Raw genomic sequence first — 144,179 nt, forward strand, 5'->3', positions numbered from 1 at the left:
TCTACATCCCCTTTGTAACTTGCATTATATCTCTCGACCGCCTATAGCTAAGTTTCTTCAAAAACGCAGCTAATCGTGGCTTGTCGCTAGTACACTGTAAAATTAAGGTTTTGGCCTATGCTGATGTCGTCTCCGTCTTTTGCTCTGATGAAAAGAATATGATAAAAAGCAGGCTTGCATTGGTTCGGGGCACTTCGTGTCTGTAGGGACACAAACTTGCGACGTCTTCGATGCGATGTTGCGTTGTGACAATGCTGCAATTGGTGCATTGAAAGAGGAGGACCGTAAATTCGTTAAATAGAATTTCTGTGTCTTTTATGGGGCGCTTTCAAAGGGAGCCCATGCGTGGACAGAATTTAATGCTAGTACGGTGAGTCTTTCGTGCCGTTTTTGTCCACTGACCTGTTTCATGATTTTTATTATTCGAAACCGAAAACCACCGCTTCCTGGCAGCTGTGCTTATTAGGTGACTAAATGCTCATCTGTCTTTCATGTCTGTCTTTTTTTTTTTCGTGAGGGGATTCTGTGCTGACACACTCGATTTCCTAAATATTCGCTTTTCCTTAGTATACCTCTATGGCTTCTCCAGAAGGCAGCTGACAGAGGTTCTGATCGGTCATTACTTCCTCTATGTGCAGCCTTACCTAGCCTTTCTTGACGGCCTTATATTAAGGCGAGTTCAGAGGATGTACGTTCAATAGGCCCCAAAAACCTTTCTTAGACTTCAAACGTCGACCTTACATGTTAGGGCATGCCATCGAGCCAAGCTGACGTTTGTGCCATCTGCAAGCAAGGAGGAACTATTGAACAACATAATTATTTTTGACGCTATGTGCGTTTGAGACATAGCTCACTTCAGCAGTCTCTTAAAAAGGACATTGAGGCCATGCCTTATACCTTAAGATTTGTGCCAGTAATGAAGGACACCGGAATTCCGTGTGAACTTTTTCTATTAATAAGACTGCTTAGCGTGTGAAGAAGCTGTATGCTTGATAAACACGCACAATCGCCACTTTCGACGAGGTCACTATTCAGAGAACAGTTCATTTTAGCTCAGAACGTATGTGCTGCGAAAGTTCAACCTCCTGACTGATCGCCCTTTCTTGATGTGTGCGCCTTCAGGAATTTTTATGTGCGGGCAGAGGAAAGGAGTGATAGTGGCATGAGGCCGTATGCCGAGGTCGCGGAATTCGGCCCAGTCAAGTAAGGCAAGACGAGATCAGGGAGGTTCCTGATATTCCATCCGGCAACAATAAAAAGAATCCTCGAACATGGCCGAGTAGCCTAAGGCATCAGTAAACAAAGTTTCTCTGTTGCGCCCGCCGCCACTGGCTCTCGATTCCCACTCTGGGTTAGAGTATTGTAGTAGGTTTCTTTACAGCGTTAGCAGTTTTGTCCCCTTTCTCAAAAATTCAAAGATTTCCGTGGTGTGTGTGTGCGTGTGTGTGTGCGTGTGTGTGTGCGCGCGTGCGTGCGTGCGTGCGTCCATGCATGCGTACGCTTGAGCATGTGTATGCACACGCGTGCCCAATCTGGTGGGCGCACATCCGGGCACTCACTGGCAAAAAACTGACAGACGGTTGCGATTGTCGGTAATGCGAAGTTTAAGCGCAGCTCATCACACGCCACCTGGCATGTGCCGTATTATGCTGCTAGCCACTCTTGGAGTCTTCCCGTGGCGTTTAATTCGCTCTGCTACTTGGACAACAGGCTACGCCGACTACGACGCGGTACGCTGGAACGGGCGCATAATAGCTGCGGTCTGAAATGCCCAATCTAGCTGCATCGATCTACCTGAGGTGGAATACTGTGAATGCTGCACGTGTGCCGTCGCAAAGCGTTCCACAAAAGAACGCGAAAACGCTAGCGAATCCTGACACCACGGTGCAATAACTTGTATTTGAGTCGTCGCGGTGGTAAGCGGCGAGGTTCCAACAAGTTGTAAATTTTAGCTGGGACGCGCCGCTCAGTCGCCCATTCGCTTGCATGTGAACCAACCTTAAGGCCCATTCACACTTGCGAGTCGCAAAGGGCACGCGACCAGCAGTCGCTTGCGACCAAGCAGTAGCTCGACAACACCGTTGTTCACACTTGCAAGCGCGACCAGCGGGTCGCTTTCTCGTTAGATTCTCGTTTGAAGCGAAAACTCTCGGGAATGACGTTGTTCGCGTGCTTTCGAGAGTTTCGTCTGCTTTGGCCGCGCCTCCTGTACTCGCGCTCGGTCGTCTAAACTGCTATTCGCAATGTGCAACAACTACCCGAGCGGAGATTAGGTTGTCGTGACGGTTTTGATGTGCACCGCGGTCGTACAAGCGTCATGATGACAGAGGCGTGCTTCTCTGCAGGGCCGGCCTACCAGCCTGCAGTATGCCGGCCGCCGCGGCGTCTCAAAAATGCGCAAATATTGCTTGTTCGCATTCATACCAAGCCCTTGGGTACAGGAATGTAAAAAATGAACCAATTTTGAACATCGCTGGCCAGTACCGAGTTGCTGGTAGAAGGGATAACAGCGACAAATGCAAATTTCTTCCCAGAGCCGCTTTGGTGTTGCTGCTGCTCCATGCTGCTCGACTGTTGTCTGCTAGCCCCGCTGCTGAAGGCGTCGCGGAAGTCGAGCATGTCCTGATATTATTATGATACCAGGTCCACAATAAAGCGGTGACGAAAGCAGCATCTTAATTACTAGCGCTGGCCAGGATCCGAAGCGCCCTCACTTGCGACATCGATATGAAACCGGCTAGGCTTAGCGACGACTACGGCAGCCCGCTGGGAGCAGAGCAGGTCGTCGTCCGGCGCGCCCGCGAGCGGTGTCGTTGCCGGAAGCTTGGCTCGCTCGCTGATTGGTTCGGAGGTTTGCGACTCGCAGTCGCGAGGCTGAAAAATCGAGCAGCGAGCGACTGGCCCGCGACTGTCGCTTTTCGACCAGGGCGACCGTTTGCGACTGTCGCTTTTCGACCAAAACAGTCGCGCGACCTCTGCGACTCGCAAGTGTGAACGGGCCTTTAAGCCTCTCGCCTCAGACACAAACAACCCGAAGCGAGGGTTCTCGCACAGCTTCCACCCTCACCGTTCGACCACGTTTTTCATGTGGAACTCTCGGTAACAGAAGACGCATTACGTTGGCTGGTATTGACGAGGGTGGCGCTGGTGCACACTCTGATGGTTCGGTTGCACTACACGCCGGTTGCACCCCCGAAAGCCAAAAAGATTAGACAGTCGTCGCCGCAGCGCGGAAGTAGCGGACATCTTAAATATCCTCACTGTGCGCTTTTCTTTAGACTACCTGTACAGCCTCTCCCGAAGGCAGAGGGCTCAGGTACTTACAGGATATTTTTTCCCTGTACTGTTATATCGGCAACCTTTTCTGGAGCTCTTTAACACTACTGCTTTAAAACGTGTTAGGCGAATGTACATTTATTTCTTCTGCTGCAAAAACGTTCTTATCTAAACTTCACACACCGGCGCTGCCTGTCAAGGCATTACTTCATGCTGAGATGTTGGTGTCATAGACAGTAAATTGCCGCCTGCGCAATGCGCCAAAGACCATTGACCTTTGTTTTATTCTTTGCAATGATATGCTACGTTCTTCGGGACATAATTACGGCGAGCGTACACTTCAGAAGTACATTGAAATCACACGGATTAGTACCCGTTTTTTTCCAGTGGAGTAAAACTATGTTGTGCCGTGTGATCTATTTATGTTGCTGTTACTGTTCAGTCTCAAGAGCCGTATGATGGACCGCCGCCGAATCACCGGGGTCACCAGATTCTTTGTTCCGTGAGTAGTGCGCTTTGGTGAGGGGAGTATATGTTGCCCTGGAAGGGCCGCCTTGCTGGCTCCCCTATCTAGATGCATGGGTGTGCCTCTCGGACTTCTGATGTTTAGGGAGGTGGGGATTTGCAGGGGTATGGTGGGCTCGTATTGCACAGCCTGGTGTTTTGTGGCATGGACTTACTCCGATTTCCTTTTTCGGCCCTATTTCCATGCGATAAAGAAAAAAATCGTCGCCGTAGCTCACTTGGTAGAACACCGGACGCAAAATTCGGAGGTCAAGGGTTCGAATCCTATTGGCGGCATGTGTTTTTTTTTTCAGTTTAATCAGTTATCATTAAAAGTAATTACTCTTTAGGCTCCTATTGATGAACACCACAACTCTTTTAAAAAAGTGCGCCCTTTATGCTCCTTGGTTTCGGTTATTATTGGCTTCCCTCATGTGCGGCAGAGAGGCAGATATAAGCCGCCTTTCAGAGAATTCAGGATACAGCAATCTGAGAACAGCGTGACGAAGCTGCCCGCTAGCGATCAGCATTTTTTTATGTAAGCAGAACAATTTCAATGCATCGACATAAAAGAAAATCACTTCATCGCAGTAACTTTTCATTCCAGTAGCACCTTTCTAGGCGTTTTTCACATCTCAGCGAGCGCATGTATTTCCGCATTGCCTTTTTGAGTAATCACTATTTTTGTTTTTCTAAGTATCGTACCGCTGCTACATGCCCGCCTTTCATTGGTTATTTCCGTCGCGTGCAACAAATAATGTTCGGATTCTTTAAAATGTATATGTATATTTCTTTGTTTTGTAATAATAGTATCATGTGTATTCTAACGCGTCAAAGCGACGCGGAGTCTATCAGGAATGCTGTAGTGGAAGACTCCAGATTAGCGTAGACCAGCTGGGGTTCTTCAGTGTGCACTCACATCGCACAGCACGCACGCATTTTTGCATTTCTTCGCTATCAGAATGCGACCTCGCCACCGGTATCAAACCCGCGACCTTGGCATTAGCAGCCGAGCACCACAGCCACTGAGCCATCGTGAGGGGTCTTATTCATTATCTGCTATCTGAGACAAGGAATTCCTCAGAAAGTAAATGTTGCACAACGTGATTGGTTCATTGCGCCTATGCTTCACATATTTATGGCACTCGAAACAAAGAAAAGGAAACCATTCTCACTCAGCGCTTTACGAGTTAAAGCAGTGCTAACAATTCGAGTAAAGCTGTACGTAAGCATGTGAAAGGGGGATACTATAAAATCTAACATTCCATGTCAATCTGGTGTAAAATACTTTAGAATTACGAAAAGAACATTGCGCAAACGCCATTAGCTTTCTTCGTAGACAAGAGACTCCTATCAGTTTTGTTGTTGACCGGGATGCCATTTCGACTGGATGTCATTTTCACGCTCCATAACGCCGACAGCTTTCGCTGGGTAAATCTACGCGCTGGCATATGCCATTTGGTCTGAAAAAAAAAGGAAAAAAGTATGCCGTGCTGCACAAAATGTGCGGCTGAACCGAGTCCCGAACCGGTTCGGAACGGTTCCTTTGAATCGTTCCGGTTCGGGTTCAGTTTCAAGATGGCGAAAAAAATTTGGGTTCGGTTCGGTTCCAGCTCCGGGCGAAAATTCGGGTTCGGTTCCGGTTTCGGGTTCGGTTCCGGTTCGACACCCTGGTTTGTACTGCGACATTTCGTATTGCACAGCATCACCGTAAGATCAGCGCGTGCTTTGTATGAACGCGTCCTGAGCGCAGAAAATGACAATTACGAAAGGTACGAGTGTTTTCTCGTGGTTATAAAATTGCCAGCGTAGGCTGGCTGTTCTGCGTATGCACGGCAGTCGGCTGTGTGCGCGGTTGGACTATTTTAACGCGTTGGTCATTATATATTAATTTTTTTTTTTCTGCACCACGAAGGCAACAAAGGCTTGCACAGTTTAGCAAACAATGGATGTATTTGCCTCAAAGCGTGTAAAAGCTGCCAGTGGGCTAGCAGACTATTCATACATGCAACCGCGCGCACAGGACGTCTCAACACATCGCACTGCATGCGCATAAAAAGCCTCCTACCGTTTACACTATTTTGGTTGTAAAACACGCTACGAAGCAGAACAGTGTCGACATCTAATTGGTCTCGCAATGATGCAATACAATCAGCGGTGTTGCAGTGGAAATAAATTGGGGTAAGAAGCGAATTAACACAGCGACTGCCGTGAAGCAAGCGAGCAGGGGGAGTAATTTGGAACCGGAAGTAGCGGTAGCAGACGACTTTCCCATAAGACTCTGCGCTGAATCTGGAAACGCACCTCACCCATTTATGCGGCACTTTTGAACGTTGAACGTAGTCCATATGCGTAGTCCTCGAATCTTCCGGGCGAAATGGGACCTGTGAAGTATGTACAGCTGAACATTATCAAATGTAAACAGAGGAACAGGTTGTTAACAGAGATGACGAATGCCATCTTGACTATTCGAGCCGGACTCTGGAGGCAGGGTAAATGCTGCTCAAACTACGAACTGCCACCAAATGTAGTTCAAAAGATCGGCACTAAAAAAATCGGCACTAAAAAGATCGGCGTACTCTAGCAGCAGCACTGGAAGCCCACCTGGACCTGGTAGCAGCGGTGCGAGTGGGCAGTCGCTTACAGATGAAGCAGACAACTTTCGGTGATTGTGCCTTTAGTCAGTCAGGACTCGGCAGTGTCTAGTCAGTACTTTCCAATTTTTAAACTTTTTAAAAAGTACTTTTTTGAACTTTAACGTAAAGTACGCAGTCTCTAGTGGATAAAAAGTAGTATAGTGGACGGTCTTGAGTCGGAAAAGAAAAAGTGCTTTCTTTTCTTTTTGCATTATTAGTTATATTTGTTTACAGACTGAATAAAATGTCCAAAGTGAACTTTTTGGCACAAAAATTACATTTGGCGGTTTTTAGCGGGTTTTGGGAGTTCCTGTCGCAGGTTTTTTATTTTTGAGTTGGCGACACTGGCTACGACGCGTGTCATTCAGCTAGTGCCATACTAGTGCACTGTCATTCACTCGGTGAATTTTGTGAGCGCGTCTGATTGCTCAACTGTCGAGAGGGGTTCACCCAACACCCTGACGTGCGAGCTGCTATTCTCGTAAGTTGCTTACCGCATGTGGTCCTGTCCTTTTTTCTATGATGGGTGATTTGCTGGTTTTGGCGGCGTCTGGCATGGCCTTGGAAAGCCACTCCACTGTTGAATGGGGAAGTCCGAACTCCGCGAACTGCAGCATGTATTTCCATAAGTTCTGACGAATACATGTATTGTTCGTCTGCTTTCGTGGGGTCTGTTTCGTGCCTGAGGTTGTGCCTGTTCAAAGCATTTATGGAGCGCCTGATGATCCTGCTTGGGCTTGCCCAGGTGAAAATTCAAAGTGGCCCACTGCAAAGTGGTGTATGGAAGAGGTACAGCCATGAAATTTATGAGCGTGAACACGGCAGCGCATGGCAGATAGCCTCGAGCCCTACTCGTGGCGATACGCAGCGGCCGCTTTCGTAAACAAAGTGGAAAGGGAGGTCTGTCCTTCGGCTTGCCGGAAGCTGGCAACGCGGCGTAACCCTTTCCACCATGTTGCGGAAAGCAGCCGCCGCGTATCGCCAGGGAGTCCAGGACGAGCGCGAGTGACAACGGACGCACTCCAGAGCTCCGCTGATTTCGTGCCTTCACCCTAGACAGTGAGATCCTGGTATAATTTCATCGAGATCACCGGTTTCCTGAAGAGGAAAGGAATCCAGGGACACCAACCAGAAGTACGTACGACGAATTCTGACCATTTTAGGTCATCTTTTCCCTGCGACCAAGCCAGATGCCTCACTAGGCCTACCGCGCAGCGCCGAAGAACACGGAGCTCCGCGTCGCAGTGGCGTTCGCCACCTGCGTCGCAGCAGCGTTCGCCAGCTGGGCCGCGCCGTGGACCGTGCCCGCGCGCCGTAGTTCGTCATGAAGGTCACCGTAGAAGGCATCCCAATTTCTCAAGAATAATTAGCAGCCAGTGATTGGTTGACTAAAGTTAACAAGCTCCGGGAAGCGCGAACAACATCAAGGCCATCCGTGCCCGATTTCCCTGGAGACAAAGCGGGACCGAGCCAAGCGTCCCAAATCACCAATGGGCTGCGTGTGAACAAGATGACAGCTGAACTCACGCCTCGGCAGCGAGGACGCCTACTAGCCAAGAAATCTGTAGCTTCGAACCAGCCTCGCTTACCCAGCAACGCTCTCAAGCTGATTGTGCGCCCACGCGGCGGACTGCTACTCTCCAAGATTACAACCTACCAACTACTGGAAGCGATCTTCACGGCTGCTCACTTTACCAGGGACGCTGTTCGTCACGAAGACCTAATACAAGCTAACCTGATTCAGAATACTTTCGCGTACTGCACCCCAGTCGTCGAAAGAGCTGAACGGGTCATGCAACTCAAAGAGATCACCGTCGACAAGGCGTATGAGATATCCGTCTACTGCGCTCCAGATGATAGTTCGAGCCGCGGTGTGATTCGTGGCGTCGATCTCCGACTGGATCGAAATACAATTCAAACAGAGTTACAAGACAACCGTAACCCACCCATTGTGGATTTTCGGCGGCTCGGGAACACCACCGCTGTACTCATCACGTTCGCTCAGCCCCAAGTGCCTACCTGGGTCTACTTCTGCAATAGTCGCCATAGGTGCAACTTATTCAAGAAGAAATACGAGGTGTGCTATCGCTGTGGTGAGCTCGGTCATCGAGCCGACGTTTGCGCAAGCCCAACTGCTAAATGTAGAGGTTGCGGACTATCCAATCCTACCAAAGACCACACGTGCAAACCAATCTGCCGCCTGTGTGGCAAGGAACATCTCACGGGCGATAGTCGCTGCAGGGAAATCTTCAGGACTCCTTACGAAGTCAAGCGCAGGAAGTGGGAGAAAATCCAAAAAGCTGAGGCAGATAAACTCAAGTCCCAAAAGACCGCCAAGCGGGCCACGCTCCAGCACATCAGCCAATGGGACCGGCAACGCTCAGATAGCCAGCAACGGCAGCCCCGAGACCGCTCGAGTTCTTTTCCGCCACTCAAGTCTCCCGCTCCACGGATGGGGTCTCAGAATACCTCCCGGACCAGGCCCCGGCCACCTGCAGTCGTCCAGCAGACACGGGCCTCTTCTCAACCTCTGCAACAGCCACCTGGGCTACCACCATCACTACCCGATTTATGAGAACGTCATGAACCGGTGAGTACGCAGGGAGGGACTCCCACTACTCCAGACACACACAAAGCAATTATGGAACTGACAGCAGTCATCCAACAACTGATACTCAGAGTAGAGGCTCTCAAAAAGCCAACAGCCACAATCACTCCCCCGTATCCGCAGGGATCACCTGAAACAGTACCTATGGATATCGCTGCCCCCAATCGATCCGCACAAAAACGCAAAGCAACGCCCGACACTGACTCCCCCACGGATGGTTGGCAGGCGCGTTTTGTCAAAATCGAGGAAAGCTGCGCCCTCAGTCAAACTCGCATCACAGCTTTAGAAGCACACATCGAACGCTCACTCCACACAATCGGCTCTCAAGTCACACGACAATTTGAGATTCTGAGCAAAACTATAGAAGCACAGGGCAAACTTCTCGCTGCTGTGGTACCCGTGGCCCCTGCGCCAACACCCGCTCCAACCCCACAGCTTTCCCAGCCTAATCATGGCAAACAGCTCGGGTAACACCACCATCTGGCAGTGGAACTGTCACGGGTTCGCACGTAAGCGTCCGGTCCTCGAGCAGTTCCTCACCGCGACTGATCGCCCCGAACTAATAGCCCTACAGGAATGCGACAAGAACACGCAACTTGCCGGTTACACTACATACCTATCGGAACGAGTAAAGCCTCGATTAGCCACTCTCGTCAAACGTAATCTCACTGTCCTCCAACACAATTTAAATCCAACTTTCCCCGAACACGTCTTCTTAGAAATATTACCTCGGCCCTCGCGCAAGCGTCGCACCAGTCTGTTTGTAATTAATGTCTATAGTCCTCCCCGAGCCCGTAAGGATATTTTCGGTCCTCTTTTCCTCAAAGCCCAGCAGCTAGCGCAGGGACAACCCCTCCTCATCCTCGGTGACTTCAACGCGCATCACCGTGCTTGGGGCTACCACTACGACTCGGCTAAAGGCCTTTGGAATGACTGGCATACGCATCAGCTGACCCTCATCACGGACGTCTCCTACCCCACTAGACAAGGTACGGGCCTACACCGAGATACAACTCCGGATCTTGCCTTTACGACCTCCGCAGTTAAAGCTACTTGGTGCCACACTCACGAAAATTTCGGGAGTGATCACTTTGTGCTCGAGATTGTCATACATGAGCCCACCAGGCAATGTACGCGGAAGGCTCAGGTGATTAACTGGGACTCTTTCCGGATGCACAGGGAACAGCATGACAAACATCCCAGTATTACTAACATCAAGGCGTGGACAACCGAAATTGTCAAACAAGTGGCCGACGCCACAAAAACCGTCGAGTTAGAGGACACAGTTCCCCACTGCGACCGCTACTACGCCCATCTATGGGAGCGCAAGAAGTCGCTCGAAGCTCTACTTGCCACTCGGAAATGGGACCACGATATCCGACGTAGACTGGCGCGCGCACACACTAATATCGAGAACTATGCAATCGAACTCACTCGACAGAGCTGGCACAACATTTGTGACCAGATTAACAAGACTCCAAACACTCGTAACACGTGGAACCTCCTTCGACATTTACTTGACCCAGCTGGAGGCAAACTCCAAACACGCCAACAGCTCGAGCGAATCTTCCACCAGTATCCTGGCACGCCAGACGAGCTCAAACAAGAGCTTATAAATACATACATCCGCCCCGAACCAGCAACCAACCTCCCCTTCTATCAGGGCGCTGACAATCCCGGCCTAGACGCTCCAATCACTCTTGCGGAGGTCCGAGCAGAACTAAATCGCCTCAAGACGGCTTCAGCAGCCGGTCCCGACCGCATTTCAAATAAAATGCTTAGGAACCTGGACGACGCATCCATTCATGCTCTTACCGACTATCTTCAAGAATGTTGGGCCAGCGGTACCATCCCTCAGGAGTGGAAATGCGCGAATCTAGTCCTCATCCCCAAGCCGGGAAAACCACCAACCTTGACCAACCTCCGCCCTATCTCTCTCACGTCCTGCGTTGGGAAGCTGATGGAACACGTTATCCACACCAGACTCTTGAGATACCTCGAGGACAACCATCTACTACCAGACACAATGTTCGGCTTCCGCTCTCATTTAGCGGCCACGGACATTATGCTTCTTCTCCATCATCAGGTGGTCATGAAACGTACACTAGACACGAAAGTCATCGTCGGCCTCGATGTTGCCAAGGCATTCGACAACGTCCTTCATGAAGCGATCCTTCAACAACTTCAGGCTCTCGGTGTCGGACATCGCACGTATGCGTACGTCCGAGATTTCCTCTCCGACCGCACAGTACAACTAAACACCGGCACGGGAGATCCTTCCATCATCTCTCCAGGAAACCGTGGCACGCCCCAGGGCTCCGTGCTTTCGCCGATGCTTTTTAACGTTGCACTAATAGGCCTTCCCAAGCTACTCGCCAACATCCCTCACCTGCACCACAGCATTTATGCTGACGACCTCACACTTTGGATCACGCACGGCAGTGACGGCCAGATAGAGGAGACTCTCCAGACCGCAATCAAACGGATCGGAGATTACCTCATGACAATTGGCCTCACCTGCTCGGCGACAAAGTCAGAGTATATAATCATCCCGTCCCCGGGACGACGCCCTCCAAAGATACATCCTGAGATCAACCTCCAGGTGCAAGGTAACCCGATCCCTCGTACAGATCACATCAGGATCTTGGGCTTACACCTACATGCCAACGGTAGCAACAACACCACGCTCCAACGCATCGACCAGTCGGTGGTACAGATCGGACGCCTCCTTAAGCGAGTTTCCAGTAAGCATCATGGTATGCAAGAGTCCAACCTCCTGCGCCTCGTTCAAGCCTTCATCTGCTCCCGCATCACCTACTCTGCACCCTACCTACGTCTCACTCGTGCCGAAAGCGAACGGCTAGAGGCGTCACTCCGAAAAGCGTACAAGACGGCCTTGGGCCTTCCCATGTCCACAGCTACGCATAAGCTCATGGCTCTCGGAATCTCCAATACCGTGAGCGAACTTATTGAAGCAACCCTCACTGCCCAATACGAGCGGCTCTCACTCACACACGCTGGCCGAGCGGTACTGCAGCAAGTTGGGATCTCCCCGCCGAGAGCGGCCCCAAGTTATGCTGAACTTACCCCGGAATATCGCCAAAATCTCCTCATCCCTCCCATTCCCAAACGGATGCACCCGGAACACCATGCCGAGAGACGAGCCGACCGTGCACGTCAATTCGAGAAACGCTTCAGCGGACGTCCGGACGTCACGTATACGGACGCCTCTTACCATCCCTCGAAGCCAGCGACGGTGGCGGTAGCTCTCGCCCCTCACCGCAGCTGGTACACAGCCTGCAGCATTCGCAATGCAGAAACAGTCACCGCAGCAGAGGAGGTTGCCATTGCGCTAGCGCTAGCTGACCCTAATACCAAAGTCGTCATCAGTGATTCTCAACAGGCTATTCGCAACTATGATGCTGGCCGTATCTCTTGCCAGGCGTTACACATTCTCCTTTCTACTGCACCCTCTTCCAACTCTCGCGTACTTCTTTGGGCCCCAGCCCACGAGTTGCTCAGCGGTAATGCACAGGCGCACACTCTCGCCCGAGATCTCAGCTGCCGAGCAGAGTGTGTGATCGGCCTCCCTGCTTCCTCTGACACTAATATCTCACGCGCTTCTCTACTCACCACTTACACGGACATACTACAGCACTACCGGCTCGAAAGATGTCTCTATCCTTCCGCACACCATGATCTAACAAGACGCGAGGCCGTCCAATGGCGCAAACTACAAACTGGCAGTTTTCCATACCCCCTCTTATACAGCAAGATCTTTCCACAACAGATAGACCCCATGTGCAAACACTGCTCAACTCCAGCCACTCTCATACACATGGTGTGGACTTGTACACATTACAACACAAACAACCAAAACACCCCAGAGACGTGGGAGTCTCTCCTGCGTACTTCCGAGCCGGCAGACCAACGCCGCCTTATCCAGCGCGCGGTGGAGGCCGCGACATCCCAAGGGATCCCCGCCGACCTCCTCTAAGCCAGCGCAACCGGTCCTTAGACTGGTCCCCTGTTTTGGGAGCAATAAAAGAAATCACCACCACCGCGTATCGCCACAAGTAGGGCTGGAGGCTATTTGCCACGCGCTGCCGTGTTCACGCTCATAAATTTCATGACTGTACTACTTGCAAGTGGAACGACTTTTAAGTGGTTCCACTTGTAAATGGTACCTGTTTCATAAAAACCACTTTGAAGTGGTCCCAGCCGCCGCGGTGGCTCAGCGGTTATGGTGCTCGGCTGCTGACCCGAAAGACGCGGGTTCGATCCCGGCCGCGGCGGCTGGAATTTCTTTGGAGGAGAAATTCTAGAGGCCCGTGTACTGTGCGATGTCAGTGCACGTTAAAGAACCACAGGTGGTCGAAATTTCCGGAGCCCTCCACTACGGCGTCTCTCATAGCCTTAGTCGCTTTGGGACGTTAAACCCCATAAACCTAAAACAAACCGAAGTGGTCCCACTTGCAACTGGTTCCACTTGCTACATAAACCTCTTGCAAATGGTTTGATTTATTTTGACTACTGAATGGAAAAATAAGGCTTCAGATCTTTGAAATTTAAGCAGTAAGAATGCTGGCCACATTCAGGATTTATTGGCTTAGGCTTAAATTTCTAAGGCCCTTCGCTTCATGTTGTCGTGTGTCTTGGATTTTCTCCGAAAGCACTGTTGACAGGTTTGCAGTTGTGCTTGCCACGTCGATTTGTTTTATCCTTCCCCGATAGGTGAGTGTTTCTGAAAAGCAGTAATTGCTGAATTAGAACTCCAGCAGCACTGTGGCTGACAGGCCTGAACTCCACTTACCAACCACAAGGCTGAATTTTTCTGGAGTCAGTTCTTTTTTTGGCTGAACACCAAGGCTCTTCCTGTCCTTGGGGGCCACCCTGCCACTATATGTGCGACAGGCAAGCCCACCAGAGCCCCATAATGCCTGAGCTGTGTCTTTAACAACAAGCTTTGGCTTCAAGTTTTTTGACTGGAAGATCTTCCCTTGGGCCTCGCTTATAGTGATTCCCCTCTTCAGGTGAAACTGCAAAAGTAGTGAAACTCTGCCACTGCCCCAAAAACTGTAAAGCAGAATAAAATGTACGCTTACCCTCCCGTTGCCACATTCAGTAAAAACTGGCCTTTCGGGACTGCATGCTGCAAACATGGGAAAGTAATTTCTAATAAAGGTTTTTGGTCTTAGATGTAGCACAGGGTACTAAATAAAACTGGCACAAGTTTCTCTCAAAGTGTGTGAAAACTTAATGAAAAGCTATTTAAAATCTAGAGGAACAAGCAACAAATGTCATGCAGCACTTCAACCTTTATCTCCAACAAAGTATTATATATGCTTACCAAGAGCACGTGGTTGCTGTTGTTGCGACAGCGTGTAGCAGTCTCTGGCCACTAGAGTCTGGGCAACCCTTATCACTTCGTTTGAAGTGCCTGCATATGTCAACATATATATTAAACATCACATGGCAAAACTAAAAGTAAACTACCATATTTTCCTGTGTATAAGACGCGGCTTTTTTTCAAAATTCTTGCTGGTGCGTCCTATACATGGGAGCATTTAATACGGAAATTTTTTGTTCTTTTTTTTTTCAAGTTCAGAAATTACTCATGTTCATCTTCAAGTTTCTTTCACCGATAAAATATCACTACCAATAACGCGGCTGTAACACGGTTACTACTTCAATACCGGGACCGCTGTGCGCAACTTTTCTAGGTGAACTTTATCATGAAACGGCGGGAATGACGACTTCCGGGATCACAAACACATGGCCGTTTCAGAGTTCGTAAGCAAAAGTAATGTGAAATCCCAAAAGATGGCAACAATCGCGCTTTTCGCCATTGTCAAGACAAGCCAAGACAAGCCGGCGTTCTTTTTTAGTCACCCTTTGCAACTTTGCTCCGTTTACGCAGTACGTACGTAGTGCGAAGAGAATGCTTCAGCCGCGTTGCCTCCAGAAATGGGCGAACTTTTTGATAGCACATCCGAAGAGATGAATACTCCGAAGGTATTAAGTAAAAATAAAATGTTATGGACATAAGGAGAGTTCTTTCGTTTTTCTTTCTATTTTGCTAAAATGTGGGCGGCTATGGCGCGAGTGTTGCCTTTTTCAATCACTTAACTTTGCTTAAGAACTTCTCACAGGTACGGTGCATTTCGCGTTGGTTGCGCAAGAGTGTTGAATTAAGCCTCACTAGCCTAACTGGGTAAAATGGGGTGCGTCTTATGTACTAGCTTTGTCAATGACAGCCTGCATATATGGCGGGTGTGTCTTATACAAGGGGCGTCTTATACACTCGAAAATACGGTAAATCTGCACAGTCATTCTTGAAAGAGCTTCGTCTCACGGGGCAGTAGTCCAACATTTTGGGCTACATCCGAGCTTCCTGGCGAATCACACTCATCATGGAATCAGCTATGACATCTGAAATGTAATGTACTGTTAGCTCCAAAGTGGCTCAAGGCGATGTAATTAATGTCTTCTGTGTCTCCGCGGTATGTCGCGCGAAAAACGTATTTTTGCACAACTGCTGATTCCGCTCCACGGAGAATCAATTGGGCAGGGTCGAAATGTCTATTTCAGGACATGTAGCTTAGCAACACTTTACCTGTGCAGCTTTCGAGTCCACGCAGGCACACCTGAAAGCACTATGGCTGTGTAGGTTGCATGCTCCTTGTGCACTATTTCATACACTGTTTGTTCAAATTTTATGGTAACGTGAACACTTTTTAGTCATGTTATGTTAGGACGTTTGTGCAGCAGTGGGGAATAGTGCTTGCAAACCGGATTTTAAAAGATGTCACTCTAGGTGCATTCTGGAGGTTTGGATAAGTTGCTGAGAGCAAGCTGCGTAATACAAAACGGCCTCATCACCCTACCCCAAGAAGGCTTAGGCAGGCAAATTGGGAATTGGCATCAGTGCTTATTTTGTTATTGATTCTTCGGAAATTTTCCACAAGATATTGGTAGCTCACTGCCGGCCAGGAGCTCAGGAGTTTTGCTCAAAAGCTTCTTGATGCTTGGTGAGATTGCCATTTCATTGTTCCTTTTTGCGTGGTAGTGTGCTGTTTCTCAGTTCCCCAGCTTTGAAAGTTTTTGATTGTAAGATTGATTCTGCTCGTTTCAAATCTGCCTGTAACTTTTTCCTTCAAAAGGTGAGGGGCAAATGTTCAACTGCAATGGTTTTTGAACATGCTTACAGCTGAAAATTTCCATCACGGATGCCAAGGCTAATGAAAGGCACTGGAAACATCTGCATCCTCAAGGGTAAGCCTTAGAGGGACGAATATTTATGGAGTCCTTTCAACGCAACAGTTTTTAAAACTAATTCTCATTACTGTCCGGTCACCCTTGGTAGGGAATTTATTGTCATAATGAGCAGTGCTTTTGAGTAGTTAATGTTTCTTTTGTGGACAAGTTAGTGTAGCAAATGTGGGTGTCAATTTTATTTACCATGAAGGAGAAGTAAGGTCTTACCCACAAAACTAATGAGAAGTATAATTTCAGTTCTGCTGCAGTGGGGAATGGTGCTTGTTTTCTTCTTCCATGCGAATCTCTTCGTTACGGTTATTCCACGTTTTCGGCGGACTTAAATAATAATTTTCAGTTTCAAACTGATTATCTGCTGCATCGTGTGATAAATCCATTATTTCACGATGGTGGATTCAGCATACAATAAGCAGAAATTTTTCTTGGGAGCATGCCCATTCTTGCTCATCATGGGGACACTCTTCTAACTCTAAAGAGAGCTTGTATTGTTGTTTTAGGTTTCATTTCCAGTGGTGCCACAGTTCATTGGGAGAATGCTGGTATTTGTGGAAAGTGTTTAATAATTGCTGTCACTGTTTCCTCACAGGCAAAGGAGATCAGTACATCTCTCCCTTACATGAGATCCCCATGTTTGCTGACGAAGGCAGCCGCATTTACAACATGGTAGTGGAAGCGCCCCGCTGGACCAATGCCAAAATGGAGGTCGGTGTCTTCTCATGCGATCTGTACACTTCTGCTGTTTATTGCTCATGTCGTTTTGCTCTTGTGTGCTTGTTTGATACGAATAAGAATGCTCTTGGACTCGGGTGCCTCTTTCTTCTGCCTTAGCATTTTGCACATAGCAGTGGTGTTTTCATGTATAGTGTTAATGATATGCTGCAAACTGTCTTGGTGTGAAAACACGTAATAATGCTACCAAAGTGGCTGCATGAAACACTGCTGTTATTAATTTCAGTCATTGAGAAAACACCTTTGGGAAGTATAGTCTTCATGGGCGAGTGCCCAAGTGCTTTGTCGCATCTAGGATTTTTAGCCACATGCATTTTGCCTGCAAAATCAGGAGGGTGTAGTGCAAAGGTTTGGTCAGCTGCTTCATATAATACTACAGTGGCACGTCACTGTACAAAGTTCAAAATGTGCAGTGGCTGATGTAGGTGAAGCAAGGAATGCATGCAGTGCTGACAGGTGCAGTTTGTGTTGTGTGTGCAGCTTGAGCTTCATTGCAGGAATGAACCATCTAGCCAAGAAGCCTTACTTTACCTGAGCTGTGGTAGAGTGGTCTGCACTATGAAGCTCAGATATTATCTCATCATGTGCAATTGATAGCTGTTGGGCGTGTTTTTCTTTCTTTTAACATTTTTGAAATAGCTAAATTAGTGGTTTAAAAGGAAAGTTCAGGACCACTGTTGCAAGCTACAAAATATTTTTCTGGGTGGAAAACTTTGTGGATTTTGCAGTGCGGTGTTCTAGCATAATGTGTTTTCTGGAATTATGCAAGACATATCCTTGAAGTGAATTTTAGTTGACAGTTGAGTGTGATAAGAACAGAAAACTGTGTTCATTACTGGGTGTAAAGTGACATGTAAGCAGGTTTTTGACACAGGATGCACTGCCCTTGTTTATGTATTTGTGGCAGCATGCACTAAGTCTTGCATGGACAAATTATGTTTTCTGCCAAGAGACATCACCACCATCTGAACCAAAGCATCGCTGTCTAAATACTGTTCTGGCAGAAACCATTTCAAGCGTAGAATGAAGCGAAAATCAGCGTTTGTGAGGCCAGGGTTGAAGACATGCCATCTGAACTGGTGCACAAGAACCCACCTGCTCCCGAGTCTGTAGGGCCATGCACAGCTGTGCAACATTAGCCTTCCACGTCAATTGTACCATGTTGCTGTGTGTGCTTTCTGCAAAGTGCAAGAGTACTGATCAATATTGATGGTGCAGTTAAAATTTCAGGCAAGCACTGGTTCATCACTGCTTCTGTCATCTTTTTAGCATGCAAAGGCCTAATTGCATCACCAACCTTGCAGTGGGTGGGAGGCTATGTCAGAGTGACAGCCTTTCTCTTAGTAGTGTGCTACAGAGGCTGCTTCCATGGAACTTTGCACAAACCCGGTCAGAGCCACATGTGACACTTGATTTTGGCACTCTTGGAACTAACCTTATGTGTGGATTTGTGTATATATGCCATAACAATGTTAACTGGGTTCATACATTTGCCCTGAACAGGTTATGCCGTGAAACTCGTAAGTACATTGAATGGACTCGCGGTCACTCATGTGGAACTACCTTTTTCGTGAACAGTATTAACTTGACAGCATTAAAGGCATCATTCGGCAGCACCCGCTGTCGCACCATTGTGACTGGAAAATACTGATTTGTTGCGAGGGTAGTGGCGTAGAAAAGCTGTTTCGCTTAAAAGATAAAAGGCAGTGGAATCAGACTGCTGTCCTTTGGGCTGGGAGCCGGGCATGCTACCCCTAGAGCACTTGGGAGCGTTCAGTCAGTGGGATAAATAGAGGCCTTGTATGAGCACCTCATACTGCACAGTAGGCCAACTACACTACAGTGATACTTAGTTAATTGGATCACTAATTATTGTTGCTAATTAATATGGGCAATGACGTGCAATAAAGCAGTATGTGATGGCAAGGAGCGTGTCAGTGTCTGCATAAGGGTGTGCCAGGGGACCCCTACATGCCTGTAGGGACCCTTTAACACTGTTGCGTCGTATTCTTTAGCTGAACTTCAGTGTCCCCCATGTTTTTCACTTCCTTTGCGAGCAAGGATGGTTTTTTACATGCTGCAAGTCTGAAAACAGTTTTGCAAATGGGTGCGTCACGTGCAGTGGTGCAGCCGTTAATGGGGGACTTTTGTATTAAGTACTGAAAAATATTGGCGGCTGCACATCATGCAAAGCAAGTGCTGGTATCAACTTGGATCTTATGCAACATCAAAGCCTACTACCTTTTTGACGATGGAAATGCAGAGCCCCACAGAGCACAAATAAAACATGTAGCACCCACAAACCATCCGCTAAGTGCAATGAATTGAGGGATAATGAACAAAATATATTTTACATGTTTCCTTGAGTGTTCTTTATTTACATGCGCCCTGTGGCTGCAGCATTCCGATAAAAAAAAATATCATTTGTTGGGACCTCCAAAAACACACGTCGAACCAAGGCTAATATGATAGGTTCCATTTGGTCTCCAGTTGTTTTCAATAGTAGTGGTAGTAGCAGATCTTTTCTCACTGGGATCAAGAATCCAGTACCATTTGGACATTGGAGACCAATACGAAGGGGTACCCAAAAGAAACCGGACTAAATATTTTGGTCGGCAAAGCTTCTGTGGTACCGCGTTTTGCCACTAGGAGCGTATAGAACGAGCATTCCAGTGTCAGTAAGCCGAGTGCCGTCGTTGAAGGAGGTCAGACTAGTTTAGGCAAAGTTTTAGAGTGACGACTGTTTTGTGTGAATGTCGTTTTTGCAATGGCTGATTTTCGTGAACAGCGTGCGCCGGTGAAATTCTGATTTTGCTCGGAAAAAGGTGAATGGAAACTCTTGAAATATTAAGAAAGATGTACAAGGACAATGCTATGGGGACAACTCAAGTGTTCCTGAATCGAATCCTGAATCAAAGCAACAATCATGCCAATGGAAAACTTCAAATTCACCTTGCCTCAAGAACGCTCGTCAGGTAAAACCAACCCTCAAAACAATGCTGATTTGTTTTTTCGACGTGAGAGGAGTCGTCCACTGGGAATTTGTTCCGCAGGGTCAGACAGTTAGCCAGGCTTTCTTCTTGGATGTTTTGAAAAGATTCGGCAACAGTGTGCGGTGGAAGCGGCCAGATTTGTGGCGGTCGGGCGACTAGTTTATCCATCATGGCAATGCCCCTGCTCACACAGCCCTGTTTCTACGGCAATTTTGGTCCAAAAATGGCATGACCCCTATTCCTCAACCCTCATACTCTCCCGACCTTGCCCCGTGCTACTTTCTTTGTTTCCTAGAATGAAAAAATAGGTGAATGGAAAGCGTTTCGCTGATGTTGCTGAAGTGAAGAAAAAAACGACGGAGGCACTGTCAAGCATCACAAAAGTTTTTTTTAAACAATGTTTTGAAAAATGAAATGAAAGATTCGACAAGCGTATCATGCAAGTGAGGAATACTTTGAAGGAGATTGAAGGTCTGTGCTTAAAATGTGAACAAATAAGCTCAAACAAAAATAAGTCCGGTTTCTTTTGGGTACCCCTCGTATGTCTAAAATTGGCCTGTGTGCTGCTTTAAAATCTGCCGTTTTAAGTTCTAGGTGCAAGTGAAGAACAGATGCACTTTTTGTGCTGACGTGTGTGCATTAGTATTACATTTCCTTATAGGTGGCTGCCTAGGGGATTTTCAGGTGTGAATCGGGCCACCATATACGAGAGCTGGATGTGTTTTCTTGCAGTGGCTAATTGTCATGGGGTTGATGGCCTGTGTCATTTTTATTGGGCAGAGTTGGGGGTTTTGTTCACTTGTGAAATGCACTTCTAGACTTGGTTGTTAGCTTAGGTGAGCTGTTGAAATTGATTGCACCATTGCTGTTAGTCACTTCAGTCAGTCATTATGTAGCTGCATCCTGTCATATTTGTTCTAGTACTCACCTTTTTTTTCCCGAAGTGTAGTTTGTGAAGCACTGCTGCTCATTTTGAGCCAGGGGCCGTTTCCAGCAGTTAACTACAGTGGAAAGAACTGTAGTGTTGTGTGTCACTTGCAACTTAGCTGCATCTTTTGTTGTGTGCTTTGTTCCCGCAGATCGCCACCAAGGAGCCGCCGAACCCAATCAAGCAAGATGTCGAAAAGGGGAAGCTGCGATATGTTCATAACTGCCTCCCCCACCATGCCTACATTTGGAACTATGGCGCCATCCCACAGGTGCTGTCAGTTATCAAGTGGCCCCTAATTACATCGAGCACTTCATGAAAATTTTTCCCCGCCATGGTGTGGCTTAGTGAATAGGGCACTTGGTTTCTGAGCCCGAGGACATGGGTTTGAGTTCGGTCACCGCGACCCCTTTGTGATGGTGGCATCAACAGTGTTTATTCTGGCTCCATCGAAGGGGGGTCTCTAGTGATTCGAGCAGAGGTGGAGAGGGAAACAAAGATAAAGCGGCTGGCAGCCAGTTTTACACATCGTTTTATACTAAGGGGAGAGATCATTTTTAGAGGTTGTTTGTGCAGTTTATAACACAGACCTGAAACAAACAGTCCGTCCGTTTTACCAGTGTGCTCGTCATCATGTAGCCTTGAAGCTCAGTGGCCAGTACTGGACGGACTCATGGTGCGAATGCACAGGTTTCCCTTTTTCTTCCAGGCTTTGTAAAACGTTTTCGACTCTTATTTCTCCTTCTCAGGTTCTAGAAAACATGGTAATGGTTCTTAATAAATGTCGGTGCAATTTTCGAAATAATGGAGAAGAAATGTTTCGACAACCACTGACAAGAAGAAAAAAAAATGGCTGCCTGTTTCGGATTCCTGCAGTCCCTTCATTCTAGCGCGAGAGGTCTCAGATCCCTTGTCTAAACTGGGGGGGGGTCTGAGACCCCCCTGACTTTTGGTGCCTGGGCGTGATGCAAGGCACCCATTTACTATGCGAGGTCCGTGCACGTTAAGGATCCCAGGTGGTTGAATTCACTCCGGAGCCCTCTGCTATGACATCCCTCGTAGCCATTGTCACTTTGCGACGTTAAACCCCATATACCATAACAATAATAACCTGGAGGGGACACTTAAGCTGTGCTTTAAGGGCATAATCCAATGGGATTAACGGGTTAATGCGCATATATGTCGAATTAGTCAATCTGTACATTCAGAGATCCCTGGGAGTCCTCGTACAACTCCCAGCTGAGTGATGTAGTGGTTAAGAAATGGAGATGCGCCACTGCCCCGGCTGGGGGCTGTTTCAAGCACAGCCACTGGTGGGGCTTGTGAAACCCCAGGTTGCTCTTCCCGAGCTATCTCGTGACCTGTCATTAATTTAACTGCCACGGTGGGCAGCTCGCTCACAGTCCAGTGTGGGTAGGTTATGGTGGTGTCACAACGTCACGTGACCTAGGTAGACCGCAGTCATCGGGTGTTCCACTGAATGGAACCCTTAACCTGCTGATGTTAAAATTTTGAGGAGTTGCCATTTCTGTCAAGCGTCTTAGATGAATTGTGAAATGTGGTTGGGCCAGGCTTTATCATTGCATTATTAGTGGTGGGGGTCTGTGAATTTGATGCTGGTTTTTTGTTTTGCTGCATTCATTTCTGTAAAGCCTTTTGGAAGAATTCTGAATTGTGTTTGGGCCAAGTGATACTTTTTTTACTACAAAAATATTACCAGTGTCGCAGTGTGAAAATGCTGGCATATATTTGTAGCCTCAGAGAGTTCAGCTTGCACCTTCTAAAAGCACCAGCCATATCCCCACCACATCCCCTAGCTAGAGGGCTGTCCACCGCCACCTTCGATCCACTGCTGCACCCCATCCCCACCCACCTTCACCCTCCAGAAGTGCCATCCACCACCCCACTATACCCTCCAGAAGCACCACCCACTTGAAGCCAACGCAGCAGAACAGAAAAGCAGTGGTGAAATCAAATTCAGACTCGGTGGAAAAAGCCAGCTGTCCTCCAGAAGCACCACCCACCGGCCTCCTCCCCACCCCACGCCCCCATGTAGGGGGCTGCTAGCCACCCACTGCACCCCCGCCAGAAGTTCCACCCACCTCTGCCCACCTTCACCCTGCAGAAAAATTCTATTGCCCTGTCTAGCCCCAGCTGAGAGAGCAAACCATCAAAGCAATCATCAGGGGTAAACCCAACTTCACTCAGAGGATTGCTGCATTAGATGTCAGACCATGCAATGGGAGAATGATGCTTACTGTTTCTTTTTTCTTTGTCAGCATCCCATTAGCCATCATACACCAGTTATATATTATCACCAGTTATATATGTTACGTAAAGATGTACCACTGGGTGCTCCCGAGAAATTGTCGAGAAGTGGACATTTCTCAACAGGAAGTGCAGGGTCCAGAATTTGGTCCCGAAATCTAGATGCCTGAATAAGGGGACATTTGCACAAGAAGAGCACAATTTATTATTAAAAGTAACGATAATAGGTTTCTTTCATTACGAGATCCCAGGGAAAGGAAGATGCGTATGATCTAGGAAACTTGGTATCCGAATACACTGAAAAGAAGCTGTAGCATTGGAATGAGCCCAGGAACATTTCTCTCTGGGCGCGTAAAAAAAGATCTCGCATTAGTGTCTTTTTTTTTTCTTGCTGCGAGCGGAAACTCTCTTCTCAAAAATTTTCGTTTGATGGCTCCTGGCGTGAAGCCGCTGTAAAGTCACTGAAATAATTTTCCAGTGACTGCAAGCAGCTGTTCGTAGAAAGGAAGCGGCGAGGAGGAAGCGAAACTTGCTGCACACATGTGGGCTCCCGCGCCGTTGTCGCATCGACTGCTTTAATCCAACACAGTTCTCGTCTGTTGGAATCTGGAACCTCGCCTATGCCAGAGGGGTCATGAATAAAGTGAATGAAAGAAACAAAAGCTTCAGAGCCAACCCGCGCCTCAGCACCTCGTGCAGCGCTGCCCGCGCGTTCTGCATCTGGCGGCATTATTTCGTTTTTGTGAAGTGTGTAAGAAGTGCGGGCAATGTAGTCGCTCTTTTTCTTGCTTATTCTTATGCCCACGACGGTTGGCACCTAAATGCCAAGCTATAGACAAGTAGGAAGCAAAACAAAAAGTCTGCTCTTGCCCACGTGGTCACGTTTAAAACGCTTTCATGCGTGTACCACAACCAGCGCCTTCATGTGGGCATTAAGTAGTGCATTAATTATGTTTTTATACATCACTTATGGAACACTAAAGTTTATGGAAAGACTTGCCATTCAGAAAGGATGTTGCTACTATAGTCATGATGGTGTGCATGAATGGGCTCTTTTTTGTAGTGGCTATTGAACCTTCTGGGCAGTAAATATATTTGAAATTCTAAAACATTGTCTCGAATCTCTTTTTTTTGAATGAAAAAAAAGAGCTGGGCCGTCGCGATGGCACAATAATTATGGCGCTCCGGTGCTTCCCCGAAAGACGAGGGTTCGATCCCGGCTGCGGGTGCTGAATTTCGGTGAAGGTAAAATTCTAGAGGCCCATGTACTGTCAGATGTCGGTGCACGTTAAAGAACCCCAGGTGGTCGAAATTTCTGGAGCCCTTCACTATGGTGTCCCTCATAGCAGGAGTCACTTTGGGATGTTAAGCCCTCATAAACCAAACCATAAAAAAAGCTGCTTAGGGTGTGAGAGTACAGCTAAATCTCGACGATGTGATTATGGTTGATCTGAATTTCGCGGTGATACGAATTTTAAACGTGTCCCAGGCGGTGTGCGTTATATCGGGATGATACGAATTATTTCTCAAGCTGTCGTGGATGATGTGAGCTGGCGAACCAGCGGGCGCCTTCCTGCGGGCGCTCGGTGATGAAGATGCCATTCAAAAGGGACTGCTTAGCGACATCGAGGTAAAAAAATGACCCAATGAACATTACAGACTTCATCGGCAGAAAATAAGAGCCAGGAAACAAATATATTCTCACACCTAGCGGTGACGCTCCGATGACATGCAGGCATCAGACTGCGCCACACCACATTTTGGGATTTTGGGATGATACGCTCATTTTGCATACTCCCGGGGAACTTGTATTGAGAGTGCAATGTAGCTGTTTCATAGTTCTCATGCTGCAGCTCACGCAGTGACAGTTAATTTGTAATTGTGACAGTTGAAGATAAGCTTGGCAGCTCTGTGTAATTGCGAGCCTTGTCAGTTTTTGAGTAGCTATCATCTGGGACAGTAAAAGTACTATAACAGCAAAGTATGTCTGGTGTATCTGTTGAATGTAATATTTAACCATCATTTTAGCATCCAACGTTTGTTTAAACGTTCGTTTCCATGTCTTCGATTGTTTCTGCTGATAAAGTTGGTCTTAAATAATATGGTTTTCTTCTGAGGTATAGGTTCCTGCCCACTATATTTTTGACATTAGCTGCCGCTATGGCTCAGTCGTTATGGCGGTCAGCTGCTGACTCAAAGGACGTGGCTTCACTCCCAGCCGCGGCGGTTCCATTTCGATGGAGGCACATTACTAGAGGCGCCCGTGTGCTGTGCGATGTCAGTGCAAGTTAAAGAACCCCAGGCAGGTGGTTGAAATTATCCGTAGCCCTCCTAAACAGTGTCTTTCATATCCCGAGTCGCCTTGGCACGTTAAACCCCATAAAAGCAAAGTGTATTTTTGACGTAAGAAATGGTGTGATATTTTTGTCCGGCACTTGTCATTAAGTGCAGTTAGCTACATAGCAATGTACACACACACTGTAAGATGTTGCAGTTAACTTGGAGAAATTTCCCATTTTTCATTCGCTTTTGTGCAATTTTCTTGTTTCTCAGACTACTGTTCCTAGTAAAAACTACATATTTGCTATCTTTGAACATTTACCCATCACTTGAATTAGTGTTCGCTTTTTGGTGTCCCAGTACCACTAGCATGAAGCAGAAAATGCCAATATCTGAGTCAACTTTTCTGGACCAGCTGCTTCTCTGGGTTTTCGAAAGGTGTACTTTGTTAGACCCTGTGAATGTATTTAGAGAGCATAATAAGAAAAAGAATAATGCTCATTTGATTGTAAATGTGAATGTCTGAATAACTTCACTTAAGATCGGTCAGATTATGGCAGATTACTAGCGTGGTTGATTGGAACTGCACTCACCAGGTGCTCAGTAGAGTAGTTATCACTGCATAAAAATGATTCTTTGCTTGACTCTGTATTGGAAGCCTACGATGGGCTAATGTGCATTGGCTTGGCACTGAACTGTGCACACTGCTATTCTGTGGATGGGAAATGTGGCACAGTAACATTTGAGCTTGTTTATCTGTTCTCCTTGCTTGCGTACATTGTGGGCTTTGTATTTTCATTGTAGACGTCGGAAGACCCCAACCACATTGACAGCAAGACCAACTGCAAGGGAGACAATGATCCCATTAATGTCTGCGAGATTGGTTATCGGGTGAGCTCGTGAATCTTTGTTTTGTCTTTGTACACCGATGATTATCACTATGAGCTAGGTCACATAGCAGCAGCCATGACGTGTGCCGATTTTCAGCTCGCTTGACCTGGGATCTGAGTATTTACACATTCAGTTTAGTCAGTGCGCATGACCACTGGTATTGTGGACCAATATGGTATTGTTTGATGCCAGTGATTCATTATTTTCTGGCTGCAGGGATGCGTCAACATGATAATGTTTTAGCCGCCGCGGTGGCTCAGTGGCTATGGTGCTCGGCTGCTGACCCAAAAGACGGGGGTTCGATCCCGGCCGCGGCGGCTAGAATTTCTTTGGAGGAGAAATTCTAGAGGCCCGTGTGCTGTGCGATGTCAGTGCACGTTAAAGAACCCCAGGTGGTCGAAATTTCCGGAGCCCTTCACTACGGCATCTCTCATAGCCTTAGTCGCTTTGGGACGTTAAACCCCACAAAACCAAACCAAACATGATAATGTTTTAATGCCACAAGTAAAAGTATATTACTGCACAGGCACTTGCCAGAGTGTACTATTACATTTCGGACAGTGGCACTGATATGCAGCGTGGTAATAATAGACACCTTTACCACACCGTGTGCCGTCTTATCGTTGCCATTACCGGAGTACCGGAAGCCCGCTCACTGCCGGTCAGCACGTGCTGATTGGTCCCGATGATGCAGGCACGCGTAGCTACCGGGTACCTGGCACCATCTTTCGCCGTCAAGGTGTTTTGGGCATGCGCATTGGCTGCGCGCGGGCTCCCATTACTCTGGTACCGGTAACGGTAACACTGTACACGATATGCTAAAGGTGTTTATTAACATCCAGAGGTAGGGTCAGTTTAAACAACTTCTATGTACGGTTGTCCACAGAAATTTTCTGATCATGGAAGTCATGAAAAAAAATAAAGCTGAATTTTTTGCCACACTAAAAATGCAGCCATGAACTGAAGGGAGTGCAGGCTGTGTGCCCCTCAATGTTTGGCCACAACTTCAGAAGCAGGAATATTCAGCTTTGCAATGGCTTCCATGTTACATAACTTTTTCGGGCATCTGTTCATGCGTTGGCCTTTGCTTACTTAATTTTGCTTATAATCTTAATTTGCAATGCCACCAAACCTGCAGTCTGATAAAGCTACTTACATGCATGCAGTGGTATGTTTAAGGGCAAACACAAAAGAGAATGTAAAGGCATTTAAGGGGCTCTGAAATACCTTCTGAGCAGTGCGCGTTAAGTTGCTCAATCACTGAATTGCATTTTCAAGAGCACCTGAGCCAGATGACACATTTCTACAAGCAGCAGAGAACCCACAATCGCATGCAAAAATTCGAGGGCCCTTTCTGGCGACTTTTTCATTCTCCCACCCTCCTCCGTCGTTCGCGCCTGCGTATACAAGTTGCGAGATGGCTGCTATTGGTTAGATTCTCTGAGACTTCAGGCAGCTACCATGGCTGCGGCCAGTAAGCCGCATGGCTCCGGCAGGTCAGGAAGCTCCGGCTCGGAGGTGGGCCCGGCGGAAGACCGACCTTCCAGCGTGCAAAAAGTAAGGAGAGGAAAAGGTGCGAAGACGCTGAAATTCAAATTTTGCACTACCGATAACTCAGCTTGTAGAAAGCGCATTAAAAAAAATTCTTGCTGGACAATAATCATGAAGCAATGTGCTTTAGCATCCCAGGCCAACCGCAACTTTATTAGAGCCCCTCTAGGAAGGAGGCAGTAATGAAGAGGAATTGAGAGGTGAAAACTGCAAGGCTGCTTTCCTCTCTCTGCAAAATGTGATGCGGATTGGTGCCATTGCCCAGCCAATGGCAGCACACACTGGCATATGCTCAGACATTGTAGGCCATGCAGAGTACACAGGTCACATGTTTAGAGAGATAGCCGTCCTTCCATTTCATTGTTGCATGCTACAGAACCAAGGTTTTATCTTTGAGCATGTTCTTGCACGGTGTTATTGAAGTTGGCACTGTGATAAGCTTCATTGCTTCTGTGCGAGACTAAGCCTAGGGACTGGGAAGTGTGTTCGTAGTGACTTGTGGAAATGGTTGCAGCCTGTGATTCCTGTGCAGGATATGACTGCTCATTACTGAAACAACAAGAATACCATGAAATTTATTTTGCTTTTGGAGAAAAAGGGATTCATATTGCAAAAAATTGCGTTTTGATGAATAGAGCATCTGACCTGCCAGTAGTCTAGTGTGCCCAACTTCTGAGGTGATTTGTTTAAAAAGGCTACCAGAACCCGCTGTGGATAGCATACAATTTTTGTTCACATGGCTTCTGATGTCCATATTTATTGCGTTTGATTGTATGATAGGTGGCCCAGCGAGGCGAGGTCCTTCAAGTAAAGATCCTCGGTGCAGTCGAAGTCATAGATGAAGGGAAAACTGTGTGGAAGCTCCTTGCTATTAATATTAAAGACCCTCTGGCTGATGAACTGAATGGTGAGCCGGTTTTCATTTTCTCAAGCTTTCCCTCATTTCTCTGCAGTGCAGTAAGTGTTGTGTACTTGTGTCACTGCTATGCACTGCATTAAATGGCACCACATAGGTCATGCCATCCTTTTACTCATGCTTATAATGGGTTATCAAAAAGGTGAAGGGTTTTTTTGGTTCTTCAAGCTTCATGCTGAGAGCTCATCTGTTGTCTGCATCGTCACTGCCTAGCAGTCTAACGTCGATGCGATAAAACAGTAAGCATTGTTGCTTTGCTCAAGAGCACTAAGGGTACTTTGTGAGCCCGTGTATGTAACATATAAGCTACTATGCTACCTCTAAGACTGTATCTGCTATGTCAAGTACTTGTGGCTTGTGGTTGCTAGAGAAAGTAGTGTGCCCATCGTAGGTCACCACACACTAAGTGTCCCAGATAAATGTAACCAAGCTTTCAAAAAAGACATATTGTCCTAGCCGCGTGAATCCAACTGAGAGTTGTTTAGGGTCACATGAACTTGTCCACGAAATTTTTCAAACTTCAGAGGTAATTAGTTAAGCCTAATTAGCAATCTTTTTAATACTGACTTGAGGAGCAAAATGTCAATTAAAAATTTGTAGATCTCTTTGTTCCCTGAAACATGTGCACCAAGGTACCATTAATGTAGAGTAGTTTTTTTTACCTACCTTTAGCCATAACTCACACAATAATAAAACAAAAAGCTTTCACGTGACAACCACTTCACTGTCCCAACACTCGTCTTAGAGAACAAAGTTCATTTTTTTTCTGTAGTGCTCTTCCTGATAAGCCTTTGCGTGCACATAGGGGCAGAAATTTGAGCCAGCAGCTGTTCATGTGGTAGCCTTCTTTTAAGGCCAATAAATAAAGCTATGTAAATCATATCTGGATGGAAATCGCGCTGCTAACAGTTGTTCGGGATGGTCTGCTACTTTTCCATTGACACTTTGTTTCTGAAGTCAGTAAATAAAAAGTTAGCTAATTAGGCTTAACTAATTTGAAGAATAAAGAAATACTGTAGAGTAGGCCATGCTACTCACAACAATCCTCAGTTCGTTTCACTGGGCTCGGAGAGTTTGCCTTTTTTAAAAACTTTGTTCCCTTTAGCTGGGACACCTGGTATGTATTTGTTTATTTTATTTTATTTGAAGATACTGTGACACCCTAATTAGAACTGTTACAGGAGTGGGTTGATGTACAGGAGTTGAATACAATCCGGCATACATATGCAAAGCCAAAAAAAAAGTAGAAGGGACCATACCTTACCATGTATACTAAGTAAAGGCTTGTAAGGGCCGCAACTTTTTTTCTTTACTTTGAGTATGAATTTTGAAGGTGCGGCCCATACACGAATTTAAAGAAAAACACAAGCTTTGTTATTTTTCTCAATTATCTAGTCCAATACAGGGGTTGTGTGGCCCATACACAGGTGTGGCCTTTGCACGAGATTATATGCTACTTCTCTGATTTGCAGATGTTGCAGACATTGAAAAGCACATGCCTGGTCTTGTGAGAGTAAGTATATACCAGTTTCTTATTCACATCTGTATGCCTAAAAGCTAGACCATTAGGACCTGTGGAGCCGCCGCGTTGGCTCAGTGGTTATGGTGCTCGGCTGCTGACCCGAAAGACGCGGGTTCGATCCCGGCCGCGGGGGCTGAATTTCTTTGGAGGAGAAATTCTAGAGGCCCGTGTACTGTGCGATGTCAGTGCACGTAAAAGAACCCCAGGTGGTCGAAATTTCCGGAGCCCTCCACTACGGCGTCTCTAAACCCCAGCGTCTCTCGGCGTCTCTAAACCCCATAAACCAAACCAAACCATTAAGACCTGTGGGTGCAGTGGCTTGTAATATATATTTGGCACTGTTTCCACATAGTTGTCATTAATTGGTGTCATGTGTCACATAATATTATATGACAGAGTAGTATGATTCAGATCACAGCAGCCTTGCAACTGGCTGAGCACTTGAACTGTTAAAGGCTATTTATTTTGATGAAAATCATCGTTACCATAGTGCTTTTCTTTTTTTCCACTCATCGTGGGGCTTATTGTGTCGTGCTCTATACAGTAGGATCCCTTTGTGATAAACTTGCTCAGCCCATCAAGAAACTTTACTGTACCAGTTGTTAGTGATGGCATGGCTTCAAGCATGCTGCGTGGTAATTTTGGTACTGTTACCGAGGTGACTCAGTGGTTATAGTGCTCGGCTGCTTATCCGAAAGACGCGATTTCGGTCCCGGCCGTGGCGTTCACATTTCGACTTAGGCGAAATGATAGAGGCCTGTGTGCTGTGTGTCAAGGAACCCCAGGTAGCGAAATTATCCGGGGCTCTCCACTGCGGCGTCCCTCATAGCCCGAGTCACTTTAAGACGTGAAACCTCATAAACCTAAACCAGTTTTGATACATACCGAATACATAATATTGGTTTAGAGAAGACAGATAAAAACACCTTCAATTTTGCTATAATTGATCCATTTTGTACTAATGATTTATTTTATCACATTTTCGATTTCTACCCAGTCTTGTGGAAGTACCATATTTGCACAAATATTACATAGCCACGAATATAACAAGGAGGGGAGTTTAGGCTATACGAAAACAAAAGCAATGCATGAACGTGGCGTTGTCTTCCGTGGCCGCAGTGTCATTTAAGAGGCAACAGTTAGGAAGTGTATTACACAATCGAGTGCAGCAAAACCTTTCACGCAGTGCTGCAACCGTTTACCCTTTTTTTCCCCTTTGCTCAATGGTTCGTGCTGTGTTTCATGTCTGCATGTTTTTCTGTAATAATATAGTGCTTCTGATATCACTATGAAGACCTGCTGATGTGGTTCTGAAAACTAATTTTGCAGACTGGCAGTGCCTTTTGTATTCCTCAGTAAGGGTGTACAGGTCTTCCTTTGCTTTTGGGTGTGTTGTACATAAATGGCTGCTACCTTTGTATCATGTGCATTTTTCATATGTTGTCATTTAATCGCAGGTAACGAATGAGTGGTTCCGCATCCGTAAGATTCCTGATGGCAAGCCAGAGAACCAGTTTGCATTTAATGGCGAGGCCAAGAACAGGGTACAGTCACTTTTTTTGTTGTTGCTCTGTAATGCCCTGATTGAGTTCCCACATTTCATCATTGGTTGGGTGTCAACTTTCAGGGAATGCTGTGGGCTAGAATCACTTCTGTTTCGTGTTTTTTTTTTAAACTGCACTGTGCTTCTTTACATTTGTCATGCATGCCTTCTGAAATGAGCTGTAGTTGCTGCCTTTGAGAGTCCCAGGCTATCAGATTTGTAATTGGGTTGTGCCTGTGTTACGTGGTCAGATTGCTGTCTCTCATGTTTTCATTATTTGTCTTGAATGTTCGTTTTTGCAACTGTTTGGTACCTGCATCAGATGCACAGGCATTACAGCTGAGGTTACAAACTGAATTGTCAAAAAACGTTTGGGTATTTACTGTGGCTGTTAACCCTAGGAACAAGTAATTCTAGATTTTCAAGTAACCTTTTCAGGTTAGCAGTTCTAGGCTTTAGCAAAATTGGAGCAATTTTAAAGGAGAAAAAAGCGTAACTGTCAAGTACGTCTGGTAACTTGCCATACATTTTTCCACACTACGGATTTAGATCATTTTGGACCCCAGCAAGGTGAATCTCAGAAACTACAATACTCTGAACATGGTAAAAGTGCGCCTGAAGATTTCATGCATTCGAGCAGGTTTTAACCATGTGACGCTTTTTCTACTTGTACTGTTGGGTTACCTAGTCATGTAACAAGGTGGATATTCCTAAGGTATGCTACCTCAGGTTAGCTAGATTATTGCAGGCCAGCTGGAGTTCAGCTAGGTTAGAAAAATGTAGATGAACCTGGCAGTCAAAGAAACGAGCAAACGTAGCGAGGTGCAAAGATGGGAAAAAATGCCATTTTTTATGCCATGAGCACAAGGACTTCGGTGAAATGGCGATGTTTGATGAAATGTTGAGAAACAGTTTCATGGCGAAACTTGTTCTCGGAATGCGTATCCTAGCATGAATGCCACTGGTTGACAGGCTCGTATGCCATTTGCCGACTCTAGGGCCTGTCCGCATTTTTCTGCTGCTCTTCAGCTGCTGGCAAGCATCATTTGAATTGTCTTTCTTTGTGCAATGTGGCTGAGTATAGGTATTCCTAGAAAATCTGAACTATGCTGTGTCAGGAACGCTGTCTAAATTAAGTCTGCAAGTGCCATATGTAAGGCTCTCGTTTTGATTTCATGAACTGCTGTGGCCTGTTTTCAGTGCAGAGGTTATGTCGTTTCCCCCTAAATTTTTTAGGTGACACGTCAGGGAACTCATGGATTGGGTTTGTACTTTCTCCAGACAGGAGCAAGACACCCAGTGGACACATAAAAAAAAACGTAAACCCTGGCTACTTTTTCGTTTTCCCATATCATTGGCCCTCTTTCACCTTTGTTGCCAGATTTAGCGTTAGGATGTCCTAGATTTACTTGACTTGACCCAACACTGAGACGTCAGAAGCCCAACACAGGCCCATTTATGTATGCGTCTGATCCCAGCCCAGGCTCGAAAACTGAAAGCTGGGGCTGAGTCGAGGCCCAGCGAATGACCGCTTTTGGCCAGTCGAGGCAATGCTTTTGGGTAGGCCGTGCAGTCCTCTAATCATCCTGCAGGGTAAATAACATGCTGTGTATAATTTGCTGTAAGTGTCTCTTTGCAGGGTGTCTGTACTTTAGTGTGTGTTGGAGCACTTGTCCTTCCTTTGTCTCTTATCACAGCATTTTGTGGTCAATATACCAACTAGCTCAATTCTTCGTTTAACTTGCTGCCGCCACGGTGACTCAATCGTCATAGCGCTCGGCTGCTGACCCGAATTATGCGGGTTCGATACCGTCCGCAGCGGTCGAATTTCGATGAAAGTTAAATTCTAGGGGCCTGAAGACTGTGCGATGTCAGAGCACGTTAAAGAACCCCAGGTGCTGAAAATTTACGGAGCCCTTCACTAGGGCGTAAAGCAGAACAAGAGTGCTGGTGTGGGCTGGTTGGTGCATCATTTGGATGTGAAGTTTGAGCTTTTTTTTTTTTTTTTTCAAGTTGAAGATGGCAATTTATTCATTGTCAGGTTTTTGAAATGCAACCAGAGCTTGGCATCTGGTTTTGTATGCTTGTACTGATTGTATAGATTTATTAAAGAAAGTAGAAATTCCAATGAAATGAATGTAATTGCTTGCAGTGTCAAAGAATTTGTTAGCTCGTCCAGCTCTGCATCCATATTTGAAGGAGGTTTAGGTTCCTGTCAACAGTATTCTGCAAAGGGGTGTAGGCTTCCAGGTAACTGTGCGAATCTTGTCAACATGTACTGTTTAGGGCCCGTTGTACCTGGTTTATACTTGCTCCTTTTTTTTTTATCGGGAAGTAAGCAGTTAGGCTGTGCATTGTTTAGCTGAAAATGAGGCACAAGTCAAGGGCTTTTGAAACTTTTCCTCTGTACGGATTCCTATTTGGTTGCTTCTAGTAGTGCAAAGAATTAACCAAGAACACTCTTGTTGTGGTATAAAGGGTACTATATTTTCACAAACTCTAAATCGACTAATTGCATGTTGGTGTATGTACAAGATAATTTTTTCTATTTTTAACAATTTTTTTTACTTGCTTACATTAGCATTCACTGTAGTTGTGTCCTTCTGAGGATTGCATGCCCTAGCATATGCTTTGCAAAAATATGCTTTCATTGCAACAGCTGCCATTTGGAATGCTTAGCACCATTTGCGTGCGGCGCTGCTAGCACAGGAAGTGTGTCATACAACAATGCCAGTGATGTGTTGCATCGGTACCTGTGTTCCGCGGGCTCACCTCTGATATGGTCTTTTCGAGCTTCATCATGAACTGAAGCTATACCTTGGATATCTGAGGTGAAAAGAGGTTTGCAGTCATGAACAGTTGACTGAAGAAGCCTTCCTGAAGTGGATTCAAGGTGTGTGCCAGGTTCTGGAGTGTACCTGCAGCTGTTTGCACTGACAAACAGCACTTTTAGGGAGGTGGCTTTTCAGTAGAAATCCAACTTAACCTCGATGTTATAAAACTTGTTCAGTGGAACAAAGGTCCTTGGATATTATAACATATTATGGGTTCATGCCGTAAGCAGATGCATGATTGAGTATTGTGTGTGGTGGATTGTAGTGGAATAATTACAGTGTTCCGATAGCCGTGCAGGTTGTATATTTTACTGAGCACTGCATTATTTTGTGCAGGAGTTTGCAGAAAAGGTAGTAGCCGAGGCGCATGGATTCTGGAAGGCACTAATGCAGCGCAAGGACACTTCACCATTGAACAGGTAAGGAATACCGTTTGCTCCGAGTTTTTGTCACCATTTCTGAAGCTCATGGTTGCAATAACTGAGCCTTTTAAAGGGATGCTAAAGGCTAGCTTCTGATCTAGTTACATTAAGGCGTCTGCTGAGGTATTCTCCCCACATTTCTCTTGCACAAAGGGATGACTTCATTTTGGATAGATCACATGTGAAGTCCCTTAATTCACCCCCAACTGACTGGCCCACTGCAAGTGGCATTAACTATGCAACTTTAGGAAATTTTTCAACCCCTTTTTTCCTGCTGAATCAGAGGTGTCACTGTGCAAAGCCGGAAGGCACTTGGAAACGAACGACATTCTTGTCATAATGGACTCTGCTGCTGCCCCTGATGATTACTCTAGATGTGTAGGCTGAATCACTCTTCAGCTGAGTCCAACAACACATTATTCTTTAGAGCTCAAGTGTGTAAGGTTTCTACATGCAATGACATCCTTCAGGCAAGTGAGCTAGCATGGCTCTGCATTCTTGTTTCACTGTGCATGTATTGCGTGTGTATTTTCACCGATGTGTGAACATTGAAATCGTAGCAATTGGCTGTTTTAACTGCATGGAACAGTGGACTTTTTTCATTTTAAGGTAGGGTTTTACTTGGCATGGCCTAACCTGCTGCCAGACTGGCTGTCAAATGTTGTCTGGCAGCTGCCGGGTTGTGCTGAAAAGAATTTCTCTGAAATTGGACTTTTGCTTCATGTGAGAATTCTACATGCATCAAGCCAAAGTGACTGAAGTTCAGCATTGTATATTATAAGAACTTATACTCCTGTCACTGATACAGTTTGAACGTCCATTGAGGTAATTGTCATCGAATTTAATGTGGATCGATTCAGTGGAAGCTCATGAACAGTCACTGGAATCTTGAGGATCCTTTAGGGCAGCCTTGCACCCACTGATAGAGAACTGAAAATAAACAAAAGAGTTTCAGTTCTAGATTTTCTAAGTATGTTAACTTGTCCACCACCTAATTTTTGTTCAGTAGAGAAAATGACAGCTTTGCAAACTCTGATGGAAACAAGCCAAAGCCGCTGTTGTTGTGCACCGTCTCCGTGTTTTGCTTGTTTTCGCTTCTAGGATCAAATTCTCACTACTCGATGATCATTGAAATGTGGTGTGCGGTAGTGGTGCATCTGGATGGACCTTGAAAATTTCAGTGGCCATTGCCGTTTAATGAAAGTTTAAAAGCAGCTCTCACCACTTTGCGTCTGTCCTGCTGCAACAATCCCCTTCATGTAATGAAGCCATGATCATTAGAACAGTACTCCAAGAAAGTGGTCAAGTGAACACTCGTCAGTGACCACACTTGTATGTCGCAAGGGCCCTTACAGGCTATGACAATGGCATCTCTACCCCATCTTTGAGTTTCGTGTCATTAGCTTATCAACACTGCTTTCATGTTAAACCGGCATATTTCTTACCTCACACTGCTCATCTATCGATATAGCTTGGCCTAACGTTTTTCCTTGGTGTCCTCTTGAATGCAGCTTGGTAGTAAATGGCAGCATTACTCTGAAGCCACTGCTGTCAAGTTGCCAACCAGTCATCAGCTGGGCAGCGTAAAAGAATCAAGCCTCTTGCATAGCTGTTGTCTTGTTGCAGTTGAAATTGGTTCACTGGTTACACTCGCTGTAACAGATTTGTCTTATTTGATTGCTATGTTGTCTCACCAGGTCGACTGTCCAGCCAGGCTCTGAACACCATATTAGTGATGAAGAAGCGCGTTCACTAATGAATCCCACGCCAGTGCCTGGTCCTGATGCCGGCATGGATCCCACAGGTATGTCGCCCTTTCAACTTGCCTGAAGTACACTCTCATTAAAACAAACTATAAGGTACCAGACATGTTTGTTTGAATTATCTGAATGTTTGAATTATCAATAGTGCATCTTAATATAATCCAAGACAGAACATAATTTGCATTATGGATATCTGTGCGCTCAAAGATTATTTTCAAACTATTTCTCCATGCAAATGAAGGTAAAAGCCTCAGGAATAGCATACAATTTCAGTAAAGGGCGCTGATATGTTTACTCAGGCAAATGTATCCAGCTGGTTGTGTGGTTGAAAATAAGTGAGCGTCACTAGTTTTGCAATAGAGTGAGACCGCATTAATTGGGACCTCAACGTGTTGGAAAAATCGTCCGAATTGTCCAGAGGTTGAACCGTCGAATGGCTGCATAAAAATAAATAAATAAACCTTCGCAACACAGCAAATTTATGTGATTAAAAAAAAACAACGGTTTTAAGGCTTGAAGATGCTCAAAACTTTTTCAAACTATTGAGTGTGTTAGCATGTGTGTTTGTATTTTAGTGGAAAAAAGGAAACCTTTGTTGAGTAAGTTGCACATTCTGTTTTTACGGTATCCTTGCAGCGGTGGCACCCATCATCAAGAACTTGTTTTTTGAAGATAAGAATGTTGCTTGTATGTCTCAAGCAAAGGTTGACACATTCAGGTGAGTTCACGTTGGCAAGACAGAAACTGTTAGTTCCCCTGCTTGTGTGTGTTTTTGTCTTGCATCTTTGTTCTTTTGTCTCCTTATGAACTTGGGTGTTATTTGGAGCATGAAATGGGAATGGCACATTACGTGAATTCTTACACATGGCATATTTGAGTTTGGTAGAACCTCTTGTTATGACACAATATTCCAAGACTGCTATTGAAAGGATTACAGGCTGAGTCTGTTTCTGTTTTTCACCATTATTCTGAAGAAAAGGATGAAAAGAAGAGTAGTGGATGACAGTAATACGTAAAATGAGGTTGGCTCTGTTTTTGTTTGACAGCCTTAGAATGCTGTTTAATGCAGTACAGCCCTCTGCTAGGTTCCCAGACGCTGCGTTTTCCTGGCTGCCACGTTTTTGTGAGCCAGTCCCGTCCGAGCTCCCATACAAACCCATGCAATAGAAACTTGCTGTTGCGTCGCAACTGTGCCAACTTTCCCTCATGCAATGTCGCAAATGTCATTCATGATAGAGGTTCACTCCATGCCGGCATTCTCACAGTCAACATTTGGCATGTGTGAAACGTCGGTGGAGCCGAAGCGAACTCTGTAGACTCCATCAGTGCTTGGCAGCCACTGCGTTTGGCAGCTTGAGGCTTGTTGCACCTGCGCCAACACTGAGCACACTTGTGGGCGATGTGGATCTTGTTGCAGCTGTTGGGGCAGTTTCATCACCGCTGATATGTGCACACAAATGTCCGAAGTCATGAAAACGAAACTATGCTGCTGGAAACGCTGCAATTGCAGCACTGTATGGGGTGCAGCTGTGCAGGCTGGCCCCGAGGTGTGTTTGTCATCCGTGTTTTGCCTGTTGCCTGTCCCTGAAAAAGGCAGTTTCTGGGTTCCAGTAGACAAAGATTGTGTAGGATTAAAGTGGCCGCCGTGAAAACAGCGTGGAATCGTGCACATGTACCCAGACTTCGCCTGCTTCATGCGCCCTTCTTCTTCGCTTCTGCCTCCTCTCCACCAACAGCTGCTCAGGTCAACTGAGCCATCGCAGGACATTTAGGCCATTCTGTGCATGCGAATGATTGCAAGAGCTACAAAGCCCTGCATATAAATTAAAAGTTTGCCCTGCATATAAATTAATGGTTAGTTTTGATAATCTCATCACATTCCTCAGAATCCCCTGTCTCCGGTACAAATAAGTTTCTGAAAATAACCAATAGGAACAAGGAAACCATAACCGAAACTGGGTTTTGACACCAAATGATGACGTCACTTATGAAGGATTGGCTGGAAGGAAAGTGGCTTGAGCTGTGTATAAGGCCTGGCAAGAATATTAGTAACTGATGCTCCATGCTCATGCATAAGGTGAAATTGAAGCCTGTATTGAAGCCTGTTGAATGCAGCTGTCATGTTTCCAGTTTTCTTGTTTTCTTGCTTGTTAATTTTTACTGCTTTTTACATGCCATGTGGAGTTTCTCTTGCAGTATCTGCATCTCGTTGGAAGTGAAATGTGCAGAGGTCTGAAGGCGGATGTTTCACTTCAGTCAAAATAATCTCTGGATAAAAACATTTTAGCTGGTGCTTTAGCATTGCAAAGCATGGAATATTGCTTTTTTTAATTTGGACACCACTTCCACTTACCTCAAAGCGCGATTAAGCTGTCCTCTCAACCACATTTCTCGTCTCCTCTAAATCAACTGAGTCTTGATCTTTTTCATCGTCATTGCCAATATATCCAAAGAACAGCGGTGGGCTATTGCTCAAGTGCCACGTTTCTGCAACAGTTTTCTCAACATCAATGCATTTTGCTCCAGTGCCGCATTTCTGCCAGTGCATGCAGCTACATCTGTGTCACTACGGCCATGTAGCTCAAAGTACAAATGAGGTGTCCACTGACCCAGGGAGCCAGTTATGCATGTTTCATTTTTTGTCTCGGGCATCACGTCCACCTGCGGACTTTGCGGGGTAGGAGGCTAGTGGTGCTTTTTGCACACGGATTGAAGTAGAATATGATGACTGTGCAATGCACAGCGTGAAAGTGTGGCAGTTTAACATGAGGCGTGATCAGTTGCGGTGATAGCATACTGACCTCGTGCAGTGGCCAGCGAAGCTGATCTGTTCGTGCCGCTGCAGCTTTGAAACCCAGTCGCAGCAATATTTGTTTTATTTGTGCAGGTATCTGAGAGGCTTCAGACAAGTAACGACTTTTTCAGGATTGCTAATGAAGTAGTGCTTTCACACTAAAAAATCAAACCAAACCCTCTGTTATAGCATCCGTGGTAGAGGCATGGCTTTGTAAGCTGCTTGTAGTGTTGCAGTGTGCCAAGAATGGCAAAGGCAGGCTGCCAGTAGGTAGGGTTCATTTCAAGGAACAGTGGCTGTGGATCAACCAACTTCTTGTCTTTTTGTTGATGCATGCTTATTTTTTGCATAACTTCATAGTGAGTATACAACTAGCAGAACAGGACACTGCACAGTTAATGTGTAAACGTGTGTAAGGGCTGCACCCGTAAACGGGCCGCACCCTGTTTTCCTGAAATATTAAAAAAAAAGATTATGTAAGGGCCGCACCCGAACTTTCCACGACCCACGCGGAAATAGCCTTCTAAATGTATGCGCTGTGGCCTCCGCGACCAGCTCCGGTCGCGAGCATTGATGCGCTTGATCGTGGAGGCCGCGCATGCACGCAGGAGCTTCCAGGTGCCGCCCACTGATGGCGCCTGAGGCCACGCCGCATCATCATCGTCAACCTTTTCCTCTGCCACGAGCTCCCGCTATCAACATCTGCATCACCAGCTGAAACGCGTTGGAAGAGGAGGGTAAGAGTGCTGGGGCGCAAATACGGTGGGCCACTGCCTACGATCATTGACACTGAAGGGGCATGCTGGAGAAAAGGGAAGGTGTGGCAGCGTGTGGTGGCGACAGAGACAGAGCTGTGAAAGATCAGCGCAGAGGCTAAGCCAGCTCTCAGACTGTACACTGCGCACAAGCGAGAGATTGTGCAGGAGCACTTCTGCGACAACTCCCTTGGCAGTGCCCTACTCTTCAAGGCTCGGGCGGCGATGCTGCTTATGAAGAAGTGGCAAGCCCGGATTGCCGGCCAGGACAATGCGGACTTCTTGTGCACGATGTGTGGGCAGGAAGAGGATGCGTTCGAACATGTGGTTCTGATATGGCGATCACTCCACCCCTGCCAACCGAGTGGATGTACCCTTTCATAGGCGCTGGGTTTTGAATCGGGTCAACCGACAGGGGGCAGTGCGACCAACAGCGAAGTGAGCGAACAGGAAGCCATTTCCAAGGCCAGTGCGGTCGAAACAATAAAGTGCCGCCTTGAAACTTGGAATAGGCTGAAGTGTTAAGGGCTAACTCTATGGACGCATCCTAGGCGTACGGGTGGAGCACCTACATGCACGGGCGTATGCTGGAGCCTGTGTGCGCATGCACGAGGCGTGACGCGTGAGCAGGCACGAGCGGGGTGCAGATATCTGTGCGTGTCAGATATCGGCGTCTGCGCACGGGCGCTAGCGCGCATCCGAAGCGGGGTCCGGTTTACAACAATCGGAGGACCAAGGGGCTCTCGGGGACTCTTTTCTTCATGGCTGGAAGCTCTTTCAGGTTCTCCCAATTTTTCTTGGAATTCTTGCAGCTCCCCAGCCATCTTCTGTTCACGGCTTGACATTTTTTCAGTCGGCTCGCGAGGGGTAGCGAGCCAGCATCAGGAGCATGGAGGTACATGCCACTTTTCGACGCCTGTCACAGCGCGTGTTGGGCGTGCTGGCGCTTCGCGTGTGCGCCTCGGAAGTGTCCATCGAGGTGGGGCTTTAGGTGGTGTTGACGACATGGCAGGACAGACTCCGCCATAGTGTCTCAAAGTTGGCGAGGACCATGGAGGAAGGAAAGAACTAAGGAGAGGCCCTGATGTCACTTTTTGTGAAGCCACCTTGCAACCGGAAGTTGGCATGCCTCTCCTCTGTTGTTTCTCTCTCCTTGCTTTCTTTGCTTTTAAGCCAAGCTGCTTTTAAACTTTGATTAAACAGCAATGGCCACTGAAATTTTCAAGGTCCATCCAGATGCACCACTACCGCACACCACATTTCAATGATCATCGAGTAGTGAGCATTTTATCCTGGAGACGAAAACAAGCAAAACACAGAGACGGTGCACAACAACACTGGCCGTGACTTGGCAGTGGAGTGTCATAAGCCAGCTTTTGTATTTGACGCTGCAAGTCGCGCACAGGACGTTTCATTTCTGAAGTGAGCACTTAATCGAATCATCTGCTTACGCCAAGCCAAACGTGCTGCGCAGTGTTCACTTGTGCGCTTTGTTGAAAAGTAACCTCCGTCGAAGGAAGTGGGCTGAGACCGTGCACCCTTGGCGTCGTCACATCTAGTCCGACTTACAAGTGGTGCAATCGTCATGCTCTTGGTGAGATACAAGCATGACATCGAACTGAAGTGCAGCTGTACCGAGTGTGTCATTAAGCGCAGCATTAAGAAGGCTATTAGTAAGAAATCTATGTACAGCCGGCCAAATCTTTAGCTGGCGTGCATGACGGCCGCGTTTTCTGCACTCCTGCAGCTTATGACGGCGCAAACTTGAGAAAATATCAAATTTAAGCACAGGCTCACTAAGCTCGTGCTTAATATTGAGCTTTCCACAATTTTTCTTCATCCCAAAGTGCAGGAGCATAGAAAAAGTGGCCATCGCGCATGCCAGCTAAAGATTTGGCCGGCTGTACTGATAGTGCTCTATGGAACATCACGATGCAGATACGTGCGTCATACCTCGTATAATGTCCTGCTCTGCTAGCGTTAGATATTGATTGAGCAATATGCTTTATAGGGGCAACTCAAGGAGTACATGCACCATTGTAAAAACTGGATAGCAATTGTTTATCGAAAATGTTCATGAAGCCTACTCAAGGATTTTATACTTGTATTTTGCATAAATCTCCAGGCTGACTACATAAGTTTTTTTTTCAAATAAATTCATTTGTCTGTCTTCAAATTATTCAGGTTCTTCATTAAAACCTGAAGATGAATATATTATGTAATTTGCACATGTTGCTATTATATTAGAGGTATATTGCTTTCTTCACATGTTTGCATGGGGGCTTTGCATGGGGGCTTTGCATGTTGTGCTGGAGAATGTTTGAAGAACACCCGTACATTTTTTTCAGCTAGCATATGGCATGGCTGTGATCATCACAAAGTGAACAAGGCAGGAAAGAGCCTTAGGGTTCTTGGGAATGCCAATGTTTTGACAAGAGCATTTGTCCTCGTGTGGGCGAAGACAAGCCCTCTTGTCTAAATGCTGTTCAAGAACCCTGAGGCTACAACCTCCCTTGTTCACTTTGTGTTTTCAAGAAACACATTTGATCTATGTGCTGTTGTGTAAGCTGATATAATTAATGAATAGTCTTTTTTTGTAAAGTTCATGTCCTGAAGCTGTGTTGTGGCTATAAGAGATGCCACACTGAACACCTATCACCAATTGATATCGCCCATCTGGTCTTTAACACTGTCGCTCAGCACATGGACATTTTTGCTTTTTGTCGCCAATGGAGTGTGAATGCTACAGCTGAGATAACACTTGCAACTTATGCTAAGCAGCTGAATGCTGTAGCCTCTGCTCCACCACAGCCAGTGAAGAAGCATTTGGCTTTCTTTAACAGTCTTTTGCAGCATTTCAAGCATATAAGGTGAATATAACCAGGCATGTGCACTTTATTGCTTTGCTCATGTCTGAAAACTTTGACATATTTTATCACAGTGCTAATTCGTTCCCTTTCTGTGTATACATGGGCTTGGTTTCTGTCTCTTGCATTAGTAGCAGGGCATCCTGTGTTTGCAGATGGTAGGAAGTTTTGTTCTTAAAATTATGGAATGTCTGCAGGCCACTCTTATGAACACTTTGCTGCCAGAACAGAATATCTGCAGATGACAGCCAACAATTAACATTGATACTTGCATATTTTACCCCAAAAATTTGTTCTACTTTCAGTGTGGGGTACCAGTGTTTATAGTGACATACATACCTTCCATCTCCTCTTTGGTGGTGACTTAATGCCCCTCACACATTCTGGGGCTACCCCTAAACCCTCAAACCTAGCCGCTTCCTCCACTGTCTGGCCCAGGAACGCCACCTCACCCTTCTAATACTCCTGGCTCCCCTACTCGAGCAGGCACTGCCTCACAACACCCCACGACACCTGACCTCACATTCTCTCGGGGTTCACTTTTCTATCACTGGCAGGTGACAGCTGAAACTCTTCTCAGTGACCACTTTCTCATCCATATTACCACCTCTCTTTCCCACATCCCTTGGTGTCATCTGGTCATTGACACTTGACTGGCATGCCTTTTGCACTAATCTCACCTCCGACTCCTTTCAATCCTACAACGACTGGACTTCGCGCACCTCTGCAGTGCTCACGTCCAGTAGCCGTTGCGTTCGCTCTCGTCACCCAATCCCAGACCCAGATCCTCGCCTTCTCTGTTTATGGCGTCACCGTAACTGTCTTTGACGCTCCTTTCGCTCCCAACCCCACAATCCCCAACTTTCCTCCCGGATCACTGCTCTGCGGGCCGAGATCGTCACCTTCTGCGCCTCCCTCAAGCACTTTCATTGGTGTGCTCTTTGTGATGGCCTTGACTTTGCATTGCACTTGCGATCCGCATTGTCGCTCTTTAAATCCCTCCTTGGCACTAAGCCTTCCCTTGCTCCCACTCTAGCTAAAGCCCTCACTCAGGGGACTCCCTCTGATGTTTTTGATCAGCTCGCCTCTCTGTACCTTTCGCCCCCTCTGGCACCCTCCTACCCGGTGTACTCAGGCGGACCTAACCCCGATCTGGACCACTCCTTCACTCTCCGGGAGCTCGAATCGGCTCTGGCTGCTAATGCTACATGCTCTGCTCCCGGTGAGGATGCCATTACAGACATCACACTTCGTAACCTTCCTGACTGCGCCAAAGAAATCCTCCTTCAAACCTACAATGAGGCCTGGGACAGCAGCTGCCTGTCAAGCTCCTGGACCTCCTCCCTCATTTCTATGATTCCAAAGCTGGGCAAACCTCTCTCTCTAACCTCCGCCCAATCTCCCTGACGTTGTGCATTGGTAAGACCCTTGAGCATATAGCCCTCACTCACCTAATTTTCTCAAGACGAGGGAGTTCTTCCCCTATTCTCTCATTGGCTTCTGGCACCGTGTCTGTGCACAGGGCACGTTTCTGATTCTCCAGCACACCTTTCTGTCACCTACCTCCACTCAAATTCACGCGCTTGTGACCGTCGATGTTTGCAACGCCTTCGACAGCGTTTGCGACAACCACATCCTTTCTCAACTAGCTCCCGCATGTACTCTTATATCCGCTCATTCCTCTCTAAACGTGTGGCTCGCTTTCGAGTAGACACCCATCTGTCCGACCCCCACCACCTCACCCGGGGCACTCCTCACGGTGCTGTTCTCTCTCCTACCCTTTTCAATCTCACTAAGGTCCCTCTCGCCTCCCAGCTGACTGAAATTCCCGACCTGCATCATATATTTTACGCTGATGACATCACTCTCTGGTGTTCGTTGGGCTCTCCTGGCCATGTACAAGACACCCTGCAATGTGGCCTAGATCTCAACTCCTTTCTCACCACTGCTGGCCTCTTTCCTGCTCCTGAGAAATCCGACCTTCTCCTTCTCAACCATTCCTCATACCAGCGCCCACACAACCATTTCGTCTCTCTCTACCTTTTTGGCTCTCCCATTCCTATCGTCACACAGTGCAAAGTTCTTGGCTTCCCTTTGCATGTGGCCAAGAATGTGCAAGCCCTCCAGCATGCTGTCACGACTTGCCACTCGGTAACTCACCTCCTGCGGCATGTGGTCACTCAGTGCTCAGGTCTCCACGAGGCTCATGCATGCATGCCGAGTTGCCCACATGCTGGCTCTCAACAAGGTCTTGTACTTTGTACCCTACGCTTCCTTCACTTGTACTCAACTTAACGCTCTGGAGACTGCCCTTGTGGGCCTCTACAAGGCAACTCTCAACCTCCCTATCACTACCTCTATTGCTAAGCTCTTTGCCACAGGCCTCTTCTATCCTCTCGGTTCTCTTTTCACTCTCTATTGTGACTCGCAACTTGCCCAGCTTTCCCTTACCCATCAGGGTCAGTGGTTATTGACTCAAATGGGTATCTTGCCCATTCCAATCTCCCCGTTTACCTCTCCTATTCCCACTCTGGCTCCCAATCTTCATATCCTCCCCCCCCCCCGACCAACATGTTCCCTGTCCTACACGCCGGCCGTCATCATGTTGCCGCGCAGCACCATTCCCCTCTCTTTGATACCCAGGGTGTAGCCTACATGGATGCCTCCTTCGTGGCTCCTCGAGGTTCCTGCGGCTACGCCCTGTACCATCCCCACCTCCCCACTCTTGAAACCCACACCAGCAAGCCATATCTCCACCCTCTGGACGCATTGTCCCTCGTGGTCCTCACCATTGCGCATGCCCTTCAGTCATTTGCTCTCTTCCCTCTTTCCAATAGTAAACAGTCTATTCAGACTCATAAGCCGCTATACACCATGTTGTAGCCTAGAGCGATGAGGCAGAGTCAGGGTGACGAGCAACGTAAATGCTTTATTGGCACGCCCGTGCAGAGCCGAGAATGCCGCACGCCCATGGAATGCAGTGCTTATATTGTGCTGAGCGACGCGCTATCGATATGACATCACACGCGCTTTGCATGACACCACACTTCTTCCCACACTGCTTATGGCCTGTACTAATCGGGAGGTTTCCTTGCACGAGCACTGCGTTGAGTCTGTGCCCCTTGAGGGGATGCAGGTTCTCGAAGAGGAGACGGTGGTGCAAAATCTTGCCGTGGACTGGCATTCTGCTGACCCAAGGAAGCAGAGTCTTCGAGTGGCTCAGGTGGTGCTGCAGCAGAGCTCGTTCACTTCAGCATGGGAACAGGAGGCCTCATAGCAGTCGCCTCCAGCACAGGGTCTGAAATTGAACTTGGCACCAAACAGGGAGCCTCACTGTGCTCTTGTTGTCACTGTCAAAATAACACGGATGTAAATTGTCTACATGCACAGATCTGTTCCCGGGTCCTACACGCGCAGTGTACGTAACAGCGCTGCACCATTTTTCAATGACCCCAGGCAACCAGCTGGGCTCACCCGGACGAAGGCCTTGGACCAGAACCCTTTTGCCCATTTCGAATGCCCTCTATGGCCCTCTTTTTTGTCGGCTTGGCCCTTAACTTTGGAGAAACATTCTTCTATACATCTCTCCAGGTCTGGCTGTAGCAGAGTTAGGCGAGTGCGGGGTTTCCACGAAAGGAACAGTTCAGCTGGCGTTTGCCCCGTTGTTGTGGTAGGGGTAGGGGTGTTGGGGTACGTGAACAGGAACATGTCACTGCGGTGTTGTAGGTTCTTACTGATGCCTGATGACAGCTTTCGTCCAGAAGCTGTCGCAGAAAATCCCGTTTAGCCGTCTGGACGCACCTCTCGGTGCTTCCATTTGACGCCAGGTGGTACGGAGGTGTTTTGGTATGACGGACTCCGTTCTTGAGCAGAAAGTCTGTGAAGTTCTTCAAAGTGAACTGTGGCCCGTTGTCCGTAACTACCTTGTCCGGAAGACCATATGATGTTAACACACTGCGCAGCTTTTTAAGTCCTCTCTGTCGTCGTTGAATTCATCACGAGCACTTCTACCTATTTCGAGTGTGCATCCACCAACACAAAAAACCACTGGTTGTCTGTGATTGCGAACTCCAGGTGGATTCATTGCTATCTGCGGCTAGGCCAACCCCAAGTTTGTAGTGGGGCCTTCAGCAAAGTGTTCTGCGTCAACTGACAAGTACAGCAACCTTTAACAACACACTCAATGTCTTGGGTTAATTGAGGCCACCAGACATAGCTGTGCACGAGCATTTTCATATGCGTGACTCCAGGGTGACCTTTGTGCAAAAGTGTCAACACTTGTTTGCGCAAGCAGTGGGGAACAATCACGTAATGCATGTGATTTCCCCATGTAGTGCACTGCTGGTCTACGGATAGTTCATGCCGATGAACAACGTGCGGGGACTATTCACTGTCAGCTACATGTGTAGACCAGCCACACATCGTGTACATGAACACTTTAGATAGCACACTATCTGTGCTCGTTCCCTTCCTAATCGCATCCGCAGACAAGGGAAGTTCATTGATAACTGAGAAAAGTACGTAATCTGCGACATCTTGATCATTCGCCAACGCAAGTGCGAAAGCGCGTCAGTGTTTCCAACATCTCTCCCCTTGCGATACACCCATTTGTTATTGTACGCCGCTAGCAACAAAGCCCAGTGTTGCATGCGTGCTGCTGACATTACGGGAACGGGCTTGCCGTGTGGCAGAAGGCTAGCTAATGGCTGGTGATCTGAAATGATGAAACTACATCCAAACAGGCACTTGTGAAACTTCTTCAGCCCAAATACCACGGCGAGAACCTTTTTTTCAATGTGAGCATAACTTTGCTCTGCTTTGCTGAGCACCCTCGACGCATATGCAGTTGGCTTTTCCTCTCTACCAATCTTATGAAACAGAATGGCACCAACACCATACGTAGATGCGTCACACACTATCGCTTTGGTGTGGTCGAAGTATGTCAAAACCTTATCTTTCATTAGCCCTGTTTTACTTTCCTGAAATGCTTGCTCTGCCTCACGTGACCACTTAAAGCCTTTTCCTTGGTTTACAACGTTGTACAGTGGCCTCAGCCTTGCGGTCATATTGGGAACAAACTTTATATAAAAGTTAATTAAACCCAGGTAGGCTCGCAACTGTGCCTCATTCTTTGGTGCCGGCGCCTCCGTTATCGCCTTCACTTTTTCATCTGACCGGCGTATGCCCATTTTCGTCAAGAATGTGCCCCAAGTACGAGACTGACGTTTCAAATAGCTTGCACTTTTCTTTCTCCAAACGTATGCCTCTGTCCTGAAACCGTGACAGCACACTTTCACTTTATCAAAACACTAGTCAAATGTAGCCCCTGCTATCAGCATGTCGTCCAGATAGCATGCTGCACGATCAAGTCCCTTCAACACATCATCTATGACTGCCTGAAAGATTGAAGGTGTGCTCGTAATGCCATAGGGTAAGTGCGTGTGAACAGTCCCAGGTGTGTGTTGACCACGACTAGCGACTGTGCCTGTGGATGCAACTCCACCTGCTGATATGCAGTAGACAAATCAAGCACCGTAAATATTTACACCCTGACATTTTTACAAACAGATCCTCTATAACGGGAAGGGGGTAGTGATCCGTTCTTGGGCATGGATTTAGCGTCACTTTGAAGTCCGCACGCACCCTGATCTGGTTGTTCGGTTTAGGCACGACCACAAATGGCGTCGCCCACTCACTCTGCTTAACAGGTACTAACCCTTCTGCCTTCACGAGATTCTGCAGTTCTGAAGACACTGCTTCCCTAATCGCAAGTGGCACCGATCGCGCTTTACAAAATACTGGTGTACTACCCTCTTTCAGCACCAATTTAATTGCGCTGTTCTTCATCAGGCCCAGCGTACACTCAAAAATCTTGACGTACTTTTCAAGCAATGCCGACACTTTGTCCAAGCAAACCCCATACACACTAGACCAGCCTAACTTAAGTGCTGCCAGCCAGTCACGTCCCAACAGCACAGTGTTGGTATTTACGTTTGTCTTCACGACAATTAACAGAAGCTGCTTGTGCTGACTGTTGTGCTCTACTGAAACGGTTAGCTTCCCCGTTACCGGCAGCGGAGTGCCTCTGTAAGTTTTCAGCTTTAGTCTGCATGGCTGTTTGGGTAGTGGGAGCCAGTATTTCTTGTACAGTGCTTCTGGTACAACTGATACAGATACCCCCGTGTCAATCTGCATGCGAACATTTTTCTGCTCAGTCTTCAGAAAAATTTCGTAAGGTCTGGTGCGCCCTTCACAGGAATAAATATTGTGCAGCACCAGTTCACTCGTATCGCTGTAATCACCTATGGCATTCGCAGAGTCTCTACTTCTATCCCTGCACATCTTAGCTAAGCGCCCAACATGGTTACACAACCGACATCGATACTTCCGAAATTTGTAGGTAGACGCTTCATGCTCTGAGCCGCACCGGAAACAGTCCAGCAATTTTGTCGCCCTTGCCCCACCGGGCACCGTAGAAGTTCCTTCTCTACTACGCGGTGGGCACTTCCCGCCTTCTCGCTTTCGGTGAAGAGCGCTCACGATCGCTTGCCCCATGTTGGGCTGAAAATCTTGGCTTTCCTTCCGGGCCAACTAAATACTCCTCGCGATATCGCAGGCAGTTTAAAACGTTAGCTTGCTCCCCTCCAGCAATTCCGCTTGCGCTTCTTTGTCACAGAGCCCGGCCACAAAACGGTCACGAAGAGCCTCGTCCAGAAATGTTCCGAAGTCACAGGACGCCGCCATCCACTTCAACTCTACCGCGAACGCTGCCACTGTTTCGCCTTCTTGCTGGAAATGCCAGTTAAATTTCACCTGCTCTGCAATCAGAGGGTTTTGGTACATACTGCTCTCACAGGGTTTGCACCACCTGTGCGTATGTCTTGTTTTCCGGCTTCTCCGGTTCCAACAGAGTTTTTAGTCTTGTAGGCTTTCTTCCCTATTGCCATTATGAACGCTGACACCTTCAAGTCGTCGCTCACTTTAGAGGCCTTCAAGAAGTGGTCGAATGTCTTCACGTAGGACTCAAAATCTTCGTCGCTGTCCTCGATGAAATGATCGAACCTTCCACTCATTGCCATCCTGCCAGTCTCCTCGCAGCATGCTCCAGGACTGCTGTTAGTGGTTTCTTGCAACCCAATGGAATTGTAATCCCATCCTCGTCGCCAGTATGTTGTAGCCGAGAGCGACGAGGCAGAGTCAGGGTGACGAGCAACGTAGACACTTTATTGGCACGCCCATACCGAGCCGAGAATGCCGAACGCCTGCGGAACGCCACGTTTATATAGCGCTGAGCGCCGCGCTATCAGTGTGATGTCACACCCACTTTGCATGACACCACACACCACATACAGAACCTTCACCCTAACCCCTTCTCTCCAACAGGAGGTCAAACGAGTGGCCTCCGCTCTACAGCCTTCCATTGTTTTCCTCCGCTGGGTCTCTGGGCATTCAGGGATTGACGGCAATGAGCTGGCCCATCAGCTCGCCTGCGACACACTTTTCCGGGCACCGTTGATCCCCTGGCCCAAGCCCTCAGAGGACAGTGGCAGACTCACCCTTCGCCGCACCATAAGAGGTCTACCTCAAGCTCCACCTCGATGAACGCTTTACCCTCCCTTCCCCCTCATTCATCACTCACGGTGCCGGAGGCTCATCTTCTTCAGCACATCCAAATGAAAGGAAAAGTATGTTGTTATGCTCCAGCTAGCATAAAGCATCACGAAACTTGTTTTCTGTTAGCCCTGCGACTCAGCTGAGCTCACAACAATAATTTGTTGATGTGACTGGTGCAGTACCACGCAGGTAACAGCACAGCCCTATTGGTGGGGGGTGCTTTTAAGAGCGCATTGGAATTGAAACTGCATTCTAGCCTTACACCTAATGCTTTGATATTGGGCAAAAATGTTTTCTCTGCGATGGAGCACCTTGCAAGATGGCAGTGGTGGCGCGTGCACGTGCTAAGCGCTGGCGCAATTAGCGTTAATGTCAAACTAAATGTCATTATTAACACACCAATTTTATCTCTGAGAGCGCGAAAACTTGCTGCAACTCAACTGCACTGTGGAAGTATGCACAGCAATATTTATTAGCACCCAAAGGGCAGTAAATTGCATCTGTAAGTAGACTCGGAGTACCGCCTGGTACTCACCGCGAGCAGCGGCACGTGGGCGTACATAAACCGTGTCAGCCGTAAACAGACGTGCATGAAGAAATTTCCCTTGCTTGTGCATGCGATGCAGATTTTGCTAATTTTGCGTGATACGAATATTTTTTGTGATCCCGGGGTATTTGTGTCATCGAGATTCCACTGTATTACCTTGTTGTCCAGTAGTGTCTCAGTACATTTTTGTGAATTGAATGTATGAAGTTTTGAATAAAAAAAGATAAGTTAGCGTTTGTGGTATGTGCAGCACCATATATGTACTCCAGATAAGTCAAGGAATCCCTTTGCAATCACACAAATACATCATATTTACTTTCAATTCCTGGTGGATGATGCTTAACAATTCAAGATTGTTTTCCTCTGTATTTTAACAAGTCTGGTCAGGCCCAGTGTGCATGGGTAATGGGGGATGTGGTAGCACATGACCTGTACAGTGAAACTGGCTGCAGTTTCATTGTGAAATGTTCTTCTGTGGTGTCTCTTCTGGACGGGGAGGACATTCTGGAACCCACGTTGAAACTTTCCGTGACTTTCAGGTGTGTTTACTGCGCAACAGGGACAAAGTTGTTCATTTGCACATTCCTAATGAATGAGATTTGAAATCATTATGAAAAGCTGTTAATGATAGGAGGTTTGGTAGGTCTGATCTCCTTAAATATAAATAGCTGAAGGTGCTGTGGTTTTTCGTGCGTAATGCATTATGAACTAGCAGTGGCAGTTGCCTGCTTAGTGGGGCCTTCAACTAGGCCTAGCAGTCAGGACAGTGACTTCCAGCCTTCCCCGTTTTGAAGGACACAAGCCATAACAGTGGAGCGTGTGAGAAGTTACGGAGACGGGGCTCACATGGAGAGGCAGGAAGGGTTGACTGCATATATGGGCGTGGTCCATAGTACGGCAGCGACTGCCGTTGTGAAGTTGGTGCACACAGATCAGAAGGGGTGAGGTGGCGTCGTGGCAGCAGCTGCATGGGTTACATCATGCTGCAGTGCGCAGTGGCTGCGGTCACAACTCGAGCGGGTGGGCTTGTGATTTCTCATACGTAAGCAGTCTCAAGTGTCTCTGCCAACTTTTTTGTTCTCCCAAGGGAGGAGGGGGATATCTGGCTTCAAGGGAATATGGAAATGGGAGGAGGGAAGGCTTTTTGGCTTTGAGAGCAATATGATGCAAATGCATGCAACCCTCTTTGCTGCTTATGCTTGTTTACCTTGTGGCAGTGATTATGCATAGCCACTGTTGTGAGGCTGGGGAACACATCTGCATCCAACTGTTGAAATTGTTGTATGACCAAGCAGAGGCTATGGTTGTGTGGGCTTTCTTGGGATGAGAAGGGGGGATAGCTGTTTGCCATTTAGTGCTGGTAAGTCATGGTGGTTAAAAGACAGTCCTGGCCTTCAGCTGCTGCTGCTGTTGCAAAGGGGAGATGCCCAGTGTCCAGGCCGGTGTGGCCACCAGCAATGGGTGTGTGCAAGCATTGGCCTGGCCTTGAAGGAAACAATGTGCCAATGAATCTTGCACCTTGGACCCCAAGGGCCAGACTGGCGAGGTGGGCGTGAGCACTTGGGGAAGCTTGCTTGGAAGTCTGGGGACAACTTGTCATAAATTGGAGGCAGCAAGTATAGAACACTAGTTTTGGCATGTTGCTGGGCTGACGGTTGAGACCTGCTGCTTGGTGCTAGTGTATATCTGAGAGCAAGGGTCTTCATGCCTATTGTTCCCATGGTCTAAGTAAGGCTTTGAGATCGGAGCTGTTCATCAGTCCATTTGTTGGTCTGAGATTCAAGCCTGCCTGCTTGTACACAACCTCCCATGCAGCTGTAGTGCAGTGACCAACTTAATGAGGATGGTCTCTAGCCATCATGACTGCATAACAATGGGGAACATAACACTTCATGTGCTCTCATCACCTTCCCTTGATAGCATTTGTGTTGAATGTAGTTGTATGAGACAGCACCTATACTTTGCTTCATTGCATAATAAGTATGTTTCAAAATATGATATTCATGCACTGTTAAGGGACTTTTTGTTGGCTTCAGTAAATGCAAATTTTTGTTTAAACTTTTTTAGCTTTCGTAGTCATATAGACTTATAAGACACTGAGAGGATGGAGCAGTTCATTTAAGAAAGCTGAATGCTCTCACTGGTGGTGATGAGCACTAGAGCATTGCATGGGCTGCATTCTGAAGCCGAAGGCCTGGCCGGACCGGGCTGAGGTCTCAGAAGGTGGCCTGTGCAGTGCGCTAATGGACTCTGTTGAGTGGATGTACTTGATCCACTTACCTTGAGGACTTGTGGAGATGTGGGGTGATGTTGCTGGAGCAAAGAGATGTTTACTATTTCTTGTACTTTCTTGCCACCTTTGTTTAGAACTGGGTCTCTGAGCCACTATACTCCGTTTTATACATAGCATGCAGCGTTGCAGAGGTTGCAGAAGTAGTGCGTCCGCAAAACCATATTACTCCGCCACGTATTATTTGTTCTTTTCGAAACTCCAGTCACTGTTTGGATGAAGATAAAGAGCGATATAAAACGATATGGTAGCATTGAAAATCACGAAAATGTGGCACGAGGTAAAGAGAAGTCAAGGAGGTGCCACTCGCGGCACGTAAGATTTGTCACAATGAAATTGATTATGTTCGCTTTGGTTTTATGGCAAACTACTTTTTGCGCGTGGACTTAGCCTGCGTAAACAGTCGCGCTAGCTTTGGCAGCGTTGCCTGCCGTGTATGAAACAGAGTATAGTTTCTTCCTTTCCTTGGCGGTTTCTCGAATGTTGTGTTAGATTAGTTGGTGAATCGACGTTAAGGTTATTGACTAGTGCAAAAAGACAGCGAACTGTTCGTGACATTACGCAGACAGGACATCTGGTAGTGCCTAGTCTACCTGCCCGGCATACTGCTCACATTTCCCCATGGGCGCTGTTTTTTGTTTTAGTATGTGTAATCCTGTCATCTGCCATGGCTGGTATATTAGAGTGGTTCATGTTCATGCAAGCAGGCTGACATTTTAGATGGCTAGTGGTTCATGTCACTGTTTGGAAGCATGTAGCATATTGTCCTGAAAATTCTATTCTCAGTAGTGAGTGTAAGGCTTTGCACTATGTAAAGGGCAGAAAATTTTTATGAGATTGTAGGCATGACATTTGCATCAAGTGTCCTGAACTGATATTTTTTTGTTTAATTTAAGGTGTCCGATTTAATCGCTCGCCTGCTCCTATCATCTTATGGCCCTATCTTTGTCGCGAGTTAGGTGCATGTTTGCTCATCTTGCATTGGCTGATACAGAATGTGGGCCATTATAAATGAACTGCGCAAGCTTTGGCCTGTGTAGATTACACTGACATGTACCTTGAGAAGCATCCATTCATTTCTGCCACCACCACCATCATCATTAGCTCAACTGCAGCACACTGCAGAATACAGGCCTTTTCCATCATTCTTCAATTGTACCTAGTTTTGTTCTGTTTCAACTGCAGCCACCCTATCCTCAGACTCCTTATCTCATGCGACCACCTTGCCTACTGCTGCCCCCAGCTGTGGAATGTCTCCCAGTATATACCTGTACATACTGAAATTGAGAAAAATCCAATTTTTTGTTATGTACGGGATTTCGTTATATGCAGGTTTCGTTTGAAGACTTGAAAGGGCGATGTAGAACAGATACCAAAATGAAAAATAAGTGTTGATGAAATAGCCTAGCAAATGTTCACAGTAAATTGTCGCTACTCAAAGTCATATACCTTACGTATAAATGCATGTAAGAAAAAAAAATGTGCGAAAAAAAAAAGGTTTGGTTTGGTTTAAACCAAACCTTTTTTTTTTTAAGTAATACCACACCAATCAGGGAATGAGGGGCACTTATTTTACGTTAATCATCACTCGCGGAGTCTTCAGACTCCGAGCTTGTGGTGTGCTCTGGTGCACGCTCATCCCATAAGTTGTGCAACATGTCCACTGTCAAAGCATAGCCGTTGTTCCGCACTTCCATCACATAGCTTAGCAGTTCTTTTTCCAGTCTGGGAAACTTGCACAGCTTGCCTTGGAAAGCGTGCTTTTTGCGGCTGGTGTTCCTCAATGCATTCTTTTGGTTGCACCATCGTTGGATGCACTTCTTGGCTATGTCGAATTTCCTTCCTGCCGCACGCTTTCCTTGTTCGAGAGCAAAATGCCAGCCATGTAGCTATTTAGGTGCTTGCCCATCGTGCTAAAATAGCAACACTCGGCGGCAGCACACGAAAGCCACAGCAATGGTGAACCAACACTAAAACTCTACCGAAACTTCCGTGCCTTTGACAGCCACAAAAAGCTGGAGCTGGTGATACTGATGCCGATATGATAGCAGGAGCTCGTGGCGGGAGAAAAAGCTAATGATAATGATTAGACGCGGCCTGAGGCGTTATCCGTGGGCAGCACCTGGGAACTCCTGTGTATGTGTGTGGCCTCTGCGATCAAGCGCGCCGTTGCCCACAGCTGGAGCTGATCGCGGAGGCCACGGAGCATGCATTTTGTGGGTCGTAGAAAGTTTGGGTGTGGCCCTTAACCAGATGGTTTTTTTTTTTTCGTTTTAATATTTCCTTCGGTAAAACGGATGCGGCCCTTACATGAGCATGTGGAAAACTCTTCATAGTCACGTTGAAAGCACAACTGCGGCCAGCAGCTGCCGCTATCTCCACCGTGGCTTGCATGGCGTCGCTGTGTGTGGGGCGGGTAGAGTCGGGGAGTTCGAAGCAACCCCTTTTTCCTAAATGGCCCTCCTCTTGGTCTGCCTGGCACCGTGGCTCTAGTAAATGGACTCGAGCCGTTCCCTTGCCCCTTGCGTTGCTGGTGCTCTCCGCTGTCCCCACTCGTGCTGTGTGTCCTACAGTTTTGTGCTGCTTTTGTTTTGCGCTGCTTTTGAACTTGAGCTGTTGTAATTCCACTTTATGTAATGCTACGAAAGTAAAAAGCTGTGGAGACTGCTGTGTTTGCCACAGAGGCGCCACTCGGGCTGGAATAGTGCCTGACAACAGCGTTTGTTGTTCATTGCAAACATAGAATCTCCTCTTATGGCAGTTTGTGTTTTACTGTTATTAAACTTTCTCGTGGTGTGCCCAAATTTAAATTAACTCAGCACTAGCTTATAGATGGTTGATGTAGTAGCAAGTTCATTGCATCAAGGTTAACTGCTGTATCTTCATTACCTGGAGCTCACAAATGGACATGCTTGACTGGGGGTGGCATTGCAATATTGAGAAGCTTCACATAATTGCAGAATTCGCAATGTGGATGCTTGTTACATCCAGGTTTAACTGTATAATCACAATGCTGCTGCATGTAATGGCGGCACATACTGCATGGGTGCCATTTTCCTGAACAGAGAAGGCCTGTGAAATTTTTCTTTGTCTGGGCCATTTCTGGGCTTTGTCTGGGCCATCTTGAGTGGTGTGTCTTGTTGCATCTTGCAGTAAATTTAGAGCTGATCACATGTGCCTTCTCTTTGGAATTGCAGGCTAATGAATAACATGGCCGTGATATACTTGGGGCCGGACGGAAAGCTGCCTCCCAGTCCAGTGAAAAAATTCGAGGAGGCGTTTGCAAAATATCGTAAGCACGTTATGACCCTTCTTGTATTGATAATGTGATTCGAAATGTTTGGAAACATGATCTTGTTTTCAAGAACTGCATTTTGTTTTGTTTTGAAAGTGCTAGCCACTTTCTAAAGGTCTCTTCAATTTGGCTTCACTTACTGCACTGTTCTGTGAAGTTCCATGGCGGTGCCGTGAGTGTGCAGTGTCAGTTAAGGCAGCTCAGGTACAGCTTAGCACTGGCTGCTTTAGAACGAATGGTTGAGGGCAGGCCTGGTCATCTGTTCATTTATTTCATTTATTAAAGCCTTAAGGGCCCGTGGGCATTACATAAGGCATTGCATTACATCTGTTTCCCTTGGCGTCACCTCCAAATTACAGCTTGTTGCATGCCACTGACGACAATGGTCTCCAAAGTGCTGAGCCATGTGAAGAAGTTTCAAGCAGCAAATTGCAGTGAAATGTTACCATGGACCAGTCCAAGGAAATCTTCATTTAATTGAAAGAAAAAAAAAGTGTTTGCGTGTTTGACACAGAGGTGATTTACAAATATGCGTTGAAATGCTGCCTACAGGACTCTACCACTTATGCCATGAACAGCTACCCATTTCCTACTTTCAAGAAAGAATTGTCATATTTCCATTAAGGCTCCAGGTATATCTTCTAAGACTTACGCATGCATGCCGCCATGTTGCTGCATGCACTGCAGCTGCACTTCCATTTCAGAGAGTGCAAGCCAGCAAAGTACCTGTGCTGCACTAGGTGGGGGTTTGCGAGCTGAATATGAAAGTGCAATGGGTGCGCGCTGCACTGGCAAAACGAATGCAAAAGTACTGCACTCCTTGAACTGGTGCACCTAGTGCAAACGAATAGAGGAGACCTGAAGTTTCACTCCTGGCAGCAACCTCACTTTTCACCTGTTTTGCCCCATCTGGCCTATCTATGGCAATGATGCTTGCCCTTGAACCTAAAATTGATACTATTATGCGACAGTGTGTATAGCTCATTCGGTTGAAAAGCCGTCTGCGTTGTAATGGTAGTTGTAGTTGTTGGCACCGCAGGTTGGAAAAAATAGTGTCTTGCCAGCCATTTGCCGCAGAATGTTCTACACATACAATTCAGCGTTTTGTGCAGCATTAACTTACTAGTTAAGTTAGCGCCTAGCTTGCAGCAGGAATTCGAACTGGCAACATTGAATCGGGGGCTGTGGGTGTCCACCGAGAAATGTGACAGTTGCTGCGTCATTTCCTTTTCTCAAATCCAATGTTCTTTTCCTTCATTGCAGCACCTCTTTCTCTCTTTCTTCTTTGAATCTCACTTTCCTTCCTTCCCTTACGGTGTGGTTGGGGTGTCCACCGAGATGTGAGACAACTGCTGCGCCATTTCCTTTCCTCAAAAGTGCGTTCAAAGGTGTTTCCAACGGGCTACGTGTCGCGCCGAACGGGCGATGGAGTTTTGTGGACTCCCTGACAGCGCTGCAATACGCTGTCGCGTTCCACTCCTAAAAGCTAAGCTTAAGCGTCCTCCACTTTTTAGCAGTGACTGTTTGGCAATAGCTTACTCCTTTTTTTTCTTACAATAAAAGTAGATGTTTTCCCTTCAGCATATCCCAACTCTTAAAGGGGGACCCCGGTCTTTGAAAAAAAATTTTTATTAATGAAGTCTCAATTTATGCAATCTTCACGGGACGTGTATTTTTTTGTGCTGATTTGTCTACAGCCGCTAAATAATTTACAATCGAATTTTTCTGTCATGCTGTTTCGGTTTCAACAGCTGAACGATGGCTCTGACGTCAGAGTGTGATTATATGTTGCGTGAGGCATGGAAAAACGTCAATATACTCGCTGCTTTATCATTTTAATTCAGTTCAGTGCTGAAGCTAGCCTTCCTCAAGAGCTAGAATGACCAGGAATGTAGAAGCGGTGATTATGTTTCAGTTTTTTTCATGGTTCACGTGACCTCTAACCACATTTTGATGTCACAGTCATTGTTTGGCTGTTGAAACCGAAACCGAAACAGCATGAGAAAGAAATTTGATTGTAAAGTATTTTGCGGTTGGAGGAGAATACCACGTGGTAATCCATGTATAGTAATGCCTTATGTACCATTACAAACAAGAAAATGTGCACCCAAAAGTTAGGTGTCTATACTTCTTTAAGGTACTCTGGCTTATATACAACTCAGTCCCAGTGACTCTTGGTCGCAGCTTGCTGAAAAGCATGAAAATAGATAACCACTACTAGACATCCCAGATTTGAGGCTGCTGACTATTGAGGAGAGACAGTCGACGTGTCAGTGCAATTGCTGATTAGACAGACTTTGGGCTTTTGTTGGGACTTAACTTTTGTTGGTTATTGCTTAACCTCAAAAGCAGTCTCTGACTTCTACTCATGTAATTTCATCTTGTGAAGTGTACTTTGTACATTGCTTTGGGAACTCCTTGTTCCATGTGCATTATTAGAGACTCTGTTCTGTAACTGCCTAGAAAGGGTTTGCAGCTTTGAGGAACCAGATTACTAGAAGGCTTGCCAAAGGAAGCAGACGGTGGCTTGATGCATTCCAGTTCTCAGCAGGGTGTTCTTAGCTCCGAAGGAATGTGTGGATAATGAGAACATCATGGAGGTAGGTGTTGAGGGCACGTGACTAAAGGGCAGCTCGATGGCAGCTCGGGCACACGCGATGCGTGTGGCTGGTTTGTGAGGCTTTAATGCCACATCGAAGAACTTTATGCATGATGCTGCAGTCTTAATGTAGGCATGCAGGCCACCTTTATGTGCTCAGTTTGAGTGTGCTTTTTGTATGCTTTCAGTCACTCAACGGCAGAAGTGAGAGCCCAAATGAAAAGCAGCTTTGCAATGGTGTATTGGACCTAGTTATGGGGCTGGTCAGTAGTGAAAGGGAGAGAATTGTTGGAGTTGTGAAAAGTGCAAGACAGGTCATGAAAAACATGAAGTAACATTTTGTAATGCGTGTGGTCTACATTTGTATCAGTTGCTTCTTGGCATTTTCACATTCCACCATGCCTTGTAACGTTGTCCATTGTGTGCTGCAGCTGATTTTCACTGACACCTGCAGTGCTTGGCAAGTGGGCATTTGGAACCTGTTTTGGTGGCAGGAGACACTTCTGTGCTGCACAGGGGGAAAATCCGAGTAGCTTTATGATGGTTGTTTCGTATCACTTGAAAAGAGCATAGAAGGATAATCCCCCAAAAAATGTGAATTTTGGAACTTTTTGTTCAATACTTTAAAAGGTTGAACTGCTGAGCTAGTTGGTTTTCAGACATAATAAATGATTTTTAGCGCAACGGGGACACAGCACAAGAAAGACAACACAGGCGCTTACTCCAACTGTTTAATCAAGAGACAGCATACGAAATATATAGCCCTCCCAGCGTATGCGCACGCGTACAGAGGTAGACGTCAGACGGCTTGTGAAATTCTGGAAGCCTTTCACATCAAAAATGTGGGTCTGAGCTGTGTTAGTGACACTTCTGTTTTTCTATATCAAGCTGAGCAAAAATTTTTGTCGCGCCTACTGTGATAAGATCGATGCATGGTGTGTCTGGGTGCCTTGTACGCGTGCGCAGTATGCTGGGAGGGCTATATATTTCGTATGCTGTCTCTTGATTAAACAGTTGGAGTAAGCGCCCGTGTTGTCGTCTTTCTTGTGTTGTGTCCCCGTTGCGCTAAAAATAATTTATTATGTTTGTTCAATAACCTGATTTGTACTCAAATTTTAACTCAAAATTCAGTGCTCAATTTTAACCCTACCCATGGTGCGGAAAAAATATATCTATAGAATCTGAAATTGAAGAGCCCTATTTATGCTTTCTTTTGTATATGTGTTGGTTTTATATGCATCTACTGAGGAGGTCAGCTGTGTGTCTCTGGTATCATCAGCTGTACTGTGAGTGTAACGAATTTTTTTTTTTACTTGCAGCTGAAATGTTGGATGAAATTCACAAAAACAACGTTGTTGAACCATCTGCTCTACAGGTGAGAACTGCGTGCACTGCTCTCGTGTAGCTTGTGTGAAGACAGTAAAGGCACATTTGTTCCCTCTGCATTAGAATCTTGATTAATTGCAACTTTTTCAGCTGAAGTGATAATTAGCGAAGTTTCACATATCGTATACAGTAGAACCCCGGTATTATGTTCCCAGGTGGTGAATTTTTCCAGCTGCTACATTTTCATGAGCTAGTCGTGCCCAAGCTCTCATAGGATACATTGCAGATGCAGCAGCGTTCCAGCATGTTGCGTCGCTAATGTCACTTTGTGACGATCCTTGACCCTGTGCTGGCATTTCGACAGCTTATGTTTCACTAATGCGGAACAGCGATGGCGTACCAGCCAAAGCGGGACTATATACCTCATTGGTGGCTGGCTGCCACCGTGTTCGACAGCTTCCTGCGTGTTGTGCCCATGTTAACACCGAGTACACTTAGAGGCAGGATGCATCTTGTTGCCACTCTTTGTGCTGCTCCATCACTGCGGCGGAGCGAGCGCTAATAAGCAAAGCATGAAAACGAAACTATGCCATGGCAAATGCCACACGGGCAGCATTGGATGAGCCTGCAGATTCAAAATGCCATTTCTAGGTTCCAATAGACAAAGCCTGTGTAATATTAAAGCAGCTACTGTGAAAACAGGGCAGAAGCATGCGCGCAAGCTGCTTTTGCACATTAAGAATCGAAACATCGTTATCGTTTCGTAACCCAACAGTGCAGCCAGGCCCTGTATTGTGAGGAAGAGTATAATTGCCTTTGTACATTAGTTATCCACCTTTGCATGTGTTGTACAACACGCATTCATGTGTGTGGCATGTCTGTATTTAAGACTCCATTTTCTGTTCATGAGTAATAAGTTCCTCTCAGGGTCATGGGCTTATAAAACAAGTAATTGCTATTTGTTATAAACCAGTTTCCTTGTGTAAAAGTCCTCCTTTAATATATCGAAGGACTTCCTGTGCCTGTATATATCCTGTCCAAGTTACGTCACACCTACATAAAAACTTGCTTGCACTATTGGAGAGAATTCTGGCTGTGGTTAGCCATCATGAAGCACTCTCCTTACCTTTGGTTTCTCTCTTTTATGCAGTGCCAGGCCTGGCCAATTTTACTGCAGGGGAGAGACCTCATTGGCATTGTACAGTCAGGCGCAGAAAAGACCCTGGCATTCCTCTTGCCAGCCATGATCCACATTGACAGCCAGCCCGTGTGAGTTGCAAGTACCAAATGCAGTGTGAAGAGAAAATTCAGCTTTGTGCTGCCACCTCTGGGTACAGGTGCCGGGCTTTTAAAGTGTTTAGCAGGGCTCAGAATACTTGTTCGCCTTGGAAAATTGCCAAACGCTTCCAAAAGTCTCTAAGGAGCCCTGCATGCCATTGCTGCAATCCCTTCCTGCCCAACACACTTGTGGACAGAAGCATGCAGACACTTGGCCCTTCGAGAAAGTGCGCCACTTCAATGACAACTGGCAGTGTGGTGAAACAGTCTGCAATCTTGGGATGTTCAGGCCAACTACAGCTGAGTGCTGAGAGCTGAGTGCCCTTTCTTACGAAGCGATATATATGTTTGCTTACAGATTGCGGAAGGGTTTTCATGGTTTCCTGTCAATCCCCCCATCCAGTGGCATCTGAAGGTGTAATGTGTTTGAAAATCCTGGCGTACGCATAACATCCGATTTCACAGAGCGGCGAGGCAGGACTCCCGCCTTGCCACTCTGTAAAAGCTTTCATAATGCGCTAAAAATCCACTAATTAATTTTTAAAACTACAAATACATCCGCTAGTTGTAAAAAATACTTGCTTTGTGCCCTCTGCATGGCTTACAAATGTAAGGAAATGCAACGCTTTAGTGTCACAAGTATGATTCGAGCAGGGTCGGCAAAAACGAAACCAGAATGTGCAGCAGCGTTTGAAGCGGCGCCTACTTGTGCGAGTATCATACACAGACTGTTGAGAAAATAAACGCGGACAGTAGAATGCTTCTCTCAGCTACACGGGTGAATTGTTCGAGTTCGAATTTCGCACAGATATGACATTTGGTCGTCAGAGTTGTTTTATACAACACTGGGTTTCCTTCTTTAGCTTTACCAAAGTGAAAAACAAATCAGGCTCTGCTAGCTTCTTTGAAGTCTCACAGTTTCACTTTGTGCTCTGGCAGCCACTAGGAAAGTGAAACACTCGTTTATGGCTTTACGTTTATGTTTATGGGCTTTGATGTCCCAAATCAAGTTCGGCTATGCGGGACGCCATAGTGGAAGGCTCCAGATCATTTCGACCACCTCAGGTTCTTTAAAGTGCTCTGATATCGCATAGTGCGCGGACCTCCTAGCATTTCGCCTCCATTAAAATGCGACCACCTCGGTCATTCTTTTTTCTCGGGATTAGTTTTGTATAGCCAGGTGATTTTTAATTTTTGAGAAAATAAAAGGCGCAGTAACTGCCTAGCTCACTTCTAAGTGATAACCCCAACCGTGTCTTGAGGGGAGGGAGGAAGGTGTGAATGAAAGGAGAGAAAGAGGGCTCAGGAATAATTTCGACCACCTGGGGATCTTTCTTTAACATGCTCTGAAATTGCACAGCACACAGGCACCTTTTTGCATTTCGCCACCATCAAAACTTGGCCGCCGTGTGGCTGGGTTTGAACCTGAGTACTCAGTTCAGAGCCGAGCATGCTAACCACTGCACCCGGACTTAAATTCTGTTATTCAGATGTGCCCCACGAGGTCATTAGTGAATGTTCATCGTATAAACAAATTAATTTTAATAACTTTTAATAATAGCCTCTCGGGGCTCTAATTAACAAGTGTGTCTATTTCCTAGTCACTGCCAGAGCACCCAGCTCAACTGTAGGAAGCTAGCTCAGCCTGCTTTTTGTTGATGCTTTAGCATTAAAACGGTGCTGCGAACGAAAACCCGTCTGTCAGCTTGAGTATGGCATCATTGAAAGAGGGGAGGAAATGGCGTGTGCTGCAATGCAGCCCTGCGAGTTATCGGTTGGCCTACGTGGCTCTTGCGTGATGTTAGGTGCTCGGCCACAGATGGACACGGGTGACGCACCCCAAGAGTCGCGTTGTGTTCTGTGCGCTGTAAAACTAATGCTAATGCATTACTGTTGCATGAATTTCATTGATCGTACTTCGTTCTTTTTAATTAGGTGAAATTACAATGAAACATGGGATATAGTATTCCAGTAGTGTAGAAGGGGGCAGAGGGGTCAGTAGAGGGAAAGGGAGAGGGGGCCTACATGTGCATTAGCCCAGAGCCCCCATATTTCTTAATCCGGCCCTGGCTGTGCCGGGAAGATAGCCAAGTAGTGCTCGGTTTTTTGTGGTCTCGGGAATTTCCGCGAGTGCCTTCAACGTTGTGGCTAAGACTTTAATGATAGCCTTAGATGCTAATATGGCATTTAACCCAATGCAACACAAAACTTAGGAAAAGGTCTTCCTGTAGTAAGGATCGCCAAAGTTGCCGTCTCATCTCTAAATTGCACTGCTCTTGTGAGTGCTTTTTGACATAATTTTTAATTTGTGAATTTTGGCTATATCGAAGTATTTAATGATTATTTACATGTTTGCTGTAATGAGGTTTGACTAGTTATCAGCGCAGGGTCAGAGTGCTGGCTGTCACTGTTGTGGGGGCCTGATTAAAGGTTAACTGCAATATCTAACCCTAATGGTAAATCAGCCTTAACCCTTTGAGGGTCGAATTATTTTGAAGAAAACTTTCCCAGGTGGTCAAATTACTTTATTGCGGATCTTGAATCTACAAAATGTATATAATCGAGAATAAATAGTAAAAAAAAAAATTAAGAACAGTACTTTGGTGACAGCATCACTCACAACTGGAAAATGTTCAATAGAATAGAATAGCAATGGTGATAAGCAAGCTAAGAGCAGCACCAATAAAGATAGAAATCAACTTTCGCCGCCTCTGCAAAACAGTGCCCACAAAGAGAAAACACGTTTCGCGCGACTCCGTTGCGATCCCGCGGCGGAATCGAAACCGCGTAGGCGCGTTGCCACAGAGGGCGAGAATACCTCGCGAGCAACGGTGACAAGCAAGCTAAGAGCAGCGCCAATAAAGATAGAAATCAACTTCGGCAGCCCCTGCAAGATAGTGCTGGCAAAAAGAAAACTCAAATTTCGCGCGACTCCATTGCGATCACGCGGCGAAACCAAAACTACAAAAGGGGTGTTGCCGCAGTCTGTGCCGCCGCGCTAAAGCTAGACATAAGTTCTGCTTAGGTATCTCTGTAAGAAGGCAGCACAAAATTCAAACACTTCTTGTAAGTCCTAAGAGGTGGCAGCACCCCCCAGTGAGCACGCATTGTTCTTTTGGCGCAAAATTTCAAACGGAAGATCGAAACCGTACCCGTACGGCAAAGACCTTGTGGGACAGAAAACCGCCGCCGTACATATACGGCAAAAACCTTCAAAGGGTTAAGTTTCTGTGATCATTTTGGTGTATTGGAAGGTGATGAAACAGTTCTGAATTTTGCTTTTGACTTTTGTATGGACCTGTGTATTTTTGCAGTTTTATCATTGAGACACATAGAACTTAAAATAATTTGCAGAGTTTAATAGGGAAGAGATTATAATTTTCCTAACAAATCTGCTAGTTTGTTGCATTTCTGCAGTGTAAGGACTACTAAGTGACGAAACATTGGATGTTCATACTGTTGTCCAGCATTTTGGTTGCTTAGGCATTCCATGGATAATCATAATTCAATGGTGCTCCAGCTGCACCATTTGTGCCATTCTGATACACTTACATTTTGCTGTGCAGTCTTCTCCAAAAGTGGCAAATTGATCAATTTTGGGCCTTAGCTGTACCAGAAAGAAGACACAGTGATGGGAAAACAATTATTTTTAGTTTAATGTGATGAAGTAATTAGTTGTAAAAGTGCTGAAGTCTGAACTTGTATAGTGGTTTGTATAACATTGGAATAAAAACAGCATGGTTGCATGGACCAAGAGACAAACTTGAATACTGTCAAGTCATGTTTTCTCTTTTGTACCAAAGAATAAAGTAGCCTTTTTTTTTCAGCACCATTCTTTAAAAATGATCAATGAAGAAAGGACGAAAAAAATTGAAAAGTGAGAGAGACTGGAATTACCTAAATTTTTTTTTCCTACTTCTTTCAGGCTTCATTTAAACTTCCTGATGGGCGAGTTGGTAGTTCATATTGAAGTAAAAGGGTTCATAGCGCAAAGACACGGACAAGAGAGACAAAACGCTTGTGTGTGTGTTTCGTCTCTCTTGTCCGTGTCTTTGTTTGCGCTATAAACCCTTTTACTTTCAGGCTTCCTCAGTTGAAAAAGAAAACGTTAATTTGTAGTTCGCACTTTTTTTCAGTTAAGAGGGAAAAATGGGCTTGGGCAGGGAATGTAATGTGAAGGCAAGATAGGTGTGGTCCTTGAGGGTAACGGAGTGGATTCCAAGAGAAGGCAAGCGTAGCAGGGGGCGGCAGAAAGTTAGGTGGGCGGATGAGATTGAGAAGTTTGCGGGGATACGATGGCCACAGCTGGCAAAGGAGAGGGTTAATTGGAGACACATGGGAGAGGCCTTTGCTCTGCAGTGGCCATATAGTCAGGCTGATGATGATGATGATGATGATGAACATGTCAGTGGAGCAGCATCCGAAATGGTTACTGATGCCACAATTTTAGCTTTCTCCTTTCCTATTTTTCTGCTTGGAGCTGTAGCAGTCACATTGCTGATAATCTTGTATCAACAGTGAGTTTGTAGATGTGCTGTATATAGGTGTTTTCATTTTTATTTGTTCTGTTGGGTAGTTTTGGTTTCTGTTTCCCTAAGGCAGGCACTCGAGGGAAATTGATCTAAATTTGTCATTTAGTTTGTAAAATAAGTCCTTGTGCACATATGTAATATGTTACGCAAATTTTTTTGGAGAAAGCGTTTAAGAAACTTTGCTGCAGGAAACTTGCTGAAATGCATGTCATTGATTTGTCTTCGACATCCGGACAATGCAATAAGGGTAAAATTATCATCCTGCCTGTCATAGAAGTTGAGTTATGAGGTTTTAAGGTGAAAGCCTTTAATGGTTGATCATTCTGTCCATCCATCTGTCACACTATAGCTGTCTCAGTCATCTCGATGACATCATCAGTGGTGTCCATTTGCCCGTCAAAAAGCCTTACTAATGCACATCAGTGGTGTAATACGCCGTAACCAGAAATCACTGAATTCATTGTGGCATAGTATGTCATAACCATTAATTAGTAATTAGTCATTAATTAGTACCAGGAATTAGTAATTTGTCATTATTGGCAATACGTAATCAGTTGGCAAATACCTATTAATCCATAAATAGTCATTAATTAGCGATCAGTAATTAGCCATTAATTGGTGATTGGGTCACCACATGGTTGGTGGCGCTCACGTCACTCCTTACAGCGCATGCACTTGGCGCCTTGGTGGCGCCATTCGTAAACAGCATTCAATGAGCAACAGAAGCAGAAAGGCTTTTGCCTTACGCACTTTAGAGCGTCAAAGTGCCCTCTGAATTCTTTGAAGTTGCCACTTCAGAAATAGTAAGAAAAGTTTGTATTCTTGTTTCTGCAGTGGCAAATATTATGTTATGCATTTAGGCTATAATCGGTGTATTGTGCGATGTCAGTGCACATTAAAGAACCCCAGGTGGTCGCAATTTCCGGAGCCCTTCACTACGGCGTCCCTCATAGCCTGAGTCGCTTTGGGACGTTAAACCCCAATAAACCAATTTAGGCTGTATTGCATTATTTTACAGTTTTTTTGGCCTGTTCACGGTAACGAGGTTTGTCTTTACATACTAGTCTTTGGAACTTGTTTTCCTATTTACAGTGTCGCCTATTTTGGTGTCTTTCTGTGAATGGCTGCTGTATTTGATACCAAGCAGCTTCACTTGGGTATTTATGCAAGCGGTCCCTTAAATATGACCGCATGTCGGGAGCTCTTGTGCATGCCTTGTTCATGTATTGCTAGCTAGTGTACAGAAGGCATTTGTCTTGTGGTACAAGCTTGCGGCACTCGTTCGTGCAGGCCTAGGGAGAAGAGGAAGGGGCCGTCGTGCCTGGTACTCACCTCTACTGACGAGCGCGCTCAGCAGATCGAGCACGAGGCGAAGAAGTACCACTACCGAGGAATACAGTGGTGCGTTGCTGGGGCTAACTTTTTATTTTGTTTTTAACCTTTGGTGTTGGTTTGCTGCCAGTTTTGAATGAAGCCGGACAAATTGTTGAGTGCTTTTGTCTGTTCTAATTCCACTGAGTGACAGGGGTATCCGCGTGATGGCTCAGTGGCTTCCCCATTTGTCTGCTGAGCCCGGAGTCATGGGATCAGCTCGCGGTCATGGTGGCCACATCTCGATAGAGTTGAAATTCAAAAACACCCATGTGCTCTGTGATGTCGGTGCATGTAAAGACCCCTGAGTGGTCAGGATTAGTCTTGGGTCCTCCACTATGGTGCCTCTCATTGTCCATCTGCAGGTTTGGGATATTAATTCATAGTGAAAGCAGTGCGAGAAAATGAGATGAACAAAGAAAGACAAGTTTTAAGAGTTAAGGCATGGGCATTTGAGAACAACACTTTGCACCACTGAAGTTATGGCACTCTCCCTAATCCAAACTCACTTAAGGGGGTGTTCGAAAAAAAATATTAATATAGTCACAGTTATGAAATCTTGAGGGAACATGTATATTTGCATGTTGGTTAATATGTCTAATTTTATGTACAACAAGTACTTATGGAATATGTTATGTAACTTTTTGTTTAGAGTTTGCAAGAAATTTTGCAGCAGGGAGCTTGCTAGGTTGCATGCCAATAGCTTCTCTTAACATCAAGCTATGCAGTAAGTGTAAAATTGTCATCCTGCCTGTCATAGAAATTGAGTTATTGGATTCTGAAGTTACTTGACAAACAGGAATGAAAATTTTTCTTCTCGTTTGTAAAGTGGCAACTTCGAAACCTTGTAACTCAACTTCTATGATAGGCAGGATAATAACTTGACCCTTATTGCATAGCTTGATGCCAAGAGAAGCTAATGACTTTCATTCTAGCAAGTTCCCTGTTGCAAAAGATTTCAAGCTGTCAGCAAAAAGTTTCATAACATATTATATAAGTGCACAAGGACTTATTTTGCATAAAATTAAATTATACACTTGGAACCAGCACAGACATATTCTCTGATGTTCTCCTAAATCTAACTTCATTAATAATTTTTTTTTTCATGACCAACTTCCCCCCTTACTGTCCCGTCTGGTTTTTTGAACTGTAATTTTAGCTGTGCATGATGAGTATATTTTTGTGTGCGTTCTGTGCATGGTAGTTGCAATGAAAAGCAGTCTTGTGACATGGGTGGCATTCTTCTTGCAGTATGTGTATCTGTGGAGGTGACAGTCAGCAGGAGCAGACCCAGACGGTCAACCTTGGCGTGGAGGTTGTCATTGCCACACCGGGCCGTCTCAATGACTTTGTCACGAAAAAGATGATCGACCTGAGCAATGTGACATTTTTGGTTAGTTCCATGGCATTTCAAGCTCATGTTCACGTGTGTGCATTGCATCTGGTCATTGTGTGTAGACCGACTAAGAATTGGCCCCTCCATAAAGTGGCACCTTTGAATTTAAATTTCGTTATGTTTGGTCATGATTTCAGTACCCTTCAGGCTGAATTGGTGAGGTTCTACTATGCAAATGAAATGTAGTGGCATGGCTGTTAGCTGTAGTTTCCTTGATGGGAACCTTAAAAGATTGGTTTCAAGCCAGGGGCAAGCTTTTGTCAGGTTTGCATCGCCTCACATCATCGATACCAGACTGTGACGGGGCCGGGGTCCATGCCGTGAAAGCGCTGCAATGTGCGCACTGTGCTGCACCGCTTTACGCACACCCTGCGAGGTGAGAACAGTGTTTCCTGGGGTAACTACGCTCGTGAATACCGACAGAGGGAACACACTGTAAGAAGCAGATGAAGTGAGTGTCTCCGGCTCCACCACACCACCACATCCCCCAATCTGCCTCGCACCACATAAGCCCCAGCTGACGCTGCTACTGGCTTGTTTTCTATGTGGTTGCGTGCTTTTCTTTGGAGGCCACCCGATGGCCCCAAGGAGCTTGCCATTAACTCGAGCAGCAACAGTGCAGAACAGCCAAGCCAGTCCATTTCTTTGCCTCCATTGAAATCTCTGACCCGAAAGACATGGGTTTGATACAGACTGTGGTGGTCGAATTTCGATGGAGGTGAAATTCTAGAGGCCCATATACTGTGCGATGTCAGTGCACATTAAAGAATCCCAGGTGGTTGAAATTTCCAAGTCCCTTTACTACAGCGTCCCTCATAGCCGGAGTCTCTTTGGGATGTTAAACCCCCATAAACCAAACTAAACCAAACCTCCATTTAAATCCAAAATGGCGCCCACGGCAGCGAAGGGCTGGTTGTTTATAATAGTGATGCCTGCTCGTGTCTATATTTGGTCAAAAATGAACTTTCGGTCAAAAAGAAAATCTCCACAGCATTGCTCGATTTCCACAACGATCTCCACAGCAGGGTCCAAAATATTGTTTGTGAATGTGTACACTTTTCTGTGAGAAGCCCAACAGTTCCTCATTAAAATTTGAAATATTGTGCGCGTCCAAATTAATGGACTTCGAAGAATCTGTCGGCTGCTGTACCTCCACGAGGTGCCTGGTGATTTCTCAGTAAAGCCTGAAATATCATGCAAATGCAAATGATTGCACCCAAAAAATTTGTCAGCTGCTGTAGCACTGCTCATGAGCGACCACTGGAAATATTTACTGCAATACATAAAACGCCCTACATATATACAAAGCTGCACGCGCATAGTGTCCTCTCACTGATGGCTTTCACTTGCCTGTGTGTGATGCTGCTGCCAGGTTCTCGACGATGCAGATCACATGCTGAACATGGGACTTGAGCCTCAGATCAAGAAAAGTTTGGGAAATGTCCGGCCAGACCGGCAAACTGTCATAACCAGTGCCACCTCGTCTGAGGGATTGCGTGGGATTGTACAGCAGTACAGTAAGGACCCCTTCGAGATATTCGTTGGGCCCCTCGACCTGACGGTGAGTTATTGCAGCAGCTGTTATCTGCGATTATATCTGTATACTCATATAAGGGGTTGCGCCGCACAACTTGGCTGCTGGTAATTTAAAAGAACAATTGGTCAACAGAATTGCATTTCACATGTGTGTCATTTTCCTTCATAATACGTGTTGCTGTGCTGTTTACTTGTCTTGTATGCTACGTGTTTGCACCAGGAAGGAGAAAACATTGGGCCTCTTTGATTTACCATACTCAGGCAGCTCGCTGGGTGCCAGAAAGTTAGCTCCTGACAGGAAAACGCATCATGGTCACATGGTCTGGCAGCCACCTTAACCAGGCGGCTGGCAATCATGGTGGCAAGTTATGCATGGATCACAGAGGGCAGATGCTCTCCATTGCTTCACGTTATGCTGTGTCTCTCTGCTATGCGTGCATATGGCAGAAATAGTCTCCACGGCATCAAGAACAACAACGTGAAGTTATTGAGTGCAGCAGCTGCAGCTGATCGCGCTCGCACTCGTATAAATTGGTGACAACAATGCGAGTGTGCGCCTTTGGCGCACTGTGTGCTGTTTAAGTTTTGAGAAATCCTCAAAAGCATGCAATCTAATGCAATCTAATGTCTTTCAGTCAACACCTCATCGGAGGGAAAATTGCGTTGCTCGTCAAACGACACACCATGCTCTCATATTATAGTGTGTTTGTTTACTGCGCAGTATGTATGACTGATATGACTGCAGACGATCGACCCCTGCATGGTGATCGACTCTGCTGTTGTCATTGCGATTTCTACATTCATGAGCTGCTTCCTGTTGGCTCTAAGCAGAGAAGAATGGGGATACATTCCGCTCAACTGCAGTCTGTCGCCCGTCGGCTTTTGCTGCCGGCAAGGAATGCACACATAATCTCGACAAAAGCGCATATATCAGTTGGTTGAATGGTCATCTAGAGCAAGCGGGTGTAGTGTACAAATTTAGCTGCATATCATATCTGTAATGCTACGGCTTTGTCATAGAAGGCTAGCACTCGAATGAAAGACACTACAATCCGGCCTTGTGTTGGCGCCTCACATACTGCATGTGCTTTCGTGGTGATCTTCACTGGGAGATTTTTCTTTTTAAGGAGTCAAACGTGAGCTGACGCATGCGTATTGTACTTGTCAGATATTTTAAAAATTTGTGGCAGAAGTGCCGAGCATCAAGTTGTTCGACAGTCAGTGACGACAGAATCAGCACTCGCCTTGGTTAGCTGCCGTGACAACTGTGTGCCTGCATATATGCCTGCACAGATGCCTCAAACAATGTGCTCATGAGGGCTTTTAATAAAGGACATGTTTCAATCATTCAAGCATTTCTGAAAGCATATCCACCTTTCCACTGTGCAGAACTCAATGAAGACCACGCTCTCGTATCGTGCTCAACTAACACCTCTCCAAACACGTTCTCTACATGCATATATGCTTCATCTGAGTGGGTAGTCAGAGCTGGAATGTGTGGCCGCTCTCATGAAAGGCCTCCAACACCATCGCAATATCAGCTGGGCGCACGAAATTAATGGCTGAAATATTTTGTGAATCAGAACTATGCGATCGTAATATGAAGTGGCCATTTGTGCTTGCAAGGTGGTGAGATGATTGAGCTGCAATCACTCACACACACACACATGCATGCAAAGCAAATAACACTGGAACTACTGCAAAAGGAGTCATTACAGGGGACACAGATGATATGCACCTTGATCTAGTCGAAACATGCGCCTGCATTGCGCTAGGGATCGAACAAAACATCGCATGAAGAACCGCGGTCCTTCTAGTCCATATTAAAATGTTCACGTGCTTCCCGCTACCATACCACTTCTCCGTCGTCTGCTATTTGCCCGAGTGTTGCCAGCATGAAATCACCCTGGTGAGTCTGGCTGCCCAGTGGTAGCTGAAACCGCCGAGCCAGAGAAAAATGAACGTGTTCTAAGCAGCCACTGGAAGTGCACGGAGCAGTATGAGAAAATCATGCGCCTGGCTCCATGCTCTGGCAAGCTGCAGGAAGCCCACAGGCAGCCAGAGGTGGATAATTGAAGAGGCCCATTATTTTCATCATTCCCAACATTCCCACCATTCCCTACTGTGGAAAAGCCTAGGTAGGGTGCATCTATGCTAGCGGTGCTTTTCCGTATGACAAAGTGCCTATTTAGCAGTGTTTCTAGGCCTAGTGTGCTTTATATCAAAGCCACAGAGAAAGGTGCTTTGAACCTAGTAACCATTTATAATAAAAGGTCATATACTGTTGCCAGTTTACTCTCACATTAAAATGGAGTTATGATTGGTTTCTGCAATGCCTTCGACAGCAAAGTGAGCGTAAAAGTGGGCCAAGTGAGAGCCAGCTTATACTAGCAAGCCACTTCGTTAGCCAAACCGTCGCTGCTGTCAAACCCCGAATCTTAGTTGTTGTTATACATGCATGTTTTCGGCTTAATTTTGACACAAAATAACTTTGGGTGATTTGACTTCTGGTAATGAAGTGCTCCACCAGCCTCTTTCATTCTGGACAGTTCACACCAGTTATCGTACAATGTGGAGTGTGTGTAATTTTGTGTTGTATAATAAAGACTTCTTACTAGGGATGTGCAAATATTGAAATTTTTGAGTATGATTTGTATACAAATATGAAGAAAAAATTGCTTCGAATATCGAATTGAATATCTAGTACCTGTTCACTATGAAAAAATAATTCAGAAAATGATATTCAGGCAAATGCTGTGACAGAGTTTTTCAAAATGGTGCATATTCTTTGCAACCGAAATAAACAAAACCAGACTTACTCAGCACCATATAAAAAAACGTGATGCACACAGAAATGTATACTGCTAGATTATATGGCCTAACAGTATCCGACCTGTAATATGGTCATGTAAAATGAAATTCATAAAATGACGCATGACTGCCAACTAAGGATAACATGACAGCTAGTAAAACCTCATTAGGCTTCAGGGGGCCAGAAGAAATGCGAATTATCAGGTTGATTTATAAATTGCCCCACGCCATGTTGCAAAATTTCCCGCAAAATGATGGTTGCTGCATAAATGAGTGATGTGTAATTGGAGCTGTAGGAGGAGAATATCCGCGGAAAAGTGGCGGCTATCAAAAATCATAATTGAAAAATCAAAATTGGAAGTCGAAATTGAAAGAAAAAAAAGAGTAAAACGCTAAGGCAACGTATGAGTATCGAGCGTTAGCAATATTTAATGAATATTGCGTCATTAGCCATCTTCGCTATATCTGGTACAAATTTTTCATTATATCCGGATATCTACTTTTTTGATACCAATGCATACAGTGCAAGAAGAGAAATCGTTTGACACCACTTCGAATGTCCTAGCCCTACGTCAATTAGTTTGGCCGCAATGGACGTTTGAAATTTCTAGAAGTTGCTGTTTGTGGAAACAAAGGTCGTCGGTGCGAATTTCTATGAAGTGCTGCGCTTTGATTCGACTAGTAATCTTATGCTCCGTAACACAGTGAATCTGTTGATACCTGTCCAAACATTCTGTGCCAATTAGGTGGTCCACAGTCTGTATACCAATGGCACCACCCACTGGTCCCACTTGAATGACCTTGTGCTTCATACCAACGCAACTTTGATTAATGCAAGTATTAGAGCTAATGCTCTAAAAATGTCTGCATCAGCTCTGCAAGTCTTCCAGTCCTTTTGTGAGATAAGGGGGTGCATAGTTTTAATGGGACTACTTTTTGCATTATCATATCATGGTAATTCAGTCGTCATTATTAGTGTGCCCACTGTCAGCTCTGGCTGCCAACTTTCTCATTCTGATCTGCACACATTACTCCGCAATGTTTATCTTGTAAAACTGAGTCAAGCAGGAACTCAAACAGCCCTGAACACTTGTGTTGCTAACAGTTTTATTCAGATACTGGCTACGTAATGGTGGATAGTGCTCGTGGCTGTTTCTTATGGGGGCACTGAGGCAAACACTATACAGTTTTTGTTCTTAGTATAAACCGAATGCTTATCACTTTCTGCCTCTCTTAACTAGCATTTATTGCTGAGATAATTGGCTTTAAAAATGCAATTTTTTCCTGTACCGTTCAGCTAAAGCTCGTGCCATCAACACCGAAAATGGCTCTGTGATCTCACTACTTGAAAGTGAACGAAAATGTAGCCGAGCCTCAGCTGTGCAGAAAGTGTTGATGTGATCGGAGTTTGCTTGTGAAAGTGGTCAGCGGGTGGTGATGTCTGTAGTATTTCAATTCATGGCCTTTCTTAGCTTATGAAAGCTCTTTTTTCCGGGGCCAGTAGTCACTTCATCGTTAAATTGCGATGATCTGGTGATGCAGGATGCCTTAAGTTGTCTGCAGTGTCTCATTAAGAAGAATGGTGCACAGAAGTGCAGGTAGGAACAAGGGGGGGACAAGAAACAATAGTAATTTTGGGTGCTCACAGCTTGTGGATGCAGCACGGTTGCCATTCATTGTGTATGGTGGGAAATGGAAGGAAAACTGCATCAAAGTGGCTGAATAGTATTGAATTTTTTCACAACCGTAGTGTGGTACATTACACTGGCATGCTTTTTTTGTGCCCTTGGATGTGTACTGCTTTGCATTGAATGTACTGTTTTATTTTTTTTTTTCTAGGCTGTGCGCACTCTGAAGCAGCAGATCATCGTTTGTGACAAGACGGAAAAATTAGAGATGGTAAAGTGGCGTGCATTTTGCTGGGAATGTAATTTTACTGAATGGAATTTTCTTTCTTTATTTGCTTTTCGCAGTTCACAACACTCCTGAAGGGTGCACAGGCCGAGGGAAAGATTATAGTGTTCGTGAACACTAATGACATGTGAGTGCCATGGCCACTTTCCTTTCTGCCAGTCTTTGGGAAACGTGTCCGTCAGATCACACTGTGAATTTGCTCCTGTTGCTTTTATACCAGGGGTCTAACACTTTTTTTTTGTGCCTGAGTAACTGTTATGGTTGCCAAAAAGTGCTGAGGAGGAAGCTTCCATCCCTTATTGGCTAACATGCTTGTAAAAATATAAAAAGCATACTGATGCATGGTCCCCCAGAAAATCCCTAAACTGAATTAGCAGTGAATTAGCGAAAAACTGACAAATGTCACTGTGCTGCACAGTGCAAGAACACAGCCATAGCTGCACGTGTTGTGAAAAAATCTGAGTAAAAGGAAACGACAATGCTCACATGGCATCCCCCTTCTCCTCTCCTGTTCCTATCCCCTCACACTCCTTCACTTTGTGGACGTCTGTGCTAACTTCATGAAACTTCACGAATCTGTGGGATGGTGGCATTAATAACTATTACTAATTTAATTCAGTAACAATGCTGTTTGGTGAAGCAGTCTAGGCATACAGGAATTTAAGTGCTTGAGGAACCCAAAAAGCTCTCCAAAAAACCCGGGGGTTCTGCGGGACCCAGTTTGAGAACTCCTGGATGCTTGAATGCTCTTTTGAGGGGGCATTTTAGATGTATGTAACACATACAGGGTAGCATTGGTGTGTGGGATATCATTTTAGCAGACATGCTGTCAAATCTGCAGTTTTGTTCCGCTTCCTGAGTGCCATGAAAGAACAGCACATGACAAAACAGCATGCGTCAAAATAGTGCGCAAAAAACAGAGCAGCAACAAAACAGCTACAGCACAGGGAAAATACAGCATGGTGACATAACAGCACAGAGAAAAAACAGCACGTGTCAAAATAATACAGCAAAAAAACAGCATGACGAAAGAAGAGCACAGGAAAAAAACAGCACGATGACAAAACAGCCCATCGGAGTACGGTGAAGTGCTGCTGGAGGGGTGAACTATCGTAGCCATAACTGCAAACTGTAAATTGCAGCACATACGGCAGCGACCTTTGGAGTTAGCTAGTGCTCGTTTCACAGGCTCAGTACAGAACAGGGTAGGGTAATTCATTGGTAATGGAATGAATAACGCTGAAGAAGCTGTTCTTGGAGCACTGGTTCTGCAGGTTGACCATCATGATGCTGAATTCTGGCAAATATGCCTGACGCAGGGCTCTGGGTGTACCAGAAGTTCTTATTCTTCAAAACTCTCGCTGTCGGCAATTGAATCTTCAGCAATTTTGTTTGGAGCAAGCTACAGGGCCTTCATACACTGAAAATATCCAGTATGGGATGCTTACTTTTAGCGATGGCAGGATTGCCTGAGCAGACATTTTCAGGTTGTTTGTTGTTTAACCAGGATGCTGCACAGTGGCTGTCTAAGGCAGACCAGCGGTTACTTTACTTTGTGAAACGGGCTGCACAGCTGACCTGAAAATTCATGCATCAGTGTGCATTTGTTGAGTGTAATTTTACATTAAAGCTCTTTTTTTTTTCCCTTCGAAGAGAATTATTTCCAAACATCAATAAAACCTGTTTTTATTGCTTAGAAGCCAATTTTATTAAAACATCAATTTTCGACAAATTTGACCCTTTAGCTCAGAAACCACAAGAAATATCTAACTTAACAAACACGGTTGGAAGTCTACTAAAACAAGAGTTGTAGAACAAATGCAGGGAATTTCATTTCACAGGATTTTTATTACCTCTTAATTTTGGTCTCATTAAAAATGTACATTTTGTATGGCAATTTCAATGCTTGTGCAAGCACATGTGCATTGCTTCTTAAAGTTGTCTACTTAAGGAATATACGGCCAGCGTCATGAAACCCCGCGGCAGCAGCAGCTGCACTCCCTAAGTCCAGTAAAATGCGCACTGCATTCATCAGTGCAATTTAGCAGCGCTGCCATAGGGGCCCCGTGGTTGTAAAGTGAATAACTCAGTGCTCATATGCACTGATCACGTGGATGAGAAAACAGCGTGCAAGCTAGCTAGATTCCAGCTCCATTCTAATTAACTCGAGTCTAACTCAAGTTAGTTTTTCTTTTTTCTGTTTATTTCGCATGTTAGGATGCTGTAAGCTTCAGTAATTGAGCATATACCTTAGGATATCTGCAACCGCTCTGTGTTCGATCGTTGCAGTAAAAGGAAATTCAGTTCGATATCCAATTTCTATGTCATGAAACTAAAATTAGATGTCTGTTGTAATTGCACACTTTCCTTTCTATTTTATTTTATTTTTTGCAGCTCTTAGGTGCCATTTTGATGCTTCCGAATTTCAGAACTCTTGCGTCAGGACTTTATGAAGCAGCGCAAAATAATGCATGAATCTGAATTTGAACCAGAGGCATGGTAGGCTTTTCGATGCCTTCAATCACTCTGCCATCACAGCAGCCTCTCGCTGCCCCTGTTCTAGCTGGTAGCCTCTCTCGCTATGCTTTGGAAGTCATCATCGCCGCAAATGTTAGCTTTTTAGCCTGCATAAAAAGCAGCCAAGGAAACCGAACATAGCTTGCAAATAAGACGGTAATCTACCCGGGACAGTTGACTGGTGAGCGCATGCCCACGCCATTTTACCTCTGTTTGCGAGATTCTTCTTGCATAATACAGAAAGAAGAGATCACTGAAGCCAAGCAAGCAAGGACTACATAACCACTAGTTCTGCCATATGCACCGTTCTAGCAACGCTGTTCCTCAAGGAATGAGCCTGTCCTGTTTCTTAATGAACCAGCGAAATGAGCACTCACTAACTACAAAGGTCACTGCTGCATGTGTTGTGATTCACCGTTTGAGGTTATGGCTATGATAGTTCACCCTTCCAGCAGTGCTGCACCATACTGCGCTGTGCTGTTTTGTCATCGTGCTGTTTTTTCCTGTGCTCTTCTTTCATCGGGCTGCTTTTTCGCTGTGCTGGTTTGTCCGACATGCTGTTTTGATGCATGCCATTCTTTCCCTGGGCTGTTTCGTCGCCATGCTGTTTTTTCTCTGTATTGTTTTGTCACTGTGCTGTTTGACGCATACTGTTTTGATGTGTGCTGTTCTTTCATGTCCCCTAGCTTCTTGTGCAGTGTGAGCAGCCTGGCCCCATGGTGGTGTTGCTGCAAGCTTCTTAGGGACACTGAGGACCACTGCAACTGATTTTTGTTTTTAGTAGAAATCAATAGTTGGCTTTTTGTGTTGATATTGATGCTTGTTCAGCAATAAGACATGGGTTTTTTGCCATCGATTCAAACTCGTGACGAGGTCACCATTTGGAAGTGAATGGCAGTCTAGCCTAGATTCCGGGATCCATGTAAAAAACTTCATAGTCCCGTCACTGCAGTGAGCCTGTGGAAACACCCCATGGTGGCGATACCTACACTTCATTTCTTGGACTTTCCTAGCTGATAAGGTTGCTGCTGTGTTTCAGTGTTTGTGGTGCTCGGCGGCTGACTCGAAAGATGCGGGTTCGATCCCAGGTGCGGCAGTTGCATTTCGATGGAGGCGAAATGCTAGAGGCCCATGTACTGCGCGTTAAAGAACTCCAGGAGGTTGAAATCAACCAGAGCCCTCCACTACGGCATCCCTCATAGCCTGAGCTGCTTTGGGATGTCAAAACCCATAAACCAAATGTTTACTAGCTGATAAACGCTCCGTTTTCGTTGAAGGTAGCGTCTTTGTCGAAATGCAGATATCTGTTGATAGAGGTCAAGTTCAGCTTACCATCATTCTCTTATAATCAGAGTGCCTAGCTGAGTGTACTCAATTTTGGGCTTGTGTACATGCAGGGTTGATGCCGTGGCAAGTATCTGTATCGGCGCAGGCATCAAGTCTGATTCTGTAAAAAAGGGCAGGTGAGATGCATACTACAGTCTAATTGTGGTTACCTTTATTTTTTTTTCTCGGTATGTTGTCGTGAGGTCCGTTGTGTTTTACCTGTGTGCTCATTTCATAGCTATGTTTACAGCCTTATCATTTGCCACCTAGAGCAAGTTAGCTGGTGTCTGGCAATTTAGACACTAGGCTGTTGTGTTTTAAGATCCACCGTTTTTGGCCATACGGCTGTGCTGTGGGGGATGTTAAGGACTAATTACTCCCTTTCCATTCCTTTTTAATCACTCCTACTTGCCTATCCAGAACTCAAAACAGCATGCATTTCTTTTCTAGGCCACATTTAAATGGAGCATAGTCAATAGGGTTGGTTGCTCTTTGCCCATGACTGCCAAATTTATTAGTCACGATTGCTGTTGCCAAGCTTCCTTGCTTGAAGGCATATAATTAACCCAAATGAACAGCTAGTTAATGTCCTGTGCACGCCTGCTTGTCTCTCTTCCAGTATACCTTGCTGCGACATTATAGTCATCGCTGCAAGAAAGTGCTCTTACACTCATTTTGTGTGTGCATGCGACTTTGCAGAGGACAGCAGGATCGGGAACGAGCAATTCAGGACTTTCAAAATGGGGAGTTGAAGGTCCTGATATCCACAGAGGTGGAAGTACGAAGGCTGGACAAGGAGGCTGTGACGTGAGTGAAGGCTGCTTGGTAGCCTAGCACCATGAGTGCAGCCACCTTATTTTAGAGATTCTATTTGCTGCTAAATGTCGCAACATGAAGTGTTGCTTTGATAGAACTGCTGCACCACAGCCTATTTGAATGCCGATCAGCAACCAATAGGAATTGCTGAAATCACCGTTTGAACTTCTGTGTGCGCATTCAACGGGCCCGTAAAAGCGGGAGAAAGCTTATGCACCAAATGTACCTCATACATATTTTAAGGAGAGAGCCTTTAATGCCTCATACTGTCGTTAGCAGCCGTGTCGGCAGATGTGTCGCGTTTCGGTTACATGCCTTATATGGGCATATGCCAATCATTGCTTAATCAATACTTAATCGATGGCATTCAAATGATATCGGAATGTGATTTAAGGCATTATGTGATAATTACATGATAATTAATGACTAATTGAGTAATAATAGTTAAGCAATTAGCCTAGTTAACCTTTCTAGTCAGACCAGATAAATAAATAAAACCGAGTAGGAAATTGGTCAAGTTGGCGAATCAAACCAGTGTCTCCGGAGTGCGAGACGAGCACGCTAACCACTCCGCCATGCCAGCTCGATGGTTTGGAATGAACAAAGGCATGTCTAGTGAATACGGTGTCTTCGTTCACTCCCATCTTCCTCCCTTCCCGTTACGGCGAGGTTCAGGTCTCCTCCGAGATATGTGAGACAGATACATTTCCTTTCCTCAAAAAAACAATTCACCGACGAGCAAGGCATACAGCCCATTGGGCGATGGTATTCTGTGGACTCCCTGGCATCGTTGCAAGATGCTGCCGCGTTCCACTCTTAGAGGCGAAGTTTAACATCTTAACCACACAACAGTGACACAAGCTGCAACACCGCACTTAAGGCTGTCGCCTCACTGCACTTTAGGTCAGCAAAGTGCCCCCCTGAATTTTTTTGTCTTTTTAGTAGAGCTGTAAACTTCAAAAATTTGACTTTAAATCTGGTGCTATGTTCCACTAAGTTATAGTACTGGTAGGATACTCCTTGCTGCAATTCAGGCCTGAAAGTGAAGAGCTTTGCCTTTCACTGTGTGGCTGATGTAAGCTCTTCATACAGCACTTTGTTGCCCACATTGTTAAGTTTTTGATGTGGCTGATGGCGTGGCGTAACACTTTCTTTATATTGACTGCAGGCACATACTCAATTACGATCCTCCCAGAAATGCTGAGGAATACGTTCATCGAGTGGGCCACATGGGCCAAGCAAAGTAAGAGTCTTCCTTTTTTTTTTTCTCAGATGTGTCGTGTGCTGCCTTTGGTCGCCTCTTAAGGACCATAGAGAAATCCTGTATCTGTAGCAAGCCAAACACACCTATTGGGGATCTGTGTCAACTTGAGCAAGGTCTGCAAGTTGCGGCAGTTTACTTATATATGCTGCAATATTCAGTATGAATAAATTACCTTAAATGAGCTCTGCAAAATAATTTTAACAAAGCTGTGAGACATTTTTTTAACACCGAATTATCAAACTTCCTCTTTCAAGAAAAAGCTTCCAAGATTTCATAGAACAATTCGAAAATGTGGTGCTCTTTAATGCGCAAGGAATTTTGTGGCTTTTTTACAGTGTTTTGTCATCATCATCAGCGGCTGACTATGCCCACTGCAGAGCAGAGGCTTCTCCCATGTCTCTCCAATTAACCCTGTTCTTTGCCAGCTGCAGCCATCGTATCCCCGCAAACTTCTTAATCTCATCCACCCACCTAACTTTCTGGCGCCTCCTGCTACGTTTGCCTTCCCTTGGAATCCACTCTGTTACCGTTAAGGACCAGCGGTTATCTTGCCTTCGCATTACATGCCCTGCCCAAGCCCATTTCTTCCTCTTGATTTTGACTGTGATGTCATTAATCAGCGTTTGTTCCCTGACCCACTCTGCCTGCTTGCGGTCTCTTAACGTTACACTGATCATTTTTCTTTCCATAGCTCGCTGCATTGTCCTTAACTTAAGCTGAACCCTTTTTGTTAGCCTCCACTTTTCTGCCCGTAGGTGAGTACCAGTAAGATAGAGCTGTTATATACTTTTCTCTTGAGGGACATTGGCAAACTGCCATTCATGATCTGAGAGAACCTGCCATATGCGCTCCACCCCATTCTTATTCTTCTAGTTATTTCCCTCTCATCATCCAGATCAGTGGTCACTATCTGCCCTAAGTACACGTTTTCCCTTACCACTTCCAGCACCTCGCTGCCAACTGTGAACTGCTGTTCCTTCGCGAAACTGTTGAACATTACTTTGGTATTCTGCATGTTAATTTTTAACCCCACCGTGCTGCTCTGCCTATCTAACTCATTGATCATGCTTTGCAGCTTGTTTCCTTAGTGACTTAGCAAGGCAATGTGATCAGCAAATCGCAAATTACTTCGGTTCATATCTGCAGCGTATTTGCAAAGAGCAAAATGCCTTCACTGTTTTAACGGCTTACATTCTCCTGTCGTGATTTCTAGAATGTTAGAAGTTGTGCCTCACCATGATGCCAGGGATGTGTCCTCCTGTGACTTTATTCATGGCTCACTTAAAGTGGGTAGTGTTGTGGCTAACCAGGGACTAAATTCTCAAAGCTAAGAGCAGCTTCTGACCACTCAGTGCTGGTCCTGGGCATTTTATTATTACCGTATTTTCCGGTGTATAAGACGCACCCTTGTATAAGACGCACCCGCCATATATGCAGGCTGTCATTAAAAAAGTTGGTATATAAGACGCACCTGTATATAAGACGCACCCCAATTTACCCAGTTAGGCTAGTGAGGGTTAATTAAGCACGCTTGCACGACCATCGCAAAATTCACCGTACCTGTGAGAAATTCTTGAGCAACGCTAAGTGGTCGAAAAAGGCAACACTCCGCCATACCTGCCCACGTTTTTTTTAAAAAAAAGGAAAAAACGAAAGAACTTTCCCATATGTCCATAAGAACATTTTATTTCTAATTAAAACCTTCGAAGTCTTCATCTTCGGATGGGCTACCAAAAAGTTCACCCATTTCTGGAGGCAACGTGGCTGAAACATTCTCTTCGCACTGCATACACGGAGCAAACAAAGTCGCAAAGGATGGCTAAAAAAGAACGCCGGCTTGTCTTGGCTTGTCTTGACAATGGCGAGGAGCGCGATTGTCATAATCTTTTGGCATTTTACATTACTTTTGCTTGGGGCCTCCGAAACGGTCGCGTGTTCATGATCCCGGAAGTCGTCATCCCCGCCTAGTTCACCTAAAAAAAGTTGCGCACGGCGGTCCCCGTATGGAAGTAGTAACCGTGTTACAACCGCGTCATTGGTAGTGATATTTTTTCGGTAAAAAAAGCTTGAGCATGAACCTGAGTCATTTCTTAACTTGCAAAAAAAAAACTAAAAAATCGCATATCAGACGCACCCTTGTATAGGACCCACCAGCAAGATTTTCAAAAAAAGCCGCGTCTTATACACCGGAAAATACGGTAGTTATTGGGACTGGCCAGCTTGGAGTCACTGGTTAGTCACTTGTTTAAAGCATTGGATGGTTTTGTGAGTTTGTCGTTTTGCTTTTTCTGTGTTTCCCACCTGCTTTCACTCGTAGGGTTGCTCTGTGACTATAGTTACATTTTAACAAAGCTGGCCAACGGTTTTGCCGAGTGAAACTGTCATAGGAGGACAAGAAATTTTCATTGAAGACAGGCGCTTAAAGGTGCTGCTACTTCGGCAGACCTTTCTTGTAAAATGGGATACCAGGCCATTAAGGGGAGCAGAGACATTGAAATTCCAGTTGCCAGTTTTGTTCTTGAAGGGATAGAATATAACTTCTAATCGCAGAATATTATCTGTAAGGCTCAAACGTGCCCCAGATTGTTTCTTAAAAGGCAACTGAAGAGGTTCTAGAATTCTATGAGTTTAAAAGGACTGAATGTGTGAAACATGCACGTAAAGCCTGGGAAATCGCTTTGCGCTAGCATTTGCAGTGGTGCCGTAATCGCCGAATAAAGCTGTAGAGGCATTCAGGCTTCTCTGCACTGCGTAGCCCCGGCAGAGGCCCCGATAATGATGTCACATACGGTGGTGCTATGCTATGTATGCATTCATGATTTTGTTCACTCCATCTACATTGGCTTGCGTTTCTATAAAAAGCCTTACTCAGCACGACAGCTTTTAGTTAAAATGCCTGCTTTCGAATGTATTGAGGCGGAAGCCTTTAATGCCTCATCGTTGTAAGCAGGAGTTGTCGACAGAAAATGTCACGCTTTTCAATTGGTCGAAATGCTCGTGACGTCACAGTGCGCGAATTTCAAATGGGGCCAATTGTACTTTGGCTGGTAACCATGCAACCAATCAAAGGGATCGTATAGTGATGCTGCAACTAAGTTGGACTGAGTTTAGTTAATTGCTTAATTAATCAATTAGCCTAATTAAGATAGAGGAGAATGAAGAGGAAAAGAAAAGAAAGACGCGCGCCGCAGCGACAACAGCGTCCGCGGAAAAAGACGCTGCTGAAAAAACAGATAAGTACGAAGCCGCGTTCGCTCCACCACCACGCACTTCCCCACTCAGTTCGACGTTGCTCGTTTCATATACGTTGTGTCGAACATCCTAGACAGTTCCAACAATTGACAGGTGAATGATAGAACACGATGGATAGAAATACAATAATATAAATAGGAAAATAGCCTAATTAACCTTTCTAGTTAGACCGCATAAATCAATAAAACCGAGAACGAAATTGGTCAAGTTGGGGAATCAAACCAGGGTCTCCGGAGTGCGATACGAGCACGCTAGCCACTCCGTAATGCCAACTGAATGGTTTGGAATGAACAAAGGCGCGTCTAGCTAATCCGGCGTCTTCGTTCACTCCCATCTTCCCCCTTTCCCTTACGGCGAGGTGCAGGTGTCCACCCAGATATGCGAGAGAGATACATTTCCTTTCCTCAAAAAATAAATTTACCGTCCAGCAAGGCGTACAGCCGAATTGGCGATGGCGTTCTGTGGACTCCCTGGCAGCGTTGCAAGACGCTGTCGCGTTCCACTCTTACAGGCGAAGCTTAACATGTTAACCACACATCAGTAACACACGCAGACAGCCAATGGACGCGTCATTCGCTGGCAGCACTTGAATCATCATTCACAACTACATTCGTGACAGAATGCTGTACTAAGGCTTTCGCCTTGCACCACTTTAGTCGCCAAAGTGACTCCTAATTTTTTTATGTATACTTATTAGAAGCAGTGTGGTTGGAATAGCTGTCATCAACCCATATATTCCTATTGTCTTACATGTAGGATGCTGTTATTTTGTGCAGCAACTCTAAAAGTCTACTGTGTAAAAGTTTGCGCTTGCTGGCATAGGTTCAAGAGGGTCTAAACTTTTGCTGTGCAAGGGTTGTGTTGTGTGCATTCAGTTTTGTGCATTGCACGCATTCTTAAAGATCCTCCAGCATTCTCTGGATGCCATTTTCCAGATTTGACCCCATCAGCTTTGTTGTGATTCTGCAAGAAAAACAAATAATTATTGTGCATTTTCATAAGAAGCCCACTGCACATGTTGGCAAATGTGATTTCATAGTGTATGTCAAATTTCCCCCAATGAAAGGATGATTCTGAATTCTGAAGTAAAATATTCATTTTATATCAAGAAATATTCTGATCTGTTCAAATTTCTAAAGTGCGGCATATATGGGTTAAAGTACTCTGAGTGCTTAAGTTTTTTTTTTTATAGGTCTTTTGCCTGCCGTTGGTGGCAGCCATCAGCTGACACAGTTACTAAGGTGAAATGCTTGTTTCCTTTGCTATTCTTACAGCTTTCAGGGTGAGTTCATCACGCTGGTTACTCGTGACAGCTGGATACAGGCTGCTGAGTTGATCAGCATCTTGGAAGAGGCTCGGCAAGAAGTCCCTAAAGAACTCTATGATATGGCTGAGTTGCAGAAGCGGCGTGATGAGAAGCACGTGTTTGGCTTTGGCCGTGGCGGTCGAGGTGGCGCATTCCGAAGAGGTGGTGGTCGCGGGGGTAGGGGAGGTGGGTGCAACCGGAGGCGGTGGTGAAGAGTTTGTTTTTGTGGCATGTTCACCATGTGCATAAAAAAAAATTAATTAAATTGTGGTGCCTCATTGCTTTACTTCTGAAACTTGGATGAGATTAGTTCAATTTCCCTCGCTTTATAAACCAGAGCTATTTCTAAAGGCTTACATATTTGCCTTCTCTTTGTTGAGTCATTATAAAGACACTGCTATTTTTTCTTCAGTTTTCTAGCTATTAATGTCTTCAAAACTCGAACAATGCGATGTTCAGTTTCCAGTGTTCACAATCTGCTGGCATGCACACCTGCGCCGGTGCAGTAATTCATTCAGACAGCTCCACATAAACACAGAGTTTTCAATTTCGGTGGGGGAGTGAGGTAATTACCACCCTCTCTTTATCATTCCTTCCTTGAAACTAGCCAAAGCCCTTGAGGATAGAAAACTGGAAAGATCTTGCTTTTTTGGCAAATTGTAGCAGGTCCAACAAAACCAAAAGGTCCGGCCAAGCAGACAACAGAATTTGTGAAATAAATTTTTGCTAACAGTCTGCGTCTATACAAGAAAGCATGAAGTGAAAGAAAAACAGTGTCAGCTGTGTAGAGTGCTTACCAAAACTTTAGAAGTTGAGCAGGCCCGGGGGTTCTCTGAAAACCACTGTTGAATAGACTGCACATGAAAAGAATTGCACAGAGTGAATTCATTGACAACACCAGCTGTGCACACTGCAGTGGCTTACCAAAAAAATTCAAGGAGGCCTGCCTGCCACTTACATCGTCAAACAGCCAATCACACATACAGGGCAGTACCACTGAGTAGATTTCCTCAGTGTTGTAGCTATCAATCGTAATGAAACAAAAGCTTTACAAATAACATGTTATGCAGTAATGCACGCAGGTTTTCACAGTTCCCTCAGCTCCTTTATTTTTTTCTCTGTGTTCATAACCAACTGCAGACCTAAGGCAAAACACAGTACTTCCATAATCATTAGCAACTAGGCTTATACAAGTGCAAACAGCAAATGAAATAGCGCTGAGTAGCCCTGCTCAAATAAACAGAAGTCAGGCAATCATAGCTAAGTGACAAATCATAGAGAAGTGACCACTGTTGGGTCTGGGCATGATAGACAAGGGCCGAGAGCACCACGGGCTAGCACAAAGAAGTAGGGCGGCCCCGGGCAAGCGTAGCTCCGGCATGATGGCTCTTCTGCTGCCCGTCGGCTGCTCGGACTCAGCGCGGCTCTGTTTTTATAGCCGCCGGTGACCGTGGCTGCTGCCAGCTGTTCAAACCCACCAATCAGGTCACGGCACTGGCCACCGTTCAAATTAGACGAATTGTCGAGAGGGCTCGGCCATTGAAGGCTTGCAGACTGGAAAGGGCGGCTGGCGAAGCGTTGTAGGAGTCTCGAGCCGACAGTGAGGAGGAAAGTTTGGTTTGGTTTATTAGGGTTTAACGTCCCGAAGCAACTAAGGCTATGAGGGACGCCGTAGGGAAGGTCTCCGGAAATTTCGACCACCTGGGGTTCATTAACGTGCACTGACATCGCACAGCACACAGGCCTCTAGAATTTCGCCTCCATCGAAATTCAGCCGCCGCGGCCGGGATCGAACCCGCGTTTTTCGGGTCAGCAGCCGAGCGCCGTAACCACTGAGCCACCACGGCGGGGCTGGAGGAGGAAGGGTCTGCACCGGCGAGCCAGGATGATTCATGCTGCAAGACGCGACATGTCCGATGAGAGTCTCGGCTTGCTTTGCGCGACGGCGGGCGCACGGCGCTGGTTTCCAGAGAGGCCAGCAGAATGTGAGCAAGAGCACAACAGCACCACCGCCGCCAGACAACGCGCCATGAAGACGAGCTGCTTTCGCTTTGCTCGGATGCGGAACGCGCTCGTACACCAGGCTCCTCCAAGTTCTCGTCCGGTGTTCAGCCGCAGGTAGCTCCAGGCTCCTTTCCGTGAACAGGTCCCGCTCGTCAGGACAGGATCACTGCTCCGCCGCCTTAATTGTCACCCAGGTGTCTGGACCAGCTTCACTCGGTCCTTTGGTAGAACTTGCTTCTCAGCACCTGTTGATCGTTCTGCCTCTTGCCAAGAACCAACCGACAACAGGCAGCACCCAACACGAGCAAGTGCCCTCTGTCACCGGTCAAAACACCAGACTTCAAGATCTAAACTCTGCTGGCTATATTTCTGACCCCTTTTTGTTCCCTCTTCAACAAGAGACACATGCGGAATACGAGAACTCCAAAGTAATAACTCACAAAGGTGTCAAACGCATGTAATATACGGAAGTGAGAACTTCCACGGGTCTTTAATTTCTCGCGCACCTTTCCTTTTCGCTTGATGCGAGGTCCGCATCTACCCGGCCTTTTGATTGTATGCCTAATGGCGTCATCTCGACTCGCGGCTTTCCATCGCGGTACCTGTGCTTGTTAGAGCGCTTAGGCGGTTTCTTCTCGCAAGTTTCCTTGCCCCTGTCACTACGGGTCCGTACAATCTTTCGCTTTTTGAGCCGTGCACGCGTTTTCTCTGCGTGCGCGTGCCACTTTCTGCGGGACCGCTGTTTCTCCCGTGACTGCAGCGGGAAGCGAGAGCCTATACGTGAGAGTACAGCCGGCCAAATCTTTAGCTAGCGTGCACGACAGCCGCTTTTTCTCCGCTCCTGCGCTTTGTGACGAAGCAAGCTTGGGGAAAGCTCAATATTAAGCAGGGATTTAGTGAGCCTCTGCTTAAATTTGATATCCTAGCAAGTTTGCGCCATCATAAGCTGCAGGAGCACGGAAAACGCAGCCGTCGCGCACGCCAGCTAAAGATTTGGCCTGCTGTACGTGCCTTTGCGCGTCATACTCCCTGTGTACTGGCGGCAAGATTCACCCTTGTCCCGCTCCTTAATTTTCCGCCTACCTGGCAGCGCTCTATTGTATCGCGGTTTCATTCCTTGATACTCTTTCCTGCGTGAATGCTTGTATGCTTTCTTTTTGCAGTTTATCTTACTGCCCAGATCAATCTGCCTCAGCACACTTATGTGTTTCACTTTGCGCGATAGCGACGCCTCGAACATTTCTTTAGCTCTGATTCTGACGCTGCTGTCCATTGTGGGGTTTAAAATCGGGGGAGATAAATCCGTTCTCTTCGTTTAAGCGCGGCTGACACAGTTCAAAACCGCCCGGACCCCACCCCGTGGTCGCGTACGCTACCGAGCGCACGCCGACCACGGCGGGCCTTGCTCTGCGGGAACAAAGGAACGACACACTGGCTGACACAAACAAGGCATTTATTGCTATAACAACAATAACGCCAGCTAGCAACAAAATACACTGAGGAATCGAGGATGTCCGACTCACCAGCACGGTTACGAGCGAACGTTCGCCCACGGTAGGGCAAAGGGATAAACTCCCGAGGCCGAGCGGGACGGGCTCGGCGGGAGCAAGTTCCGACCAAGAGGCGCCCGTCGACGGAGAGCGGAGCTTTGCGCGTGAACGTCCAACACGCTTCCCTGTCCCAGGGAGAAGAGACCCCGTAGCTCCCCGCGAGCGCGCAGCAAAACGCCATCCGTGGCGCTGGTGTCGCTGCGACGCGAGCGCCCTCCCCTGTTACAGTAACCCAACTGAGAAGAGTGCGTTGCGGAGGAGCTAACTACCGTAGGGGGTGCAATGAGGGAAAGTGAACGCAGGGGACGAAGGCGTCCCCACGCCATGTACCGGTGAAGCTGATGCTTCCAATGGTGGCAACCCGTTTTCGCGCGTTTGCCCTTTCTCTCTATTCGGATGCACCGCTCTTTCTTTTGCCTGCCTTTCAATATTCGGTGGCAACTCTCTTTCTTGTGTTTGCCTTTCCTTTCGGCGGCAGCACTAGCTGTTTCTCCTGTTTTGTCTATCACCTCGTGGTGAGAGATCACATTCTTGAACTGGCTGTTACTTTCCTTCCGGTTGCAGCTTTCTTTCTTGTGCTTTCCTTTCATTTTCTCCTGTGGAAGCACATGCTGCTTCTGTCGCCTTGATGCTTGCTCTCTGACGATATCCCTGTGATCGTCAGCCGTTTCACGTGCGCTACCTGGCTCACGTCTGTCTTTAGCGCCTTTATTAGCCTCCTCCAATCTGCGCTCTTCCGCCTCAGAGTCTCTGAGCGCACATTCGTCCTCATCTTTCTCGGATGGAACGAGTCATCTACCGCCCCCATGTCGTCTGGAACGTTCTGCTCTCCACTGTCGTCCAGCGCCTTAGCTTCTTCAGGTGCTGACGAACGAACCAGTGTTTTCTCCTGACATGAGTGCTGGCACGCAGCTCTCGTCATGCTCCTGACGCGTTTCAGCCGATTTCGGATGGCGGTTCTGCTACTGCAGCTGGTTTCTGAAATGTGACACGAGACTCGTTTTGCATCGCTCGCCAGAAACACTAACGCACAACTCAGCATCCGCAAACTCTACATGCGTCCGCTTCCGTTGATCGAAAGTCTCAGCTTTCTGAGTTTCCGTTGAATGCGATGCACAACGCTGTATGTCATCCTTGTTTACTTCGCTTGCGTCGGCACAGGCGTCTTCATTAACGTGAAGACGGACGTCCTCTCTGCCCTGCTCTGCAATTTCTCCTACTTTTGAAGCGCTAGGAGATTCACTTTCCAATAACTCCGCTCCAATCTTAATGGGCGAGACCTGTGTAAGTCCGATGCTGTGGATACCTTATCCGAAGGTAGAGAGGTTTCCTCAGTTGGCGAATGCGGCTCATCTACCACTGTTACAGCAGCAGTCACATCTGCCACGTACAGTCTACTTTCCTCTGTGCCGCACAGGCAGGGCTGGTCCACAGCTGCACACTACCTGTCTGTCACTGTCGTCCGAACCATCCGCATTTTCGAGCCATTCTAAAGTGTCGGCTTTAAACTGGTAAGGAAAATCGTAAAACGATGTGGTACTATTTTGCTCTCGCTGGTACCTTTGGCGAAGGTCCGCCGGTGACAAGTTATAGCTCACCAGTAAAAAGCCTTTTAGCTCATCGTAGTCCGCCAAGCCGCCATCCAACAGGGGCTTGACAACGTCATACGCTTCACTGGAAAGAAGGGCTACTAACTTCTGTGCCCATACCGCTCAACGCGCTTTCTCTCGCAGACGCGCTCGAACCCCGCCAAATACTTCGCCATATCCTCGGCGATCGCGAAGGGCCGCAGCCTGTCTCTCGGCTGCGACTATTATTCTCATTCAAAACGGGTAAGGTTTCATTTCTCTCGAAACTTACCCGATGAGCTTCAAGCTCCAGGTGCATAAGTTTCCTTACGCGAGCACGCCGGTTTGTCTCAGGCTGCTTCTGTTTTTCTGCCTCTTCGCGCTCACGGCGTTCTGTGATCACAGCCCAGGCCTCATTGGCTTCCTCAGCCGTTACATTCTCCTTCCGCATGATGTCGAGAATCGCATGCTTTCGTTTTGGAGGGCCCAAATCAATGCCCAATTAATCTTAGTAAACTGCAACAAAAAAAAATTTAACTTACTCTAACGCCATTGTTTATTAGAGGGCGGCAAAGGAAACAAATTATTATTTAGATTTTTTTCTATTTTATCAATTTTGTCTATTTATCAGACCGTGTAGGCTAGAGCAGGCGTTCACACTTGTTCAAAAATCTGGCGAGCGAAGCGGATCCACTCGCCGCAAAAACTAGCAAGTACAGAGGGCAAAACGCTTGTCTAGAACACGTTATGGGCGTGTTTCGGGCTTAACACCCGGCATCTAGCGATAGTATTTGGTTAAAAGTGGTTTTTATGTAAGCATGTGCATTTAAACTCATACGATTTCATCGTCATTTTGTTCTTTCCTGGTCGCGGCGGCTTTGGGAGCTGCAGAGCACACAGTTCGGTTATTCTGCGTTTTGCCCTCTGTACCTGTTCTCATCTGTCGACGCCAGGCCAGGCGGAACCGCGCCGCGCCGCTGCTGTTTCTCGCTTTTCTACACCGCGTCGCCGCTTGCTGCGTACACAGATCAAGTGAGAAAGGAGCATAAATTTACGCTGTCTACGTACCGTAAGCGCATGCTTACGTACGCTAAACGCAGGCGTATTCCCACTTTTAGTTCAGCACAAGGAGGTATATGTAACCTCCTTGGTTCAGCGTATGCTAGCAGAGACGGCCAGTGAACGCAGTGAAAAAGGCAGCAACAACGAGAATTCAGTCCGAAGCGAGGGGTCCGGCTTCGATTGGCGCCGCCATGTTTGTCGCCGCGCTGAGCCCGATCCGCTACCCTCCTGGCATTCGCCGCTTCCGGTGAGTGGCTGACCCCCAGGCGAACGTATCTAGCACGGCTTGATCGGCGGCGGCCGTTCGCAGGTTTTTCGCGAGAAAATCACTCCATGTGGGTCGGGCCCCTGCAACAACTACGACGAGTGTCGTGTGAACAGCGGCTTCGTCTTCGACTCTAGGGGAGAAAATAGCCAATCCAAATAGACGGGCTTGTGACCTCTTTCCCTTTTCTCCGCTGACTGAGGGAACGTCAGCATTCTCACCAGTGTTCCAAGGTCACGCCGCCCGCGTGCAGGGCAACAACCTTCGGAGCTTGGAATGTGCGGGCTGCTCGCTTCTTTTTGCGTGCGCCTTTTATGCGAAGCATATTAGCCGCACAACCGAGCTCTTCCTTGCTGCGCCGCGCACGGCCGCGTAGCTACCACTTGACCTTCATCGGCGCACCACGTGATATGACGTCACAACAGCTGTAAAAGCTGGGGCCTCGTGCGCTCGCTTGCGGACGCGCAGCCTCCGCCGGCGGCCTAACTCCCGCTCCTACCGCTAGGAGATACTGACGTCACGCAAAAGGCGACGCACTCGTTGAGTCAGTTGAGCAGCGAGATGTCGGCCAGGGAGAGGGCGGCTCGCCAGACCGCAAAACTATGCTTCGCATCCTAGGCTTAACCATAAGCTAAGCCAGGCCATTTTTTTTGCCTGTGTAGCATGTATTTTTTCGCGTTCTCCGCGTGCTCACAGCTCTTGCGTTCTCGGATACAACGAGCGCCTTGCAGTATGCGTTTGAAGCTTTTAGGGCAGCCGGCCATTACGCAGATAATGCAACAGAATAGTTACCAGAGTAGTGAAACGCACGTTCTCGTCAGCTCTCATTTACTGCCGTATACGGAAGGCACTGCGAAATAAATGTCAATAAACTGCCCTACCTGTACTTCTAAGTCATTCATAGAAATGGCTAAAAAAGCGATGTAAATGCTAGAGCATTACTGATTCCACGTCAGATACAATAACAGTTTGTAATATTGATAAGACGTTTCAGCTTTCTTTTTGCTTATGGGGCCGCACGTGTTAGGAGAATCCGAAGAAAGCAAAAAACCAGCTCGGTTCAAAAATAGTTTAGAAAGCCGCACCGAGTGATCAGAAGTTTCAGGCAAACAAAGGGGATTCACGACATTTGAACTTTTTAAGATGGCGCAGAAGAGGGTTTCAAATGAAAGTCGACCACTGCTGATGTAGCAGTTCTCATTGCTCGAGTGTGCGCGAAGTTTCCGAAATATTTTCTTATATGGGTCAACGGAGCAACAATTCAACACTGGCAGCGCTATGCCAGTCCAAGTGATTCGGGCGATTCCGTCTATTATACGCGCTTTCATTTTATTGAATATAGGCAACTACCACCGCTGAATTTATTATTTTTTTTGTTAAAGATCGGTTGATCAGTGCGATACAATGTGTCCTGTAGCTCATTGTTATTTATGCGTACAAGAACAAAGTCTCAGTCATCCGAGGCAGCTTACGATGATGAAGGAAAATCTGTCTGTTTATATGCCATGGTTTCATTTATTTTCGAGCTTGGGTCTTCGGCCACCTGTGGCACTCGGTTTGTTGCTCAATTCGTTGCTTTCATTGCACTACGATTCGAAAAAAAAATTGGAGGCAATAAACCCCATTTCTGCCTATCAATACTACTTGACTGCATTAAAGCTGCGCGAAACAACCAGAAAGCTAAAAGTTACGTACACGTATGTACACTGAGTTCAAGCAAATTTCTGCTCTTGTAAGCGTGCAGCACAATTCCAGCTGCAAGAGAAGTTCGTAATAGACTTAAATTGCGTTGGTCGCCTCGCTCCCTGTTTATCAAGTTAAAATAAGCTGAAATCGATCTGCTTCTGTGTGAAACATTTGCACGCGCCAAAACATGACCAGGAAATGCAGATATCTCGAAAACTGATTACTATGGGCTTCGCTATCTTGCGCCGAGAGAAAGGATCCGTAAACTTGTTGGAAAGGGAACGCCGAATTGACTTTTACGCTGCGTTGAGAAGTTTCCGAGCAGATGTACAAATTCTGGTGATCTCATAGTAAATCAGCAGAACTGCGACTTAGAGACCTGGCTCGTGTCATAGTCAAGGTGCTCTGAACCAAAAAGTACGTATGTACTATATAGAATATTCAGTCCACGTTCAGGATGCAGTTCAGCTGCAAAATTATGCTTTCCCTAGTTTCTTGCATTTTTTGTTTTTCAGCGTTGTTAGTATTGAAGAGACACATTTATCAGCGAGTAGGGCTCGTTTTTGTTGAAATGGAGCAGAAATATGGGAGTGCCATTTATTCGGGATTTGCGTTACCTTACAATATATCTTCAGTTAACATACTGCGTCAACAATCTCGCTCGTTCGTCCGATTTTGATTTATTAACTTGTATATATGTTAACCTGAACCCTTTCTGTTATTCGTCTGGCATCGCTGATATTCCAGTTAAGTCTCGAGCGACTGTAACGAGCAACACACTATCGAGGGCATTCTTGACATGTGCAAGGTGGCTGGTGTCTCACGAGAGAGCGTAGCGCTGATTTCATGAACACCATCAGGAACACGTGCCATGACATAACCAGGGTTTCCTCTAAAAGCAGTGCACGGGATTCGGAACTGCACGGGGAAACTAATCTCATGCTATTAGTAAATGAACAACAGGGCTAACGAATAGAGCTCAAGCTGGCTGTGGAGCAAAATGGTTCCTTTTAAAGCTTTTATTACTGCTTTAATAAAATGTTAATCATAAGCGTAAATTATAGACGAAATAATTTTAATGCCTCTGATGCGTTTGTTACAGTGAAGCGCTAAAATGTTGATTTCGTTCAGAGCTGCGATTGGTCAAAGGAGTAACACAGCCCCTACCATGCCTTTTGTATTTGCTGACTTGCTGCTTTTTTGAAACGATATCCAGTCATGAGTATGAAAGCACATGCATCGAATATTAGTGATTATTTTGATCGTTAGCGACCAAGAGCATGTTTGCAGGCGTGATGATTGTCGTGGCCGATCGCGGCCAATGGACCTTTTTCCAGTAATGTTCTGCTCATCCTCCAAGCTTCCTCGTCCGCCATTATTGCTGATCATGTCAGGCGGAAATGGGGAGAAGATCGCTGTACGTGTTCTTCCAAGAAAGTGCTTCTGGTCCCTCGCAGAAGCGAGGAGGCGCGGTAAGCTTCGCCAGCGCGGATGATAGGATCAGTGCAGTGGGGGAGCGTGTGTCCACAGATGACTCACGCCTACCTGTTCTGGCTAGGCGAAGCCAGCTTAGCTCTTAATCGTTGTCCTCAAAATAACCCCGCCACCCCGCTTTCGGGAGAGGGCCGTCCTCGAAAGGGAGGGGAGGCGGTGAGGGCTGCATACTTTGCTGTACAGCGTCCTCGCGCAGAGGGAACAGAACTGGTTTTAACAGAGTAAAAAAGAGTGTAAGTTTTCTGAAAGAGACTGTGGGTGTTACCGTTAGTCCATGCGTCTTCAGATAGCATAAATCGTGAAGATGCACCCTTTTTACCCCCTTTTCCGGCCATCCTTAAGCAGGTTTGCTCAATCTCTTTAGAGTTTTTAGCACAATCTTTCGGAGCACAAGGAGATGACAGAATAAAACACATAGAACAGCCCTTGAGCTTTATCTGGCCATGTTGTAACGTGCTGTACGATGATTACATCATCTACTGCCATGTGAATGTCCCTGCACTTCACTGTAAACTGCACTTCATGCATGCTTTAGTTTGATTAGATTTGCTTCAAATTACTCCGGCTAGCGACAAGAGGCAGGTTTCGAGGTTGTCCGCAGGCTCTATGTATGGTGTAAGGCTCTAGCATTGAGCAAGTTTGTTGATGCTAAAACTTGTTTAATAATGTCATGCAGGTGTAGACATAGCTGCTATACTCTTTCACTTGAAGAAATGAAATGTCAAGAGTTGTCCCAGTACTCTATGCCCCATGTTTATCTTAGTGTGCCTATTTGATGTCATTTTTTCCTCAATTGAAGTTGTCATAGCATTTTTTCCGTGCATTTAAATTTTCCAACCGGCAATATTTGTTGCACTTCAGGGCTTTTTTCTGCCTGCACTGCGACCATTGACATGATTAGCCAGCTTAAACAGTGATACAGTTTGTGCTGCCTGTGACATGCGTTTTTGTTGGCGTGCTTTATCACTGATTTGTTTGGTTTATGTAATAAACCATCAATATGAAAATGATACTTGCCGTACACTCTGTTGCGAACTGTGCACATGAACTGGTGCTTTGTGGATCATACCTTGTATACTCAGAGACCAAGTACTTTTAATTGTACTCGCACCAGTATTTGCGCTGTGAATTATGCATGCTTAGCCTGTGTCTGGAAGGGTTGCTGCCTTTCTACGCTGCTTTCTTTGCCATCCACTTTCATTGGGTTTCCACTTGCTCATAAGTAAGGCCATGGCTAGCAGGAACTCGAGCACACTTGACTGGCAAAGGTTGGCGCGCGTTGAAAGGCAACAACCTCCAGGAGACGCGGGCTCGAAAATGCGGATTAAACAAAAAGACTGGTGTATAATTCGCGCCAAAAGCATACGTAGGCGTGACGTCCTTCAACGTCCCGCACTCGTAAGTGTGCCCCCCGCATCCAGGGGCGCTAGGGTGCCCATGAGCCGCCATTTGTTGGACCAATGGGCAAGGTAGATGTACTGTGGTAGCGTAGGCTCCATAGAAGCCCATACGTTCAAAACATGGCGGCTCATGGTGCGCAGCCAGCGCCGTCTTCGAAATGCGTGGACAACTAAAAAGTGACGTCATAATTAAAACAAAACGCAACGTTAAAGTCACGTGTTTTAGTGACGTCATATTTGTGACGTCAGCGTCACGTGCTGCTTGGCGGGAAAAATAAACTGCTGAACGCCGCGACGCTTCAGCGCGCGGCGTTTCAGCATTTTAAACTAGAGAGGAGAATTTTCCCCCCTCCAGACAAAAGACTTACTAAAGAACAAGAGGTTACGTGGCGTCGTCTACAGACGAGATCGATACGCACCCCATCACTCCTCGCGCACATTTATCCAGATCTTTACAACCCAAACTGCAAACACTGTGGCCACCGTGCTACCTACGATCACATCCTGTGGGACTGCAAAATAGAGCCACCTCCGGGTGATCTAGTTACAGCTCCTTCTCTCGTGCGGTGGGAGACCGTGCTGGCTAGCTCTGACCCCAGAACGCAAGTTTTGGCGGTGGAGTGGGCTGACAAAGTCGTCGAGGGCTATGTACTCTCGACCACTTAACGCGACCTCTTGCCAAGCTCTTCCCGGCGAATAAAATGTTTTTACAATCTACAATCTACAATCAGCGCGACACCCGACACGAGAACGAAGAAAGAAGACACGACGAGTGCCGACCACCAACGCTATTTTTAGGTAGTCAGTTCTCGTTGTGCCTTTTTCCTTCGTCCTCGCCGCAGGTGTCGCGCTGAATGTCGCAGGTGTAGCGCTGAAGCGATGAAATGTGACGCCGCCAGACAGGTTATCGCTCGCACATCGTGCAACCGCACACCTCTTTTTTGCGTACGGGGGCCCCATGGCCACAGACGACGCCCTTTTGGGGCAAAAGCGACAGAACCGCACCCAACCGAACGAAACTACACAGAAGCGCTGGCAAAAGGGAAAAGCGGAAACTGTACACGAACGATGCACACCAAGAACTAGAGCAACAAGCAACGAGGAAAAAGTAGGGCTAGCAGAATCGAGTTTCAAACAAAACCAAGCAGAATGGTCAAAAGATATGACAAGGGTATGACATCAGAGCACCGTCAACCTTGGCATCGTCCCGCTGCTCTGAGCGAACGCTGTCATAAAAATTTTTACAAAGCAAGCGCTATACTTTCTAACAAAATGCACACAACTAAAACATTTTAAAAAGGAATCACTGCAATTGTTTTCGAATGCTTTTGAAACACAAAATATGTCCTAATTATTTTCCTCTTCTAGTCGTGTTTGTCCACTCATTTCAATTTGGCGCTTTAGTTCCACCACTAATTTGATGTCGCTAGCACTTGGTTCTGGACCGCATTCAGGCTCCGGCTTCGCGACCTATTTCAATTGACCTTGCAATGGGCGTCTATGGAGCCTTCGCTACCATAGTATCTACCTTGTGGACTCCCGAAGCACTCCTTGCTTCATGTCCGAGAGCGTTTGTCTCGTGTAAGACCACGTTTGCCTCATGTTCCTGGTGTCTGCAGTGCTTTCTTTGGACTTTCTGGAGTGCGCGTGAGTGAGCACGTTTGCCTGGCGTCTGCAGCGCTGGACTTGGACTTTTTGTATGCGCGTGAATGAATGTTTACCTTGTGTCTGCCGTGCACGCTTTGGGCTTTTTGTGCACGTGTGTGTAGCAGACAGTGATGAGTACGGGGCACGATGCCGCGCATTTGCTGTGCCACTGTGCGTCACAAACTCCAGAAAACACCCCACCGTGAGATATCACGAGTTCCCCTGCGAAGTATACAGCGTCGGGAAGCGTGGCTGAAAATATCTCTCGCCAAGAACTGCCAGGGAAAGGAGGCAAGAGGGAGCCAAGCAACAGGTCTCTGGTATGTTACTTGCATTTTACTGAGAATGACTACAAAAAGGAAGGTCAAGGAAGGTTCTCCATCTGTGAATGGTTCCTTCCGTTTTTGTACAACCGTGCAATAAAAGTATCAAGCTGCTGGTTGAAGTACTTTCTGGTTTTCTCGGCTGCAGTTGCGCTTATAAATGTTGAACAACTTCATCTATATTGATTTTTATTTTTTCTAACTTGCGTTGTCGCGCGTTGTGTGTGTGTGGGTGTGTGTGTGCAAGAGCCAATTAATATTCGACGTGAGGCGATGCGCAAATCTCCTGTTTGTGACCTGTGTGTGTCCGTGTCGTCCGCCGTCTACATGGTTTCGCGAGAAGTGAATACAAGTAGATTAAAAGCTTCAGGCGAATTAACGCAACATCCTGAGGTAGAGCCGCTCGCCCGGTCGTGCATCGTATAAGCGGCCGTTATGGATAGCGTTCAGGCATACACTACAAGGGGGATTCCCACCTGCTGCGGTAATTGGCGCATAATTGCATGATTGCAACTGCCTAATTGGTGCTTTCAATGACGACATAAAAATGCAGTCTTTAATGAGGACCTAGAAACCGCACTGTTTACGCCGTCAAACAGTCAGCACCGGCCGTGCCGACGCAGCTGTCGCGGCGTTTCCCTGCGAGCAGTTGTCCTGGGTGCCTTGATGGCCAGAGCCCGCTTTCGGGGTGAAGGCACCGCTCTCGGCGGGGGCATGTGGGTCCCACTCTCCCGTTCGGCTGCAATGAACGCAATGCGGCGACGGGCCGTTTCGAAGCGAAAATTGCAGCTGCCGCGTGTAATTCAGGAAATTTGCTACTCTAGCAAGACAGGGCGGTACCAGAGATTGTTTAAACAGTAAATCGGAGTTCGTTACTCTAAAACATACCATCTTTCGCAGCTAATCTGCCAAGAGACTGTCGGCGCCTTGTGAACAGTCTATGCGCTCATGTGTGTTGGTTCTCTTCGGTACCCTTCCTTTTGCGCTGTGTTCCTTCATAATAGCATTATTACAACGTGCGTAGCATATCCCAGTGCGGATACTGTACATTTGTACTTTTCCAATACTATTTCGAGCTGCAGTTGCATATTCGCCAAAGACATCCGATAAACAGCTTCTCGTTTGCCTTGAAATCAAGTGCGAGAAGGCGCGTTTTATGGCTGCTTATTTCAGTAATTATGAGGATGCAAAGTTGAGCATTATTGCGCAATACCGTATACAACTCGTTCGGTCGAAAAGCTGTCGGCGTAGTCGGCACCGCGTGTCGGAAATAATCGGGGGCCGCGTAAAAAAAATCGTCTCATGCCAACCGCTCGTTGCAGAATGTTGCGGATGGTGTAATACCATTCAGCGTTTTATGAAGCTTTCTTGGGCATCTGAACGCCGCGGAGCCATCCATAAACTTTACACTGGAAGAAGAAGCGGATGGTAGCATTTCATTTTTGGACATCGACGTCAAACGCGATGCACATCGATTATGCTTCAGCGTCTTCTGAAAAGCAGCGCACTCAGGAAGATATCTGTATTTTGAATCGGCTCACCCTCTGGCTCACAAACGATCAGTGGTTGCCTCGCTAGTCAACCGTGCACGAAATATCTGCTCCGACTCAGCGAGCCTCAGTAACGAAATGAATGTGGTGAAACGGGACCTTGAGCGAAACGGCCCTAGAAACTTTGTCAGCAAAGTGACAAGGAAGCTCAAGCACACGCACGACGCACAGCCAGCAGCAAAAACGATAAAGCGCGCTGGGATTCCTTATGGGCCTCAAGTCAGCGAAACCCTTTCCCGGATCTTCAAGAAGCACGGGGTGCACATCGCACACGTGCCAGTAAGCATGCTCCGAGCCAAACTTGTAAATGCAAAGGACCACGTGCCAAGTTCCCTGGTGTAGTTTATCGCATACCTTGTAGCGACTTGCCCGCTGTCTACATCGGGGAGACCGGAAACTTTCAGCGTCGCATCAGAGATCACCAGGGCGACGTTAGGCGCAAGCGCGTGTCAAAAAACGGGATTGCGCAACACGTGCTGACCACCGGCCATTAGATAGCCTGGGACGAGGCGACCACCGTGGCAACGGAAAGAGAAACTTGATTGCTAGATTACATCTGGAGTCCTTAGTCGTCCAGACGACACTGAACACAATGAACAAGAATCAAGGCACGCTTCATCATATCTACGGAAAAAGATTGCGAATAATCTTGAAGCCTATACAAGCCCCTCTTTTCCGGGACAGCCTTATAAGAGTCTCGTACGGGACCCGAAACGTCATTTTCGTTTTGTTTTTGACTTGTTTAGGGACCCAATCTTTGCCTTGTAATGTTTCATCCTGACCAGACGGTATCCCGTCGAACTTTGGACTGCATAAACTTACTAGTTTAGAGCCTAGCTCGCTGCAGGGATTCGAACCGGTGACCTATAATCGAGGGCTGAGTAAAAAAAAATTCCATCATGGTAATCTGTGGTTCCAGTGATTGATGACTGGTGTGTGATACGCGATGACGAGCTGGTGAAATCATTCTAATCAAAGAAACGAAAAAAATGGAAAACGGGTTCAAAGGTGTCAAAATGCTCAGAATGAAAAGCCAATGCTTGATGAGCCTACTTAGGAAAATTTAGAGTTTGTAGTTAATTGAAACAATTAAAAAATGAAAAAATGCGTTCAAAGGTGTCAAACTGCTCAGAATAGAAAGCCAACCCAAAATGAAGCTGCCCGGTTGTAATTTTCATTGCTTCAGTAAACACTAGACATGCTAATTCCGAAATATTTCTGCGCAATATTAGGTCTGCATTTAATAAAGCCCGTTAGAAATCGTTGCCTTTTTGAGCTCATAAAACGACCATGCGACGCCGTCGGCTGGCATAACCACTATTCAACGACATCATCTTAAGACGCTTAGAAACTTAGATGTGTCTAAGTTTCAATTATCCCAAAAATAATAGATTTGCATTAAAGTTAGAAAGTAAAAAAAAGTGCGGCAATTATTTGCGCACGCAATTGTACTCATTAAGATACTACACGTGATCATCGATCGGTCATTCTCCTGAGATCGGTTTCGGTTGCGCTTCTCCGTCCTGCGTGGGGTCTTTTCGTTTAAACCCCACAACGGCGGATTCAGTCCGGGAATCGAGTTGAGCAAGGTCAGCTAAACTCGATGACTCACCATTTACATGAGTTAGATACGAGTGAGTCAACTCTCATGGCGCGGCGAGGTGCGCGCAGGGCGCACCTATACTCCGTCTCACAAGATGTTTGCACCGCCACGAAAGGTACAGCTCTCTCGTCCAATCAGGATGGCGCGCACTACATTAGTATGTTCCTACGCGCCTGTGGCTCGATCCATATGAAAGAAGGCGTACTAGTAGTTATGTTTAAGGGAGGCGTAGCGCGAAAAAAGACAGGGACGAGAGAGACACAAGACACAGGACCAGCGCTCTCTCGTCCCTGTCTTTTTTCGCGCTACGGTGCATGGTGCATGGCGAATGCAATCAACCTTAATCCTAATAAAACCGTCTTTATCCTTTTTCACTCTGGCAGAAGAATTGTTTCTCAGCATACAGAAGTAATTTACAATAACCGGCCTATTCACCATGCTAACAACACAAAATTTTTGGGTATTGTGATAGATAATTATCTCAAGTTTGATTTACACGTCCGTTCAGTGATTAAAAAAGCCTCATACGGCCTGCATGCACTTTCCAAATGCCGAAATTTTTTCCCCGTTGATGTACTTGTTAACCTTTATTACGCCTTTGTCCATTCACATATTAATTACTGTATATCTGTTTGGGGATGCACATATTCATCTCACATCGCCCCCTTATATGTTTTTCAAAAAAGAGCTCTTCGAATTGTCGCGCAAAACATTCAGCATACTCATCTAGATGAATTATTTGCCGTTCTTGGTATCCTAAGTGTATACGACCTAGTAACTTACAATACCGCTTCCTTAATTTATCAGATATTTCACAACACACTCAATTTAACTACAGTACGTCTTCATCGCTCACTACGCACCAACACGTCTACTACAAGACATCGGCTCTTGCTTCCTACCATACACACAAATTATGGCCGGCAAACGTTGCAATTTACGGGTTCTCATTTGTGGAACAGTCTTGATTATAACATTCAAATTTCACCTACACTTCATGCCTTTCAAAAACAATTAAAACATTTTCTACTAAGCTCAACCTAGTTTACATTCTTTAGTGCTTTTTTTGTATTTTTTTTCTAATTATAATATGTTTATTTCATGTTTTCACTAGTATTCAGTGCCTACTGCTGTAACATGCTTATTGCTATATAGTTGCCTTATTTGTTATTTGTTGCTGTCGTCTACATCATGTGTAACAGCTTATAGTGGTCGGGACCCTTAAACAAATTTTGTTGGGTCCCTGAAGTTCTGTGTTTGTATTTCTTTTTTTATGCTAAATAAATACTTTCTAAAAAAAAAACATGCTTTACCAACTGGCTCAGAACACCGCTCTGCTCAAACTACTAGTAGTTAGCTTCTTTCTACCTCTAACAGGTGGCGCTTGATGTATTTTTATTCTATCTTTGGTTTGTTTTTGTACAGGCACACGCCCGTTCCAGACGCACTGGCCTCACTTTTTCTTTTCTTTTTTGTCGCCACCTGTTTGTATCAGTTCCTCTGTTGTCACGTCACAGTTATTTTCAATGTTCCTGTCATGTGTATATGAATTTATTTATTCCAGCATGGTCACTACACTCTTAAGCTGGGCCGAATGCAGGCCGGGGCAGCCGAATGTCGATGTTGGCGCAATGCAAAAAAAAAACCCATGCGCTGCGTGAAAGTCAACGCACAAGCGGTCAAAATTAATCCGGAGCCGTATACGGCGTCTGCCATGTCTCATGAGAGACGCTGCGACAGTACTCCGACTTTCGCGCTTACGTTAGCACGTTAATGGGGCTCATCTCGTCGTCCCCATCACAACTTCATTCAGCTCTGCTGGTTGTGTCGTCCTCCAGGCTGACAACAATAGCCGGTCCTTGGTCGACAACATCGTCGATGACATGGTCCAGTTTCCTCATCCCATCTTCCTCACTAATAACATGCTGCACGTAATTCTTCCATTTCTCAGCAGTCACTTGCATGATGCCTTGCCAAACCAGAGGCTCCACGTCTTAGAGCTTAAACGTCTTGTTTTGACTGGCGACGAAGCCCTTGACATCGCTCCAAACAAGCTCTATCGGGTTCAGTTGGCAGCGGTAGGGTGGCAAGCGCACAACGAGACGGCCAGCAGCTTCGGCGAGGCAGTCCACACGGTATCGGTCCCCACCTGTGTTCACGTTGTTGACAAGCTTCATGAGCTCGGCCTTCACCATGTCGCTACTCCACGCGACACGTTTTCCGAGCAGCCAGTGTGTCCTTTTTGAGGCTAGTCATCCGCCGCACTTTATCCTGCTTCACAGAATGATATGGCGCGTTGTCCATCAGTGTAACGCCGCCCGCTTCTTCGGGGACAACATTCGGCTCGCCTTCAACGTCTGCGTTGTCCACTCGCACACCTGGGTGAGTTTTGCCGTCCTCTTGATGAGCGCATTCGTACTTTAACTGCCCCCGTTCTCGACGCGAAGCACTTCAAGAAGTCAACTAGCCCAACAAACACAAAACATCCTCAAAATCTCCCAAAAATGACCCATCGGGATATCTGGAATCTCCCCAGGGGGTGCTCATTTTTCCCGAACACATCTAAAAAACGTCCCCACAACTAGCAATGTCCAAAAAGTTGTGCGTCCCATGGAAAGCCCCAAAAGGTTAATGCTCGATTTCTCGGCTCTGGTTAAATAAAATTATTCCTCCTTTTTCATGCAGCCTGCAGGCATCCAAGCGCACATATGTGCCAAATTTCAGGCGCATACTTACGTTACAGGTGGTGTAATACACCTTTCCACTCGTGTGAATGCGTGCTGGCTCGGCCGTTCTGCACTCATCCGTTTACGTGAAATGTCCTAGCATTTTACACACAAAGGAAATATGAATTCAAAAAGTCACCCGATTTGGCCCATATAAGAGCAATTAGCAAAAGTCATTTCAGTTTACTAGCTGTGCTCTTAGCACGAATTGCATCCTGTCGTCCATACCGGCGACCGCACCGTACACCACCACAATCAAAATGCAGTCATGTTTCAGTCAAAGAAAAGCAATACAGACCGAATTGAAAGTGCGTGCCGAAGAAAACTTACGTTCGACGGCGCAAATCTGAATGAATACAAACAGCAGACGCAAACGTATGCACCATTTAATACACAGTGTACATAGCACTACGGCGCCATGCATGTAATGATGGCCACTTTTTCCTCCAGTTCTGATAACTCTGCAAAATGAAGCAAGTAAAACAGAATACAGGCTGAAAGTTGATGCACCTTAAACGAGCATTCTAAGGGTGTGGGGACGCCTTCGTCCCCTGCGTTCGCTTTCCCTCAACGCTCTAGTTCCCTGTGGTTAGCTCCCCCGCAAAGCACTCCTCGTTTCGGTTACTTTTGACTAACAGGGGAGGGCGCTCGCGTCGCAGCGACACCAGCGCCACGGATGGCGTTTTGCTGCGCGCGCGCGAGGGATAGCTGGCTCTCTTCTCCCTGGGATCGGGAAGCGACCGGACGTTTCGCTCGCAGCTTCGCTCTTCGTCGACGGGCGCCTCTTGGTCGGAACTTGCTCCCGCCGAGCCCGTCCCGCTCGGCCTCGGAGTTTTTCCCCCTGCCCTACCGTGGGCGAACGTTCGCTCGTAACCTTTCTGGTGAGTCGGACTTCCTCGATTCCTCAGTGTATTTTGTTGCTAGCTGGCGTTATTGTTGTTATAGCAATAAATGCCTTGTTTGTGTCAGCCAGTGTGTCGTTCCTTTGTTCCCGCAGAGCAAGGCCCGCCGTGGTCGACGTGCGCTCGGTAGCGTACGCGACCACGGGGTGGGGTCCGCGCGGTTTTGAACTGTGTCAGCCGCGCTTAAACGGGGAGAACGTGTTTATCTCCCCGATTTTAACCCCACATCTGGCGCCCAACGTGGGGCCTGCTCTTGGAACATTGGACGACTGTCTGTTCGGTTCAAGGAATGCTCTTTGTCCGGACTTGACAAGTGGTAGGCCTAGTGTGAATTTTGATCGCTAGGACCTGCGGCATGCTTTCTTGAGTGCGAGGTGTATTGCGCTGCAGCATGTTTGAACTTTTCGACCTGCTCAACATGTTTTTTTGTGAAGTTTTCTTCCTGGAGTTTCTTCAAGAACCACTTGGTCCGCATCGAGGGAGCGCGAGGCCTAGCGCCCGCGGAGTTGCCGAGCCCGAAGCGAGTGAGTACGGAAGCCGCGTGGGTGGTCCGAGTTTTCTGTATATATTTTCTCGCTGTCTCTTTTCGACTCTGGGAGTCGCGGCTCCGGGAGCCGGGTGGCCTGGGGCCACGGGTGCCGTTACGAGCTCGCTGGTATTGCAGCTCGGCACCGGGCGTTCCGACACCGTCCGATACGGTGGGCGCCGATCGCTCAGAAGCTGCTTTGTGCAGTGAGCGGGGAGGACCACCCCACAAAGCTGATGTCTCCTCGCGGCTGCGCGCACGGGTCTTTCTTTTGTTGGGGGTCGTCGACCGTCACTATGGTAGTGAGGCCTAAGGCTATTCATAGCTGCCTGCACCTTGTCAAAAGTGACACGACCACCGGACCGTGGTGTTGAGAGGGGGCGCACTTTGCCTGCCCACCCGTTTTTTTAACCTCGCATGAACCGAGCATTCTCGTTCAACTCGAGAAAAGGGCTTTGTTCACTCGAACTTTGCGTTGCACAGCCGCCCGACACGTTTTGCTAGCGAGTTGAGCATTGAGCCACGAGGCCTTTGTGTACGCCGTTTCCTCTCCCGTGACCTACGTTAAAGGCGTGCGGAGTGTGTTTCGGAAATTTTGCAGATCTAGTGGAGCCACTCCGGCTTGCTGTCGTGTGCACATCGTCTCGCTGCCGCCTGCTGCGACGGAGCGGCTTGTATCCTGTTCGCCGCATCCATCCGGGGCAGCCGTGGCGAGACCAGACAGCAGCCACCCCTGGCTGCTGTTACCCTGGCGACTACTGCAGAATTCTGGCCTGCAGTGGTCAACTGGCCCTCCTCTTCGCGGGCCTGCGGACACGTAGTCCGCGGGCCATGCGAGTCGTCCCAGCGGAGACCTTCACGCCGCCTTCGGAATACCGCGGAAAACTGCGTGCACGCTGTCGGCGTGACCTCCGCTGCACGACCTGCCTCAAGCGCATGAGGTCCAGGAGACTCCTCCATAGCATGTAACTTGCAGGCGCGGGGGTCTATTTAAGGTTGGGGGATGTGGGGACGCCTTCGTCCCCTGCGTTCGCTTTCCCTCAACGCTCTAGTTCCCTGTGGTTAGCTCCCCCGCAAAGCACTCCTCGTTTCGGTTACTTTTGACTAACAGGGGAGGGCGCTCGCGTCGCAGCGACACCAGCGCCACGGATGGCGTTTTGCTGCGCGCGCGCGAGGGATAGCTGGCTCTCTTCTCCCTGGGATCGGGAAGCGACCGGACGTTTCGCTCGCAGCTTCGCACTTCGTCGACGGGCGCCTCTTGGTCGGAACTTGCTCCCGCCGAGCCCGTCCCGCTCGGCCTCGGAGTTTTTCCCCTTGCCCTACCGTGGGCGAACGTTCGCTCGTAACCTTGCTGGTGAGTCGGACTTCCTCGATTCCTCAGTGTATTTTGTTGCTAGCTGGCGTTATTGTTGTTATAGCAATAAATGCCTTGTTTATGTCAGCCAGTGTGTCGTTCCTTTGTTCCCGCAGAGCAAGGCCCGCCGTGGTCGACGTGCGCTCGGTAGCGTACGCGACCACGGGTTGGGGTCCGCGCGGTTTTGAACTGTGTCAGCCGCGCTTAAACGGGGAGAACGTGTTTATCTCCCCGATTTTAACCCCACAAGGGCTACAAAAGCAGATATGCACGCGCAAAAGCAAACGTATGTAAGGAGCAACTTGGGTGACAAAAGAAAAGACGAGATGGGCGTACGCTGCAGACACGCAGTTTCAGGTCACGGATTTTCTTCAAGTTGAAACCCCCCACACGCTTAGACTCGGAGCAAGCTTCAGCGGCGTGTTATCAAAAGAGAAAAAAAATATTAGTTCTACTAGGCGAAAATAAAAAAGCGTGAAAAGGGCCTGCAGTATGCTTAAATAAATAAATAAATTTAATTAATTAAATTTATTTTTTTATTTATTTATTTCGTGTACCCTCAGGGCCAGAGGCATTATAGAGGGGAGTGGTTACAAAAATTTCAGAAAAAAAAGTACAGTGCAGCAAACTGATTAGTAATACAAAAATGATTGCTCCTAGTTATACATTATTAGCTGTTGGGTTCTTGGTGTGCTGGTTAATAGTATATAATACACAAAATACAGCGCAGCAATACAGTGAAAAACAAACAAACAAAACGCTCGTACAAAAAACAACAAGAATATAGAATTAAAAAAAAAGATGATGCTCCTACTTATACAAAGTTTTCTAATGCTGTTTTGAAGCGTTGGTTGTCAGTAATGGTAGCGGTAGATGCAGGAAGGTGATTCCTCTCAGCAGCTGTGCGCGGAAGAAATGACTGAAACATGGCATTGGTTTTGCAAAATGGAATTCCGACTTTGTTATTGTGATCTAGCCTTGATGAAATGTATTGGGGAGGGGAGATCAGTTCGTGGCGAAGTGAAGGATGATAAAATATCTTGTGAAAAAGTGAGAGTCTAAGGGCTTTACGGCGAGATGCTAAAGATGGCAGGCTGAGATTTAATTTCATTGCAGAGATGCTGACAGTTCGGTTATAATTACATACAATAAAACGAGCAGAATTATTCTGGACCATTTCTAATGAGTGAATTAGGTTTTGTTGAAAGGGATCCCACACTGCTGCAGCATACTCTAGCTTTGAGCGGACCAGTGTCTTATATAGAAGTAGTTTTAGGGAAGAAGGTGCCTTAGAGAAATTACGTTTTAGATATCCCAGCATGCGATTAGCATTATTAATTACGTAAGAAATGTGAATGGACCAAGTGAGGTTGCTAGTAATATGGATACCAAGATATTTGTAAGAAGAAACAGGATCTAGAGGGACATTATTAAGGTGATAGGAAGGTAGCTGGCCGGAAGTTCTTGACACACGCAGAAATTTACATTTTTTGATGTTTAATTGACCATGATTGGCACCAAATACAGATAGCGTTAAGGTCTGCTTGAAGAGAAGATATGTCATCGTCGCAAATTATTTCCCTGTAGATGACGCAATCATCTGCGAATAAATGAACGTTAGAGGAAACACAAGAGGGTAGATCATTAATGTAAATTAAAAAAAGTAGAGGACCAAGTACCGACCCTTGAGGTACGCCGGACTGTACTTTACTTGGCTGCGAGGTTGAGTCATTAGCAGAAACAAATTGCGAACGGTTAAAAAGAAAGCATTCGATCCAAGCAAGCAGTTTGGGATCAATGTTAAGTTGATGTAACTTAAACATTAGAAGGTTATGGCATACTTTATCAAATGCTTTCGAGAAATCTAAAAATATACAGTCGGCAAGGGAACAGCGGTCAAGGATGACGTTTAGCTGATGCGTGAATGATACTAGTTTTGTTTCACATGAATAAGTCTTGCGGAAGCCATGTTGCGATGGTGAGAAAAATGAATTAGATTCGAGAAAGCTAGCTAGATTTGAGGCAAGGACATGTTCTAGAATTTTACATGGGATGCAAGTGAGCGAGATAGGCCGGTAGTTAAAAGGACAATGCTTGTCACCTGATTTATGGAGTGGAATAAAATAAACCAACATACCCTGACGATGTTGCCTACGAAAACCTAGGGATGAAATAGAAGGCTGCAGCAGCTGAAACCATGAATTAAACGCAGCCTCCTGTCCTGCGCCATCTCACAGCACAGCGAACGCTCAAACATACGCGTTACACCCCGGTAACGATCCTGGGAGTATTATTTTCTTGTGACTAAGTGTGGGGATAAGACTGCTTGGGGCTAGGCGGGAAGGTTGCAGTGCTCAGGTACGTGCGGTGGCGCGCTGCATCCATGGTGCGGCAGACCGCGCATGCGGCGCAGTCCAGCGTGGGAGTCGAGATCAAGGCACGATTAATCCGATGGGGGAGAGTCAATATAACCACGCGAACACTGCACACACTATACCGCTGCGACAGGATGGCTGGGCGGTGGCGAAGTAGGTAGAGCAGGCTAATCCATGGGCACTCGCAGAAAGAGAGTGGTGGGCAGTGGCGTAGCCAGAAATTTTGTTGGGGGGGGGGGGTCATGTCTGCGCGGCCTCCTCATAGAATTTGTGGAGAGATCAAACGCATTGCCATTGACAACTGCACTGCCATTGACAATACCATTGTGCATTAGATAACGCTACGCACTCTCTAGACAAGTTAAATATGTATTTTTAAATAAAAGAATGCAGTCGTATGTCTTAACCGTAGCAGACAACTGATACCAATGCTTCCATGTTTTTGCGGGTTTAATAAGTAACGAAAATATCACACGAAGTCTAGAACTATATCAGTCCGAAACCAGCAAAGCAGTGCATGCCGCTGAGACGAAAAACGTAAAGGCCATGAAATGAGCAAGTAGAGGAAAAATATTTTAATGAATCTTTGTCGTTCAAGAGCCTTTACATTTTTGTACATATGCAACGGCCAGGAAGAAATCTCAACGTCGCTGTCCTTCGTTCCAGTGTACTGCGCAGCAGCAGCTGTCACTGGTCATGTATTGCGAGTAATTGCACGGACATTTCTGTCGCAACAACGAGCACATGCATAAACGAGGAGTTCTGCAAAATATGCATTAGAAGTGCGAAGATAAAATGAATTATTAGAAATGCGAACATACAACTTGATAATGGACAAAAAAGTGTCAATGGAAACAAAGTCATTTTATGTATACACAAAACCTCGCAACAAGATATTTAAATACACGCATATATTTCCATTAAATGCGTCAAACAAGGCAAATAAACATCTTGCGCAATCACAGATAGTAAACTTTACACACGTAAAGACAGACAATCCAGGCAAGAACAAAACTATGACAGCTGAAGTTGCGATATGTACTTGGGCCATGCTGCGGTCGCGACAGCACCATATGGTTCGAATAATAAAGGAACAATGCAGAAATCATTACGAAAGTACGTATTTTTGAACTGCCTGCACGGCGACAATTAATCTGCATCCATAATTACAGAAGGGCATTCCTTCCTTTCAAAGAAAACGTAAAACCAGTTAGTTAAAAAGGAAAGAGAAGGACAAACGAAAGCCACGAATGATACCTCAACTTGAAATAACCAATATCCGAGTGTATATGTAGGGAAACGCCGCGTGGGCCATGCTTACAATAAGCAAGGTCAGTAAAGATCAGTTATTGATGCCCTCAAAATTTTCGTATTCGCATGGTATTTTTAATCATGACGCTAACTGATGCTTGCGTTACGTGACTCCAGGTGCATGGGCGTTGCCACGAAATCTAACCCAAGTTAGCTATGTTCGCGCCGAAATGTCTTTTCTAGTCTGAAAAAGACATTGTAGGTAACGAAATCTAGAATGACTTCCGGCGCCGGTGGTTGTTTTGGTGAGCGGTGCGTGACAGTTCGAAAAAATTTCGAGGAGGGGGGGGACTGAAGCCCCATAAGCCACCCCCCTGGCTACGCCCCTGGTGGTGGGTCTCCGAAGGTCCTTCCCGCCTCAGACCGTAGTAGACGGCCACGCTGCCACCACCAACGCGCTGCAGTCGTCGGAGGCGCTGAGGTATGCAGGCGACTCCTCGCACATACCCGGGTATGTGCGAGGAGTCGCCTATTGCCACGAACTCCGCTGCCGCGAACGCCGCCTCGAACAGCGGCATCAGTAGGGCAGTGAAGCTGCGCAAAGCACTTGCGATGCGCCGCCGTGGCATCAGTTTCAAAAGGAATGGTATGGGCACGCCGAGGTGCGCGGGAAAACTGCCGTGAATTCGTACCTACGATGTCCACGACAGCCCAGTTGGCGCAGTGACGACAGCAAGAACTGCCACGCGCTGGGGCTTGTGCTCGAACGTCTGGGGCAGCGCGAATAAGCGCGCGCAAAATGGCTTCCGTCCAGCGAGGAAGCCGGGCGAGCGACGGGAGGCCATTACTGCACTTCTGCTAGACAGCGGCGCAGCGAGGAGTGCCGTTAGTCGGAGACGCCTGGAGGGACCACCACACAATGTTGAAGTTGGACGGAAGCTGGGAAAACGCTAGGAGACGGGAAAGCTGGTGACCGCCGCTGCCGGCTGGGCGCGATGGAAACGCAGACCGCCGTCGCCTGCCTGCAGCATGGAGCCGACAGCCCACGTGCGAGAAACGCATGCGCCGAGAGAGATGCGGGGTTTACCGGTTCCTTCGGCTGTTCGAACGAAACTGCTGTTTCATCTCTCAAAACGACGAGTGCAAGAGCAAAACCTTCCCTCCCCGCAGCTTGTGGCCAGATGTCTTTGCGCGGAAAAATCTATTTGAAGGTAGTGATTACCGCCGGTCTGCAAAGATCGACCAAGACAACTTTAGCCCCTGTTCTACAAATGTGCTCTAAGGGTGACGAGTGGTTCTGTTTATTTTTGTTTAGAAAATACCGGACGACCATGTATCATCACACCGCAGCAACTGCCGATAGACGGGAGCAGGCAGGTGCAGCTTCTGGGAGCTTGCAACCTCAGTGCGGGAAATGAGCCGACATGCCCGATTACTGTGGCAGCAATCACTGATCTGCCTCGTAACCAAGTGATGCCGCTCACATCGGGCTAAGCACTTGATGTTCCGTTCAGTTGATGTTCAATTGCTGCGGTATTTTTTTGTGCTTCCGCGAGATGCAGAAATTGTGATGTTTATGCTCCATTTAGTTTCTTCAGAGAGAGAGGCAGCACTTGATTTGGTAAATGTGTTATTGTCACCGAGGGTAAAACGAGCTTGTTCCACCAAGGTCATTTGCTGATCTTCTAACTGGTCAGGAGTCAACCAGGGAATAAGTAGGTTGGTTGTATGGCTTGTGTAAAGGTTAATTGCAACGGGGCAGAAAGTTGAGCCAATTGAGCGTTGGCTGGTACACAGCAACCTGAATTTCCCACATTGACTGTGTAGAGGCAATGTTCAAGTTCGCATATGATGCAGGGCATTGAAGTAATGCGGAGGCGATACAGGCAAGACAGTGCAGTGGTGTGCAATAAGTTATTGCATTTTGCAAAGCAGGTGGAGTGATCGTGTTGGTATCGCTGGGTTTAGTGAGGGCATTGTCTGAAGGGCTTTACATCCTTCTCATAGCTTCTAATATGCACTTTCTTTCAGCTCAGGAGAACACTTGGGTTTTTTAAATCTTGGTCCCTCGTAGCTGAGGCACATTGCATATAGGCCCCTCCAATAGAGAAAGGAGCAACCAGTTTGTACAAAAGACGAAGCATTAAAGTTGAAAAAGGGTATTAAATACCAAAAAAAAGTACCCTGAAAGAAGTTCAAGGTGCGACAGCATAAGGAACTTGTCAGTCCGTTTGACAGTGTCACAGTCATCAAGGACAAGGCTTCATAGTGTTGTCCTATAGCAAACCAAGCTAGGTGTCAGTTATGGGGGCAGTCTTTGAGTGCTGAAACTTTCCTATAATGGAGCTGCCTGTATATTCTTCGAGCTGTAAAGCATTGCATTCCCAGCAATGGTACTGCATGTTTTGTTATTGTAAAACAACCTCTACCATCAAGCTAAAAGCTTATGTTTGGTATTTACACATTTTATACATGCCAAAATGTTTTCAAGTCCTGAAAATGCATTATGTACACTGTACCATGCAGTACTTAGTGAACAGGCACGCTCTGTGTGAAAGTAAACAGGCTCTTTGAAGTCAAATTTTTTGTCTTAATTGCACTTGAAAATGCCATATGATCATTGTACATCAAGGTAAAGTATGCTTGTATATACGCTACTGCTTCTGCAATAAGAACGGTCAAGTGAAATGCTGTGGCTAAAACAATAAACGCTCTTACTGAATGTATGTTGCACTAAAAAAAGCATTGGTGTTGCTTTCTGATTCCAATAACCATCACAAACATTTAGTGCCTTAACTCAGCACTGCACTCTTGGTTTTATGCATGTCCATCGCACGGGTAATGACCACAGGCACTGTACCAAAGCGGAAAGTGATAGCAGGGAAGGGGCAGGTAGGTCAATATAAGCATTGGCAAAAGAGAGTGCACACTGATGCGTTTAACACACAGGGGGAACTGTTTCAACACCTGTTCTGCTTTCAGAGAGAGACTGCAACGAGCTGCTGAGGGACTGGGAAGTATACTGGCAAACACACTGCCAATAAAGTGGCAGCTGGTGGGGCACTTGTTCAAACACAGTTATAAAGGCTTGTATTGGGCAATCCATTCAGACCACGAGGCTGGCTGTGGGCAAGGGCACAACCACATCACACAGTTGCTCACACACATGCAGGTATGTATTGTGCACCGACACGAGGCAATGACAGTGGCTGTGATATGACTCTTCACGTCAGCATGGTGAGTCATTGCCTGATGCTAGAGTTGCCACCGCAACTGTCCCTGCACCATCTCAAGGTATGCCTGCCTCTGGAGACAGGTCGTCCTAAGAGGCCGAAAATACAGAAGTGCATTGGTCTCCCCTGGAGGTAGGCAAGGAGGGATCCTGTCTCTACTAAGCAGCCAGCATGTAGAGGTAGCCCGTTGTTTCTAGGTCAGTGGCAGTGTCGCCTGTGCCCTCGGCTGACATGGGTGCATCCAAAGAGATGTTGTGAAGTGCGGCACGCGCAGTGATGATGCACACTGTCCACTCCCACTGGCGGTGGTGAGTCCGGTGCCTTTGAAAGCACATGAAGTAGCTATTCGGCCCATCGATGCAATGCTCAACTACAAATAGCACGAAAGAATGTGGCATGTTGTACAGGTCTTCAGCTGGTCGGGTCTGTGAGGCCACGCCAGTGGTGCAAGCAGCCATGGCCGGCTCCAATGTGTAGACACTGTCTCCTGCATAACAAAAAATGACACAGTTAAGCATGTTCTTTCTCGGTGATCTCAACAGCCTTACAGGACGCTCTACTATACATTGGAAGACTCATGCCAATAGCCCACGGCCAGGCTCTGCAGAACATGATATTCATGACCATACAGGCAACACATTATGGTGATATATAAGTGAGCACTGCTATAAGGTCAGTATTCTATTATCCTACTGATATAAATGACGCATTATGATTGCCTACACAACACAAACGCTGTCAGGTGCATTTTGACTTGGTTTTTTAGACAGGAAATATCATGTATTTCAACAACGTTATATGAGTGCTGTGTTTCTGCTGTAATTGGGTGAAAATACACTCTACCATACTCTAAAGTGTCTGCATTGGTGTAACTAGCCAGGCTCATTCTTGTAGCTTTAGCAGATCAGGGCAAATGCAGTGCTTGTAGCATGAGCAGATCAGGGCAAATGCCGTGTGCTGGAGCTCAGTATATGTGAGTGAGGTCGCCCGACGGCCGACAGGGCCTTTTTACTGCTTACCCAGAAAAAACTTCACCATCGTCGAGCAGGCCTTCCTCCACCTCGGAGTGGCGCCAGACGACCGCGTCGTGGAAGGATCGGGATCAGCGCGTGTCCACGGCCAGAATACGCATGTTCGCACCACAGATCTGAGAAAAACCACGCACAGCACGAACTTACTCTCGTTGCCGAGGCCCGCACTTGTAGCCGAACTCATGCGATTGAAAACAGAGGCCAAGGTCTACTCACTCATGTGAGTAGTGTAGAACCCCTTGCGACTTGCTCGCAGCACTGGCCCGCGGCTTCTTGATGGCGATGAGTGTGTCATCGACACACCCGACGAAGCCGGGGATACTTCCGCGGCGGAATTTTAAGCGAAGGAAGCCCTGCTTCGCCGCCGCCCTCTCTTCGGGTCTCTCCAGAAAGCGAACACACCCCCTTCTGCGACCCAACATTGAGAATGTTGGGTCTCCGCTACCCACCGCAAACTCACGGTCGGCTGAGCTACGCCGACGTGTTTGCTTCATATCCTACGGCGCCTTGAATCCACCGATGGCGAAGAAGCGCAGCGCGCACAGTACCTGCCGATCCACCGACAGCCCGCTCACCCGCACATACCCAGTTCAACGGCGAGGTCGTCGCACAGCCATTGTACACATTGTGCAGTCTCCTTGAAGCGTCGAAACAACTCGTCTCGCACGTCAAAACCGTTTTCATGCACCCTCCTACACCGTTGCTCGCGCGGAACAGCCGCCATATTCGATCACAAAGATTGAGAGCGGTTTATGAGCTGCCTTTCTCGCTCTCAAGTTTCAGCCCGCATAATTAGGTGCGAAACGTCACCACTTCAGCCATGTTCATCACGTCACCGTTGACGCAAAAAACCGCCGGCTAAGGCCGACCAATGGGAGCGTTGCACATGGCGGCATTGTGAGCGTTTTAGTAACTTTTTAGTATTGAGAGCGGTGCAGAATATGCCCCCAGGTGGACAGTTGTCGGCCCCACCCACGTAAGGGGGCGGTGCTGGTCTCTCTCGCTGTCTTGCGGCTCGGTCGATCCAGCAGTCCTCGAACACTCGTGTCGAATTGCCAGGTCCAGCGCCATCGTTGGAAAGGAATGCCATGCCGTTTCCCAGCCGGTGGACAGGGGGGGAAAGACACGTCATGAAAGGCTGTCGTGTCAACTTCAGCACTGTGTTGAGATCGGTGCCTCCGTGGGAAAGGAACTGTGCTGCGTTTCCCAGCAGGTGAACGAGGAGCCTTGTACGCCCCCGCCTGATGTCCGAAATGCGGGACCTCTGTCAATGATCCACAGCGTGACCTTTCACCGCGTCACTCCGTCCGGCGACCCGTGGGCAGGCTTGGCCACCTGACGCCGCCGCTGTTCCCCGCCCACCTTTGTTGCATGACTCATGTCTTTTTGGAATTCCGCCCCGGCCCGTGTTCACCGAACTCAACAACTTCTCCGCGGCCCGAAAAATCTCGAATGGCCAGCGTTCATGACCGCTGGGCAGGAAGAGATGAGTCTGGAACGGGCTTGAAGGGTTGGTCTCCGGTAATCAACAAAGGAAGGCATCAGTGGACTGTTCCCCGTGGCAGGGCACTGACCCACAAGCAAGCGCCCGGAATTTGCCAAAGACCCACCAGGCTTCCCACAATGACAATCAAAAGTTTACTAAAATGTTACTTGATTTTGGAGTAATCTCGTGCGGGCAAAGGGAGAAATATCCTCTTTGAAATCGCCTAAGACGGACTGCTTGAACCAAGGTTAAAAAAAACACAGCAGGTGGTCCTACTAATTTCTCTTGCCCGCAACAACCGGCGGAAGTCATCAGCATTTCCGTGCAGTTTTCCCTTCTTAACGCACCGAGAAATTGTAGTGTTGGAGAGATAGACTCCGTCTGAGCAAGCGACAATTTTTGGGGTGACAATTGTCATACTCGCGTTAGAGACAATGGTCAGTCTCAAGGCGAACTTCGCGCCATAGAGGTAACCCTGGTAACACTACGACTTCTGTGCCGCCCAAAACCAAACACGCGCACTCTTTTTCTGAAGCGCTGTACGCTTCCCCTCTACAGGTCAGCTTGCGGCTGACGTACAGAATCGGGTGTTCGTCGTGGTCGTCGCCAACTTTGCTTAAAACAACACCCAGTTCTCTATGACTGACGTCACACTGGACTAAAAACTCTTTAACCTAATCAGGGGTCCGAGCAAGGGTCGGGACACGATAGCCTCCTTCAAGCTCTTGAAAGAGTGTTCTTTTCGGTCCTCCCAGTGTACGTCAGTGCTTTCCGTAAGGCGTCAGTGCCTTCCGTAAGGCGTCAGTTAAGGAATCAATGTTCCGTCTACGCGACTCTACGCGTAGATCTACGCGTGCTGCACTCCTGTGAGTGCCGTTATCTCTTGGTAGCATGGGAAATCGACACCTGTCACTTCTGACTCAATGACATCATTGCCTCGGTCTACGATAAAAAAAAACGTTAACATCCGAATGAATCCCAAATTTTGAGCTTCAAACAAAGTAGCCCTTCCCTCTCCAATTTCATACATACTTCGAATGGCTACGCGGGGGTGAGAGCTGACTCACCTCCGCCATGTTGAAAGGATTAGTCTTTCAGGCGCACCCGCCGGGGTCGCGCTCTGATTGATTGTGCTACTGTGAACTCGTGACAAAAGGCTGCAGAAAAAAACCATCGCCGACTCATACTGTCGTTTCCGCGCCCCCTCGAGGCCCTCCGAAAACCTTGGTGGTGCCTACAATGTCGATAGCCGACTCTGGACGACGAGCAGTGACCAGCGCGAGAAGGTACCCTTCTTTTTCGCCCCAAGCAGGAAGCTCGGCTACCCTTTCGCCATGCGCGCTTCCTAGAATACGGTGCCAAATCTGAAGGACGAATCCTCCCCAAGTGCGCCCGCCGAACACGCCTGCATGCGTCGCCTCGGTTGTTCGACCCCTGCGTTCGCATGCGCCGAGTGCCCGCAACCTTTCGCCTTCTGTTGTCTTGGGCCGCTTTGCCCTTTTTCTTACTGACTTGTCAGGACGGCGAGGTTTTCCTGCAGGCCGATGCCTCTTGGTGCACTTCGCGCCTGTTGTGCTTGGAAGACGCGCTCTTCCCTTTTCATTACTGCGGCCAGCCTTTGACTCACCTGCGCGTGCCGCCTGACTAGTAACTGCAGCTGCAAGTTTACGAGGCGCAACGCGAGAAGGCTTCGCCTTTCCTTCCATCGCATTTCTTTCTTTCGCACCTGTCCGCGCAACCGAATTTGGCGCTTTAAATTTGATCCGCTTTCTCTTGGCCCTTTTCCTTCTCCGCCTAGACTGTTTCGTGTGCGTCTCCTGATCACAACTAACTACCTCTAGTTTTTCAGTCGCACCTCGGAAACTTTCCTCGAATTCAAAGCTGGCCTCTACGGCTTTGCAGCAGAGTGGCAGCGCCACAGAGCTAGCTGCTCCCGAGTTCCCCGCCTCATTCCTTTGGGGGTTCTCCTCTACCGCTTACCTGTCGCTCTGCGCGCCATTCTCTGCATTGCAGTGCTCAGCTACAACTGAGTCCTTTTCTCTGTAAGCCTGGCTTTTACGGCTATCCTTTTCCTCGGCAGCCTCGCACTCTTCTTGCACCAGTATTGCAAAGGTAGCCTCTCCCGATTCTTTGTCACTGATGCCACTGTGACACATCAACTGGTCCTTACCGCGGTCACTGCTGTCTAAAGGGTTTTCCTTTGTTTCAACTTGGAAACCTTTTCCGATAGGAAAAGCTCCCTTTTCGCGGTCCTGCCGGTCCTACGCTTGTATCGGCTCTCAACAATCCCGACAAAGGTGTCCGTTGCCTTCCTACCTCGCTCGGAGGAGAATCCTCGCACTTGTGTCGTGTAGACGCTATCTCTGAATGCCCTCTCTTAGCATTGCATCTAATAATTTCTTGCAAGCTTTGAAAACCAGACAATATGGGTTCAGACAAACCCCGCAACAGCGAACGCCGCTACAGCGAAATTTGCGCCACAAATTAACTCAGATTCCACGTCGGTAAACAATGTAATTCAGTGCAATCATTCCCCCCCCCTGCCCCCCCCCCCCCCCCCAACGAACAATTTTCGGAGCGAGGTTCCGGTAGTCGTGGCGACCGAAGCGTGGCCTTGTGGTAGAGCATCCGCCTCGCATTCGGGAGGTGCTGGGGTCGATCCCCAGTGCCGCCGGATACCCACCGGTTTCTTTAATGGGTACAAGATTTCCCCTGGCCTGGTGCTCGGCTCTTCTAGGGTGAAATGCTTAAGAAAAGGGTCTTAGACCAAACAGTTGCCTTGACGGATGAGTGATAAGTTCCCCCGCCAAGTAACCATAAGTCCGCCTCGTGCGGCATAAGCCCAATTTGTGGCCCTTTTGCTTCTCCCAAACGTACACCCCTAAAGAAAGCCGAGCGCCAGGCCGGGGGACGCTTGTACCCTTTTGTACCGGTGGGTGCCCGGCGGTGGGTTTCGAACAACCCACCTCTCGCAGCCGAGACGGGCGCTCAAACCATTTCCGAGTAAGCGGCTGTTTTTTTTTTCAGAGCATCCACACATGCCCGTATATCTGGTTAGGTTTGATCAATTACGGCTGCCGAAGACAGTTTACACTTTCAATATCGCAGCTGACATTCCCTACATAATTGGAATTAATGTACATTCACCGTCAAAAGTAAATGGAAGGCGACTTTGTCGAAAAATTTAATTTCTTTAAATCTAAAGCGTAATGTTCCTTGTTTGTTGGGGCACAGTGCAATTCGCACAATCACAGTTAGGCTCACATGTGTATTCAAGGATGCATGAATTAGAGGGGGGGGGGGGGGTAATGATTAAATTTCTTCATTAATATTGCCTTCCATTTACTTCTGACGGCACCTGTACATACATGTGCGCATAAGCCTGCCACGGTGTTGCCGACGGCTCGGTCTCCGCGCTTGCGAAGCATGGTCGTTACTGCAAGGCGACTTTCGAAAGCACCTCACTTGCAATCCTGAAAAAGCCGATGGAGCTGAGAAGCCCTTTGATGCTTGACCTTTGCGATTAAATGACGTGAATACGGTGCGGCTAGGGGAAGGTCACGTGGTACGAAAGTTTAAGTTCTTTTGGAGGGCAATATAAGGCAATGACTAGGCAACAGTCAAGTGAATTCGATGGAGAAGTGAGGGGAATGTTTAGGCAATAGTCACGCTAATTGGAAACACAGTGATTTCGCACGTCATACTCGGTTTAACGGCGCTAAAACTGTCAAATTTTTTCGCTCTCTTTGCTGATGGAGGTATAACTGAAAGTATAACTAGCAGGTATAAGTAACACAAGGCTATAACAATACAAGTATAAAGGTCAGGGAAGGTAAAGATATAACTAGCATTTCTCTGTGAACCTATCGTGCCGACGGAAACCGGTGAAAATTTGCTGAACGCTTTATGAAAATCGGTGGCTAGTTCGAAAGCGCTTTTTCCGGAGCCTAATTGCGGAGCATGTTGGGCCTCACGACACTGAGCAAGCGGTGCGCAACGATCTGGGTCCCGATTCTCGATATTCGCATTCGCCTGTCGGCGGCATATTGCCTCTCTGATTGGCTGTTAGAAGTGTCAATCTCCGTCAATGGGCGTATCAATCAGGCTTGGTTACAGCAGCACTTTTCGCGGTGACGTCGATTTGACGTGGCATTGAAAATGCATTTCGCAGCGCTATTCTTGGTGCCCGGCTGGTACGTATATGTGATTGTGAAGGGAAAAGAAGCTGAAGTGATCCATGCGAGAGCACTTACGCTCGACTTGCCAATTTGGAGAAAATAGCTGCACACCGGAAACAGCAACTTCCTGAAATCTGATTGGTTGGTACAATATCACGTAAAGCACGTGATAGGCACACATTTTAGAGCTATGTCAGAACGACGTTTCATCACGTTTACGTTGTGCCGCCATTGCAAAAAATGGCTGAAATTCTCCGCCATCATTTCGCCCGTCGAAAGGTGCCCGAATCATGCAAATGAGTTAGAGAAATGCTGATTTATACGGCGTTAGGTAGCCGCATTTTAACGGGTATTTATTTCAAGACAAAACTAAGCTTACAAAAGTCTTGTTTTGATTGCACAATGCAATGATATGGCGCTATAAGGGCACATCTTAAATAAGCAACCCTTGAGCGTAGCAGGGGGGGTAAAGCTGAGCTAGGCGTAGAGCCGCATAGGGGCGCTAACTGCTCTCCTGTTGCAAACCCTTCGCTCGCAGTGAGAAATCATCCGTCCGTGCGGTTAGTGTAGCGCGAAATTTGCTCGAATGGCGGTGCCGGCCATGGAGGAAAAAAAAGGTTTTTTTCCTCCATGGTGCCGGCCATCATGCCGGCCATAGAGTTTCTTGTGCCGGCGCTGCGATTTGCTGCTCGTTGCATTCATTCGTCGTTTGTTAAAGCCTAGAAGTGGGAAAGGTGAGCGTCTTTCGAGGTCACCACGATGCTTTCGAGTTGTCTCTGACTAGACAGCTCGTCTTTGCAATCACCTGACGAGGCATATGGTGTGGTGGCTATGCAAGGATGCATTGCGGCGAGAAGCAGTGCCGAAATGTCGAGCTCTGTGGGGCGATCGCCAGCTTAACGGATGGTCTTTACGCGCGTGATGAGTGGATGACACGACAGGTGTTCGCGCGACCGAGCAACAAACTCCGGGAATGTGTCGGGCTTCTCGACGAGACATCCTTGTGTGTGTAGCATCATTCTCATCCCTTTTGCATGCATGCTGGAAATGACTTTAAAGCAAGCACAGGAGTATATGCAGGATGCATGCTGCGAATCCGAAATTTGTATTCGGCATTTCGCGTTGCTTTTTTCATATTGTGTTTCAGTTGTTGCACACAGCGCCAAGTTGAGAAAACAAAGCCTAGCATGCTAGTACGTTGGTCAATTTCTTTGTTATTGGTGTAGATGAATGTGAAAGGCAGCATCGGTGAAATCAGCTGGAAGGCGTCGTTTCCTTAAGTGTGAAAAAAATTGCGTGAAACCCTAAAAGAATACTATAACCTGGCTTAAGCATTATTAATGAAGTACACAAAAGTGATTTCGCTATTCAAGCTGAAATTTTCATAACAGTGTTACATCATCAGTTGCACAGCAGTCACGTGGAAATTACCCAGGAGGGTGGAAACGTTATTTCTTTAAGGGCACACGGAAAACAAATATATATGAGACTTGTACATTTTATTTACAGGTGTGGTGTTCTTGCCGGTGAAGGTTCCAGCTCACAAGAAGTCTGGGCGGGATCCATCCACGACCCATTTATGTGCAGTCTCTCTCCATGTTCTGCCCGCATGGAAATCGCCAAACTGGTGAGCACGTGCTTAGTGTGTTCTGGCAGGCATGAAGGGGTAGCATGTTTGCCTGCAGTAAGATTGCATGCGGCTAATGATATCTGTCTGCATTTATATATAGTTTATTGAGCAAGGAAGAACAGTGTAAATAGAACCACATATGAAAATAATGTAAATTAATCATGTCTGTACTTTTCAGGTGACAGCGGAGGGTGACACACAATGTTGTTCTGTGGCTTTGGATTTTTCCTAGTGACCACAATGTCAAGGTAGCCTCATTTCGATTGGTGCAAAATGCAAAAGCATGCATATACTAAAAAACTCAAGGTAGTCATAAACAGTTAGACTTGTGCCCTTCCTTGCAGTGCATTCTGTGGTGGTTTTCTTGAGTATAAAAAGACTATTAATTATTTGTGTCCATCAGTTTGGGAAATCTGCCATAAAGTACCTCTAGCTATATGGCAACACTTCGTTTTGATATTAATGATTAATTTTGCAGTCAGCGTATTTTACATTTGTACGTAAAACTAGAATATAATTGAACTTGCGACTTCAACAATTTCAGATATTTGGAAACGCAATGTCTAGCTCGTTGGGGGATTTCAGTGCACAGCGTTGATTAATGTGCAGGTGATGGTGTGCATCTTATGCAGATGTGGCGGACCACTCTCACCATGGGGTCTCGTGTGCTTGGGAGCCATGATGCCAGATTCATCTTCGCTCACCTCTCGGCTGGATTGGCTGCCTAGCTGGGTGGTCATACCGGGTTCCTGAACGATTACATGAGGTGTCTGCAAAGGTGTCATGGTCATCGTACGGCATGGACAAGAGTTTTCTGCGAAGGTCAGTAGAGCTTGCACTGTGCAACACAACATATTCATCCACACTCAGCTGCAGGACCATGACACCACTGGCAAGTGGTGATAATAGCAGGAGCACCAACATCTACAACAAGGAGGAGGACACAGAACCATTTGGATTCTACCTGACAGACAGGAAGTGTAGGATCAGCAACTGCGTGCGGGAATTGCACTCACTGCCATGGTTGTCATGTGTAGCTATGCCACAAGTAATCAGTGTACATTTGCTCTGCTTCAAGTTGGATAGCATACTGCTAGGAAGCTGGTGAAGTCTTCATCATTTTGGAGCTGTTCTTTAAATAGGACCATATTGGTGGTATCCTTGACAGAAAAAATTATTTTTGTCTGGTGCTGCAGTTTTGTGTGAGTCAGGAAGTGTCCCAAGTGTTTTCAGTCTACCGTCTGCCAACTTGCTGAGTGTGTGCTTCAACACATGCTTTGGTGATTGTGAAGAGGTGCCGTCCCTTCGTGTGGTGCCTCCCTCTGTGTTCTGCTTGTACACAACGCACATTTTATTTGGTGCTTAAGTTCAGTAAAAGAGAGGAAGGCACCAAAATGTTATCCTTCTAGCACCAGGGTGTTGACTGCACATGCTTTCACCAGTGCTTTTCTGTTTGCTTTGGTGTTTGTTGAGAGCCAGCAGTCCAGAACATGCTCAACATACAGCATGGTTGCTGTGTCTCTAGTCATTTACAACACCGCTTCTTCAGGGTGCAACACGTCTTGTGTGGCACTGTTTGTGTGATAAGATCACAACATGCTTTGCCTCATGGCATTTGGTTTCCTCTGTGTGCTTGCTTTCGACTGCTTCTTTCACATGCTACACGTAGTTATAAAGCAGTGAACTATTTTTCCTGAAGGGAAAGTCACGTAATTGTTTCACGGTCGATTTCCCAGATGAAAATGCAAGGCCTGGCCAGCGTTTTGACACGTGCACCCATTCCCATTTTCTAGCTGAAATTTGTACCCCTGACGAAAACCTACAAATTGTACATTAATTCAGTTGAAAGAAACTGGAATTATAAATTATGCAGCTGGACATAATTTGTGTTTCAATAATAAAGCTCCAACTGCCATTTTGCAGCTGTAAGGGCATGATCCGGTTCAATAAGTCAGCTGGAAATGGATCATAATAGTAGTAGTAGTAGTAGTAGCAGTAGTAGTAGTAGTAGTAGTAGTAGTAGTAGTAGTAGTAGTAGTAGTAGTAGTAGTAGTAGTAGTAGTAGTAGTAGTAGTAAGCGCTATTGATCTTTCTGGGTTACTCAGGTGGCCTTCTCAGGTCCAGGATCTTTTTCTCTTTCCAGGATTTGTGGTCCGGGATCTTTTTCTGTGCTGGGCTATCAACCTTGAATGCAACCTTGAATGGAAGGTGACTGCCCAACTGTCCTCCCAGTAAAAGTGTGTTAGATCCCATTTTCATTGACTCGTCCCCTTGCACTTTGCTTCATATAAGTTGGGGTTGCTGTTTGGTCATTTTAAGACAAATCCTAGACAACCTGTTTACCCTCTGCACCCTCAGTGTGACTGGACCATCAGTGTCCGTGCTGCCATTTTTCCGTTTAGCAAAGGTGACTGCTGGCTACTTCAGTTTGCAAACTAGGCAACACTAATGTGGATGTACACCACTGTCAAACGTTTATGAAAGACAGGTCTGTCCCGAAAAATTCTTATCTTTGTAGACGAGACATATTCGTCAATATGTATTGTTGCTCTTCGCAGTTAGGCTGCATAATGAATTCTAGGATGCATAAAGTTCAGTGATGAAAATTAATTATTTTGCCAATAATGGCTTCCAGAAACTTTTCGTTGTGCATGTAAAAGACACCTCACTCCTTTTAGGCAATTTGCAACACCTAAGAGGCATGGCAACTCCCCAAAAATGTAGGGGGACACTTAAGCTCATCATTCACAGGTATGACACAACAGTGTTTATGGCTCCCTGCAGTGGTTTCTCTTCACACACACAGTCACTGTTCTTCATTCGTGTTCACACATTTATCACAATTGCCTCAACACAGGTTCCACATTCTTGTCTTTGAACTCTTCCACACTGCAGTTCACCTACATAATGTTACTGTGATTACTTTCTCACTAATTGGCACATCTCTAGTTCACTGCAGTAATTACATTACTAAGCTTCAAATTAAGCTAACAGCACCCACAAACCAACCCCCCCCCCCTTTGTACCTCAGCAAAGTCAATGTGCCTACACGGCCTAGTTGATGGTAGCGTGCCTGGCTGGCGATGCAGGGGTCATGGGTTTCAAGGCAGACAGAAATTTATTAAAATTTTTTGTACGTAAAATCTATTACTTTATGAAGTGAAGTATTTTCAGACATGTGCTGACGTTTGATTCAGATTACAAATCCTCTTTTCAGTGACTTTCACTGCGGACATACACGCGTGAAGCATGTTTTTTGACACAATGCTGGGTGGATAACACTCGATTTTCTACTGAATGGCAGCCTCTGTCCTTGACAGTGGTGTGTGCAGGCTTTCCATACCTTTCTTTTCTGGTTGCACATGTCACCCAATAACTTCTTAGCACTAATTGCAATGCCGTCACATACCATACAGCACTAATGATATTACTTGGTGGTAATCAGAAAAAAATTTTTTCTTATAGTGTTGAAAAAGAATAGCAGCCTGTTTCCACCTGACTTGGTTTGGTTTCATACTTCTGCTTGAACTTTAAGAGAAATTAGCCAGCAAAGCTGTACAATAGGGTAATTTTTCAGGGGGCTTAAATTTTATGCACAGGCGCTTGCAATGACTCCAATTTCGTCAACATTTTGCAACCTCTTCTATCATTATATTGGTGATGAATAGTTCCGGTTCATTTATTTGACACTCTCCTCGTGGAAACTCCGAGTCAGACTTGCTTACCATTTTTCAAGCTGCCTAAATCATGCTCAAAAAACCAATTTACACTCCATGTGCACACACCACTAGGCATTTTAAGGTTCTATTTTTTTTTTTCATGCAGTGAAGGAGTGTAATATATACATAGAGGGGAGGAGAAATCTCCAACCTGTCACTTATGCTTGAGCTCCAGAGCGGATTTTAAACGCACCTATCAGGCTTGCCGAAAGAAACCGAAACCTCCTTTCCAACGGATGAAATCACAGGAGCGATGGGAGGCTGCTCTGCGCAGCTCACGGTCAGAGCTACAGCTTTGCATCATGGCCTGGGCCTTGAAGGTCGCCGCAGCCAAACAGTGCCTGGTCATCTAGAGTGGCCTGAGAGCTGTTGCCGCCCTGTTCAGCACCCCTTCACCCACCCTCACCTGATCCACTGAAGTGAGACTAATAAAGTTGTTACCAACCAAGGGCTGTCTTCTGCTGCCTTCTTGGCAACACAGTTCACCACGGTAATTTTGAACTGCTTCTTTTGAACAAATAATATCTGAGCTGTACACAAGCTTTGTTCTCAGTACAGGTAGGCCCTTTGCTATTGGAATATGTGGTAATCTACTGTTGCAGAGCAACTTCGATTGGTCCTCAGTGTCCTTTCAGACATTTGCCGACATTTCAGCACCTACAACTGATGTGGTGCCCTTCACTGAACAGTAGATGTCATATTTTGAGTGTACATAGAGGGTTGTCTATCTTAGTTAACAGTAAAGGAAACTACTTTGAAAGTGAATGCATTTCATTGAGCATTACTCTCCTGCAGTGCACAATAGTGGCATCGCAGGGTCTTTATTGCATTAGTGTATGGTGTAAATGCTGCCTAACGGCATTGTGATCCACCGCTCAAAGAGAACCAACAATGGCCCTGATATGCATGAGGTCGGGAGTGTAAAGAGGGAACACTTGCACATCACGCTAGAAACATGACTGAGCCCTCTTGTAGATTGCTCGTGGAGTGCACAGGGCTTGCCAAGATCAATCCACATCATCCAGTGTTATCATGCTACATTAATGAACCTTTTGCCAGAATACCACTGCTTGTCTACGATGCTGCCTCCCTCAAATACTGTGGGTCATGTTGGCCATGCATTTCTTGCCCCCTTTGTGTGTTATCTTGCTGCTGTGCATGTTTGTGCTTTTCTTGTTGTATTGCTGTTCTTCCTTCTTGACTTCACCGTTGTTTTTATTATCCTTCAGCTCCTTGACCTCACCCTGGACATGTTCCGGCCTGATATGACATGTGCACTAGATAATACGCGTATATGTGCACGCTATGATGATAACTTGGATGAAGCGAATAAAGCAAGTGTCTTGCACACTGCATTAGCTGTTCATAATCTGGCATCGCCCTCCACCTTCACTATCCACCTCTATATTCGTCCCGTTCCCCAATGTTGAGTAGCATATGTGAAGACATTTTTTTCCAGCCGACTTCACCTCTCTTGACACCAATCCTTGCCCTCTTACAAGGAATCTTGCTGCGTTGAAAGGAGCTGCCTGGTGCTGCTGTAGATGCATTACTGTTGTCCTACAGCAAAGGAATTGTAGGGATGGGCATGACAAATTTTGTTTCAGCTCTCACATTTTGGTGCGTACTTGCATCACAGGAGTGGTGTAGCTGCCTGTATGACCTTGGTAAGTGTATGTGCTCATTATTAGACAGAATTAACGAGATTGAGGGCCTTTTCAAATATTGAAATTAAATAGCACTATTGAGAGTGTTATTTGAATGAAATAATGTACTTGCCACTCTACGCGGTGCATCATACTTCATAGTTAATGTTCACAAAGCAAAAGATGAGTGCCTCAGAGCATGATAATGAGGTATATGTCCTATTCAGATTAAGTGAAATGCCTGAAATATATGCTTCTGTACTTCTGTAGTCAGTGGACTTTGAGGTGTGTTTGCTATTTTTTTTAAGTACTGGCGGGAAACAATATCTCCCTATTTTGCTTTCGCATTTGTCGTTTTTGATAATAAGAGATTATACGCGTTCATAGCGTTGCCCTTGACGCGATTCGCAGTCGCGTTTCGTGCGCGGCCGCTTGCAAACGTAGCCAAGGATAGCGTTAAAGGGCCACTGCCCAGGGTCCGGACATTTTTGAAAAACAAGCCCACTGCATAGATGAGGCATCGAAGATAACCTCTGCAAAATACTAGAGCCATGCGCTCCCCGAAAAGCTGCGAAAATTCAAATCAAAGCCCGCTCGTTCTTTCCTTCAACAAAAACGGGCCCGGCCCACTACTCTGAACCCCGCTGACGTCATGGGGGGCTACTTTCGCTAAAGGCACTCCATTGGTGCATCGTTCTGACTGACGGGAGAACGTTGGGCGTAGCCTTGGCGTCGCGTCGTCTGCACAACGCTTTCCGCAGCGCCTTCTGTTCTGGCTCATGCCTACAAACCCGCATGAAGGAACAAAAAAAAAACTGCGGAGGGAGCGTGCGGCGACAGCCTTGAACCCTTGCCATAAAAAGTAAAAAAATAGTAAAACTGAGGGAGTTGGCAACGCATTCCACCGTCCACCTCAACGGCGCTACCAAGGTAGATGTACTATGGTAGCGTAGGCTGCATAGAAGCCATGGAGGAAAAAAAACTAAGGAGGGAGCGTGACGTCACGCGGCCAGCGTTCGCAAGCCGAGTTGTTTTGAAGTCGTTTTCTCCCTCAGTTTTTCGCTCTCCGAGGCAGTCCTTTATGTTTTGATTCTGGTATGTTTTAGTGCGCGCGTATGCGCGACCCGCGGCGCGGGCATCTACAGCAAGGAAGTTGATCTACAGTTAGTCTGCCGCGCTAATCGGCGCATGCGCGCGCTCAGCGGGGCTAGACTTTACCGCACGCTATCACTTGGTGTGATCACGGGGGGACACACTCTTTTTTTTGCTATATCTTTACTTGTTTAGACTAGGCATCAAGGCTGTCGCCGGACGCTCCCTCCTTAGTTTTTTTTCCTCCATGATAGAAGCCCATACGTTCAAAACATGGCGGCTTGTGGTGCGCAGCCAGCGCTGTCTTCGAAATGCGTGGACAACTAAAAAGTGACGTCATAATTAAAACAAAAACGCGACGTCACAGTCACGTGTTTTAGTGACGTCATATTCGTGACGTCAGCGTCACGTGCTGCTTGGCGGGAAAAATAAACTACTGAACGCCGCGACGCTTCAGCGCGACACCCGACACGAGAACGAAGAAAGAAGACACGACGAGTGCCGACCACCAACGCTATTTTTAGGTAGTCAGTTCTCGTTGTGCCTTTTTCCTTCGTCCTCGCCTCAGGTGTCGCGCTGAATGTCGCAGGTGTAGCGCTGAAGCGATGAAATGTGACGCCGCCAGACAGGTTATCGCTCGCACATCGTGCAACCGCACACCTCTTTTTTGCGTACGGGGGCCTCATGGCCACAGACGATGCCCTTTTGGGGCAAAAGCGACAGAACCGCGCCCAACCGAACGAAACTACACAGAAGCGCTGGCAAAAGGGAAAAGCGGAAACTCTACACGAACGATGCACACCAAGAACTCGAGCAACAAGCAACGAGGAAAAAGTAGGGCTAGCAGAATCGAGTTTCAAACAAAAGCAAGCAGAATGGTCAAAAGATATGACCAGGGTATTACATCAGAGCACCGTCAACCTTGGCATCGTCCCGCTGCCATTGCCGCTGCTCTGAGCGAACGCTGTCATAAAATTTTTACAACGCAAGCGCTATACTTTCTAACAAAATGCGCACAACTAAAACATTTTAAAACGGAATCACTGCAATTGTTTTTGAATGCTTTTGAAACACAAAATATGTCCTAATTATTTTCCTCTTCTAGTCGTGTTTGTCCACTCATTTCATTTTGGCGCTTTAGTTCCACCACTAATTTGATGTCGCTAGCACTTGGTTCTGGACCGCATTCAAGCCCCGGCTTCGCGACCTATTTCAATTGACCTTGGCGCTACTGTGCGACGCGCACACACCTACGCGCCACAACTCGGCGGCATTTTTAGTACTTGGCGCGAAGTAGCAGACGACACTGCTTATTTTTTTTCATACTTTGTTCTTTATTTTTCAATCTCGTCATTCTATGCCTGTCCGTGCCCAGAGTAGAGTCACCAGAGGCCAGCATGTAATTCCGGAACGCCAGCTCCCATTGCTCCCATGGAAGGGCAGGAAGACCAGGAGTCGGCAGGAAGGGCGGTGGCGGCTGAAGCCCAGAAAAGCTCATGACGGACGTTGAGCAGTCCACGTCAAGGTCCTGAACTAAAACAGCATCGTTGTCGCCAAAATATGTTGTATCGTAAGAAGGATTAATCAAAAATTGAAAAACAGTACACGCAGCATACGGTCGAGCCGATCTGTATTCTCTCTCTACTTCCTTGTCTTCCCCCGTGCGCGCGAGTACGTGCAGCACACCTGCCACACTTCATCTTTGTCACACTATGGTCATTTCAGTCACTTGTGATGGTGCGCGCGTAAATGTGGCAATGTTGGAAGAGCTTATTGGGTGTGAGTTCCAACATGTGGGAGACCTAAAAACAACCTTTCCATGCCCAGCTACCCAGGAACCAGTGGCAGCATTTTTGGATCCCTGCCATCCCTTAGCGAAAAAGAGGATGTGCTAAAAATGCATTTCAAACGTATTGTATTAATTTCATATTTATTTCGCATTTTTTTGTCCCTATGCTTAAACTGCAATACGAATGCTTTCTAAGTACACTAGGAATAATATTTTAAACGTTCTTAAAAATACGTGAAAAGTACATTTTTGCCCGCTTAGCATATTTATAATGCATTAAAAATATAATAAAAATATACATTAGAAATATACTAAAAATATACATTTAATACATTAAAAATAAGTTTACTCGGGCTTAAAAAGGAAGTATGCTGGGCGGCTCCATAGAATGACATGGGTTAATTCTTCAACTGCAGAACAAATCGTACGCGGGTATCTAACATTAATCAACAGGAGTCTGATATTATAATGTGACGTGATTGAACGGGAACGGCAGATACCTACACACAGCATACCAAGACGACAGTGACACAGCAAACAACACATCCTACGAAGAGCGCAATACTTGGCTTGCGGTATATATACCCAGCGAAAGCGACGCACTATTTTGCACGGTGAGGCCTTTTTTTGCGCAAATACTGTGGGCTGCCAAATTATCGCAGAAGTACCCTACTGGTCGCGTTCGAACCTGGGGTTAATTAAGAACGGAATTGCTAGTTGAAACTTGCGTCAGGCACAGGTCAGGAGTCGAACTGTCAACCAACAGATACATGGGCGTGTAAGGGAGCCGGTCTGCCCTGCCAGACGGGGTCCTTTCCGCTGGCTTATTCGGACCCAGAAGTACCCAATGCGCTTTTGCTGGTATAGTGCTATCACGTTCACACACGGAAATGTTCGAATGACATTGAGTGGAATGACATTCGAGAATAGGAATGACATTCGGACTCGACGGACTGCCGCGGTGCTGCACGACACTTTCGAAACGCATTCGAAAGCCTCAGCTCGTTTTCAGTGTACAGCGACGACGACGACGGCGGTCACACTAGTCCGACAACGACAGTATATATCACGCTGAACAACAGCTAAAATTATAGTGAAATATCTAGTTTACTATAATATGATTCTAGAGGGACACTTTTTTCAGGCCAACGACACCGATGAATCCGGTCGGCGGACGGTCAGCCTTGTCGGCGGCTGAGCGAGAGCACGGTGATGAGGCGGCGGTGTCTATATGCTCGCGCTACTAAATGAGCGAAACGAACGGCTATATTTCACGTGTGCACACCTGAACACTCCCCAGCGATAAGCGCTTGCCAAATCAATTTCAATCGACGACGGGTCTGTTCCCTTCCGCGACGGCTAGGCCCAGCGAGTTCGCAGGGTTGGATCTGTGATTTCGGCGGTTGTCAAGAGCGAATCGCAAGCTTTAGCGTATGCAAATGGTCACCAGGTGTAGTTTTGGCAACAGTGACCTGAAATCAACAATTGCTTACATCGTAGGGCACGCGTACGATGAACGGGAATCGCCAGTGTGACCCAGACTGCCGAGCCGTGCTTTACGGCCAGCAGCAGTCGTCGCCGTCGCTAGCTTGTGGATAACAAGTTAGGCCGTTTCAGTTAAAGCGAACAGTCGGCAGACATACTTCTGGATAAAGTAGTGTAAAAAAAATACTGGTCACGTCGGAGAAAGCCGGGACAAGAAGCGAGAAGCGCCAGTCCTGCGTGATGCCAACAACCCAGCTTTCTCAGGTGTGCGATCGCATCATCGCTTCCCACACATTGTCGCACTTCGTAAACAAGCACGAGTACAACCAGTAAAAAAGAAAACAGATTGTTTAATAGAACGAAAGCGCAGATTGCGTTTTAGTTATGTAAACAAGCGATGTAAACAACGGTATGAGTGCAGTCGTCCTCATCGGCGCACTCCCGGGGAAATTTCATGCTGACGCGGTTAATATTCATTGGCGTAATATTATCTTCAAGCACTCCCTTAGACAGAACACGTGTAGCATCTTTAGATGACATTCGGCTGGAAGGCATTCGAAGCGCCCGTGTAGCAGGGCTATAAGTGGTGATCACCTTCCTGCTAGAAGTTACCGTAAACGAAAGGATGACAATTGAGAAAGGGAATGTTTTCACTCTTCGCTGAAACGTCATTTCGAGCCCTGATTGTTCCACGGTAGCTTGAAGTGTAATGCAAATATGTTTATGCGGACAACCCATTTGTTAGAATTTAAATATACTTCAGACGGATTAATTGCGTATTTACGAAAGTACACTTTAAATAGATGGCCTGCACCAAAATGCGATGTCCCGAAACTCGATTTTGAGCATTAGATTGTTCAATGACAGCTTGTAGTGCGGTGCAAACATGCTAATGCGGACTGCCAATTTGCTAGAATTTCAGTGTTCTTTGGACGAATTAATTGCGTATTTACGGAAGTACACTTCAAATACACTGACGACACGCAAATGCCATTTCCCGAAACGCGATTTCGAGCACTCGACTGTTCAACGGCAGCTAGAAGTGTGCAAAGACGTTTAAAAGGACTGCCCGTTTGTTAGAATTGAAGTATATTTCGGATGAATTAATTTCATATTTACGAAAGTTCACTTTTAATACATTGACAAGATGCTAAAACTGCATACATATACGTTTACAAGGGCCGCCCGTTTTCTAGAATTGAAGCATACTTTCGATGAATTAATTTCATATTTCCGAAAATACACTTTTAATACACTGACAAGATGCTAAAACTGCATACATATTTTTTCACGTATTTGAAAAGTGCTCGTAGTATGCTTTAATTTAGGTATTTTTGGCACATTTTAAAAATATATTTCGAATACCAAGCAGGAAATTTCAGAAACGTATTTCCGACATATTTTTAGTGCATTCATGAATACAAAATGTGTTTAAAATACATTTTAAATAGCCCACCGTATATTCCAAACGTATTAGTTTTTGCTAAGGGATATGCTAAAACTTGTGAGGAATGCACTGGCACGCAAGAGGTATTTTATTGACCACCAAGGAAGAACAGCGTCCTGGGAGCATATTGAGCGGCTGCATACTGTGCAGCAGAAAGAAGGCCTACATTTGGCTAACAAGTTGCGCAGAGCTCATACTGAGTGGAAGCGACAGCCAATGAAAGTTAGACTTGCTGCCCAAGTGATGAGCACTTCTGTTGCGATAGCACTAGCCGAGTGCAGGGAACTTCACCTGGAAGGTTTTTCTGGCGCACGGGTAACAGAGAATTTTTTGCTGAAAATTAATGACACATTTGATGCACTAAATTCTAGAAGCCTATATCAGAAAGGTTGGAAGAAACCTACAAATGAAAAGAACATTGAAGCTTTCGAATGCATGTTCAAAACCACAACCCATTACCTCTCTTCCTTCTCTTCCTTGAAGGAGTCTGCAAATGGGAGGAGAATGATTGAAAGAAAATGAAAGACAAGTTTCTTAGGTTTTATCATCTGTATGCAAAGCCTGATTAGTCTTTTTCATTTTCTTGTTACTGAAAAACGAGTGGTAAAGTACATTCCGCCCCACGAAATTTGCCAGGACCATTTGGAATGGTTTTTTGGCCTGATTCGAGCACATGACGGGCATAATGACAATCCCACTGCACAGCAGTTTCGTGCTACCTTCAAAAAAGTGATTGTTCAAAGTGAACTGGTTGATGTATCAATAGGCAACTGTCTGAGCCTGGACACCATCTCCATATTGTCATGCAGCAGTGCAACAGTTATATCTTCTCAGCTCTTAAATACATCTGCACCAAGGAGGCAACTTCTAGACAGTGGTGCTGTTCAGCAGTCTCAGGTAACAGCTGCAGACACATCATAGCTGCAGCTACATCATAGCTCTGGGCTACATCAGTGAATGTGGAGGCAGAATCGTGGCTTACATGGCAGGCTATGTAGCTCATAAATTGGCAGCAAAGCTCACTTCTGAGCACTGCACAAGTGCACTACTCACGGCAGAATGAGGAAACATTTACTCATTAATTAAGAGAAAAAGCAGAGGAGGGCTGAAATATCCACCAGAAAGTGTACTGAAGATCTATAAAAAATCGGAGGGGGTGATCAGGACGGTAGTGCGCCTGAAAAAATTGGCATCAAGAACACTACTCACTGATAGAGTGGAAGCTTGGGCGAGTTGGTGATGGTTCACTTGCCACATAACGCTAAAAAGACACGAACACACGAAGACACGAACAAAAGACACAACGGGCGCCCGTCCTGTGTGTCTCCCTTGTGTCCGTGTCTTTTTAGTGCTATGTGGTAAGTGTACTCACTTATCTTCTCCGTGAGGTTCTTTACGCATTCCACTTTAGAGAGCCCTTCAATGAACTTCATGAGCACATATACGACAACTCTCCACTCGACGCTCATTATAAACACCTTGTCAGAGGTGTTGCAGAAAATTACATCAACATGGGCTTGTTTCGTGTTGGCAAGCAGGCAACCGAGAGCCTGCACGCTGCTCAGGTCCGGCAGATGTTTAAAAAAAATAACTCAGTTCAAAGGGCAGTGACTGATCCAACAGTGAGAATTCAAACATCATACTTGGTTTTCGTCAGCACATGTGGTCTCAATTTACCGTAGAGTATGAATGCAACCAGCCCATAGGGGTCCCATGCTTCATGCTGACACTGCAGGTTGCTGCTGGAATATGGGCTGAATAAGAATCTTACATGTAACAGACTTTCATGTGTGACTTTGTCACGACAAAATTCTATTCACAGGGCTTACAATTTAGAGTACATTACAACCTGTCATACTGAGTATTGAAAAGAATAGCTGTGTAATGTGAATGCGTCATGTACACCAACGATGCAGGCTCACGCTTGATGGCAGTCACTGTCAGTTTTTTCAAGCGTAATCAGGGCTTAGGTTTAGCTTGATTGCTACTGAATCAACCAGAAATTACCTGTTTCCTAAAATCAGATTTTCATCTTTCGTGGTAAATGAACAGTACGCACATTTTCAAAAAAGTCGTTCAAGTAACATCAACAGTACAAGTCCACAATGCAAATGCTAGTTCTTGTTCGTGAATTTATATGCTGTAGCTTCACAGATGGACATGTACTATTGGACACTGATGTTCAAGAATAGGGGCTGCAGTTGGCCGTCTCCCAGAGCTTTCTTTAGAGCGTGCCTGCACTACTGTCATGTAGGGTACAGGGCGACTGAAGTATCGTATTTTGTAAAAATATGGAGGGCATGTTTTTCATACTATAGAAGATGGAATATTCAAGAGAGTAATTAGTGTACCATACTTACAATTTTAGTTCGAGATATTGAACACAATTGCAGGTGATTTTGGCCTTTCAAAGTAAAAGTGTCAAAAGGGGGTGATCATCCCATTGCGCGCAGCCACAGAGTAAGCACTAGCACATAAGTTTTGCAACCTGCAACAAATTCATGTTCTTAAATGATGAAAACAATTTTCCACATGCACTGGGTACATTGATGCGTACAGAGAAAAATCTTATTATTCTACTAGCTGCAATTTGTACACTATTTTAATCATTCTTTAGCTGTCATCATGCCTTAGTTGTGCACAGCTGAAATGCCCGTCTTATGTGCTGGCTATGTTGGTTGGCTTGTGGTTTTGACAAATATTAAAACAGCATGTGCACTCAAGTACCACATAGCACAACCCAAACAGAACAGAAAATTGGACAGAAAACTATGCTATTTCTATACTGTTGCAGGCTAGGCAGATATGAGTCGAAAACAACAATGCAACGATAGAAATAGTGTCATCATGGTACTCTCTTTCTTTACATATATTACAGAAAGGATTACATGAAGCAGAATGGAGGAAAATAGTTCTTTTTTCCACTAGCTGCGACAACTGTTACCAATTTTTCAAGTCACTTGCACGCAATGCTCCAATTACTTTGCATTTACATTGCTTTCTATAACATTTTGTCAACTTTGTGATGCAGAAACAACTACCGAGAAATTAAAGCTTTTACACAATTTGGCAAGATCGGTCCACAAATATTTTTCTGTCTCAAAGCCCCTATTTACTGCTTTCCTATATGTTTTTGCTCTCTCTGTTCGAATAGTTCGTGGCTGCAAAGTAATCTAATTCAGTTGTGCATTTCTTCTTCTTTGTTGTCTTTTTGTTGAATCCTTTTTGTGTGTGTTCTCCTTCCATACACGAGTATTATCACTTCTGTTAAGGTTTTGCTTGCTTGAGGCAGCAAGCTATGTTTTGTAATAAGTGTTATGCTTTATCAAACCTTTTTAAGGCTCATATTTTGATTGTCCAATAAACTACAAATTTTGGACTTCACTAATGCGTTTAATCAGCTGAATGCAAGAAAGAAATGGTGCAACTCGGTGAGGTGGTCGCAGGTCGACTCCGGGGCGTCTTAGTAAATGGTGAGTTTCGAGGTACACTTAATCTTACCGTGGAATGGCCTTACATTTCACCACACTTAAGTGCAAATGTTTTAAACCTAACGCTGCGCCTCCTAAACCCCCGGCTATGTGTCCTTACGCTTGCACAACAGTACTCGATCGAGACAGCAGCACTGGTCGGTCGATGTCCATATCGGTGAAAACTTGCACGCAGTTGACATATCGCTCGCGCAGCGTACAGTAAAGAGATACGGTACGCTTCAAACTGCTTCGCGTATCGCTTTGCTGCGGGATACTATCGGATGCGGCGTGGCTTTCTTGGCACTGCACGCTTCGCTGAGCACACCGCAGCCCACGCATATCAGTCCCCACCAGTTATGACCGTCATGCATAGGGGCATGTAGACGCAACGGGTAGACTTATAAGGAAACGGTCTAGATGAGTTTGTATTTATTCGTGGTTGAAACAGCGCGGGAAGAATACACTAAAAATGAAGGAACACGCAGAACATGTACAGAGGGCAAAACGCATGTCTAGAACACGTTCTGAGCGTGTTTCGGGCGTATCACGCGATACCTAGCGATAAGATGTGGTTAAAAATGGCCTGGATGTAAACATGTGCTGTTAAACTCACAGAATTTCATCGTCATTTTTTGCCTTCTTGGTTGCAGCGGCTTTGGGAGCTCCGGAACACAGAGTTTGGTTGTTCTAGGCATGTGTTTTGCCCTCTGTACACACACAAAACAAGCGCCGAGTCGCAAATGGCTTTTTCCCCCTAGGCTGTTGTAGCCATAAACCAGCGTGTCACTGTCGTCTGTCGCTTTATGAGCCGTCGGCACTGTCATGATGATGCGGCTTGGATAGCGAGGGCCTCTTCCATGGAGAAGAGAAGGAAAAGAGGAGAGGCTATTACGTCACATTTTTTGAAGCCGGAAGCGAGGGCTCCGCCATGACATTTGGCCGTTGTCTCAGCCAATGGCATACTAGTGCCGCGAAGATCAACACGAGTGGCGCGAGCAGACGATCTCGCACCGCGCCTGGCCGTCGGCAGCTGACAGGCACAACGGAAAGTGAAACTTCTGCTCCAATCGAGAACGAAGGCGCTGCAATGCCCAGCTGCTGCGTTCCTTGGTGTCGGTCGCACACGCCAGGACAGGAACCGGGCGTCACTTTCCACACGTAAGTATACTGCATTTTGTTTTCGTATTTAATTGACCGCATAATGAGTGGAATGCATGCTCGCAGAACATAACGCATGACATGGCGTGAACGTGGTGTTCATACCACCCCAGCCTTATTCGTGGCTCTTTGTCCGAGTGCAGTGAATAGTATTGTTTTCAAACAGGTTTCCCAAAGATCCACAGCGAAGGAAGCGGTAGACTGAGGCCGTTAGACCAGGCCAAAGCGACTGGGAACCAGCGAAATGGACCTGTGTGTGTTCAAAACATTTTCTGCCCGAGCACTTCGATCGGATGCCGCCGCTCGTAGTTCACATTCGTGCTGAGGCCGTCCCCTTTCAGGTGAGAAACCACCTTCGTTGAATTCTCAAGAGAGTGAAAGGAATGCTCTTGAGAAGGTGCTTTATAGCTGGACTGCATGTATGCTTTCAATATGACATTTAAGGTGTTCGTGCAAGAATTAGAATGATTTGCTAATAAATGGCTCTAGCTAGACGTTATGAGTAGTGCGGCTACAGTATTCCTGCACTGGTAAAAAGCAATTGGGTCATTATTCCTAAACTGACTGCGGGTTATAATTACCGAAATGGCTCTGATGAAATTCTGCTTACTGTACATGATCATTTATTTATTTATTCTAGCTTACGCACTCCCTTCATTAGAAGAAAATAAAAAAAAAAGAAATCCTTGTCACCTATAGCATCGAGCACACCACAGTTTCTTTGGGACATCATTTCCATTTGATTATTACTTGTAGTGTGCAAATGTTTGCACCTAGCAGTAATATATAATTGGCGGTGCATTTTTTGTTGCTATCTTGGCCATAGCACCAGGGAAGTGTCACTGTTTTATTACTAGGAGATCACTGTGATTCCTTAAAACTATACTTCATTTACAAAAGAAATCACCATGAAATTTCATGAGGCATAGAGCAGCGTACGTGTTTGCTCGCGTAATTTGAGCACGTTTTTTCTTTAATTAGCACTTCAAAAAGAGGGGGCGCAATTTACGTGAAAGCATGTTAACCGAACACGTCCTAAAAAACTCTGTACAAAGGTCGTAACGCGCGATATGCACGGTATTTTACACCCTGTACGTGGACCCCCCCTTTTGGCACCCCGCGCTGGCAAACAAAAAAGTTGACTCGTCCGCTCCGCCCACGCTATATAGCCCCCCGCGGGGTGGCATGATGGCCCGTGCTTAGCTCAAAGCAATAAACGCGCAAAGATTCAATCGCAATGTCAGCAGTGGGAGGCAGAGGAGATAACGGGCAATAAAACGGGGCCCTCGGGTGTGGCCCGGCTGACTAGCGGCAAACCATATAGCAAACAGTACGGTAGAGTTTTGGATTCGGTCGCGCGCAACTGTTCGTACCGGATAGCGACCGCCAGCGCGAGCAAGTCGGGTAAATGGCGCATAGTTCGTGCCCGCGTACATGCTGGTGGTCTGGCTCAGCATAGTGCACAAAATGTGCGAGTAGTTTTTTTTTCATCCGATTAAAAGTTTGGGGTGCACAATTTAAGCGCGGGAGCAAATTATGTGAGTAAATATGGTAAATGTCATACACATAAAAAAAAGGGAAGCATGAGACAACGAAAAAAGACAAAACACAGGTACAAAGCTTGGTCAAATGTTTAGGGGAATCACGTTTTATTTTGCGAAGTTTCTGTGGAAACTGCTAGCGTGTGATGCACCTCATTATTCATTACAGCGGACACCCCTTCCACTGCAGCCCGGAGATGGCACAGCTGTTGCTGCTCAGCACGGCGCCCAGCCGGAACTGCTAACTCAAAGTCACGCATCTCCAGCTTCTCCATTGCGACAGGTATTTCCAAACAGTGAAGTTTTGTGACTACTACAGCTACTCGAAGCATCACAGTGGCTTTGTATATGTTGGAGCAGGAGCTACATACACTCCTTCCTGGAACGGGCTCACCAGAAGTTTTATTCGAATCCCTTGACAAACTAGTCATCATATTTCTTAACCCTTCAGACAACACTCAAAACAGTCATGTAGTGTGGTGCTTAACCTCCATCTTTCATTAGCTGCTTAAAGCTGAACACCTTTTATGTTTTGGTACATGATGTTTGCGTTAAGAGACAAAGAGGGCAATGCCATTAGCAATATGGATAAGATAGTTCAAATAGCCGAAGAGTTCTACATAAATCTATGCAGTAGCCAATGCAATCAGAACGTTAATGAGAGAAGCCGCAGCGCACAGCAATGGGACATACCGTAGCAGTAAGGAAAGAGGAAGTAACGAAAGCCTTAGGAGGAATGAAAAGCGGGAAAGCAGCTGGTGAGGATCAGGTTACAGCAGATTTGTTGAAGGAGGGAGGGGAGATTGAGCTAGAAAAACTAGCCACTCTATATACGCAATTCCTTGTGACCTCGAGAGTACAAGGAGCTTGGAAGAACGCTAACATTGTCTTAATTCATAAGAAAGGAGACGTCAGGGACTTGAAGAATTACAGAACGGTCAGCTAAGCTTACTGTCTGTTGCCTACAAAGTATTTACTATGGTAATCGCTAATAGTCAGTACAACCTTAGACTTCAATCAACCAAATAATTACGCAGGCTTTCGTAAAAGATACTCAGCAATAGATCATGTTCACACTATCAGTGAATGATGGATGGATAAATGCGCAAATTATAACCAATATATCGCCTTCATTGATTACGAGAAATCATTTAACTCAGTGGAAACCTCAGCTGTCATGCAGGCATTGCAGAATCAGGGTGTAGCAAGGTGTTATGTGCAAATAATGGAAGATATCTATGACTGCACATCTAAAATAGTCCTCCAGAAAGTCAGCAATAAAATTCCAATAAGAAAAGGTGTCAGGCAGGGAGACACGATCTCGCCGATGCCATTCACCGCCTGTTTACAGTAGGTATTCCGTGGCCTGAAATGGGAAGAGTTGGGGACAAGAGTTAATGGAGAATACCTGAGTAATTTGCGATTCGCTGTTGACATTGTCTTGCTAAGGCTCTCTGGAGTTGGGTTGCAAAAAGCATGATCTATGAGTTAAAGTGGCAGAGCAGAACGATGGGGTTAAAAATTAACATGCAGAAAACAAAAGTAATGTTCAACAGCCTAGCAAGGAAACAGCAATTGCTGATTGCAATCATCAAGACTGCTGCTCTGCATAGATGCTTCGGACTTTCTGCGAATGCCGCGGCCAACGTTCTTAGACAGTTTCAGTTTCGCAGCTCAGTTTCAGTTTCGCAGCTCCTCTCGGGAGGTGGCTAAAGTGGCGGTCGCGGGAACTTGTGGCGCTGCAGTCGAGCTTTTCTACATCGTCTGCTGTTGCGGGAGTTTCACTCGCTGCAGTTACGACAGGCTAGTGATATTTTCCAGCTGGTTTTTCGGGTGATGGTGCTGTTAATGTTGTGAAAACGTGTTTGTCGTGAAATATATGTACTTGGTGACTTGAAGCGAGAGGTACACATGCCATTCTTCTTTGCGCCCGGCTGCACAAGTGGCAATAGAAACGATGTCACTGATCATCATTTTTTCAAACCGCCTTGCGATAAAAGCGAATTTAAAAAGTGGGAGCAGATGCTGCATCGCAAGGACGGATGGCTCTCTCACACGTCTAAGGTATGTGAGCGTCATTTTTAGCATGAAGATATTTTCAAAGAGTACAAGCACGTTGTGAACGGGCAAGAGGTCCGAATCCCCCGCAGAAACTGGGCGCTAGTGCCCGGTGCCGGCCCTCATCTCTTTCCCAGCCTTCCAGATCCATTCTCAAAGTAAAAAATTGTGAAATGCAGGCGAAAGTCACCAAAAACGCGTGCTGTCGTGCGGACTGATAAGTGTGAAGGTCCTTGAAGCGAAAGTACACGTTCTCCTCAGGCGAGGCTTGCGTAGAGGCAGTCAGCCCTAATGAGCTGATGCCTCTTTCCTGCTTGGCGGAAACCGGTACTACGTCGAATGCAGTGACGATTGGTGACCTGGTGACTGCGACTCAACCATCTACGGAGTGGCAACATGAATCTATTCAAGGCGAAAGAACTGGGAAGGTATGTGCAGTTTTCTACTGCAGAAAGCTAGTGGCAAGCCGTCTAGCGATTCCCATAGCTGTTGTTGTGGAAGAACACGGTATCTGCTTCGTGAACGGATAGAACAAGCTGCACAAGCAGCTGTTCAAAACTGTAGCTTCTGTCACTGACCTTGAAAACATTCTGTTGGAAACAGATGGCTTATAAATACCTGTGCAGGAGTAAATACAAATATAGATGAACAGCCGACGAAGTCGGGAGGTGTTCACAAATGCTGCCGTTTTTTTTTTTAAAGCAGCTAATCTGTGCGCGGCGCTTGTGTTTGCGAAGACAGGTTCGAGCGAGGAAGAAAATGGCAATAACGCACCTCGTGCAGTGCCTCGTTCAGATATCGCCCACCCAAACCAGTGGTTGTACCGTTGTGCCCTCCAAGCAGAACAACTTTTCGCCATGTACCAACACTAGTTATGCCATATTCTTGTTTGCTCCCGCCGGAAAGAAAAATTTACCGAAGTCGCTTTGGAAATTCTAAAGTGTGCTTAGCGAAAGCCTTGTGGTCAACCCACTACCGCTTCCTCGAACCGCTTGGCGCATGGCGGGCTTCCCGCATGTGCGGTTTGGTTTTTTGATTGTAGTGTTTTAGAGCGCAGCTCTTAGGCGCCTGTTTCGCAGCGCCACCGTCGCCCCTGTCCGTTCGGCGTTCATTGTGTTCATTCATTGGCGTTGTTGTTGACATTTTACATTCCCATCATTTTAAGGAAAGGAAGCGCACATAATGCTCCCTGGGCCAGTGGACGCCTGAATCGCGCTGTTTTGTTGTTGTTGCAGCCGTAAGAGCCGTTGCCTAGCAACCGTCACAGTGGACACCCGAACCGCACCGTACAGGAAGGGAGGAAGTGGGAGGGAAAGAAGACAAATAGGGGCCGTAGTGAAGAAAATTAAAACTGTATTTGAGGAAAGGTAATTCTGCAGTAACTGTCTCGCATATCTCGATGGACACCTATCATCCGTTTGTAGAGGAAGGGAGGAAGAGGGAGTGAAAGAAGAAACAAAGAGGGCTCGTAATGAAGAAAATGAATTTGAGGAAAGCAAATTACGGAGGAGGTTGCGCCGCTGCGCGGAGGAGAGGCCCCAATTGGCACGATTCCAGCGCAGCGTACAGACACCGCGAG

The 144,179-nt window shown here is 46.5% G+C and overlaps 2 protein-coding genes and 2 pseudogenes across 6 annotated transcripts; 3 read left to right on the forward strand and 1 right to left on the reverse strand.

The window, feature by feature from the left end:
- Nucleotides 1-6,384: 6,384 nt before the first annotated feature.
- Nucleotides 6,385-86,947, forward strand: LOC149353412 (putative ATP-dependent RNA helicase DDX53). 5 transcript variants are annotated; one of them, XM_089582540.1, is made up of 23 exons: nucleotides 6,385-6,445; nucleotides 16,235-16,299; nucleotides 16,889-17,004; nucleotides 21,104-21,223; nucleotides 26,305-26,391; nucleotides 28,723-28,849; nucleotides 30,331-30,371; nucleotides 31,838-31,924; nucleotides 35,094-35,176; nucleotides 36,877-36,983; nucleotides 37,579-37,660; nucleotides 57,007-57,101; nucleotides 61,023-61,078; nucleotides 62,180-62,298; nucleotides 68,130-68,240; nucleotides 69,462-69,603; nucleotides 70,979-71,167; nucleotides 75,793-75,852; nucleotides 75,927-75,994; nucleotides 79,782-79,847; nucleotides 80,410-80,517; nucleotides 81,695-81,769; nucleotides 86,317-86,945. In XM_089582540.1, the coding sequence occupies exons 2-23, from the start codon at nucleotides 16,254-16,256 to the stop codon at nucleotides 86,558-86,560; spliced, it is 2,229 nt and encodes a 742-aa protein (XP_089438666.1). In that variant the 5' UTR covers nucleotides 6,385-6,445; nucleotides 16,235-16,253; the 3' UTR covers nucleotides 86,561-86,945. The 5 variants fall into 5 exon arrangements, with proteins under 5 accessions (XP_089438666.1, XP_089438668.1, XP_089438663.1 ...); XM_089582542.1 differs by lacking the exon at nucleotides 6,385-6,445 and adding an exon at nucleotides 6,764-6,897 and having other exon boundaries at nucleotides 71,027-71,167; nucleotides 86,317-86,947; XM_089582537.1 differs by lacking the exon at nucleotides 6,385-6,445 and adding an exon at nucleotides 6,764-6,897.
- On the forward strand, nucleotides 9,951-13,161 carry LOC149353413 (uncharacterized). Its single transcript, XM_089582536.1, has one exon. It carries the CDS (start codon nucleotides 10,196-10,198, stop codon nucleotides 13,019-13,021), a length of 2,826 nt encoding a protein of 941 aa, XP_089438662.1. The 5' UTR covers nucleotides 9,951-10,195; the 3' UTR covers nucleotides 13,022-13,161.
- Nucleotides 46,967-50,437, reverse strand: LOC149353414 (uncharacterized; annotated as a pseudogene).
- A 51,746-nt stretch (nucleotides 86,948-138,693) lies between the features above and the next one.
- Nucleotides 138,694-140,852, forward strand: LOC149353415 (uncharacterized; annotated as a pseudogene).
- The last annotated feature ends 3,327 nt before the right edge of the window (nucleotides 140,853-144,179 follow it).

The sequence above is a fragment of the Amblyomma mixtum genome, chromosome 3 (assembly GCF_055824585.1).
Source record: "Amblyomma mixtum isolate Tamu chromosome 3, ASM5582458v1, whole genome shotgun sequence".
Lineage (NCBI taxonomy): Eukaryota > Metazoa > Arthropoda > Arachnida > Ixodida > Ixodidae > Amblyomma > Amblyomma mixtum.

What these genes read in the sequence shown, in the direction of transcription:
- LOC149353413 (XM_089582536.1), top strand. Translation starts at nt 10,196, where the DNA reads ATGCACAGGGAACAGCATGACAAACATCCCAGTATTACTAACATCAAG.
- LOC149353412 (XM_089582540.1), top strand. Translation starts at nt 16,254, where the DNA reads ATGCCAAGGCTAATGAAAGGCACTGGAAACATCTGCATCCTCAAGG. An exon ending in AAACATCTGCATCCTCAAGG is followed by an intron (nt 16,300 to 16,888) that starts GTAAGCCTTAGA and finishes GTTTCCTCACAG; the next exon opens with GCAAAGGAGATCAGTACATC. An exon ending in GACACTTCACCATTGAACAG is followed by an intron (nt 35,177 to 36,876) that starts GTAAGGAATACC and finishes TTGTCTCACCAG; the next exon opens with GTCGACTGTCCAGCCAGGCT.